The 106831-nt window shown below is 45.8% G+C and overlaps 13 protein-coding genes and 2 long non-coding RNA genes across 22 annotated transcripts; 4 read left to right on the top strand and 11 right to left on the bottom strand.

Moving 5' to 3' along the window:
- Positions 1–5727: 5727 nt before the first annotated feature.
- On the top strand, positions 5728–28399 carry LOC120454622 (N-acetyltransferase 9-like protein). Of its 2 annotated transcripts, none has more exons than XM_039640091.2 (2): positions 5728–5885; positions 27716–28399. In XM_039640091.2, the coding sequence occupies exon 2, from the start codon at positions 27717–27719 to the stop codon at positions 28317–28319; it is 603 nt and encodes a 200-aa protein (XP_039496025.1). In that variant the 5' UTR covers positions 5728–5885; position 27716; the 3' UTR covers positions 28320–28399. The 2 variants fall into 2 exon arrangements, with proteins under 2 accessions (XP_039496025.1, XP_039496024.1); XM_039640090.2 differs by lacking the exon at positions 5728–5885 and adding an exon at positions 27494–27647.
- On the bottom strand, positions 22047–25598 carry LOC120454619 (microprocessor complex subunit DGCR8). 3 transcript variants are annotated; one of them, XM_039640084.2, is made up of 6 exons: positions 25430–25598; positions 24806–25057; positions 24099–24305; positions 23096–24045; positions 22759–23013; positions 22408–22696 (listed from the first exon to the last, which is right to left on the bottom strand). In XM_039640084.2, the coding sequence occupies exons 2-6, from the start codon at positions 25035–25037 to the stop codon at positions 22409–22411; spliced, it is 1932 nt and encodes a 643-aa protein (XP_039496018.1). In that variant the 5' UTR covers positions 25038–25057; positions 25430–25598; the 3' UTR covers position 22408. The 3 variants fall into 3 exon arrangements, with proteins under 3 accessions (XP_039496017.1, XP_039496018.1, XP_039496019.1); XM_039640083.1 differs by having other exon boundaries at positions 22047–22696; positions 24806–25598; XM_039640085.2 differs by lacking the exons at positions 24806–25057; positions 25430–25598 and adding an exon at positions 24496–24596.
- LOC120454621 (transcription factor Ouib) lies at positions 25852–27455 on the bottom strand. Its single transcript, XM_039640089.2, has 4 exons — positions 27216–27455; positions 26437–27155; positions 26261–26371; positions 25852–26201 (listed from the first exon to the last, which is right to left on the bottom strand). The coding sequence occupies exons 1-4, from the start codon at positions 27333–27335 to the stop codon at positions 26063–26065; spliced, it is 1089 nt and encodes a 362-aa protein (XP_039496023.1). The 5' UTR covers positions 27336–27455; the 3' UTR covers positions 25852–26062.
- Positions 28352–32608, bottom strand: LOC120454618 (mothers against decapentaplegic homolog 4). Its single transcript, XM_039640081.1, has 9 exons — positions 31932–32608; positions 31501–31769; positions 31068–31422; positions 30650–30877; positions 29899–30495; positions 29556–29838; positions 29326–29494; positions 29140–29266; positions 28352–29080 (listed from the first exon to the last, which is right to left on the bottom strand). The coding sequence occupies exons 1-9, from the start codon at positions 31993–31995 to the stop codon at positions 28869–28871; spliced, it is 2304 nt and encodes a 767-aa protein (XP_039496015.1). The 5' UTR covers positions 31996–32608; the 3' UTR covers positions 28352–28868.
- A 53-nt stretch (positions 32609–32661) lies between these two features.
- LOC120454620 (cyclin G) lies at positions 32662–46342 on the top strand. 2 transcript variants are annotated; one of them, XM_039640086.1, is made up of 6 exons: positions 32662–32784; positions 41518–42338; positions 42410–42649; positions 42712–43086; positions 43156–43370; positions 44455–46342. In XM_039640086.1, exons 2-6 carry the CDS (start codon positions 41538–41540, stop codon positions 44528–44530), a joined length of 1707 nt encoding a protein of 568 aa, XP_039496020.1. In that variant the 5' UTR covers positions 32662–32784; positions 41518–41537; the 3' UTR covers positions 44531–46342. The 2 variants fall into 2 exon arrangements, with proteins under 2 accessions (XP_039496020.1, XP_039496022.1); XM_039640088.2 differs by lacking the exon at positions 32662–32784 and adding an exon at positions 33825–34348.
- On the bottom strand, positions 38675–40671 carry LOC120454623. The gene is made up of 2 exons (XR_005616640.1): positions 40116–40671; positions 38675–40034 (listed from the first exon to the last, which is right to left on the bottom strand). It is a non-coding gene; the product is annotated as an uncharacterized LOC120454623 (long non-coding RNA).
- A 1449-nt stretch (positions 46343–47791) lies between the features above and the next one.
- Positions 47792–49160, top strand: LOC120451430 (60S ribosomal protein L6). The gene is made up of 2 exons (XM_039635106.1): positions 47792–47951; positions 48372–49160. Exons 1-2 carry the CDS (start codon positions 47841–47843, stop codon positions 49047–49049), a joined length of 789 nt encoding a protein of 262 aa, XP_039491040.1. The 5' UTR covers positions 47792–47840; the 3' UTR covers positions 49050–49160.
- On the bottom strand, positions 47802–48365 carry LOC120451431. Its single transcript, XR_005616385.1, has 2 exons — positions 48072–48365; positions 47802–48007 (listed from the first exon to the last, which is right to left on the bottom strand). It is a non-coding gene; the product is annotated as an uncharacterized LOC120451431 (long non-coding RNA).
- A 140-nt stretch (positions 49161–49300) lies between the features above and the next one.
- LOC120451427 (acyl-coenzyme A thioesterase 9, mitochondrial) lies at positions 49301–51626 on the bottom strand. The gene is made up of 2 exons (XM_039635101.1): positions 50715–51626; positions 49301–50657 (listed from the first exon to the last, which is right to left on the bottom strand). The coding sequence occupies exons 1-2, from the start codon at positions 50905–50907 to the stop codon at positions 49429–49431; spliced, it is 1422 nt and encodes a 473-aa protein (XP_039491035.1). The 5' UTR covers positions 50908–51626; the 3' UTR covers positions 49301–49428.
- A 152-nt stretch (positions 51627–51778) lies between these two features.
- Positions 51779–53381, bottom strand: LOC120451429 (acyl-coenzyme A thioesterase 9, mitochondrial). Of its 2 annotated transcripts, XM_039635104.2 has the most exons (4): positions 53245–53381; positions 53137–53189; positions 52843–53085; positions 51779–52778 (listed from the first exon to the last, which is right to left on the bottom strand). In XM_039635104.2, exons 1-4 carry the CDS (start codon positions 53361–53363, stop codon positions 51862–51864), a joined length of 1332 nt encoding a protein of 443 aa, XP_039491038.1. In that variant the 5' UTR covers positions 53364–53381; the 3' UTR covers positions 51779–51861. The 2 variants fall into 2 exon arrangements, with proteins under 2 accessions (XP_039491038.1, XP_039491039.1); XM_039635105.2 differs by lacking the exon at positions 53245–53381 and having other exon boundaries at positions 52843–53080; positions 53137–53159.
- A 180-nt stretch (positions 53382–53561) lies between these two features.
- On the bottom strand, positions 53562–55302 carry LOC120451428 (acyl-coenzyme A thioesterase 9, mitochondrial). The gene is made up of 4 exons (XM_039635102.2): positions 55111–55302; positions 54975–55045; positions 54679–54921; positions 53562–54613 (listed from the first exon to the last, which is right to left on the bottom strand). Exons 1-4 carry the CDS (start codon positions 55215–55217, stop codon positions 53688–53690), a joined length of 1347 nt encoding a protein of 448 aa, XP_039491036.1. The 5' UTR covers positions 55218–55302; the 3' UTR covers positions 53562–53687.
- Positions 55303–55724: 422 nt separating this feature from the next.
- LOC120451423 lies at positions 55725–63079 on the bottom strand. Its single transcript, XM_039635096.2, has 14 exons — positions 62867–63079; positions 62467–62804; positions 62039–62386; positions 61777–61976; positions 61506–61714; positions 60736–61448; positions 59410–60677; positions 58957–59351; positions 58387–58895; positions 57957–58326; positions 57631–57895; positions 56734–57559; positions 56042–56675; positions 55725–55976 (listed from the first exon to the last, which is right to left on the bottom strand). Exons 1-14 carry the CDS (start codon positions 62960–62962, stop codon positions 55866–55868), a joined length of 6282 nt encoding a protein of 2093 aa, XP_039491030.1. The 5' UTR covers positions 62963–63079; the 3' UTR covers positions 55725–55865.
- A 202-nt stretch (positions 63080–63281) lies between these two features.
- LOC120451426 (protein pygopus) lies at positions 63282–68278 on the top strand. Its single transcript, XM_039635100.1, has 3 exons — positions 63282–64040; positions 64109–66688; positions 66956–68278. The coding sequence occupies exons 2-3, from the start codon at positions 64371–64373 to the stop codon at positions 67074–67076; spliced, it is 2439 nt and encodes an 812-aa protein (XP_039491034.1). The 5' UTR covers positions 63282–64040; positions 64109–64370; the 3' UTR covers positions 67077–68278.
- On the bottom strand, positions 68264–71777 carry LOC120451424 (coatomer subunit gamma). 3 transcript variants are annotated; one of them, XM_039635098.1, is made up of 6 exons: positions 71630–71777; positions 70752–71410; positions 69205–70675; positions 68950–69135; positions 68740–68892; positions 68264–68681 (listed from the first exon to the last, which is right to left on the bottom strand). In XM_039635098.1, exons 1-6 carry the CDS (start codon positions 71667–71669, stop codon positions 68551–68553), a joined length of 2640 nt encoding a protein of 879 aa, XP_039491032.1. In that variant the 5' UTR covers positions 71670–71777; the 3' UTR covers positions 68264–68550. The 3 variants fall into 3 exon arrangements, with proteins under 3 accessions (XP_039491032.1, XP_039491033.1, XP_039491031.1); XM_039635099.1 differs by having other exon boundaries at positions 70752–71407; XM_039635097.1 differs by lacking the exon at positions 71630–71777 and having other exon boundaries at positions 70752–71477.
- A 6726-nt stretch (positions 71778–78503) lies between these two features.
- Positions 78504–94828, bottom strand: LOC120452077. The gene is made up of 8 exons (XM_039636141.1): positions 94769–94828; positions 85558–85939; positions 84628–84788; positions 83774–83975; positions 83168–83419; positions 82158–83101; positions 81785–81988; positions 78504–78931 (listed from the first exon to the last, which is right to left on the bottom strand). The coding sequence occupies exons 2-8, from the start codon at positions 85932–85934 to the stop codon at positions 78654–78656; spliced, it is 2418 nt and encodes an 805-aa protein (XP_039492075.1). The 5' UTR covers positions 85935–85939; positions 94769–94828; the 3' UTR covers positions 78504–78653.
- Positions 94829–106831: the final 12003 nt, after the last annotated feature.

The raw sequence follows: 106831 nt of genomic DNA, 5'->3' as shown, positions 1-106831 counted from the left end.
CACGCACATGACTTTTTAATAAATATTAAACAGTGCGTCGCAAAAATAAGCGCCAGCGGGACAAATGGGCAGTGTTGACATGACGCCTGGCAAAATATTAAATTACGATAATAAAATATTGAACAAAGATTGTTTTGTTCCACTTTGAAAAGCCAGAGTCCTGCGGTTCAGTTCGGTTCAGTTTGGTTGAGTTTTTGCTTTCGGTTCGGTTCCGTTCGCTGTGGCATTTTTGACAAATGTTTTTCGTTTTCGGCAGTACGGTTATTGTTTTGCCAGCCAGTCCTTGGGAATTCCCCCCACGCAGACACCACCCCACCCCACCCCCTTCTTATGTGGTAATATAACGCTCTTTTACTACGAAATTTGCCCAAATGTCTGGGGCTATGTTCGTCGCTCCCCTGCGGCGCTTTTGTAAGTTATATATATTTATTTTTACAAAAGAGGAGCAAAGTTGCGTAAATTATTGTTAACAGAGGCGTGAGTGGGCGGGTCCACCTACCTCCCCCGACTTGGATGTTGTTTTTTTTGTATTTTTTTCTTTGGCCGCCTTTTGTGTATTTGAACTTGGCAGTGCGTTAAATTGTAAAGGCCGTGCCAACACAAGCACACAACACTCGTATTGTTGGCATTTAGTAAGCTAATCCCTGGAAGTCTTCAGGAGATTGCGCCAGATTACAGGCAAATGCGAATCCAACAATCCAACTGACTTTCCCGGGGATTGGGCAGTGGGTGGGTGGTGGGTATTTTGGGTGTTGTGGAAGGACGAAGGCACACGGCTCTAGATCATTTTAATTTGGCATTTGATTAGGCACGTGTTCCATCGGAAGCAGCTTAAGGACATGTATGTGCGCACAAGGACAAACTATCCTCATTGTCTGCCCCTATTTGCAATGTCAACGCAGAGGTAAGGCCCCCGGCTCCACAGACTCAAACTCAAACTCAAAGACTAAGACAAAGACAAAGAGAAAGAGAAAGTAGCCGTGGAGAGGGGGGAGAAAGCAGGCAAAGCAATTGCAAATACTCCCCAGCTATATGAATATTTATGAGCGTGTTTGCGACTGCTTAAGACACTCAACTAGCTGGCGAAGAGCGAGGAGTGGGGGGCTTGGAAAAGTGGAAAAGCAGAAACGCAGAAACGCAGCAGCGGAAAAGCTAGGGAGAGCAGGTGCACTCAAAGGAAAGTCGGGGAGAGGTGGTTCCAAAAAGAAGTATTGGAGATTACACATGGAAAACTTCTCCCTTTAGTCATTAGGAGTTTTTGGATTTTCTAATAGATCCATAAACTGTGCCTTTTTCGCGCTGTGCATCTGTAAGTACTGAGTGGGGAGCCTTGAGGTTCGAGCCTTGAGACCGTATGGCTTCACCCCGGCCAGGTTTACGGATTAGCGGACAAGAAGTGCACACAAAAGCCGCCCGCAAATGCCCACACTCAGTTTCAGTTCCAGTTCCAGTTTCAGCCATCTCAGTGGGTGGGTGGGTAAATGGGCGAAGCCATTTGGCAGAGCTACTTGGGATCCTGGCTAAATGGCCGGCTATGAAAATGAAACTTCATTGTTTTGCCATTGCCGTTGCCATTGTTTGATTATTATTATAATGCGAGTTTGTGTGAGCTGTTGTTTGGAAAATATCCGCAATATAACCAATATATGAGATGGTTAGGGGAAGGACGAATATGACTGCTTGACCACTTGATTGTCCCTGCAAAACAAACCGATACTATCAACACGTTTGGCCAATCTGCCGGCACTCCATTGTCGTCTCTGCTCTGCAGGCGGGCGTAATTAGTTGACTTCCTTGAATTAGTTTTAAGGTGATTAAATTTAATGGCCTGCGCTGGCGCCTCGAATATTTACCGCACGAATGCAATTACCCGAATGGCTACGCAGCCAAGACAACAAATCAGCAATTAAGCCACATCGCACCGCCCACTCCGCCACTCTGCCACTCTGCCACTCGGCCACCTTTCAGCCACCTGTCACCACATCCGCACTCCGCCACCCACACAGAGGCCACAAATTCGAATGGAACCCCAAGAAACCAAGACACCAAGCTACCAAGAGCCACCGAAGCAAGGAGCCCGCTTTCCACCCCGTTCGGAGACTTGATGCTGACGTTAATGACCGCCAATAAAATGCGTGCTCAAGTGGCAGGAAACTGCCTCGAGGAGCTCGAGAAGCTCGAGAAGCTACAGCGATTCCGACTCCAAGGATCTGGCTGGGCCAGCAATTAATGTCAAAGTCAATATGCCTTATCGCGCCGTTAAACGTAAAGGGTATTATAATAAAATAAATAACGCAAAAATCAGCAACGACTGAAATTAAATCGAACATCAACAATCTGTGGCGAAACAACAGCACAAACAATCGGCGAGGAATCAGCCAAGAAGGAAGCTCCGCCAAAGGACCCACTGTCTCGTTCCGCCCGGAATCAACGAGCCATCCGGCAACTTGGTTATCCATTCCATCGACATCGACATCGCAGCATCGACATCCATGGCCATGCCATCGACTTTCGCCAGGAGCGGTATTCCGCGATGCTTTTGGAGTGCAGCTCGTTAGGCACGAACGAGCAGAGCAGCAGAAAGCCCAGAAAGCCCAGACAGACAGACGGATAGGGAGACAGGCGGGCAAGGACATAAACAGCCAGCTTTCCATCGAGTGGTTCGAGTTCGAAGGGGAAAAGGAGGAGGAGAAGGAGAAGGAGAAGGAGGAGTTGGTGGCAAGGACATTCGACGCCCATCTTAAATGCCAATTTGAGGCGCTGCATTTGCCCCCAAATGAAGACAGTCTGCACAGCCGACTGTTTGAATACTAATTGGAATCGAGGGACTCGGTAGGTCTGAATTTATTCCGAAATAATTACCATTTAACAGGCCATGCAAGTTCTCAGCTGGGCTGCATAAATTCACTTTAAATATGGCCAAAAATAAAGTCTCTCCAAGGCCATCCTACGTCCTCTTGGCTCAGACCTCTTGACGTGTATAGTTTTCTTTAACGTTTCCATTTTTTGCGCATCTTGAATGCCAATTTGAGCAGCGCCACTCAAAGCACTGAGAGAAATCCCTCTGAACTATTCATCACACACTTAATTGGCCACTCTTCAAATTGCGTTTGCTGTAAGTGGATTAAAGTCCGTCGACCACAATAAGTTTCTTGAATATTCCCGAAGAGCGGGCCAACTTTTCTCCCAGTGCCACATTCATCCCGGATCCGGACAGGGCTGTCCGTCGAAAAGCCAATCTGCTCAACACTTTGTTTGCCGCCGCCATTGTCGATGCTGTCGACCCCAATTTGCAGAGCTCCTTGTCGCGCTCATATTGATATACATAGCTGCGCCTTTGGAGCATCCCCCAGCTCCCAGATCCCAGACTCTTACCCCCCACCCCTCACCATTCACCCCTGATCCCTGGAACCGCATCTCTGGTCGGTTTTTAATACATAGCGTATCCTTATGCAAACAAGGCGACAAGGGGACTGTCGGCAGGTAACAGGTAATCTCCTGCCACGACGGCGTAATTCAAGGCAGCTCACGTAAATTTTAAGTTTCGTCATTAAGATTATTGGACTAAGAAAAATTTGGTCAATGCATGCGCGGAATTTTTCATGAAGGGACGCCGCGGCAAAATAACTGTGGAGGAGGCCAAGGGCCAAGGATTCAGGTGATGAATCGAGGGACGCGCTAAGCAGGTTAGTCCATGGTGTACACAAGATCCTTTCAAGGTCCTGGCACTGAAACGAATTGGGTTACAATGGGACTCTTATATTTCCCAGATTATTACAAATTGCAGGTGAGATTGGCGTGTATTTCCTAAGACTGTAATTCACGAGCTTTTTAAGAGATATTTATGCATTTAGATACTCGATGCTCGATTTCCCGCGATTCCTCTGATTAATATCCACAAAATCTATCAGTTAATTCCGAGTCCGATTTCCAAATATTTTTCTTAATTAATTCTGCTGATAAATAACAACATCCAAAATGGAAAACGCGCCGTGCCCTACATCTCATCCCTGTCCCTTGGCATTGTGGAGTCAGGAGCGGGTCCAGGACACGTGTCCCGTCCGTCAACCTTTCATGGGCATTCCATCAAGTCCGAAAGGGTCTTCAGCCAACTCACTCTTCACTCTGGGAAAACTTTCTGCAAATTCTTTCATACGTCTGCAGCTTTTCCCCAATTCTTTTCTGCTCGTTTTCTTACTTTGTGTGTAAGCAAATTGCCCAATTTCGTTCCCTTTGCCTGCCTTCCTGGGGTTTTCCTTTGGCGGGGTTATCAACGCATTATCTTCGTGAAAAGGAGTGCAGTTGGAAATTGTTGGGGGGCAGCGGGAGCCCCTAAAAACAGGGCCAAATGGAGGGGGGGCCAACAATAACACACAAAGAGCGGATGGGCGCAAAGTGGAAAAGGAAGAAAAGGACCAAAAGGAAGCGAAGGAAGCTGGGGGAAAATGGGAAGAATGGTGAGCGGAGCTGATGCTGGTGGCTGGCCAAGAGCACTAGTCGCCGGCTGGGTGAAAAGCAATAATCTAACATTTCAGCACATTTTACAGTTCACTGAATTAAATAAAGAAACTTTGAGCTCACAAGCGCACGCACACACTGGCACACACGCACACATACACAGATACAGATTAAAACCTATGAGCATAGAGCTGCCGCTGACTACGTGGCGTATGCGTAATTCCACATGTTCGAGCGTGCTCATCCTTAAAGCTCACATATACCTCATATCCTAAAGTCGAGGAAGAAGAACTCTACTTACGTGGCGAGTTGGGCTTATCTCCCATTCTTCGGAGTGATTTTATTTCTAGAAAATATCAATACAAGCTGTTGAGTTTAATAACTCTGGCTTCGCTGGCTATTTAAGAGGCAGTTCAAAATTAAGCTTTCAATTGAATCAAGAGACCCTGTAGAAGGGCATTCAATAGAATGTGCCGATGTTTTTTCAACTAATGCTGGCCTCCAGATTGTGTGTCTATACTGTATGAATGTGAGGAGTTGCTCGCTCGAATGTTGCCACATTTGGTAGAGGACAGACAGCCGGGACGGGAGTGCTGCTAAGCAGCGTCTTCTGGTCTTCTGGCTGGGCTAAGAGCAAGGACTTCCAGGGTCGCACTGAGTGACTGAACTGAGGAGCAAGCAAAGCAATTTTTATGGCAGCAGAATCGTACGGGAGGAGCGCAAAGTAAATGCCGCGTTATGGGACCCGAGTTTCCGAGCTGCGAGTTTCCTAGCTGCCGCATGCCGCATGCCGCACTGCCTCGCTGCCTCAATGCCTCACTGCCAGTGGGACAAGGGCACAGAGACGCACGCTGGAAAAGCGTGCTGGAAAAAATGAAAAGCACAAAAAAGGAAACACCAAAAGGGAAAAAACTGCTGAGCTAACGATGTGTGATTTTTCTGTATGGCTGGCTGATGGGAGGTGGTGGGTGGTGGGTGGAAGGGGGCGACAATTGGGCCGGGGTTAGGTCTCCTTTTTTTTTGGGTTTCGGGGGGCATAAAAAAATAATAATAAATGAAAGTGTTGGCGCTGGCTCGTGGTACGTGTAATAACATTCAAGTGCGCCAAGTTTAATCTTTCAAAATGCTTATGCACAAAAAATAAGCTATAGCTGCTATATAGCCCCAAGTCGGCGGACTGGGGCGATGGAGTGTCAGCGGGCGAAAAGTAATGGGGAAAAAAATAAAATAATAAGCCAGGCCGAAAAAGCCGAAAAAAAAGAAGGCGAGGGTAATTTACGTTTAGAGCCTGCAAAATTATTCAAATTAAAATTGTAAGTATTCTAACGCGTCGCAGGCATCTGCGGCCCACCAGCTGCGGTGCGCTGCAGGACCAAAGATCAGGCGCGTACACTGCGCGAAATCGGATAGATGGAGGGTTAAAAAAGGTGAGTGAAATGTCAGTAGATGTTTTGAAATCCAAACTTACATCAGACTCAAAATATATTGCATCAAATCTTCAGACGCCCTAAGTGGTTTTGAGTACTTGGCGATTGCTGTAAATTTCTCTTTTCTCACAGTGTAGAGGGAGGGAGAGAGAGGGAGACAGGCGAGGAAGCGAGAGCGCTGACCCAGCGCTGTGTTAAATTAGCTGGGACACTTAATTTCTGTTGACGCGCACATTTTTCTATGGAAATTAACGCTAAATAATTTTTTGGATTCGCCAGCGAATCGTTCAGACAGCAGACCAAGCAGACCGAGGCGAAGAGGATTCGTTAGCCAGGACTCGTTCCTTGGCCCTCCATTTGTATTCGGCTTAGGCTGGAGTTGGCAATTAGGCCCGGGGTGTTTGAATTAGTTTCGTGTTTTAATGAGTTTCATAACTTTTTGGTTCCGTTGTAAATTTTGCAGCAGCAACAAAACACGCATAAAAGATGCGTGCAACGGTTAAAACGGTAGGTGGTGTGGGAAAAGCTGGGAAAGCGGGAAAGCAGGAGGAAAACGAGCAAATTTCCATGTTACTGCTGAGGGAAGCCCTCGGGTGGATTTATGTATGTATTTGTTAGCCATACCCGGTTGACATAAGCGAGAGCAAAGTGGCAAAAGGCAACATGAAAAATGCTTTAAATCTTGTCAAGCGCTGAGGGGTGGGGGGTGGTGGGTGTTTAGGGTCGGAGGTCAGGTCTCAGATGTGTGTCCGTGTGCATGCTAATGATATTTTAAGAGAGCTTCCACTGGGCCGCACATGTGTGAGTGGGCAAAGTGAAAAATTATTTATGTTGCATACTTATTGGAGCATGCAAATGCGCATTGTTATGCAAAACGGCTCCGAATTCCGCCCATAAATTGAATTATCCAGCGAATCAAACTATCCAGCAATTTGGCATGTAATATTTAAGCGCTCTAATTAATTAAACATCATCACAGAGTCCGCCAGAAAAAACAAAGCGAACAGAACTCGCCGAAAAAAGGAGCGAAAATTCCAATGACAAATGGGGCTCGCTGTTAAATATTTGCAGGAAACCCTTTTTCCCTTTTTCCCTTTTCCCATTTTCCGGCATTAAAACAGAAAAACACCAAACGTTTCTATCTCCTGTGCACACACCATTTATTTCCCGTACTACCCCTTGTTTGTAGCCACCATTCAACTGTAATTACTTAGGTAGACCCGATGCGAAACGATACGGGATATAAGCCTCTTTTGCAGAGAAAGAAAAACTTGCAATTCCCTTAATTTTTCATTGTTAAATTGCCATTTCGTGGAGACAGAAAGTGTGGCAAGTGCAGGGATGCGCAAAAACAGAAGCGGAAAACCAAGGCAAAGCAAAACAGCGGCAGAGGAGGAAAACTCAGGCGGAAAACTGAGGCTGGCAAAGGGACAAGCAAATTGAAACTTTATACAGTTGGCAGAAGTTGAACGGGGCAAATCAAAGGCAGCAAACCCGAAAGGGCCAACAAATTTGCAACATTTTGCTGGTCCGTGAAATGGGAACCGATTTTGATGTAGGTCAGGTCAGGCCAGTCGAAGAGATTGAAACAAATTTAATAACACCAAGCTGATCCGGGCAGGCACTGTGAGAAATGCAGCCTCATTAGTGCTGAATTTTTAAGTTCCCTGATTGGTTGGTTCAATTTATTTGGAATTTATAAAGCATTACGGCTCAAGTATTCAATGCAATCCAAAACTGACTGGAATTGTTTTGGGTCAGCAAAGGTGTGCATGAATTTAATAAACCCAATAAAAGGCAGAAGCCAGCGAAGCAAATTGAATGTTTACATAAGACAAATTAAGAGCAACTTGTGAGATATCTTCATAAAAGTCTGCCAAAGAAATACGGCCAGGAATAGATAGCACTCCCGAAAGGAAATAAATAATAGTAAATAGTGGTAAACAATAGCCAGTTTGCAAAGTTCAAGCAAAAGCGTAAACTGGAACTGATTGCTCCGCACTGAATTTAATAAAGTTAAAAAAAATAAAAATAAAACTCAAGCCAGCCAGTTGAATTTGTACGCAAAACCCATTAAGAGCAGCCAGGAAGGCACTCGTATCATGGCAGAATCTTTTGCAAAATAAATGCGGAGGGAAATAAATAAATATCAAACCATAAATAAATAAAAGTTGTGAACAAGCAAATGCCCTGTCCACCAGTTGGCAAACATTTACAACTCCAGAAAAACCAGCAAAAACAGTAAAAACAGCAAAGGCAGCAGCAGCAGCAGTAGCCAACCAGCGAAGATACAAGATACACACGTCAGCGTCGGCTTTGTGTGCTCGTATCTCGTGGGTAGTTGTGGTCGTGGGCGGCGACACGCCCCCTTCGCACAAAAATCAATATGTTGATTTGAACTTTCTTCTTTCTTCTCGCTGCTCCCCTTTTTTTCTTTTCATACCCGTTACTCGTAGAGTAAAAGGGTATACTATATTCGTTGAAAAGTATGTAACAGGCCGAAGGAAGCGCTTCCGACCATATAAAGTATATATATTCTTGATCAGGATCAATAGCCATGTCGATCGGGCCATGTCCGTCTGTCCCTCCGTTAGAACGTCGAGATCTCAGGACCCGCAGGTTATTTTCATCACAGCATTCGAAATATAAGTCTGAATATGGAATGGCATACCTCGTTGGGTTCGTAATTCAATTTCCAATCGAACTGTGTCTTCAAAACAAAATTATATTATTTTCACTTTTCTTCCAATTTTTGATGATGATTTTTGCCGAAAATCGCTTTTCTGTTATTTTGCGACTATAAATATCAGTATTTTGATCATAACATTCGAAATATCGGTCCGAATATGGAATGGCATACCTCGCTGAGCTCGTAATTCAATTTCCACATTTTTCACATTTTTTGTAATTTTTGGAGATGATACCCCTTACAAAAAATGCGAAAATTTGGACAAAATTATTTTGACAAAGTCGGTCAAAAAGTGATTAGGTTGGTTAGTATTGGCAATTAGGAGTAAAAAATGTTATTCTTTCTCTCTTCTTATTCTTTCTCTCTTCTTATTCTTTTTCTCTTCGGGTATCGGGTATCAGATAGTCGGGCAAGGCGACTATAGCGTTCCCTCTTGTTTTTTTTTGCGTTTTTCTGTTTGGCCGCAAACTTTTGCGCCAAGGAATTGTATGTTAGCCAACTCAACTCAACTCAACTCTCAACTGAATGAAAGAAGTGGAGGCCGAAAGCAGCCATTATCTGCTTACATATTCATGTGTATGTACCATAAAAGTCGGTATGTATTTCTATACATAAGCGGATATTTTTGACACTTTAAAAATTGGAATATCTCAAGAGTCGAGCCGACAGGCGAACAAAATGCCCTGTGTAATTTTTCATGACTCTGCGCCCCATCTGCGACCCACTGGGTACCAGCTCCATTGCTCCATTCGAAATCGTAGCAGAAGCAGATTGAGCTGTTGAGCTGGGGGAATATTGCGAATAAAAGCGGGCATGGGCATCCCCTCCACATACCCAGATACCCATATATGGAGGCAAAGGAAGCAGGATGACAACTGGGCCCGCTCCCGTTCATCGCTGCTCCGTATTACGGCAGTGTGCGGCCTGCCACTTTTTTATTATTTCGCAAATATCGATAAGGACAGATAGGCGGGTATCGGCGACGAGGACACAGCGCCATCTCCGTGTCACTCCGGCTGTCTTTCCCACTTTGCCCACTTGGAACACCATTTCCCACTTCGACCTCGCAATATTTGGGAACAGTAAATGTTTGCTAAATATCCTCGGTAAATACTTGGCAGCTTATGTGGGTGCTGCACACACATAATCATTCGCACATAAATAAATAAGTGTGTTCTACAGTGGAATCATGGCTTACTCACAGTGCTACAGTGCTACTCGGCTGTAAAGGCTCGTCGGAGTGTCCCAAAAACCTGCAAGAGATGAAAACACGAAATGGTTACTTAATGTAAACATATCAATACGGGCTATTTCAAATACAGCTAGAGATTATTAGTTCAGAAAACTCATTTTGCTTGCACACTTGAATACGCCTTGAACTGTGAACTAAGTCATTCGAAAGGAATTGAAATCTATAGCCAGGGAATCAGCTTCCATTTAGTTTAAGCCCTTAGAAGGGACCAGACCTGCCCGGGCAAATTTCAGTTCGATATCACTGTTTTACAGTTCGGCTGAATGATTCCCTCGAATCCTGAGCTCTTTGAGGCTGTCAGGAGTACTTACTGTACTCCGATGAGCCCGCTGAGCCCGGCTCCATTGGACGGATGTTTGGCAGCAGTGAGGACTGGGCTATAATGCACTTTAAAGCTCGTCTGGGACGAATAGCATAATGTGCGAGGGCATTATTAATGAATTTATGTATTCGTAAACGCATCCAATTCCCACCCAATCAACGCTGCGTATACGCAATCTTTGGACGAGGCTTACCCGAGAAATTGGTATTATTTTACATACATTTGAACGTTGGGGGCTCACAAGTCTCGAGCGATTCATTAGTTTCTATTTCAGTGGCTGGCAATTCAATCAGGTTGATCAGTTTTCAATATTGCAGCTATGTATGTATATTGCCTAAGTCTATCTCGCTCTTCTTGGGCCTCGTTGGCTTTCTCTAGTTTCATGGCTGTTTGGAAGGCAGTAAAGTAAATTTAGTTAACCAACCATAAAAAATTGTGTGCGCAATGTGGGTGAGTGCTTTGGCCACTGCCACAACTTTTCCCAACCCCTCCACTGTGTACCCTGCTCTGGTATTCACACATATTACGTATACGACACATAGTTGGGCGTAAAGTTGATGATGTGGTTGTAGTTGCTCCTGCTTCTGCTGCTTCTGCTCATTAGAGCCGCGTGCGCGCCGAAAAATCTGTAGCACATAAAAGTATGCAACATCAAATGTGCTAACGACAAGCGACACACAGTGAAAAATGCTTAAGAATTCGCGAAAGTTTTTCATAACTTATAATGTCGGATTACGGTAGTGCAAATTATTTAACAATTTAATGAATGAATGAAAACTAATTTGTTTAAGGATGCCACAATGTTATCTGTGGAATTTGCCTTATATAGACTTCCATATTCATAGGTATGCCTTTTTGTATAAGGAGAAACCTTCAAACCCATATTATGTTTTCCTGTGATACGTATCTGACCCAAAAGCTGACCCGATTGTTGATATTTTGTCGCGGTGCAACATCGAAAGAGAAAGCCATGGATGGAGATAAATAGCGAGTGCTGCCGGGTGATTCCCAGATATTATCAGAAAAGTTATTGGTGCTCTGGGTGGTCAGTGGGTGAGTGGGGGAGGCGAACTGCTGCTGAGCATTAAATTTATGAATCCACAGCGAGGAGTGTCTTCCTCCACTTGGTGGCCCATAACTCCGAGTCAGCTTAGAGCCGGGCATCCAGAATGAAGAATTTAGAACCCAGAACCCAGAAACCAGGATCCACTAACCAGTAGCCATGGCGACTGTGGCGCCGACAGGAAGTTACGTGACTCGTGGGCATAAGTCCGAGCTGCACTTCACCTTATTTGCGTGGACTTCATCTGCCTGCTCCTCTTCCTTGGCTCCACTAATGGCTAAGTCGGACCAAGCAGTCAAGTGATAAATTCCGGGCCAAATAGAAACGAAGTGGCCGAGAAATTTACATTATCACGCGAGGCGCAAAGCAGCTGAACTCTGGACAATATAGTTATGCAAATAGCGCCACGAATTATATAAATTGCGTATACGCAGCGTGACCCAGACACATTGATATAAATTCATATTCAAATGGCCAAAAGCGAAAGTGGGGACTCAAATGTGGGGGGAAACAAAAAAAACATTTGCACAACATTCGAGATACACTCGCATATCTCCAACTTCCTGGGGGGATGGGCCACTGTGTCTCCGGCAAATTAAGGCGGGCGCAAAGGAAAAAGGAAAATGAAAAAGGACAAAGGGCCTGTAAATAGCGGAAAATGTTAAACGACCGACCGTCTACCATCGACGTCGGAGGTACGCAAATTGATATTTTTCTACAACATGCAAATAACACGAGTAATGCGAGTGCAGAGCGTGGGAAAAGGGGGGAAATGGGGAAATGGGGAAATGGGAGGCCTTCCCTGCGCAAATAAATGATCTGATAAGACAACAACAAACGTAAAAATTTATGCATGCCAACTAAAGCACACACACACACACACACACACACATACACACACGCCGAAGCTCCGGAAGTGGGCGGTAAATGGATGGGTGGCCACGTGTAGGATGCTGTGAAAAAGTGAAATAAAGTTAAACAGGATATTTCAACATTCTCGCAGCAAAAGCGGCAGAAGCAACAGCAAACAAAACAAGCGAAAGTAAAAGCTAACGAGGGGCGTAGTGGGGGTCGGAGGCGTGGCAAGGACGTTGCCAGGACACATTCCGATTCGGTGTGTTAAAATGTAATAGCAACGTTAATGAACACGAACGCAGTCGCAGTCGCAATGGAAATGGTCACATAAAAAAGGCAACGATTTGCCCCGGCCTCTGCTCCTTTCATTCCATTTTTTGTTTTCGCTTCTCGCCCCCTCTTTTTTTTGCCCGCCCCACAGGTTGTGGTTGTAAAACACGCACACACTCTGTCCCACCGAAGGACTCACACCCACACAGCCACAGCCACAGAAGCATGGAACCCATACATCCAAAGACAGGACATTAGCAGGGAGAGCAAAAAGTTAGCAAAGCGCAGGATGTGCGCGGATGAGAGCCAAACAAATCTCAGCCACGCACGTATTTGGCAGCCTCGTGTAACCACCCCCCACTCCGCTTTCCCCGCTTTCCCCACTTTCCCGCTTTTCCCACTTTCCCCCCAACTCCGCCCAATCGAGGTTCGCTTTCTTTGTTGTCTCCCAAAAACCAATTGCGCTGTCGTCCTCGTCATCGCGCGCTATTGATACACTCGCGGAAAATGGGGCTCGGGAAATCTTGCTTTTCACTTTTCAGATTTCTACAATATATTTGGGGTCTTTGTATGGCCTTAATAATATATTTGGCCATCGCAATCTGCGGCTATGTTTTTTTTTGCAGTGTCAGTAATGTTCCTGCCTTCGCTGTCGTCGAGGCCAACTGCCTCCGCCTTCGCACCCATCTCCGCCTCCGCCTCCATCTCCTTCTCCGCATCCTTCATCGAATCCCACTCCGACTCCTGACTCCAGTGCGTTCGCCTGGTCCGCACCCAATCGTCGCCCAATGCTGCGGGGAATGTCACCACTTGGTGATGCGTGAACAGGCGCAGACAGTGATTCAATCACTGCTATCTGCCAACTTAGTGGCATGCGAATGTTTTACACAACCAGCGATTTTCAGTGGATGCAACTAAGTTATTTGAATAGTATATGAATATGATGAATCCATCGTTACAATATGAACCACATCCATTCATTGACTTTTTAAGTTGAAACTGTAAAGGCTGCTGGAGTGCATAGCGTTTCTATCTCGGTTTTTTTCCAGTCTTTCCCAGTTTCACCTTTTCCAGCTTTTCCGGCAGCGTGTAAGAAAAGCACAGGCTAAGGAGCTTATGAGATTATAACTCCCTGTGCTTCGATTCATGCGCGTCAGTTGCCGGGGAAACCCCTCACTAAACCGGGGCTTAATAGTAGTTGCGTAGTTGCGTAGTTGCAGGGGATCCCTGAGCCCACGAGGGTTCCAATTAACCAGGAGAGCGAAATGCGAGTTCTCTGCAGCAATTATAAACTAATTCCATCTGGGCTCAATCACAGTTTTGCCCCATCACTGTTTCCATCCTGTTTTTCCGTTTTTCCAACGAAGGATGGGTTTTCCGAGGCTGTCGCTTTCAATGAGGCAGTTTACACCGTTCGCTTGGCATTTGATGAGCATCCCGGGCGCGACACTTTGGCTCCATAATGATGCGTGTGTCGCCCCCAAGTCCTCCCTTAGGCAGCCCCACCACCAAATTGGAGGCCCAATTTGCGGATCTTGGCTTGTTGCTCGACTCATAAACATGGCAGCTTACTTCTGGCAAGACGTTTTTATGTCATCCGATCCGTTAACGAATTTTCCAATAGACCCTTTGCCATTCGGCGGCTGCTCAATTTTCCGCCCCTGAATTACCAAATTGGATGTCCAATACTTATGCGCGCTGGGGTTAAGCAGCAGGCAATTTATGAATACCTTAATACGGTTTATAGTCGAAATATTTACCCACCAAAAACACAGGCTGAAATGCGAGAACATCCCGGCCAAATAAGCCAAATAATAAAAAGAAGCCGACCACCAGAAGCCTGACAACGCGCGCTGGAGATGTCGATGTCCTGGTCGGCTGGGGGGTAATGAAAATAACTGACATTAAGCAGATGAAGCGGTCCTGGGCAACGTGGCCAAATGGGCGGATGGAAAATGCGGAAAATCGGCAGGAAGTCGCGGGGGGGAAATCGGGGGAAAATCGGCAGCCAGCAGCGAAGTGCTGCGAGTGGAGCATAAAATATTAAACGGGAAACCTTCGTAATTAAAGTGAAATGAATTTAAGTACGCAAATTGGACGTTGAGGAAGTCAGGAGTCGGGACTCGTGTCCTCGTGCCGATGTCTGCACTTGGAGGAATTCTTGAAGCTTAGTATTTACTATTTAAAGTATGTTTAAGTTATGTTAGTTACACAAATACTAGAAGTGTTTGAAACGGGGGAAGACTAAGTTTAAACTTCAAGAATAACTTATTAGGGATCCAGCATTGTTCGCAGTGTAATGGTTTGGTGATGCAGAGAAGGTCCTGCACACGAGTATACGTATAATTAAGTGGTCACCAAGCCCCGGCCTTCCAAAAGCCACTTGAATTGACCAATCTGAGCTTTGACTTTGAAGTGAGTTTGCTTGAAATTATACGAGTATGTGCACAATTCAAGGATCCACACAAGCCGCTGTGGCACATCTTTTTTTCCGGGATAATTAAAATGCAGTTAAGTATTTATTTTCTCATAATTGAGGTGGCCGGAATGAAAAAGTCAAGTTGCCCAGAGAACAGCGAACAGGGAACAGCTGGCCAATTAATTTCAAGTGCACATTAGAGGGCCAGACGATGATGGAGAGGAGTGGAGAAGTGGATTGGAGCCATCGATTGCCGATGGACATGCAACTTGGAGTTGAAAGCGTCTAATTGCTGCACAACTGTGTGTCTGATATTATTCTTTGTAATATATGTTAAATGCTTTCTGGCCAAGGTTACTTCCAGTAGCATAAGAACTGGTCCAATTATTCTATGTGATTTAACGCATTCCTGCACTTGTCTAGACTGAGTGTGAATTCATCGGAAAATCGATGATATTTCGCTTAATTAGCAGGAACCTTCGGCAAATGATTGATTCGTGCGTGTGAGCTTCTTTGAATTAGGTTAATCAATTAGCAGATACGCAGTCATTCGGCCATCGATCCATCTGTGAATCTGAAAATGAGATACCGGACCAAATGGCTTCTGGCCAGGATATGCTTTCCCCTTGGAAGCCCCAAAAAGCAATTGGGCTAATTTGGCGACCTGCAAATGGGACTTGCGAGTAACCCTTTTAGCGAGCGCATCAGACAATGGAGCACATGTGAATGGCATAGTCCTATTCCCGAAAAAGGACTGGGAAAACTTATCGCTGCCATTGCCAAATTGTCGCCATCATTTTGTGTAGGGGCGGTGGGGGGTTTATTTTCCACAGCGACCGAGAATGAGATACAAAACTGTAACTGCGGGCAACTTGAGTAGCCATTTCCACTTATTCGCTTTCGCATTCGCATTTCCCATTTCCATTTCCATCCCCTTTCCCTTTCCTTTGCGACTCTTTCCCCTTTTGGCCCCCCTTTTAGCCACTTCAACTGCGGTTTCATTAGCCGCGGTCTCTGTCAACTGTTGTTCTCCTCCGCTCGTTGCCACTGGTTGGCTTCCTCTAAGTTCGTTAAGTTTCGTTGCCACAACAGGAAACCGAGTGTGTGCCACAATTTTTTCCCATCCGCAGTTAATGCCTCCCCAGCCGAAGAGGCCAGTTTTGGCGAGCCACTGCACTGAAACAATAATTTTGATGTTAATCAAAGGATTTTCTTGAAAAAATCGTATTTGGCGCTTGAATCGCTCCTTCTTTGAATAACACAAATAAAGTAATTAACATGAATGGAAGTTAGGAAGATAAACATTTTCCTCAAGTGTAAGTTGTGGCATCTTCCTTGCTCCCCCGCCCCGCCACATCTCCGTCTCGCTCTGCCGTCAAATGCAATTAACAAAACACGCTCCTAGCATAAAGTCATTAGTTATTCCATTTCATGAATATCCCTCTCTCGATTCGAACGCTTCGTTGGCCATGTTTATGCGTGTATATGTGTGTGTGAGCCAGCTTGGAGCATATGCTGCGTATGTGTAAGTGAAGAATGGCGGATGGGGGGTGGGGGGTGGGGGCACTATGTGACTTAAAGCCCTGACCATTGACCAAAAACCAAGGTCCACAACAAATGTACATAACAATATTATTTTGGTGGATTTTCGCAAAACGGCCGAGAGCATTGATGCTGGGCATGCTTAAACTACAGCACCACCCCCTCACAGGTGGGGGGCACAGCACCTTCTCCTCCCCTCCCTGCTGATGCCCTGCAACCATTTGAAGTCCTGGCTAAATTGCCATTCAGTGTTGTACACCGTCATTGGTGTTCGTTGTTCGCTGTTCGTTGTCCGGCGTCACGTTGTTTGCTTTCACCTCAAGCCAAGTTTGCGAATGTTTCCCGTGCCCCCGGTCGGAAACCCCATTCCATATCACATGCCACACCATACCATCCCCTACCATCCCACGTCATACCATCCAATCGAGAGCCCCGATTCGCTCACCCTTCAGCCGGAAAGCGTGTACGCCGGATAAACTTTTCGGCATGAGTTCTTATAGGCAAAAATGGTTTTTCAATACTCAAAGATTTATGAGTCTATGAATCTTGTACCCATGCGTGTACATAAGTGAGTTTTTCGGCGTGTGCACTGAGCAAAAAGTGATGTACGTTCAATAATAAAAATGAGTCTCAAATGAAATTACCCAACTTGAGAATAAAAATGTTTTCTTGTCACTCTTTCAGCAAGCATGTGATATGGAAATTTAAAATGGCATATGCGTTTTTTCCTCTGCATGACCATGAGATACTGACACCCGCCCTTCCCGCACCCTGCGCCCTGCGCCCTGTCCACATTGCATAATCCTCGGCGAAGATCCCGGCCAGAACCGAACCGAAACGGAACGGAACCACTGGAGCACCAGCAGAGGAGTCTGAAGAGGCCAAAAGCAAACACCACAAATTAGTCGGCATATAACACGAACCGGTAAATGGCTAAGAAGTGAACTGAAGAGGGGGGGTGGAGAAGCGGAGGGATTCGCCAGGAGAACAACAAATAGAAATCAAGTGAAATTCCTGGGCAAGCAAAGTTTTCCATTTCATTTTTCGGATTTTGCTCATCTATTCTTGTATGTGTGTGTGTGAGTTTTCATCTTTTTTTTTGCCTTTTTGGATTCCCGAGCGAAGTTGGGGCAGCTGCCACATGGAACATGAATCAACACAGAAAGTCCTCAAAAGTTCTCGGGGATGATTTAATTAGAATTCTCGAAGATGTCACCCAGGGCTATGCCCCCAGCTCGGCTTGGCTTGGTTTAAGCCGGCGTTGGGCAACGTTTAATTATGAAATTTTCAAGGTGGCAAGTTGGTTAGCTCCGCAATTGGTAGGTTGGCAAGGTGACAGGGAAATGCAAAGGGGGAACCTCGGATGCCCCACCTCAAGGTATTTTGTGGTAGATTAGCCGGGCGTTCAATGTGTTGATGCGGCGGAGGCGTGGAATCCTGATTGGTGTCGGGTTTCGGGTGTCGGGTGTCGGATGCTGGCAACGATGTGATAAGTTAATTGAAATTAAATTTTAATTTCATGCGATAAAGTTGCCTTCGATGAGATTGCTTTTTGCGGGCGCTAAGGTGCCCCTCGAAGTCAATATGGAAACGAAAGCATAGAGGGGAGTGGAGTGGAGTGGAGTGGATGTGCATACGTCCGAAGAGCAATCAAAAAGAAATCCCCCGGGTCTATTAGCAGAATCATTTCATTTCCCTTTTAATGGACAACTCACATGTCACGCTGCCTCTAAGAAAACTCATTTATACATTATGTATACGCCATGTTGAACACACAAGCACAAGATTCAATCTACGTCGCAACGGAGTCCTTGAGCTCTGCTCGAGGATGTTAATTGGAGTCGTTCCTGCCACATCGCAACACCTTTGCGTTTCCCAGGAAGCCAAACACTCGAACAATCCGAATTCGCCCGGGGCTCCCGAGTTCTCTACATCACTTTTAATTATACAAATGCAAATGCAAACGAATCCGTCCGACTTTCCAGTTAAGTAAACGGGCGGAGCTTACGGTTTTCGCCCAAAATCGATTTCCCAATCATAACTACAAGTGCCCATAATCAGCTCGACCTGCAGGCAATGATTTTAACAATTGGCCAACCACTCGGACTTGAACCCATCGGTCGTCGATTGTATGTTGTCGGTTAGATGGCCAACGGCAACGGTGGTACTGGCCATTAACTATGCAAATAATGTGCGGGATATAGACAAAATCGCCACAAGATTAATGTTTATTGATTTTCCCGGCCAGCGATAATTTGTTACCACGCCAAATTGGGCGACAGTCGAGCGGCGCTGAGTGAATGCGATTTTTCTGGCTTACTTTTCTATTTTTGGGCAAAGCCATCCTAAGAATTTGATAAGCCCCTTTTGGAATTTTTCAGCACCCCGTCCCCCAGAAAGTTTTTGTGGGTATTTGCATTATTAAGTACTAGCGCCGCTTCCCCCGTCATTTTCCGATTTCTTGGTGGTCGGTCGCTTTGTGGGAAATGCGAAATGCGAAATGGAAAATGGAGAGGGGCTAAGGACGATGGGTGATGGCTGATGGGTCGGTCATCCATTGAGCCGAAGGTGTCACATTGCCCGGATTTTCTTATCAGACATCAAAGGACACCTTGCGGTGCCATCGCTCCCAGATGGTTGCCATTGCAACCCGCAAACGAAAATGTTGCCTCCTCCTCCAAGGAGAAGGGGCAAAACTCAGTGCCAAGTTTACGCATCCCCAGGAATTTTGGCTCCAGCCGGGTTTTACTAACTTTCAGGTTTGTATAAATATTTTCGTTGGCTTGTTTGTCTGGTTTCGTCTGTTTCGCATTTCGGAATATTAATTAAAACAAACTTTCGGGGAATGTGAGCATTATTAAAAAGAAAGCTTACGTGCGCTGCCTTCTTTTTCGGCCATCCATTTTTTGCCACGTCAAATTGGTTTCTGCATTTTAAACTGCTACACAAGAAAAACATTGAAAATCTGTTTTGCTATGGAAAAATCTTGCTAATTAAAAAAGTGCGTTAGCCACAAAGTGGCAAGACTAGATATAAATGCTTTCAAGTTGTAAGCTTTTTGGAAAGGCAATTAAATGCGAAACTGTGCAGATTTCTCAATGTGAAAAGTCTCGGCCACGACTAGAACAAATTTCGATTCATCAATAAGAATTAGAAAATCATAAAGCAAGGGTTTCCATAATCGATTTTTAGGACAATTACTTAGTGCAAATGGGAAAGAAACCTTTACATCTAATGGAGGCGAACGTTGTCACCCGGAATTGCACGGAACTTAAGAGAAAGCCGGAAGCCAGGAAAATAAAATGTATTAGAAAGGGTCTATAATTCGGGTGTTTCCCGAAAAAGTCCTTGTTTCGGTCGCAAAGGAATCCCCAAATGGAAGCCCGCGGTCCTGGGCAGCATTACCTGGATTTACTCAGCCCAACTTCAAAGGACACTTGCTCCCGCGGGAAGCGGCGCTCCCCCAATTCGTCCGCATTTCGCCCGACTTCTTATTTACTCTTCATTTCTTTATTTCACCGAAATTAGCTGGAAGTGAAAACGAAACCAAAGCCAAAGCCAAACCAGAAACAGCAACAGCAACTGGAACTGAAACCGAAACTGAAACCGAGCTGAAACTAAACGAATATCGAGCGGCAACAAAAGCCATCGCCAAACGCAAAGCAGAACAGAGCAGAGCAGAGCAGACCCAATCCCAAAACCCGGCCAGACCGAAGTCAACCTACTTTTTGACGCAACAGACTACGGCAGAGCCGAGCGAGTATCCTATATGCGCCATGTAGGTGCACAGGGAGAAAAAGCGGCCAGAGATTGCTCTGCCAATATGTACTCAACCCTTTCTGCTTTCTGTGCCGTGTTGTTTTGCGGCCCCACAAAATCCCCAAATATTGTAATTCAATTAACACACGCCCACTGCAGATGTAGAAATGCCATTCTGCGATAATGTAAGATAAATAAAACCGCCCTCGCCTACGAAAAGCATGTGGATTTGGGGTTTGAAGAGGCCCGTCCTTTCATTTGAGCTAAAGGGATTCAGGAGCACATTGTAAAGAAACTCAAAAAATTACACAAGCATACAAAACACTCTTACAATCCGCTTTTCAGTCCACAACAAAGTGCTGCAACCCACAAGCCATTTGGTAGTAACCACTTTTTCTGCCCGTGCACGAGTTCATTCGGTATGCGCCCAAATGGGAGGCGTGGAGTGGGTTTTTCGGGCAGACGGTTGGGCGGTCGGGCGGACGGCGAGGAGGGGACAATTGGGCGCCCTGCGGCGGATTATTGAATTTTCCAGCATTCTACGCTGACACTTGGCGCCTAATGCGCTACCGCTTACCTACTGCTGCTGTTGCTGTTGCTGCTGTTGCTGCTGCTGCTGATGTCCTTGTTGCTGCTGGCTTGCTCCTGCGTCCTGCGAACTGCGGGCCGCCTTCTGCTGCTCCGGCGGCTGCTGTTTACCGATTCACTGGCGCTGACGAAAATTCCGATAGAATTTGGCATAATTTACATATCTCCGAGTGCTAAGGCCAAGCGGGCCAAATGCATTGGACACAGTGTGCAGGAGTGCGTGTGTGTGTGTGTACCCGATTTTCCGTTTATTTTCCGTTTATATTCCGAGTACTCCGTCTTTCACCGAATTTCCGCACTTTTTTCCCAGACCCAGGCGAAAAATCAAAAACGGCGCGCGTGTCGTACCGCTTGTGATATCCAGTGATTTGACGGGCAGCCCACGCACTTGCAACACGCGACACACGAGCACCGGGAATCGAGAGTCGAAAGTCGGGAGTCGCGAATCGAGGGACTGGGGGCTATAAAGTGGGTTTTTTTGGGGCACACCGAGGGATGGAGGAGCACTGACAGGCGACGGTTGATGGTTGACGCTTGAACGGCGACAGCAACTAAGATGAATGTCAATAAAAGTGATTCTGCTCTCCACTGCAGTTGGCGTTTTTCAGCTTTGTTTTTCTCCCCGTTTTTATTTTTTTTTTCGGTCCGTGCCGAGTTACTGTGATTTAATTATGAATCCCAGACGAAAGTCCTGAGGATAGGAGCGCCGGGAAGTGGTTTTCTCGCCACGCGAAGAATCCGTACTGAAGATACAGATACGGACTGCGAATTGGCAGGTCGCAACTCGCCACAATTCATCTCGCAGCAGGGCTGCTGCGCAAAATCCGGGAATCTGCGCCTGCGCCGCTCTCCCCTCGCTTTCTCTCTCCGACTTTTCTCTTTCTGGACTCTCTCCGCTTTCTCCGTGGTAAATATGTCTGTGTGCCACGCTCGTTGGAATGCTATAAAAAAGGAAACGTTAGAATGAAATGAAAATGTAGCATAATTTATGACTGCATCGTCTTTTAAATAATTGCACGCACACACACCTACACTCTGCTTCACCCCGCTACACCCTTCGCTTTAAATATTAACATCCACTCACCTAACGACCGCCAGAAGGACCCCCCCTAAACACCCGACCCCAGACTCCTAATGGCCATGTAAATATCCATTTTTTTATATTTAATACGACTTTTTTAAAAGTCTTCCAAATTGGTTACGGGTCAATGGTATTTGGACGTTTCAAGAGCGAAAGCGATACGAGAAGATTTACGAGGGAATTAGTTAAACAATATCTGCACATCATGAGCAAATAATTGCCCTGCCGTCTGCCCAAATGAATAATATATAAAATCTCAGAACACTACTTTTATAAAGATCTTAATACCCAAATACAAAGGAGATCATTTTTAAATGGTACTTTATTTAAGCTTATATTTGTATAATATGAAATTGAACCCCACATCTTAACTACTGCAGAGATGAACTACTTATATTTGGCAATTGAATGATGCATTTACCTTAATGTAAAACCACTTCATAAGCAATTGTTCTGCATATTTGGCCTCTTGTTAAAGCCACTTCATGAGTAGTTGTTCATTATTGACCAGTTCAGATAGTGAAGGCCAATTTTAAATCAGTTCGTGTGCCTCTAGAGAACGCGTCGTTGTTGTCATTAGCTCATTAGCTTTTCGAATATGGAACTGGGTAACTGAGAGACTGGGAGCTTGTCATGCACTACTAGAGAATCAAAGTTGGCAAGAGAGAATGTGTGTTTCCCAATCAAAGTTCGACGTTGTTCAAATTCGACCCGGAGGAAGTGGGCAGGTCGACGTCGCTTGGCGGAACAAAAGTGCCCATGGTCAGGACGCTTTCCTGCTTCGCGCACAGCTTCAGCATCTCGGATTTAAGTTTGTCCAGTATGGCGTGGTTGGGTTGATTAACCGCCGCCTTGCTCTGCAGGACGGTAATCTCCTGCTCCTCCAGCTTCTTCTCCTTGAAGGTCTTTATGGAGTTGTTGCCATAGAGGCGCAACAAGGAACCCCAGGTCTGGATGTGCGGATGTAGAATCTGACATAAGATAAACATAAAAGTTATAAAGAAATGTATGCAAAGAACCTATCACTGCTCACCTGAAGGATTGCTTGCGAAGCCAGCTGCTTGCCCTCCCGCTTGTTTTTGCAAACCACTTTGGCAGTGTGCTTGCCCACGGTCATGGTGAACTCATTCTTGTTATTCGCCGTGCGGTTGATCTCCTGGCTGATCTGAACATCGCTGCCGTAGTTGCGCTGCAAGCAAGTTAGCAGAATGGCATTGGGAGAGGGCTCCGTCGTCTTATTGCAAAATTCGGTGACGCGGGGATCTTCGATGCGGATGTCATCGAATACCTGCAAGAAATTAATAAAAAGGAAGCGATTAAAGTACAAGATATTCAGAAATCATTACATTCTATATAGTTAGCTTGCTTACAGACAGATCGCTCTGAGCCTTTTTAGCAGTGCCGCTCTTTTGGTCCTTGTTGTTGCCCGTAATCTTGTCTTTGACATCGGGAATGAGTATTTCCAGCGTTTCCCGAGCCGCCTCCGACTTGGCCTGCTTCTTACTGGTGCCATAGCCCGTTCCATACTTGAGATTATTAACCGATACGGTGGCAGAGTATGGCGTGGCTGCATTTTGGAGCTCCTTGAATTCATAGGTGGGCTGCGTTTTCAGAGCATGCTGCACATACTCGTGCAGGATGCAGACGAAGCTCTTGCCATTGGGATTCATGATCCACTCCTTTCGACCGCGGGGGTTTGTTGATCCCTCGCCAGCCGCCGCTAGTATTGGGAATTTGATAAGCTTAGTCCCATCTGGCAGCGTGGGTCGTTGGATGTTCTTGATGTGCTTGCGGTTTTTGGTGAACTTGCGGCGAGCATTCCAGCTCCGAAATCGCAGCACACGGATCACTTTGAATTTGAAGAGTTTCTGGCAGTAGGTGTTCAGTTGCTCCGGTGTTATGGATTCTTTTTGGGTATTCTCGTTGACCGTGACAATTTTGGCAGCTGGCATAAGGGCAGTTAAGCCATCCGGTTGGGATTTCGGAACGGAGCTGCCGTCGTTGTTCTCTTTCCCCTCCACGTCCATGGGCTCAGTCGGTGAGGCGGCAGCTCCAGTTACAGGACACACAGCCGCTGGAGGCGCTTCATCTGTTTTTTGTTGCTCCACCTCCGACTCTTCCTCCAAAGCCCGCCTGTAGTTGAGACAGGGGATTGCTCCCAAGGGCACTGCATGCTTGCGGGCACTTCCAGTGCCAAGAAAATAGGGCCTCGATGCGCAACAGACGCGTGTTTTGCGGTGCAAAAAGAGCGGCATTCCACTGTTGTGAGTCACCTGCACCCATCCCTCGGGCAGGACTTCAAAGTGGTTAAGCCGTTTTTCTAAAATGAAAACATATTAAAGTAAACATCTTTGTTTGGTGAAGACCACTGACCTTCTAGCACAGTCTTGAAACGCTGCTCGTACTTGGGCTGCTTAGACTCGCGGAGCTCGTCGGGCAGCTTCTCGTCCAGCAGATTTTCGATCTCCTCATCATCAAATTCCGAGGAATCGTATTCTTCGCCGTCACCTTCAGCCGCCTCCTCCTCCTCCAGGTCGCCTCCTTCTCCATACTTTCCACCCTGCTGCTCGCTAGCGTTGTCTGGTTGCCATGTAAGGAGATACAATCACGGTATAGATAAGCTGTCTGTTTGTCTGGGAAATGGAAAACCGGCCGAGAAGTTGGTCGCCCTCCTCCCAGATTATTTGAATGGCAAGTTCACGGGTTGGCCCACATTTGTCTAGTTCTTTGATGTTTCATTAAAATGATCCCTCCTTATTAGTGGCTCTACCTGAGGAAGCTGGACAAGCCAGTCGGATAATGGGTATCATGCGCATGGAGATGTCCACACAAAACGGCCGCCACCTGCCTGACAAGAAGCTAAAGGAAAACTGAAGCTGCTATATCGTGGGTTAACCTGCCGGCTGACTCTTTTATCAGCCTCCTTTGTTTGCACAATGATAGGCGCCAAGATCTTGAGATAAGAACGCCGCCTGCACTGAGAAACTAAAAGTGGTCATTACAAAGTCGTTACATGTGACCTAGCCTGTTATCTGGTTTAAAATGAACCCTGGGAAATCTGAGGCATGATTCCAGCTCACCTGACTCATCGTCCTCATCGCTGCCAGAGCCGACTTCGTCGAGAACCTGGAACTGCCGGAGTTGCTGGTCCATGGGCTCGTTCTGGAGCTCGTTGTCCCGGGTCTGGCGCATTTCCTCGATGGCGCTCAGCGAAAAGCCGGCCACCTTGAGCTCCTGCTCCTCGTCCTCCAGCCGGGGTCGCTTGCGTAGTTGCCCAGAATCCGGACAGTCGGCCAGCGGCTTCTCCGCCATTGTGTTTTAAAGATGTGTGTCTAGATCGGAAGGGGGTTTAATTCGGACTGATCGGAACGGTCTGGTAATGCTGTCCCGGGGCCAATCTCGCCAATAACCAATACTGAGAGCATCCAACGCCTTGCAATTGATTTCTCATTGGAAGTGCCACATTGGTTAAGCCAGAAGCCCCGCCGGAAAATTCTGCGACTGCACTTTCGCGGATTACAAACGTTGCTACTTGCTGCGTCTTTCGCGATGGATTCTGCCAAATCTGTTGGACAGAATCCCAAAGCAAAAGCTGCGCAATTCAAGTGGAAATTCGAGACTTTAAAGAGAGAGGGTTATTTGGGGAAAATAACCAAACAAGCGAAACAAACACCACATGCAGTTTTGCGGTAACGGATAAGCACTTTTTGAATTGGGGTTAATGGTGGTTCCGGGTATTATCCTCCGGAGAAGTACGTTTAGTCTTAGGATCTATGACAATTGCAGCTCTAAACACTTTGCTACTGCTTTTGCAAGGAATTTTGCAATTTAAAGACGCCCTCTAATTTATTTAGTGCAAAACAGTGTGACCAGGCGCAGGTCGTTTTGAAATACTGGCTACTCGCAAGCCGGCAAGTTACTTTCGAATTCGTTACCCATAAAAACAGTAAGTAATTTAACGATATTTTAAACTTTAATATAATTACTAACATAAAATTGATTTAACAAAAAAGTGGCAACAAAAAAGAGGTACCCTGCAAAGGCATAACAACATGGCCATTTTGTAAGACAAAAACTACAAACATTAACGAAGTTGCACTTTCTAAACATATATAAAATCATTTATTATTTAACACAGCCTTTTTTGCACATATCCTGTATTCGATGAATATAAATAACATTGAGTATTAAAGCTAGTCTGAATATAATCTAAGCTACAGATTTTTACTTTCGAGATCCCCAGCAGAATTATCTTTTAACATCTTATTCATCTTAGGATCCTCATTTGGTAAATTTCTTTTGCTTAATGAAGTCTTAGTCGTTGTCTGCATCCACATTTACGTATTTGCCTCTACGTCCAGTTCCACAGGATTACACAGCGCCTCCTGGGCGCTTAGTACGTGGGCGTGCCCCTTGGAGCGGAAGTGGGCTGCCAGGTGGGAGCGGCGAACGAAGGAGACTTTGCAGGACTCGCAGCTGAAAAAGAGATTACTATGTTAGGAGTCCTGCTGAAACTCAAATAACTGCAATCTTACTGGAACGCGCGCACTCCCGTGTGACTTAGCATGTGCGTCCGGAGTTTTCCGCTCATGGCAAAGCTTTTATCACAATCCTTGCACTTGAATGGCTTCACATTCGTATGGCGCCTGAAGGAAAGAATTTCAGATATTACTATAGAATACTATATGAATTGGAACCAGTTCGGTCGTACATGCGTTCGTGCTGGATGCGTCCGCTGGCGTTGCTGTAGGTTGCCTCGCAGTAGCGACACTGATACGGAGCAGTTCCTGCGTGCAGGGCTTGGTGGCGCCGCAGAAGTGTACCAGTGTAGAATTTCTGGGAGCACTGGTCGCAGGCGAAGCTCTTCACGCCGGTGTGTCGAAGAAGGTGCAGCTTGAAGTTGCTGGGGCAGGAGAAGTGCCGGCCGCACTGTTCGCATATGCACTCCCTCTTGCGTCGCTCCCGCTTCAGGGCCACCACTTCGTCCTCGGTGAGCCTGCCCCAATGGGTACGGGGTTTGTGGCTATTATGGGCCTGGCTGTTGTCCGCAAACTTTAGGGAGGGGAAGACTGTGGGCGTGGTCTTTGCACTTCTGCGGAGCTCCTTCTGCTGCGCAGGAATCTCTACCTCGGGCTCCTCGTGCTGCTCACATATTTCGAGCGGCTCTTCCGCCTCCTCCGGCAGCTGTTCCTCGGGTAGCATGTCTATGACCTCGACTTCGGTCACTTCCTCGGTGTACTGAAGCTCCTCCTCCACACCAACCACGACGGCTTCGTTTAAGTCCATGACCCCCACGTTGGGACTGTTTTGCAGTGTGTTCTGGGTGTGTATCACGCGTTCCCGAAAGGAAATCGCCACCTGCAGGTCCATTTCGCAGGGTGAGCAAATGAAAGTGGGCAGATCGGACTCGTCTCCGGATCCGCAGAGCAACTAGAGATAATCCCGGCTTGAGTTTTAAGAACATATAAACATTTAGATAAAGTTACTCACAAACAATCCAGTCAAAGCCTCGATCTGGTGCAGCATCACGGAATCGGGCTCCTGGAAGAGATTCCTGGGTGTTGAACAGAAGATGAACTGGCCGCAAGTGCGGCAATAACGCTGCGGCATTTATTGACTTATTAACTTAGTGACTTAGAAACGTTTAAGAACAATTTAAACAGAAAATTGTTTTGCTTTTCATATTATTGCTCACTTAGCGATGCCTGACTGGTCCAACTGAGACGATCTGGCAGCGCTATCATAACATCGTAGGGGTATTCCAAAACGGATTCTGATTGGAATGATAAGAAAATGTCCCTCCAACTCGCCTGTATTCTATTTAACAGTTCATTAAAATAATAATTTGCAGTGCATACGAGCAGAACATTTCTTACGGTGTAGATTCAGGAGGCCCACACTTAATTTGAACAGCTGATTTGTGTAAACAACCTTACAACAACAAATATTTCCAGGTTGAGCATATTTTTTTAATGTGTCGTATCTCTCAGGATGCATCTGAACGAGAACACCAAGATACTGGGTCGCAGGGTTATCCTGGTGCCCTACGAGGCGCGCCACGTGCCAAAGTACCATCAGTGGATGAGCAACGAGACCCTGAGGGAGCTGACCGCCTCCGAGGAGCTGACTTTGGAGGAGGAGCACGAGATGCAAAGGAGTTGGCGGGAGGACGACGACAAGCTCACCTTCATTGTCCTGGATGCAGAGACTTACGCGCGTGACCAGGATGAGATTACCGCCATGGTGGGCGACACCAATCTCTTCCTACACCAAGATCCCGATAGCCAGCAACAAACGGCGGAGGCGGAAATCATGATAGCCGAACCGGATGCCAGGGGCAAGGGATTCGGCAGGGAAGCCATGCTCCTCATGCTGAAGTACGCCCAAGCGCAGTCCCAATTGAAACTGGACAAATTCGAGGTGAAGATCGACATGGATAACGCCGCATCCCTGCATTTGTTCAAGAGTTTTACGTTCGTTGAGACGCGTCGCGTGGAGGTCTTCCACGAGGTCACCCTGGAACGGCCCATCACTGCGGATTGGATCAAGTGGCTGGACCAACAGGTGGATCTGCGCACTCAAAGCTATCAGTGAAACGATGATGATCGAGAATAGAAAACAACCTCTTAGAATCGTAATTTCACGGTCTGTTTATTACACTTATGTTACATCTACTTGTTTCGCTTGCCTTATTTATGTTGCATTTTACATCAAATGTATGTATTTATGGGTGCATCGATGTTTCTTTTGTTTCGCCCTGTGGCTTGGATGATTGTAATGCTGTGTATGCTTCTTGTAATTTGTAATTTGTAATTTGTAATTTGTATTTTGTAATTTGTAATTTTCGTGGCAGGAAATGGACAACAAGCATTTGCCGCTTGCGCATTGTATCCGGTGTTGTGTGTGTGTGTATATTTAAGTATAGTACATAAAACTAGATGCTTAGTGCTTTACAGCTGCATACTGCATACTTAAGACCTCTAAATTGTTTCAATTTTTTATAAAAATTATTATCAAATAATCAAAGGCAAACATAATCGTAATCAGAATTTCAAATGAAAAACAAATCCCTCCAATTTGTGCCGGATAGCTGCCGCCAAAACTGAGCTCTTAACATAGATGTAGGCCAATAATAAATACGGATTAGGCAGCGGCACGTGGGCCATCGATGGGCATCGCGTGAAGCACTTCATCCAGCAGCTGCAGGGCGCGATGCAGATGCACCTCGATCCAGCAGGGCGTTTCCTTGATGGACTGGCGTGGGTAGTCAGGTCCCCAGCCCTTGACAAAGCTCAGGCGCAGGATGCACAGTCGGCGCAGATCGTCCACGCCAATTCCAGCCGCTGCCGTCATGCCTAGAATACGACATTAACATATTAGTTGGCCTTAAATCAATCTGAGTCCATTAACTTACTCCTTCCGCCGCCGCCCATTTGCTGATTGGCCACCCCGGCCACGGCTGCCGCCTGAGCTGCGGCCGCTGCCTGCGCATTGGTCGCCAACGAGTGCATCTGCTGGTGGCACTGGCGCAGGTCAAACACCTGTGTATGACAAATATTGTGTTAAAGTAATTGCATTGAGTTCCCTTGCTTGCACCAACCTTTATGCACGCGGCCGGATAAATCTTGTGCACAGCATCGCCAGGTGTGCGTCCTGCCTCGCGATCCAGATAATAGCTTTGTACGAAAACTGAGTTGTCACTGAGACAGCGCAGCCAGACGTCGCCCTCGCCACGCAGATCCAATTGCACGCCCTTGCCGATGTGCAGCCTGCATGGAACTCAGTAATTAGTCCCTGCTGTTCGAGTAACACCCCGAGGGATTCACTCACCTGGCACGTTCCGATTGTTCAGTGCGATGAACATTGCTCAAGGCGCCCAGACAGAATCGATTGCCTCCCGAGGGATCCACATAGCCGTCGATGATTACGTTCGGTTTCGCCGAGGGCACCTTGAAGGTTTCGCCCACCTGCGTGTCCAGCTCGAAGTATGCGATGGAGCACCAGTATTCTGGCGGCGGTTGGCGAGACAGGAGGCGTGGCTGCTGTTGTTGTTGCTGCTGCTGCGGAGGCGTCTGCTGCGGGGAGCCGAGTTCACCCGAAAGCGACGAGTTCCCTGGAAAAAGAGCGATAGGGATTATCAAGTCGTACAGTGGGTTCTAAACCCTAGACTTACAGAATCCGCCCGGCAAAGAGCGCGGATCTGGTGGTTGCATAGACTGTGTGTAGGTGAGGGTGTTGGGTCCCGTCCAGGTGCCAGCTGCACCGCCTCCTCCGCCAGATTGAGCCCCAGCTGATCCTGCATTAGCCTGCACTCCGGTCGGCGGCTGCTGTGGCTGTTGTGGAGTGGGTTGGGCTGTGCCAAAGACACCGCCACCTCCAACGGAAGCACTGCCCGTGGATCCTGGCTGCGGCCCGTAGCCGTTTTGCTGGGCGTGGACGGACGGGGCAACCGAGGTGCCTCCGCCACCGGCACCTTGCATTTGACTTACAGGAGGTGGCTGTCCATAGTACTGCCCGCCAGTGGCTGCTCCGCCGCTGGCGTTAACTGATCCATTGGGCACACCGCCTGGCTGCTGCTGTTGCTGTTGTTGCTGCTGCTGCTGTTGCTGCTGCATGGCCAGTGCGGAGACGGGATCTGTGGGCGAAGTGGCCTGGTTATGATGCACCCCATTGCCTTGGGGATTCTGAGCCTGCTGCGGCGGGGGTGGGGGTGCCATCACGGGACCGGGATTCATCGGACCAGGCATGCCCGGCATACCGTGAGGTACAGCTGAAAGTTGAGTTTGGCAAAAGATTAGAAAGTATTCAGAAACTAATTGCTTATATGACGAATAGTTTTACAGTTTAAAATCCAACAAATCAAATAAAAAGAAAGTTAAATTAGATTGTGGAAACTTCAATTAGAATTCAAGTCAAATCCTTACGAAGTGAGTGAGCAGCTGCCTGCGATTGTGCCTGCTGCTGCTGTGAAGGTTGCGGGGTTTGTTGCTGCGGCTGCTGCTGCTGTTGTTGCTGCTGCGGGGGCTGTCCCAGCCGTGGGGGAGGCGGCACCATCCAAGACCCACGCGACCCAGCAACTCCATCCTGGGGCTCGATTTTTGGTATTGTGCGCCCGGTGGGAAACATTGCACTCATGGGATTGGCATCGCCAACTACGCAAAGTCAACATAAAAGCCCCGAAAGGAAACAAAAATAAATAAATATGTTAAGACCAAAAAAATATAAAATAATAATTAAATAAAGGAACAAATCAGTTAAAATGTTAGAGAATATACAAAAATGATCAAAAAATTAAGTTTTCCAACCTAAACTACCGACCAAAAGAAAACTATGCAGTCTTACCATATTCAGAGGGACCCTGTGGATATCCGTAGCCGCCGGGCCCCACCATTTGCGTTGGGTGGTGCTGTATGGTGCCGATGTCGTTGCCATCTATGTCCATGCTGCCCACCAACGGCCCCGCTGAGTATTCGTCCTTCACCAGGCGACTGGGGCCGGACTGCAGGCTCAGGCCGGACAGATCGATGCCCGGAGAGACGACGCGCTCGTAGTGGTAGGGATTCACGCACACCGAGTCGCACTTGAGATCGAAGGCGAAGGCGCAATACTTGACGTGCTTCAGCTCGTTCTTGTGCAGGTCAGGCCAGCGCCAAATCCGTGCGTATATTACATGCGGAAAGCCTTTGCGACCAGCAACCTTTTGATAGAAAATGGTAATGGTGCAAGTTCATTGAAATCTATTCTTCTATTCTAACCGTGACTTTCATATCCTTACCTGTAAGCGACCATCGAGGGTGCGCTGTATGGTCACGCACTTGCTGGGATGGGCTCCATTTGTGGTGATGGCCGTGATCAGGGAGTCCAGTTCGTCGCGCTTCTCCTTCAGCTTTTTGACCAGCGATTCGATGGCTCGCTTGGCAAATCCCTCGCTTTCGCCGCCCTGCCGATGGCACATCAGCGAGTGGACGATGCTCAGGCACGCGTCCGCCGATGTGGGGGCGTTCGAGGGCGGCGGCGGCATTTGCACCATGTCCCGGACAATTACTGTGGATGATGGGGGTAATTAGTTTGGAGTTTAAGGAGTAGATCAGCGGTTCTGTCTTCAGCTTTGAGAAAATGAAACCAACTAAATTACTTCAGTAGTTATTTAGTTCCTTTCAGGGACTCCAATTAGCTTGACTGGTGCCTCTGGAGCACTTTACTTACTGTCCTGCGGGGCTACGGCGCCGTACATGTGGGCGGGCGGACACGCCCCCGAGCCCCCGCCCATGCCAAAGTCCTGGGCGAGGGAGCCCAGGGTGCGAGCATGGGCATCCACGGCGGCGTTGTTGCTGGATCCGGATCCGGAATGGGGATCGTCAGTGGCGGAGTGCGGATGGGAGCTGGAGCAGGCGTAATCGAAGCCGGCGGCGGGTGAAAACAAGACGGAGAATCACGGCCCAAAGGAAAGCCAAACAAAGGCGGCACGCGAATGTGAGCACAAAACAAACGGCGGCTGGCTGGCTATGTGTAAGTGGGCTTGGGGGGTGTTGCACACACACGCACACACATACGCGCACAACTAACCAAACTTGAACTCCCACAAAGTTGGCGTAATTTCCCTGCGAAAAACTCTTTTCTCCTCTCCGCCGTCTTCACCTCCTCCTTCTTCGCGCACACTGGCACACGCACTGTACACACACACAGCAGCAGCAAGAAGTTTCCTGCTCAAATCCTTGCTAAAGACTTGTTTTTACTGTTTTTTGTGGAATTTCATAGTTTGCACTTAATTGGCTGCTTGGAAAACTCGAATGTGCAATTTTCCGCCCGACGAAATCCAGTTTTCCACCCAATTTGCCTTTTTTCCTTCTTTATTTTGTTGCGGCTGTGTAGAGTGACCGTTTGGCGATACAACATTGGCGGGCGTTGCCAGATGGGCAATGCACGAAATACCCATCGTGGATTTTTCCAAACATCTAGTTTGGTCAGTTCTCGAAGATTTGATTTGAGAATAAGTTTATATTTTCTGGAAAAAAGAAGCAAAGAAAGCAGATACTGATCAAAACGCAGAGGCATCCGGGTAAGTGCCATGAGATTTATTACACCAACTTACATTCATTTCGAGGACTGTTCTGTGCGTAAAACGAACTTTTTGGAAGGCCGAAAATCAATCGCCACGCGTTTTTTCCCTATGCATGAGTGTGTGTGCGTGTGACGAAATTGAGGAAAGTTTCTTATCGTTGAGATTGGGGAAAATCGAAGGTTAAATATCTTGTGCAACAAGTCAGATCGATGTTTTCATATTCCCATTGAAAAGTATCACTTCCTTACTCCATTGGCTAAAATTCATTCATACGAAAGTCTCCTCGATTAGTCCGTGTATGTGACAGGTTGTTTCTAGAAGTGTGCGTGTGTGTGTAGAGGGGCCCTGAAATAGACCACCCCCTCCCCTCCTTCATCTAAAAATGTCCACTTGGCAACAGTTACGAATTTTCTTTCAGTCGGAAATGCATTTCTCCGGCATTTTTCAAAACAAGGCGCTGCGTAGTTTCTATGCTCACAATATCTTATCAAAACGCGTAATTTCGTCGCAAATCTCTTTGGAATTCTCCGCCTTGCGCAGGGTATATATATAATTATGTTTCAGTGTTTTTATTTTGGCAATGACATTGATTGTGAAATAATGTGTAGTAAGTTTCCTTTCCCTGCGAAAATACAATCTTTTATTTGTAGTACGAGTTCGGGTACACTCAACTGCTGCTTTGAAGTTATGTTTGTTAATTCCTGTTCAATTCCTTTTAATCGCTTCTCTTAAAAATTACCAATCACTGCAGTCAGAAGCATAAGAAATTGTTATATATTTATTCGCTAGTAGGTTTTATAGTTCACGTAAGTGAATTGAATTTAATTATTTGAATTTTTGCGGTTTTTTTTTTTTGACTTTAATAACATTACAGAGCAATGTTACTTAACAGAGAGAATCGAATAACATCCATTTCGATAGTAAGGAACATCGGCACTATCGTCTCTGCTAAATTAGGGTATTTTATAGTACGAATTTCTGTTGGCACCAATTGTGTGAAACTTGTACGCCGACTGGTAACACTGGTCGTTCACAAAATTCTTCATTCGAAATAAAACAACAAAGCGGAGAAGTACCGTTTTTGGCGAGCGCGAGTGTTTGAATGTGTTTGTTTGCTTAGAAATAGAAAATAGAAATTTGTAAGGACCAAGTGCAAAAATCGATGCTGTTCGAATGTACAAAGCTTTGCTAAAGCGAAATTAAGGAAAATTATCAGAAGGAAAATGCACAGCTGATGGAGAAAAGTCCCAAGCACTTTCAGCCTAGTGTGTGTGGGAAAAATCGATCCGCAGACGGGAAAAACCGAGGATAAAATGCCAGCCTAATAAACAGAGTTCCAATTGTGATACAAACGCAGTACAAATTAGTTAACAACTAGCTTAAATGGCCAACGACAAGGTTTTATAGCAAACTCTCTGACGCAATAATTGAATAGGCGTATAAGCTGCCAGCCAATTTATTCACTTATTTTCGAGTGTAATAGAAGCAGAAATTCACAACTAAACAAGGTTCACCTCAACATTCCTGCGCAACACAAAAACAACAAAATGGCTGTAAAAACGTAAGAAAATCCTATATTTATTTAAGAGGGAAAAAGTCGATGAAATGCAAAAAGAAAATGTAGGTTTTTTCGTCATCCATCAGATGATATTGTTTGTAAGAAAAAGAAAATATATTAGGCATACATACAAAATTCGTTCATTTACGTGTTTGTTTCGCTTCCATTTTGTTTCACAGCTGTTTGTCTGGTGTTTGTGTGTGTGTAAACGAGAGAGTGGGTTTTTTGGGGTCCGCTATTCGTAGGCCGATGCTTGTAGAGTGAGCGAGAGGGTCGGATGAGGGGTGGGTGGGGGAACTAGCTGCTTGCAGTGGTATGTGTGTTTGAGGGTCTGTGCTTTTTATGCAAGCTGTACAACATACATAAGTAATGCAAGTAAGGCATGGCTTAGTTACCTTAGTATAGTACCTACTTATTCGCCTGGAAAACTATTCCTATTGCCTTCCCCACTTTGCATATCTGTTTTATTCCTAATTTGCGTCAATTGTTTTACTTTACGTTCCCCTTTTCCTTTGTTGTTCTCCCCACAATCAGAGTGTTTCACTTCCAAAGTTCCCCTACCAGCGCACACACACACGAACTGCAAACAAAGACTTTGTATGTGTGTTGTGTTCCCATTCGGATTTTTACCTCATACATACACGCACACCAGCACAGCAACTTGATTGGTTTGGGAGTGTGCGTGCTCGGGCTTGGAATTGCGTCAGCCAAAAATAAAATATGTGCGACGAATAAAACTACTTGTTTTCGTTTCAAAAACACTTTTGCTTGTTTTAAGAAGCAACTTGTTTCTGGAAAACACAATTAACAACTGTTATTGCATTCCGTTTTGTACCCCGTTTCTCCTGATTTCACCTTCAGCGCTCTTAGTTTGTTTTCTGGGTCATATTTGTTGATTTCAATTTGTTGCGCAGTCGCAAACTCGAACAGAATTGCTTAATTTGTTGATTTTCATATTTTCCATAGCCTCCAAAATAAAATATATACAACGCATAAAACGGCCCCACGCACGCATACTAATGAAATAGTTAGGTTGGTGTGGTTGTGTGGGTGTTGCTGCTGTACCGTTGTTTTATTTATTCTTCTTCACACTTGTTTACATGTAAAAAGGTCTCTATTCTCTGCCCACCTTCTTTGCGGAATGAAAGAGAAGGAACGGGTGAGGAAGGGGAGAATTCAGCATTAACCCTTAGCTGACCAATGTCCAACTATTTGGGTCACTTTTAATAAAAGTATCACTTTTTGAATGAAGAGATTAATTTCAATTTCAGTTTAAAAGTACATCATCCATTTTTGTACTCCCACAAAGTCATTGGACCGAAATTCTAAGGCTAAATAACCCGAAAGCCAGCTGACATCTATTGGGCTTCCACTTGCGGTTAGGAAGGCGCCTTCTTAGCAGAAATCGTCTGCTTTCTACCTGTTTTCTTCGATTTCGGTGTGCCATGAAATTCGTGTGTCTGCGAAAACGACAGAAGGCCCAAAGTGAAATTCAATGCCAAACCCACTTGAACGACAGCTGACCATCTCCCATGTACATCCCATGTACACCGATTCCCATTCCCGGCGATTCAAAAGCGCCCAGAAAAAGCACTCAACTGAACCGATTTCCACCCCTCCCTCCGACATTCCCCCTTTTCAAGCTCGTGCCAGGCGACTTTTTGAGTCCCACCCTTGCTAATTCAATTTCCCGAAAGGTGACGAAATAAATCCCATAGTCCCGACTGCAGCTGCCCTTTTCTTTTTTTTGCACTGCAGCTGCCCGCCCTTCTGGAGGCATTTCTATGGGTTCTCTGACAATGGCGATAAGATCGAACCGCTTTATCGAACCTCGTACTTACGTCATGGAATGTTACGAAATGTCCGCCTCCTCTCTGATAAGCGAATCCCCCGCTCTATAAGTCATCATTGGGATTGCAGTGTATCGGCCAGCTATCTAAATGTCAGTCCGGAACCTTGGATATAGTACGCGTGTATGGGGAATACAGCAGTAATTGAGCCCCTGCGATATCTCGAGGCTAGCAATTACGCCGATAAACACAGAACCCTCTATAGGAAGGGAATTTCTCTGGCATTACGCTTAGAAAATGCCCTCAAAGGAGGAGCTTAGCTATTAAAGCAAATTCTCCTAAAATATATTTCCTTAATTAAAGCTGAAACTTCCCAAACCAAACCAAGTAGAATGAATCATTAGACCACTACCTTTCTGTTCAATCATATACATTAAAGCCACCAACTAACTGGTGTTCCGTGTCCGTCCCTTTGCTATTTTGGGACTTTGAACTACGACTGCGTTCTCCGCGATTAGCACTCGCTTATCATTCCTTTGGCACGCTCCTCAGACGCTCAGCCGCCACTCCATTCACTCAGACTTTGGGCACGTTCTCTTTACGTCAGGGAAATTCTTACTGCATTTCCGTTGATAATGAAAAGTGCGCGGGGGCTCGAGTGCACTGCAATTTGGAAATGGCCGAGTCACACGATCGGTAGATAATGGCCTAATGTAAATCGCCAGTCCAGCTGACGAGAGCGACAGACTGATAGCACGCCAGTATTGATTCCAAAACCTAGGAAGCTACGAGAGAGCACTGGAAAACAGGCTTGGCAAAGGTCGATCGTCAGATAGGGAGGCACTATTTCCAAATCCAACGAAACGCAGTGCATTGATCTTTTCTCTGCGTTGCTATTGCCGTTTTCTTTTGGGATCTTTTTCTTTAGTGTATCGAAAAACACAGAGTTTCCTTTGTTCGCTGGAGATATCGGGAGACACATTTTTCCCCGTATCGTATCTTTTCCAGCACATGCCAATGCAGCTGCTGCAAGATCTTTTCATGCAGTTTCCCCGCCACTTGTGCCGGATCATCTGGGCCTGGGCTATTTAAATTCCGAGCTCCGGCTGTCAGCAGGGTGGATTTGAGCGCTTTTTGGGGTTGCTCCGTGGAGTAGAGCCACCCCTGAGTCAACTGGCTGGGCAATTTCCTTCTTCCATCCGTTAATTATAGCCCGTGGCGAAGTCATAGCTCCGTCCACCTCTTTCGCCCTCGAAAAAGTCGAACTGCTCAGGTTTCTTAGGGGTTGACAACGTTTTTTCGGCTGGTTCAGGTTGTTTTAGAAACAACAGGAAGCATCGAATGAGAGAAATTTGAGGGAAACATTTTCATTTGGCGCCTAAACTGATGAAATTCTGGCCACGTCCTGAAGATTGTAATGTGAAAATGAAGAAAAACAATCGAAATTCGAAATACAGCCGAGAACTTGCCACTCTTTCCACCATCCACCATTTGGAGCCCGGCTCTGGTCACGTTTCCATTTCTCCCATGAAAAGCTGGTCTTTACATGGTCTCTCTGGCCTTCTCTTTCCCGCAATCTGCAGCAATCCCACTCTCTCTTTGGCTGTCATTTGTTGACCTTCATCAGTCGATGACGATGATAAATGAACGAACAATCCATTCGTTCGCTCAAGTAAAAAAAGCCAAGTAAACGAAAGGCAAAGCAAGGCGTAAAAATTAAAAACAATTTCCGACGATCATATGTTTGCAGTGGAAATATTTCGCTTTTGGTTAGGCTTTTGTTTACGATCCGCACTTTCGATTTGGAAACGCATCTTTTTACCTTACGACAGCACCTGTAGCCTAACTTTCAATTGCAGTCGAGGGATTTACGGCGCTGCTGCTGTTGCTGTTGCCTAGATAAAAACAAAGAGAAGCCACGAAAATATTTCGCACCTGCCTGTCTGCCCAGGTAATGGCCACGCCCTCCGCCTGTTACGAAAATAGGTAAAAAGTGAAATTTTTGTGCGCTTCTGCTGGTATTTTTAACAACAACATTAAAAATATGGCAACACAGATACTCACTCGTTGCTTATTTGTGTGCGTACGTGCTTTTTGCGTCAGCAGAGCGCGCGCCAAAAAGAAAAACAACTAAAAACAACCCGTCAAACGAAAAAATAAGAAATAATTCAGCTGAGAAATCTTACGTACATATGTACATATGTATACCCATTTTAAGTACAACTGCATTCGAGCAGAAAACCTTCGTAGAGATCAGAAGTACGATAACTTTTTGTCTAGCTGAAAGTGGTTCGTATCACAAAAGCTGTGATTTTTAATAACGCCCGCCTTTGTTCTCGCTCTGACTTTACTGTACAGTGGAGCCACAAACGGGTTGTATTTTATTGTAGCTGGAGGGAAAAACAATCGTCTGATGTTGTTATCAACTAATCTTGGTATTGATAGCAACAAATGCCGAAAATCTTATCATGCTTTTTTATTACAACTAACATTATGAAAGCAATAGATTTTACAATAACCCCCTTTCAAATAAATTTTGAACCATGTACACTTTCGACCCATGTTGCCCACTGATATGCTTTTTTCATTGTTTTCTTTGTGTTTATGCTCAGCAAAGCATAAAGTTGAACTTTAACCCCTGTGCCTTACCGTTATCGCTTACTTGCAGCGGAAGCTTTTCTCTGATTTTGCTTTTAAGCTTTTTAAGCCGCGATCTCACTGTTTCTTTTGTGCTTGCTCAGCAGCTTTGTAGCCAAAAACTTTGGTGGATCGCCCCCGACCCTTGAAACGGGTTTTTGGTGGGTGGGCGACCTTGAATTGCGGGCCCAAAGCTAGTTTCATTCGGTTATTGTTATTCGCTGTTTTTGTCTGGGTCTTATAAATAGAACTGATCATGAGAAACCCCACAAAACGGAAGTCTTTGCTGTCAATGCACAAATATTTCGGGGGGCATTTTCAATGGCGTCACATACACTCCCTGTGTGTCACATAATCCGCATCTGAATCATGGCTATGGTGGCGCATTGGAAGATGATTCAGGGCGCGGTCGAATGTCTAAATGAATTTCTGACCTGATTATGATTAAAAGCCAGAGTCATCGAATTCGGATTCTCAAAGTGCGAATCACCGTTGAAAAATTGGTATATGGACTTGGATTGCCCAATAACGCAACTCCGTAAAGTTAATTTTGCTAGTAAAGATGTATTTTTATTTCGGATTTCTCCACTCGTACGTACTTGCTTTTAGCAGCTGTTTGTTTTGCTAATAAGCAGCCTTGTTTATCTGGTTTGCCATGAAGCAGGTTAAACGCTTTAAAGCCCTCACTTGTGGCCATTCACGTATGCAGATAGAGGACGATCGGAATAGTATCACAGACGAAACCCTTGGCGCCAGTGGCTCAGGGGCAGCTAATTCTTGTGATTTCCTCCTTGTTGCGTTTCTAAAAATAACAAGGCGATCCCTCATCACTGCCAGATACTTGGAATCTTTTGACTAACCAACCACATCTGGAGCCAATTGTCGGGGCTTTATTTACCATCGCCATTGGGTAGTTTTCGAGTGTTTGGTTTAGCTGGGTTTATGTCATCTATCAGCGGATTGTTTACGCCATCTGAAGTTTTTGTTTTGGTTTCCGAAGCAGGAGAAAGCATTAGCTACTCTACTGCAGGCGGCAATCTTTGGATTTTCCTTGGGTCCAACTAAACTAGCACACAATATGGCGATGTTTGCCCAAGTGTTTATATGTAGATTGGTTTCCTCCGGCTTTGCGTTTGCTTAAGTTTTAATCGCGGGCTTTTGGGAACAGCTCTTGTCTGGCGGAAGTGTGAAGTGATATGGAAGTACTCAGGGATCTAATGCTTTGTTGTTTACCCATTCGAGATTGTTTGCTATTGGCTGTGCTAAAGGAGTGGAATAAATTCGATTAGGAAAGTTTTGAATGGTTATTCTTCTCGTCGAACTTATTGGTCTATTTCAAGTACCTGACATCGTAAGCAGCAAGGTCGTTCATCAAGCGTATCAAACGTATCTGAATAATTAAGATCAAAGTATGTCTGCTGTCCGATTCTATACATGCTTTGATTTCTTGCCTCGATCTCGATCTATTTACGTGGTTCGCCTTGGGCGCTACATCGAATCTCATACCCCATACCGCCATACCGCCATACCACCATACCCCCTCCTTCCCATAAGGCAACCTTGTAAGCGAGCGATTTGAATAAAATGTGTCACTGACTGAGGTCGGCTGCTCGATTTGAGTAGAGCACTGCTCAAAATAAAACGTATTCCAATGCCATCGTCTTTATTGCTCCATTGGGCGAGCGCACAACCAATTTTTCCCACTGTACAGGTGTTTTTTCAGCTGAAGCCAAAAAGTTCGTTAAACGCACTGAACGTATTTCGAAAAAGCACAAAAACGGCGAACGAGTGCAATGCACTTGCACACAATCAATTAATTTGCATGACATCCCACCATTTACTTTATTTTGAAACACTGTAATAATATTTGAATTTCTCTGTGCCCCACACAAACCACTTTTGCAGCTCGTAAGTTTTATTTCAATTTAGCCAAACCAAAAACTAAGCATACAAAGCTATCATAAAAGCCGAAAAGCAAATAAGCAAGCGCAAGAGTTTATTATCGTGAAAGGCACTGAGCGAACACTTAATAAACCATCATTTTAGCGCTTTGCACAGAAACTCACTTGCTTAGAGTTTCTGAACACATTTTCCATTTCATTAGCGCGACAATTGTGTGATCAGCGTACGCCAGACAGACCAAAAGTCGACCTATAGCCTATATAGACATAGCTATTGTCGAATTGTCCTTTGGTACACTGCCCGCAATTCTGTCGTCGTCTAATACGAATTGTCATTGTAGAGGGTGTCTTTTGTTTGTTTCCCGTTTGCCAATCGTTGAAAGAATTGCATTAAGGTTACTGAACTGCTGGCGTTACTGAAAACCAGCCAGAGTTTTCCCAAAGCAAAATCTCTGAGTTCTGAGACCGGTGTGTGCAGCACAAGTAGCAAACAGATTAGTTTTATTTTCGGTGGCGTTTCGATAGAGAGTTCCAGTTGTCGTTTTGGACTCCCTGAAGCGCATGTTATCAAACCAACACGGATCTTGAGCGAAAGATTGAGAGTTTCTTCGTACAAACTCGTTGATATCGGCCCAATTGGGAAGTCTGAGATCCGCGTTTAGCTGAAAATAAAAGCAAACAAAATTTGCCAAGGACTGCGAGAACGAAAGGACGAATACCGCTCCTTTCCACTTCTCCTCCTTGCGATTTTCTCTGGGCCTAGTTTTCTTTTTGCACTTTCCCGACACTTTTTGCCAGCAAAGAGTGTTGTTTGTTTAAATTACAACCTTGAAAACCACAACAGGTACTAGGCCAGCCCTCACAATGTCTGTCCCTGTACGCTACTCCTCTGCTGCCGCCGAATACGCCGCCGAAGTTGATTGTGAGTTGGAGAGCACTCTGCAACAGCAGCAACAGTTGCACTTGCAACAGCAATACGAGCAATACGAGCAATACCAGCACTACCAGTACCAACGGGAGCAGGATATCGCCTACTATTGCCAGTTGCAGGCGGCGCGGCAGCAGGAGCAGTTGATGCAGCAGAGGACATCGATGTCGTCGTCGGTTATGCCAGGCCTAGCCTTGCCCCAGGATCACCAGGACCACCCAGCCGCCCTTTTGCACGGACCCCACAACAATAACATCGGACTCACCATGGACGCCCACAGCATCAACGCCATTCTGGTCGACGACGAGCAGCCCTCGACTTCGGCCCAGGCTGCCGCCGCTGCTGCCGCATCCGCGGGTGGATCTGCTGCTGGACCGGGATCGGGATTGGGTGGAGCCATCGGTGGGGGCAAGCTGGCCAACGGCATTAACCGCAATGCAGAGATGCCAACTGATTGGATGAGGATTGCGGACGAGGGCCGGTATGGGACACCGGGTGCTGCTGGCTTGGAGTATCAGAAGTACGAACAACAACAACAACTCGAGGATCTGGCGGAGGCCGAGGCAGGAGCCGTCGGCGGAGCCAGCAACAACAACGGCGAGTCGTCTTCGTCCCTAAAAAAGCTAGAGGATCAGTTGCATGCCCTCTCCTCGGACGAGTTGTACGAAACCCTCAAGGAGTACGACGTCCTGCAGGACAAGTTCCACACTGTGCTGCTGTTGCCCAAGGAATCGAGGGTGAGTCTGGTAAACCGCTTGGCTTTCAAGCTCAAAACTAACTTAATATGTATTCCTTTCTTTTTCTGTAGCGTGAGGTTACTGCCGGAGGACGAGATGGATCCGCTTACGTGCTGCGCTGCCTGAAGATGTGGTACGAGCTGCCCTCCGACGTCCTGTTTTCGGCCATGAGCCTGGTGGACCGCTTCCTGGATCGCATGGCCGTCAAGCCGAAGCACATGGCCTGCATGAGCGTGGCTTCGTTCCACTTGGCCATTAAGCAGCTGGACTTGAAGCCCATTCCCGCCGAGGATCTGGTTACAATATCTCAGGTGGGTGATTGGAAATTCTTTTGATTTCGCAGGAGGGTGCTTACTTTTGTTTGCTTTTCCAGTGTGGTTGTACCGCTGGTGATCTGGAACGCATGGCCGGCGTGATTGCCAACAAGCTGGGCGTCCAGATGGGACATGCACCGATCACTTCTGTGAGCTACCTGCGCATCTACTACGCCCTCTTCCGCAACTTGGCGAAGGAGATCGGCGGCGACTTCTTCAAGTTCTACCAGCAGCTCATCAAGCTGGAGGAACTGGAGAACCGCCTGGAGATCCTAATGTGCGACGTGAAGACCACGGTGATTACGCCCTCGACGCTGGCGCTGGTGCTCATCTGCCTGCACCTGGACTTCCACATCAAAGAGTCGTACACCCGCGGCAGTCCGGAGCTGAAGCACGTCTTCGAGTACATTCTCTTCCTGCAGCAGTACATGAGGGTGAGTTTTGTTGAGCTCTCTGACCTCCAATTTGAACCATTCTAATGGCTTGTTTCGTGTTCTTCGCAGATTCCTGATCGCGTTTTCACCTGCGGCTTCAGCATCGTTTCGGGTATTCTGTCCCACTACAACGGGCAGAACAAGGCGCCCTACAAGCAGCGGCTTGTCTGGAAGCTGTCCAGTCGCACGCTGCGCGTCTTGCGCCCGATCAACCGCTTCTCCTCCGACCTGCCCACCATTGAGGAAGGCATCTCCAATGCCCTTGACGATGGCCTGCGTTCTAGGTGAGTCTATAATCTCTTGTATATTCATAATTAATTTATTGGACATTATGGAAAAAGGTCAAAAATGAAATAGTTTTAAAGGAGAAAACCTACAATGCCAAAAGGGATATTTTTCCAAATTTTTTTTGTAAATGGGACCATAAAACTTTGGGACCTGGATCACCGTTCTTTATTTTTAGTGATTTTTGACATAGCCAACACGCGCATATATAATCTCGAATGTAAGCAAATGTGTCGATGACGATCTGAACTTTTTGGCGTAAACAAGTTTCTAGAATATTAGCGATTCCATTATCAGCCAGAGCGGCAACAACACAATTGTCATGAGACTGGCTGGCTCGCCCACCTCCCGCCTCCTCTGCAAACCGCCCATTCTATATGCGTGTTTGTGTAGCTATTTGTTTTTTATTTTCGCTGCCTTGTTTTTGCCTTTTTTTCGGCCACAATCTTATCGTTTCCAAATACCCGCTAGACGCAACAACAAAATACACGCACGTAGGCTGCTGCGAGGGGCGCAGAAAGAGTATTCGCTTATGCAAAACCTATACATATATCTATGGGCTATATACTCAAGTAGCTATATACCTATATCTTTGCCAGCTGTTGTGCGTCCTTGAATTCTCACATTGAACTTAGATGTGCATGTTCAATGTCATTGAATTTCTATTTCGACAAGGTTGTTTTCTTTATTTTCTAGCTTTCTTCCTAATTGCTATCTTATCGTTGATACAGTGCTCTAGGGTTTTGTGGCTGTTTCGAAAAGTTAGTCATAAACATTCGGAAAGTTCAATGCACTGTTCCCCGAACTTTGTGTTCCAGTTGCACCTGAGCAAAGGCTTGCGAATTATCAGCTGATTTTTGGGGCGTTAATTGCGGGAGGGGCCTTCAACTTGAACTTGTTTCGTTAATTGATGTCCGATTGTTGCGAAACGTCAGTAGCCTTGAAAACGGAATATTAGGGGGGTTAAAGTTACTTAACAAATGTTTGATTAATCAAATTTACTTTTCTGATAAAAAGCTTGACTGGTCTATCCACTTCGTATGATAAATTTTGTTTAACAATTTGGTTTATTTGTTGTTTCAGAACCGAGAGTATTAGCTCCGAGGAGGAGGAGGACTGGCCCACTTCACCCATAATTCCAATTTTCGAACAATGTTAGTATCCAGCGACAGCCAGCAGCAGTAGAGCAGCAGGGTCAACAGCTGGACAACTGGAGCAGCGGACAAAAGGACCATCAACCAGACGCAGACGCGGGACACACCACACTTCTCACACCTCATGCTTTCCTGGCGCCACCAATCCCCAGGAGATCAGACACTAGACATATCCCCATCGGCAGCAAGGAGGAGCAGCAGGAGGATGGAAGTCTGCGAAGAGGATGTGTGCCCGCGAATGCGTTCCGCGTGCAAGTGTAGTAGTGCTGGTTGAGGTAGAGTGTGTATATTTTGCTAAAGTGCATCATAATTCTTTTGGCATACACACGAATGTGTATTTGGTAGCGCTGGTTCTAACATTTAAGAAACTATTGAGATATGGAAATGTGGGCGGCAAGGTGACGCAGCCACGCCCTTCCCCTTTTGAAAAGTTACCCGAGAGTAGCGCCCCCACATTTTTTCGATTTATTTGCGGCAGACAAAAAAATACGTGAAAAAAAAACAAAAGCAAAAAAAAATTTAAAAAAATTAAAACGAATGCTGCGGACCATCATACAAAAGATTGATGCCGTTCCGGATCATTATTCGAGATCAGTGAGAGAGAGAATACGATTTGAGAATTGCGAACCCACGCCGATATCCCGAACATCTGGAATGGGACAGCAGTTTTTTGTTGGTTGCGCTTGAAACCGTCAAAAAAAAATTCAAAAACCATAAAGAAAAAAACTCCCACAAAAAGAAAATCCTTTCTACAGACCCCTAAATAAGTTGTCACTCTATGTTCTCTATGTTTGTCCCCGCTCTTATCAGTAAATGTAAAAGCCCCGAATCTATGGACCCAAAAAACCTTAAAAACACCAACAAAAATCATAAAATCTAAAAAAAAGTACAAAAGTTCTTTATGTATAGACCGACCTAAAAGATAAGCTAACAACAAACAAACAAAAACAAAAAAACAACACAAAAACAAGGTCAGATCAGATTATTCAGTAATTTTAGCCGCGCTCAAACAATATGAGAAAGCCCATAGAAAAACTAAAGTATAATTCGCCGCCTGTATTGACTAAGAACTCTTAACAATAATATAACATTAAACAAAGTACGATGAAGCCACAATATGTAGTGTGTGTCTAGTAGATTTTTCTCTGTATAACAAAATCGAAAACCAAACAAAAGCGAACTCAATTTCCGCCCTAGAAAATCAAACGAAAGCATGACAAATGCAATCTTTCATTATCATACGCAGCTAAGTAAATTTGTTATTTCTACACAATTGTTTATCTATGACTCGAACAATCAATCATTCAATCAACTGCAAGGCATTGAAATTTAGTTCGAGTACCACGGTGATCCTCTTTTTTATATTATACCTTCAATTATAATGCACATGCTAAATCTTCTTTTTTGTTACCTAATATTATTTAACTTATTAAACAAAATGTAAACTGAAATCCATTCTTATGTTCTACCATACGAAACTACCCTAGTTTAAACCCTAGTTTAAAGCAAACCAGCGTTGAGACAAAGCCAAAATTCAATTCAAATTGAAGCGCGGCAAATCAGAAATCAGAAATTATGATGCAACATTTAGCAAGATGTACCGAGAGTGAGAAAGAGAGAGGGTCGAGCGAAGAGTTTTAGAGAACATAGGCAAAACTAACGCAGAGCATAAACACAATTGAAATTTCGCGAATTCAGAACACTTTCTTTTTAATCCACTTGGCAGCGGAATGTGCAAACTCCTGTCTGTAAATTTGAATAAAATGCGTTTGCCCCCGCCACAGGGGCATTCAGATTTCATGAATATTTACAACAAACTCGCCTGTTTTATTTCACTTTGTCCGTGGCCACTTGCCCGGTGCCAGATGCAGTGCAGCGGCGACTCCGGCGAAATGTGAGTACACCACCACCATTTCCATAACCCCGACTTCCGATCAAGTGTAAATAAACCGGGGCGACTTTGCTGTAAATATTCAACCATCAAGTCAATATATTCAATTAACAATTGTGCAATAGATTTCATTGTAATTTAGCAACTTTCTGAACCACAGCCTGAAGATCAGTTCTGTAGAAACAGAATCCGAATACATTGTTAAGACAGTCGAACGCTGAAGTGAAATGCGATACAAATAATTATATTTAAGCGACAGAGATCATCATGTGTTCGTTTAAGCTTAGTGCAAACTTAAGTAACAGCCAATTGACGATTAAGCGATTAAGAGAAAGGTGAAAGCGGTGAAAATAAGTCTAGAACTAAGTTTTTCTACCATCGACTGCCACGGGCTGAGATTTCATAATTTTAACAACTAGCAAATTTTACATTGTATTTAGCGCGGAGTTAGTTAAATATTTGCAAGGATCAACATCAAAAACGTGAAGAAAAATCTCAATTATTGTAAAGTGTATGCATAATTAGTTTTTATTTGATGACTAGTTTTATTGATGATGATGATGGATGGTTAATCCACCATCGTCAAGTTTTGAGCTTATATTCGGTTGAGGTTTACATTTTTAGGATTAGTTACCACGCGAAATGAATTCATACTGTACATTACGAACCACTCATTTTAATTTATTTTCAATTACAACCTGTAATTAACAATTAGATTCTACTTTATCATTGTGTAAAGAAATGTGGATCAAGTTGTTTGAAAACAGCTGAAGCTCGTGATTTAAATCATTGTACACATTACAACAAATAAATGGAAAAAAAAAGTATTATTAAATGGTAAACGGAAAGTTGTGTTTTCTTTATTTTACCTATTTAGAAGCTTGAGTATTTTAAAACATTTAAAACGTTCAATAACTAGAAAGTTATTGCTGGCCTGTTGGAATTTGAAACCTTAAACCTTTTTACGTTAAAATTAAACTAGTTAAAAGAAACAGACAAACAAAATAAGCCAGTGTTTTGTATAATTTTTTAAATTTGACATTTTATAAATTGACCGTTATTTATATCGACTTTTATTGCAATAAACTTGCGATAGTTGTTTTGTTGAGACCGTGTGCATATTCTATCGATAGTCAACCTGATTACCCAAAATGATCGTATTGACTAGAGCTTAAATAGAAATCGCATTCAACTGTAATGGAAACTGGAATTATATTTTAACGTGCATATCTTGAGTGCATTAAAATAAATAAAGCAAAGGAAATTTTGATTTAATTTGGGGTATATTAACAGTATGTCTTTAATCAGATCTGGTATTTCTCTATTAAGCCGGCGGTATTTTGATCTCGGCCGCGCTGGTCACACTGCTCTAGACATAACCTTCCTTTTCCAATAATTTTTGTGCTGTGTACACGTGTTTTACAATGGCACCCGTCGAGAAAGCTAAAAAGGTGGCCAAGTCGGCCAAAAAGGGCAAGAAGCACCCGGTCAACTCCTACCTGAAGGGCGGCATCCTGCGTTACTCCAAGGCCCAGGTAAATATCGCCGGAAACAGTGGGGAAATGGCCTCTTGGCCGAGTGACGCCTCCACCTGAAGAGGGCGCAGCAGCGTGGTTCGCATTTAGTGCTCCGATCCTATTGGATGCGTTACTTACTTATTCATTCGTGGGTGTATCACGTACTGTCCCTCCAACTGGTGTTAGTTTTACTTAATAACTTTGTATTCGTCGAATTCTGAATAAGTGTATTTCTCCCCGTGTTCAAGTGGCTATAGGTACAAACCATACATACTTTGCCCAAATTGTTTACTCTTCCCGTAAATAAGTTCAATAATCCTCAATACCCTTTCTTATCACTGTGCAACCAGTGTCAAATCCTTCGAAAAACTGATAAACCAAGAAAACAAATTCACCCTATAGTTAAAAGGTAGTTAACCACATTCTAACCCATTACAGATGTACAAGCGTCGTGCCCTGTACCGCCTGAAGGACAAGAAGAGCCCCGTGGTGGAGAAGGTGAAGGTGCCCATCAAGAAGGTGAAGAAGATCGGAGGACCCAAGAACGGCGGTGAGCGCACGGTCTACCTGAAGAAGAGCAAGGCCACCTACCCGACCAAGACGTTCGTGAAGAAGCGCCCCTCCAAGGCCAACTTCAGCGAGCACAAGCGCAACACGCGCCGCAACCTGACCCCCGGAACCGTGCTCATCCTGCTGGCCGGACGCCACCAGGGCAAGCGCGTCGTCCTGCTGAAGGTCTTGGCTTCCGGACTCCTGCTGGTCACCGGACCCTTCGCCCTCAACTCGTGCCCACTGCGTCGCGTGTCCCAGCGCTACGTGATCGGCACTTCCTCGAAGGTGGATCTCGGTGCCTTCAAGGTGCCCGAGCACCTGAACGACACCTACTTCCGCCGTCTGAAGGCCAAGAAGGACAAGAAGAGCGGCGAGGCCGACATCTTCGCGGCCAAGAAGGAGCGTTTCGTGCCCAACGAGCAGCGCAAGAAGGACCAGAAGGAGGTGGACAGCGCCCTGCTGAAGGTTATCAAGGCCCACCCCGAGGGCAAGTTCTTCGCCAAGTACTTGCAGAACATGTTTGCCCTGCACTCCTCCCAATACCCCCACCGCATGCGATTCTAAGCGAGCGGATTTGGTTCTTCAGTTTAAGGATTTCTAAAGCAAAAACACTGTACAAGCGCGCCCGCTGGTTAGACTAACAGGATTTGTAAAATAAACCTTACAAAACGGAAAGTTTTTGTTTATTTCTTCAGAGAACTACATTTGACGTTTTTTAAAACATTTTTGAGTAAGCTCAAATAGTTGCACACAAGCGTCAATTTAAATTAATTCAAAGTAGCTGTTCTGCCCTTCTTATTGGCTAAAACTTAATCTTCTGTTTTTCTACAATTTTATTTCATTTATATTCCTACAAGTTATAAAGTAACAACTAAGATGTTATAATTACATCGATTTAACATATTTGGGTCAACTACAACTTCAACTAATCTTGGCGCTAATTCTAAGTGCTGATAATATTTGAGCTCTCTTTGTTCTCCTCGATAGGATCGGGGTACTCCGGCTGCAAGTGCAGTGCGGCCAGGAGTTTCCGCCTGCCATGGACGTACCACAACATCTCTCGGTAGGACCGCGGGAGGACTTCGTCCAGGACCTTGTCCGCCTGATAGGTCAAGTAGAAGACATTCGTGGTCTGCACTTTGCCGCTCTTGGCATCCCAAATCTGCGCCACGGTCATCAGCTGGACGTAGTTTTGGGTGGCGTATACCACGTGGGCGGTGAGCTGGAGGAACCGATCCACATGCACTGGGTGCATAAAACTGATGTCCGAGATGCACTTGAGGATGGGCCGATCGCCAAGGTAGATGCTAGCCATTATGAAGCTGATTTCAACGGCTTGGCGCATGAGGTAGCCTCCGAAGATGGTGTTCTGCGCATTTCTGTTCTCTGGAAACGGAGCAATCATGGTGGACTGCATAGAGTCCTCCATCCAGCGGCATTTCGGTGGCAGGACACGCTTATTGAGATCCATGCTGTTGGCTGGAGTGGTTCTCTTAAGGATCTCGTACATGAGTGACTGTTCGTGTTCCCTGGGCGGCGAGTTGAACACAGAATCCATGGCAGAAGACTTGCGCACCTTCTGCCGCTTCTCCGCCTGCTCCCAAATGAGCTTCTCGGTTTCATCACCAACCTCTATAGGATTAATGGGAGCCGCTCCAGTGTTGGTGGCATTTCTGGCCACCATCACAAATATTGCTTTGGTTACATCTATATATTCGCCATGGGCCAACTGCTTCACATAGATGGTAATCTCCATGGAACTCCGCCCCGCCCACGAGATGTGACCACTGATCTCGATGTCCTGGTTGACCTGCAACCGCTCCAGGTTGGTGAACTCCACCTTGTCGACCAGCAGCGTGACAAAGGTGTAAGGCAAAGGCACTCCTTTCGGTAGTTTGGGCAGCTTCACATGACGATGGCAGATCCACACAGCAAACATGTCCAATTCCTCCATAATCCTGCCCAACCTCACCCTTCCCAGGTGATTCACGTAGCTCTCGCGGATTAGCTCACTGGAGCTCAGGGGCAGAATGGCAGTAGTGTGGGAATCCAGCATAGTTCTTGGTGGTAGCTCCTCTCGCTTCGGCTGGTGCTGCAGCAGATGATCACGGGGCTTGGGAACAGTATGGTAGCCCACATCCACGCCGGATTGCTCTCGAATGACGCGAGCCACTAGGGGAGTAAGGAGATGTCAGAGAAGTTCCAGAGCGAACATGGATTCTGATTTACCCTCCACCATGGTCCCAGAGCGATGATCTGACTTCACCTTGGGCCCGTTGTCTAGCGTATAGCTCCTGGGCATCTGCTGACACGCAAAGGAGGTGCAGTTTATGGCCAGCAGTCGCCTTCGCCGGGCCGTCGAGTAGTAGCTCCTCGTCGACAGCGCCGTTCCAAAACCCCGAGCCAAGCGACACAGCATCATTTCCAGGGAATTCGGTATCCGGGGCCTTGGGAATTGCAACTAGTTGAACCGCCTACTGGGGCTCCAATGGCATGAATTTTTTTGGGAAGTCACTTGCAGAGCACTTGGGTTGTAGTTCCCAGTTCCTAATACGTAATACGGTTCAGCTCGATCGGATTTACATGAAGTGCTTTCACTTGGGCTGCAAAATAGAGAGTGATTCTAGACCCGCGTAGTGCTACAGCATTGGCAAGTGTGATTACATGGCTCTCAGGCGACTGAGAACCCGCGCATGGCGATCACCTGTCCACTTGGTGAGAGATCTTCTGCCTGCACTGGGAGAAATATCGCAAGTTCTTTATATATCGCTTATGAGTCTTAAGTATTACATCTTTTGAAAAAAGTTGTATTATTTGATATTATAACTTTTTGATCACAGAATTTTGCGATGGCTATCTTTTCGAATATATTCTCTTTCTAGCACTTTAAGCTTTTTCATTAATTTTTAACGGCCCATCTTGTTTTTCTGTGCATCTACTCAAACTCACAATCTAATCTGAACGGAGGTGTAAAGATGATGTTATGGAAAAATGCCAGACTAATGAAAGAGATGGAAAATTTTACACTCAATTTCTGTTCCGATTGGACAGCAAAAATATTACCAAAATATAATGTTTACTATGTATCAATTTGGGACTCAATCTAATCTACAGAGTGGGAGTAGGGTGAACAATCACGTGCGTGCCCAGAACATTGGCAGTGGTCATGATCTTCACGCAACTGGGTATTCCAAACGAAAGCCGGGGCCAAACTACACGCTTCTTTGGTTCAGAAAAACAGATCTGGGCACAATTCGGTTAACATATGTAAAAAGATCGGTTGAAACTAAGTCTGTTTGAACATTAAGCTTAAGGAATATTAAACTGAATCGTGGTAAGTTGCAGATTTTAAACTTATCGGGAAACCCTAAGGGGCTCAACCCCTGCTGGCCTTGAACTTGCGGCGCCCATTGATGTACCACATGGTGTCGTGGTAGGAGCGGGGCAGCACTTCCGTAACCGGATCCGGAGCGGAGAAGGTGTAGTGGAAGGCGTTGGTGGTCACGCGGCTGCCCGTGTATGCGTCCAGGACTTCGGCAACGGTCATGATCTGCAGGTAGTTCTCCTTGGTGTACACCACGTACGCGGTCATCTTGATGAAGCTATTCACGCTGACGGGCTTTTGGAAACTGATGTCCGAGATGTGCTCCAGTTGGGGTCGGGCCTTGCAGTAGAGGAAGGCCGTTGCCCAGCTAATCTCCAGAGCACTGCGCATGAGGAATCCCCCAAAAACAGTGTTGTTTTGATTCCTGTGCTCCGGAAAGGAGGGAATAGTGCTCATCTGGAAGGAGTCGTGCATCCAAATACAGTTGGGAGGCAGGAGTCGCTGCTGCCCCGTTTGCTCGACGGGAGTAGTCCGTTTGTAGAGCTGGTATATAAGAGACTGCTCCTCGGCGTTGGGTTCCACCTTGAAGACAGACTGTGCGCTGAGTATCTGTCGTTGTTTTTTTCTATCGGCTCCGCCAGCTAGGATGACCTTCTCCTCCTCATTGGCAGGCTGTATGGGATTCACTGGAGCCGCAGCTGTGTTGGTGGCATTTCTTGCCGCCATTAGAAACAGAGCTCGCGTGATTTTCTGATACTCTTCATTGACAACCTGCTCCAGCCATACCACCACCTCCATGGAACTGCTTCCCACCCAGGAGACGTGCCCAGATAGGCGGATGTCCTGGGTGCCATTGGGTGAGACACTAGTGAAGTCAATTCGGTCCACCAGGACTGTCACGATGGAGTACGGCAAAGGCACTCCCTCCGGCAGATTGGGCACTTTCAGGTGCCTGTGACAGCACCAAGCTAAGAAGAATTGAGAAGCAAATATTACAACAAGATGGTTTTGGTATGAATATGTAGATAATACCGGCAAAAAGGTCCATGTCCTCCAGAAGCCTGCCAAGGCGGGCAAAGCCCCTGAAATTGATGTACTTGTCCTGCAGCACTGCATCCGTGCTCAAGGGAATGATGGCCGAGGAAAAGGAGTCCTGCATGGAACGTGCAGGCAAGTCCTCGAACTTGGGCTGGTACTTGAGTAGTTCCTCCCTGGACTTCGGCTCCGTGGTGTACCCAGGCTCTAGACCGAAGCTCTTCATCATCTTCTCCTTGACTGGGAAGGGTAAGTGGACAACTAGTACCTATTTCAAGTGGAAGTACTTACTCTCCGCAATGGTGGAGTATTGATTGTCCGGAGAGTTGCTGCGCCTATTAGAGCTGAAAGAAATGTTGTCTATAAAAACGACTTCCGCTAGTTGAGTTGATGTTTCACCTGTAATGTTTGATTGTCATCTTCCTGAGCATCCTGGTCTTTAGAAATCTCCGGCAGCTACGGGCTCCGAGCAAAACGGGCATAATACTGAAGTCAATAAACTTAAGACCAGGGCTCATGGAAACGAATCGGGATCTGAATCCAGATCCGAAACGAAATTAAAACTATATTTTTTTTTAGCTTTTTTGTTTGATTACAGGTAATTTGGTAAGAAAATGTAATGACGGCAAAAATTAAGGAGTATTTTGACAGTTATTATATTAATGAATATCTAATCTAGTATTCTTCGATTGATTAATTGAAAATTTGAATACTTATAAGCTGGTTAAGCACTTCATTGAACAATGGACATTTATTGCTTTTTGCAAACACAGAACTGGTAATTGCATTTCTCTGGTAGGATAGCCTGCATAATATCTTTAGTAACAATCATAGAATTCTGTCTACACTGGACTCATGCTGGCCTCAAACTTGCGACGACCTTGGATGTACCACATAGTTTCATGGTAGGAGCGGGGCAGCACTTCGGTAACCGTGTCCGGAGACGAGAAGGTGTAATAGAACGTGTTAGTGGTCACCTGGCTTCCCGTTTCCGTGTCCAGCACATCCGCAACGGTCATGATCTGCACATAGTTCTCCTTGGTGTACACCACGTACGCGGTCATCTTGATGAAGCTATTCACGCTGACGGGCTTCTCGAAACTAATGTCCGAGATGTGCTCCAGTTTGGGACGCGTTTTGCAGTAGAGGTATGCCGCAGCCCAGCTTATCTCCAAGGCACTTCGCATGAGGAAGCCTCCAAAGACCCGGTTGTGGTGATTCCTGTGCTCGGGAAATGAAGGAATGGTGCTCATCTGAAAAGAGTCCTCCATCCAGCGACAGTTTGGCGGCAGGATGCGCTTGTTCAGCTCCAAAGTGTGGGTGGGAGTGGTCCTTTTGTACAGCTCGTACATAAGTGTCTGCTCCGGATCATTGGGTTCCACCTTGAAGATGGACTGGGCACAAAGAATTTGACGTTTCTTCTTTCTATCTGCGCCGCCAGCCAGAATAACTTTCTCCTCCTCATTTGCGGGCTGTATGGGGTTCACGGGAGACGCTCCCGTATTGGTGGCATTTCTTGCTGCCATTAGGAACAAGGCGCGGGTTAACTTTTGGTACCTTCCGTCAACCATCTGCTCCAGCCACACCACCACCTCAATAGAACTGGTTCCCACCCAAGAAACGTGCCCGGACAAACGGATATCTTGGGTTCCTGAAGCCAACACATTGGTGAAATCGATGCGGTCCACCAGGATGGTCACAAATGTGTACGGCAAATGAACTCCCTCCGGCAGATTGGGAAGCACCAGGTGCTTATGGCAGCACCAAGCTGAAAATAAAGGAGAATAAGAAAGTGCACCGGGAATCCATTACAAGTAAGCAGATGCCTCGTACCCGCAAACAAGTCCATGTCCTCCAGCAGTCGGCCTAGTCGCACATTGCCCAGATAGGTCACATATTTGTCCTGCAAAGTGCGGTCCGTGCTTAGAGGAATGATGGCCGTGGTGAAGGAATCCTGCATGGCTCTTGCGGGCAGGTCCTCCAGCTTTGGTTGGTACTTGAGCAGCTGCTCCCTGGACTTGGGAATCGGATTGTAGCCGGGCTCCAGCCCCAATCGTTTCATCATCTCCTGCTTGACTGTGGAAAGTCAGAAATTAGGTTGTGTTTGATTCTGCTAGAAGAATACTTACTTTCCGCCATGGTTCCGGAATCATTTGCGGTAGCTGATTGCTTGATGTGAGTGGGCGGTGAGTAGTGACGCCTGCCGGAGATGGAAGTACTCATAAATCATACAAATAAGCTCAGTAGTTCGCATTTGGTTCTTACTTGGACATTGCAAACGATGCAGGTGCCTGTTTGGTGGCTAATTCCATCAAGTTCCTGGTGCGGATGAGGCCCCAGCACTTTTGTGCTCCCATCAAAGAACGCAGCATCTTAGTTTTAGCAGTTTTTCCCTTCTCTTCGAGTTACTAATGTGGAACGCGTCGTTGTTCTAACCCCAAATGAAAACCAGCTGGTGGCCGCCACAGCTGACTTGCACAGTGGGCTCGAATTCATTCGTCTTAAACTAATTTTAAAGTGTTCGATTCGCTGGTGGATTAGTGCACATCGCCTTTAAACAAATTGCTCCATAAATAATTGCTTTGACATTGCAGAATTACGCTGCACAACTAAATGCACCTTGTTAGGAAACCTTTATAAATCTCTTCATATTCAGTATTCCATCTCTTCGAGTCCACTGTTCATATAGTGTATATATGCTTATGACGTCATCGCGATTGTTGTTAATTTTAAACTGGGAATCAAAATTCCGTAGACAATTTCTCAAACTAACAGATCGTTGTGTGATTCATAAACTATGAACGTAAGGGAATCAAGCTGTTTAAATGTTGACTTAAGGTGTAAGAGCAATTATCAAAAATATAATAAAAAAAAGAGTCCACGTTTGTATAAACTATATTTGGAGTGTTATTCGATGATATATACAAAGTTTTAGAAGTACCTTCAACCAAACGAAATTAACGCAGATATTCCATGAATAAAACAACAAATGATGGAATTTTAAAATCGGAACTGCAAGCTTACAGATTCAATTCCTTGAGCGCAAAGTTCAGAACCACCGGCAAAAGACCAGCATCTTCCAGATCCAGGATCTGTTGTCGAAGGTTCTCTACCGGACGGGAATGTATCATCTGTAAGAAGATTTAGAGTTTAGAGTGGCAATAGAACATTTCACCAAGTTCGCTGTTTAACAAACCTTTTTGATCTTCTGCCGTTGCTCGGAGCTCTGGCAGAAGCTAAGTAGAGCGGCGGCCATGTGGGGTCGATGGACGACGATGCAGTGCTGGGCGAACTGCACCAGATTAAGGGCGTGTACCACCGGACAGCCCTGCAGGCGCAGCAGCGTCTTGTGGAGCAGCTCTTCCTGCTGAAAGGAGCGTGACTCGACGGCGTTCTGCAGAGGATGGCAGAGCACATAGTCCCAGGCCTGGGCCAGTCCATCCAGGTGAAGCAGATGCGGCCGGCAGCTGAGTACATCCAACAAGGCGTTCAACTCGCGCACCATATGAAACATGACCATGCGCTTCAGAATGCCGTTCCAGATTTGCGGCAGGTGTATATCAAAGCCCAGGCAAATGTTGGCCATCACCTCCAGCGAAAGAGGATTCTGCGCATTACGCTGCCAGATCATCTTCAGAATGTCAATCTTGTTGCAATGGTCGTCGGAGAACTTCTCCAGGTTTGACTTGTACCCCAGAGCCTTGAGCTCGTGCACACACTTGATGCTGATGAACTGGCGTTGGCTGATCGTGTTGGTGAAAGAGTTGCTGCCATCGTTAAGCTTGGAATAGCACTCGTACATTTGCAGCTGCGTGGAGGTGTTTACCGAGCTGATGGAAGTGTATTTTAATGAATTCTTGCTGTTAACTTTTAAATAGCAATGCTTACCCGCCCTTGAAGATCAAACCCACAAGGAACTTGACAGCCTCCGCCTTTGGCCAACTGGAAAGTATGTAGAACGCTCTATTCACATTCTCGCTGGCGTCCTGGCTGCTCGAGCATTCCGCGCCGTTGGCCTGCTCCGGCCAGTTCTGCTCCTCCATGAAAGTCTCCTCCAAAATGGTACCGTCACCCGACGACTCCACAGTCAGTGAGAGCCACTTCTGAAGCAGGCGGTACTGTATGGTGGCTAAGCACAGGTCATGTAGCTTGGCTATTTCCGCGACCAGGGCGTTAATGTCTACTTTGCTGGACTTGAGGATCAGCTCGTGATGGTAGAGCGCCATAATTAGCTCGGTGGGATTCTCAACCTGGCGCAGCAGCTTTTCATCGGTCAGGCCATAGACATAGAGCAGGTGCTGGGTCTTCTGTATGGGATACCGCCGCTTCACCTTAGCAACCTGATCACGACTCTTTGGATCAGTAATCAGGTGGCCCTTCTCCTTGACAAACTTCCAGCACTCGTAGGAGGCTTCCACCTGATCGGCTCCATCACGAGCATAGTTGGACACGAAGTACAGTATTAGAAATGCCTTGTTTGGGTTGTTCACGTTCTCGACCAGCCGTAGTATTGACTGCAGGAAAGCATTATTCGTGGGATGAAGACTCCAGGATTCCGATTCATTTTTCGACTTGTACTCCGATATCGAGTTCTTTACTGCCGACATGCAGAAATAGTCGCAGTTCTGGGAACTATCCTTGGATCCCTTTAAAGCCGTGTACATCTGAATGAGTGGAAACCAGCTTTGGCAGTTGTCCACGTTTAGTTCGCTGTCTGAATACAAGAAACGAAAACTAGAGTTAAATAGGAATTTTAAGCTTTAAAAAATGTTCTGTTGAATATACCCAGAATATCCTTAAGAGGTTGCTCTACGATGGGCTTGAAAGGCAGGCGATATCGTGATATCTTCGGCATAACGCCATTTTCCCTTTGTGATTTTAGCCACATGTCGGTCTCCACCTGACCTGGCCGATTACGTCTTCGGGTGATCATCTTGTGCCTCAGGAAGTGCAAAATGTTCATCCAAATTTCCATTTCCTTGGGAGCCGAATCGAAGTACATGAGGATATTGATCACACACATGTACAACTCGTAGAAATAAATGTTGATCTAAACGATTTAAAACGTATTAAAAAAATAATTTTATTATTTGTTGCGTTGGTGAACTTACGCCTTCAATGAAGTGCTTTAACTTGGAAGTAAAGAGCTCGACGTTATTTATTTCATTAATGTACGGTTGGCACATATCGCGCATTTCCTGGGCACTGCTTAGCATAACCAGTTCCTCGTCCCCGAAGGTATCCCTCTTCACCTCGAAGCGCAGCTCCTGGGCACTCAGAATGCTTAATATCTGGGTAATAAGAATCTTCTGATAGTCGAACCCAAAGTCCTTGCTCATGCGTTCCAAAAGCTGAACGTCAAGTTGTTTATTGTGAAATTCCTTCAGCAGGTCCTCTACGTTGTCCATGTCAGCATTGAACTTGCCCTTTATTCTTTGATCCTGCTGGCAGAACTCCAGGTAATAGTAGAGTTTCAATCTCCTGCAGACCAATAAAACGAAATGTAAGATAGCGAAGATTCTAATATTATGTTCCACTTACTTGGTGCGTATCACTTGCACATTGTCCAAGTTTTCGATATACTCGTTGTACATAGCGGATAATGTCAGGAAGTTGATTCTTTGCAGATCGGTTTTCACTTCAACAGAGAGCTTTTCCAGTAGCGCTAGTGCCTCGCTGTCCACTACCAACATGGTGAAAAGCTCTATGAAGTTCACATCCTTGTTTCCCATCGCATTTCGCAGTATGCGGCGCAGCTGGAGCGTAATGAAGCCCTCGTTGATAATCCGCTTCTTCCGGCAGTTTTGCTTCTGGAAGTCCAGCAGATACTGCGACATAACGTACCAAACGTCGTGCTCCTTCACCTTCGTCAAGTGTTCCAGTGACAGAAAGAAGTCAGCGCAAGCACTGTCGACATCCTCCTTTGTGTTCTCCGACAGTCCATGGCGAACCTGCATTAACAATGAGTTGTTTGGCTCCGTTTCGATCACCATGAGCAGCAGGGTGCGGGCCAGAAACTTCACTATTGCCATGTGACCCCCCACGCTTTTCTGCGAAGGCAAACGAAAATCTTTAAAAATATAGTCAATTCAAGATTTACACGATCAATACCTTCTGAGGCAGTTGCTGAATAGGCTGCACTTCTACCTCATCAAACATGGATACCGAGTAGCGCTTCTTCGTAGTCGTCGGAACCTGTAGAGTCTTTACGTCAAAGGATCCATTAAGAGCACTGCTGAAGTTTATTGTGGTCTCGCCCATGGCTACCGAAACTCCATCGAGGGCCCGACAAATGTGCTCGTTGACGGCCTGCTCCTTGCCGTCGTAGTGAGTCTTGATGGCGTCTAGCGGGTAGTGGATTACGGCCACTCGTATGTATTTGATGAGTTCAACCAGATCACGACGACGGCTGCTCTCGTGAAGAAGGGCGGATGTCAGCAGCTCGTACGCTAAATAAAAGCTAAGCGGATCGTTCTCATTGATCAACTGCAGCGAGGATGCCGTTTCTGGAACACAAAAAATAAGTTTTCGTTCAAAGGGATTGCAGAGCTGTATTCGACTTACCCTGATTCTTTCCCCTGGCGTTTTCTATTTGCTGAACCAGCAGCTCAAGTGCAAGATTGACGAACTCGCCGGCATTGGCGGGCACACAGTCGATGAAGCTTATTACATGAAAAGCCAGGGCGCAGCTGAGGGGCAGGCACCCAATCCGTTGGCAAATGCGGTTCAGACCAAATACTTTTGAAAGACCGAGAGCCGTACACAGTTCACTTGTTTCACTGGCTATAAAAGCGGACACGTTCAGCGTGGCCTGTGCCCGCTCAATTATGCTTTCCATGGCCTCATCCAGTAGGCAATGACGTCTGTGCAGCGGTATAAGTTCGCTGCTACAGCTCAAAGATATGCCGAACTTCCTTAGGCGGAAACGATGCTTGATCACTAGGTAGCGGCGCTCATAAACGGATTCAACATGCGGCAAGAACAACTTGAAAAGCTCTAGGACGTTCAGATGCTCCTGCGCTTTAATATCACTTTCAAACGAGGCAGAGGAGCTGTTCTCCAAGATGCTGGCAATGATCTCAACCACTTCCTTTCCGTTTTTCGAATTCTTCTCGCCATTCAGCGTCTTGAAGAATTCATAAGCCATCTCAATTTGTCCTCTGCGCGCCATTTGGTAGCAGCAGTTAGAGTTGGCACTAGTTGAAATGTCCGGCGCCGCCTTGGTGAGGGCGCTGATGTCGTCCAGCATGTCCGGAAGGTTCAGCTTCACAATGCGCATCATGAAAAGCTCCAGGTTGATATCAGAGCTGTCAGCCGGCCAGCCGTACTTGACCTTCATGATCTTGATCACCTGAATCTCATACTCGGCATTGATCTTCACGGCCAATGGATGAGTGGAAGTTCGCAGCCTGATTAGAGGAGCTAGTGTATCCGGCCAAGGCACGGGTGCGTTTTGCAGCACAGACAAGGCGCACTCCAAACGGCTGTCCTCATTGTGGAGTAGCTCAATGCAAGCCATCGCCCGTTCCAGCCATGTACTAGAAGATTGCCGACTGGCTACTAACTGTGATATGTACTGCTTGATCACGTCCAGTGGCTGACGTCCCTTCTCCTGGAAGATCGGGTACATGAAGTTTTTCACCAGGCGCTGAAGCTTATCTAGTTGAACGTGCTGCAAAATGCTCAAAGCAGTGGCGTCAATGGAGTCCTGCATGTAGTTGTCCAGTGTAAAGCCCATGTTATAGTTGGTCTTAAGCACCGAAAGATCCTGCAGTGCGTTGACAAGATCCCGAAGTTTTCCAACGTTGCGCTCCTGCTGTCGCCGCACATCGCTGAAACGGATATACAAGTTAAAATACATTCTAGGGCGAGAAATAGGATTTCACTTACGAGTAAGTGAACTGGATCTCCTCAAAAATGTCCAGTATCTTTGTGCAGAACTCCAGTCCGATATCTGGCCAATGTGGACTGTACTGCAGATTCCGCGTCATCTCAATGCTCCAGTCGGTTATAAAGGGCATTATGCTGGGATGAGTGTTGCTGACCATCGGAATGAACTGACGCAACCACTGGACAACGTTGAAGGGCTTGGTGTTGCTCGGAATAAATCCTAAAAGCGTGCGCAACTCGTCTTCGTTTAGCAGCGGCAGAATGCTGCTCGAATGCCGACGCCAAATGAGACAGGCCGTGGGCATATCTGTATTGAACAGCGACTTAACCATCTTGACCAAGTTGTTATCGTAAATAAACTTCTGCCAATCCGTGTTGCATTCGTAGGGATCTATTATGGCCAGAGTTTTAAGACGGTGCAGTTGCTCGTCGATTTCCAACATGTCCTCCTCGTCGTCTTCGAAACTCAACCGCTTCTTCACCTCGCGAAGATAGCGCTCGAGGATGTGTCTGGAGTTCAAGTTGATCATGCGATGGCTCTTTATGAATGCCTTACTTTCCACTTGAGACAACAATTGCAGCAAGTTTTGGAATTTATCATCCACCCCGAAGGCGTCGTTTTGGGAATTCGCGTTGCACAGCTCGACCAGAATGCGTTTCGCTTTGGCTTCATAGATGGGCTGGAGGCAAAGCTCAAACTGCCTGCCAAATTCCTGTTGCAAATGGGAATGGATAAAAAATGGCTAGGAGATAAATTATAGTCTATGTACCTCCGCCTCCTCCAATCGCCCCTTGGAAATCAACTTCTTAAAACGATCACTGGGGTCGGTCTCTGAAACGAGCATCATCTCCACCACGGAGGGTATGCTGCTCTGGTTGACTTTCTTGGCAGCCAGATAATACAGATTGACCGCACACTTTGGCTGACGCACGAGCCATGCGTGATCAGGAACTTCTACCTCATTTTTGACAACAAGCGCTGCAATGATACAAGGTTTTAGGCCGCACTATATTATGTTTCTATGTTTGCTGGATTCATACTTGGGTACTCCACTATTTTAATGAAGCGTTCCTCGTCCGTTGACTTCGTCAGCACCAGTAGCTCAATGTTCTCTTCGTTGCACTCCATAACTAGCAGATCCTCGATGAGCAGTTTATTTTCTTTGGAAGTTTGACACAAATGAACTGTGCGAGTGTATGGACAAATGTCCACCAAGTGACCGGAATTGGTGAGTGCGATACTGTAAAACATCCAGATACACATTATGGTGATTATTGCAGTACAATCAGCAGACCCACTCACATATAGTGCTCCAAGTTGAAGATCTGCTTAATACTGCCATACTGAGCGGGCAAATCTATGCGTGTCACGTCATTGCCTGCATTTCTAAAGTTCATCGTGCTATGATCTCCAGTGATAACTAGACCGGGATGCGTCCCCAGTTCATCCTGGTTGTTCTCGGCACTGATGTTGCCGGCCACCATCCGCTTGAGCAGCACTGCACAGTCCACGTTGGTGCTGGACTTCCCCTTGGAAAGCCGTTGAATGGTAACGTCCTCGAGCAGGGCCTTTTCGCAAGCTATAGTTTCGTTTTCATTTAGGCTCATATTGCCCAACGCCTCCAAGCTGGTCTCATCAATGTCGCTTAAGCTAAAAGACATTAAATTGTTCAAGGTAAGAATGTCAACGTTTAACCATTTGTCACGATTTTCTCTCCCGGGGTAGTTTACCTGTAGATGCTTCCATTCTTGCAGGTAAAGTAGAACCGCTGATCCAGTTGATGGATGCTCCGGAAGGTCCCGCCGGTTAGGCTCACGTCCTCTAGATTGACAGCGACGCTGAACAGGAGCAGACCCTTGATGAAAACCCCGTGAACTTCGCCATCGCTGAGGCCGCAGACAATCAGGTTGCCACTTGTGGAAATTGCAATGGCCTCAATGGCTGCCCCGAATGCCAGGAAGCTGCACTTGGCCACCAGTTCGTCCTCCAGGAGCAAAAGGCTCTTGTCGATGCCAATGACCATCTTGCCGCACTGCACGGAGGCCATAACATCCGGATAATTGTTTACCTAGCAAGGAAACAATGCGGAAGTAGAAACCCAATTGCAGATTCTGCACAATAAGGACTCACTTCCTCTTCACTGCTTATTTGGAAGATGCCTCGCGACGAGAATATGTTGGAGATGGTTTCATCCTCCAGGGAGGACGCCTCGAAGTTGCTCCACATTGCTATTTAATGCGCTCTAGCCTAATGTGAAATCCCAGCCAATTTTAAACTCTTTTTTTAAACGCCGCCAATAAACAAGCGTCGCCTGAGAGTATACCGATATCACTGCCAGCCTATCGATATACGATTGGCGGCATGCCAAACAACTACGTATCGGCCTTGAGGCTAATACGTTTGTGCAAATTTTCTATATTAGAACCAGAAACGTCTGCCAAATAGTAATTTTAACTTAAAAACAAATAAATTTTTAAATTTTTAACGTAGTCGCAAGCCGCCTCGTGCTTGCGTGCTTTGGCCACACTGCGCCGCCAACGGAATTCCGGCATTTCTCTTGACGTGCGCAAACGGTCACACTGGCGGACTTGCAACGAAAATTATTTATATTTCGCTTCTTCGCACGCAAAAATTGGTCAAAATAAACAAAGGTTAATGTGCTGCTGGTATATAACGGTTCAGTGGTCAGTCCGCCGGACCGCCGAATCCGCGTAACGGTAATTACTGCTTGTGCCGTTCCGATAAACGGCGCTAATTAAAAGTGGATGCTGCAGTGGCCATCAAATCAACAAAAAAGCCAACCGAAAACGCAGGCTTCACTAATCGCGTAAAGCCAACATAATTTCCTCTGGGAAATAACCGCCGGTTATTTTGTTTCCCGATTGAAGGTAAACGCAAAAAGATCCCGTAAATAAACAACAGTTAAACGCTGCACTGCAATTAAAACGGAACGGCAAGCGCAGCGGAGGACATAAAATCGGTGGCAAGAAGAAGAGCGCTGCCAGAAAGCGCCCTTTGAAGGGTTAATGAAGGGGAATTAGTGGCAAACTGAAGTGCGGAGTGCTAAAAAGACGTGCTCCTGGCAAAAGTGATCGAGGATCAGCAAGAAACTAAGAAGCGGCAGGTGCTTGGCGCTTTGAAACGAGACAACACGACGCTGGGATTCCACGGTAGAGTTGCCAACCTGAAAAAGAAACGGGGTTGCCGTTCGTTGCGCCGAAAGTGTTTACCTGGGTTTCGAGAGCCAGTTGCCTTAAAGACGCGAATTTTATAAGGATCCTGATCCTGGCCACGAGATGACTTGGTGAGTAGTTGAGGAGGACTGACCTACAGGATGCCAGATACTCATTTGGCACCCTTCCCAACCCTCAGGAACTCAAACTTCAGGCGGTCGCAGGCCGGATAACCGGCAGAAAGCCCAAGCCCACCGAGCATAGCCTACTTAGCCCCACAGTTGGTCACCAGAGGATCCAGAGGATTAGTGTCCACCTCTCTGGGGACATCACAACCAAACCCACTTCTTTACCAGCGTCGAGATCTCCTGCGCGGGATTGGCGACGCCGCTACAACCGAATTTCTTGCCCCACGCCGTTGAAGAAAAGCTGCCACCATTCGGAAGAAGAACACCTCGAATATGACCCACAATCTTGGTATGGCGCCATATCGATTGCCGGGTCCAGCGGGCGGACTTTGTCCGCCCGACTTTAAGCCGCCGCCTCCTACGGACATCATCTCGGCGCCGAGCAATCCGAAGAAGCGGCGGAAAACCTCAAGTGCCGCAAACTCCGCTGCAGCGGTGGCTGCGGCTGCTGCTGCAGCAGCTGCTGCGAATTCCATGCAACAGCAGCAGGCGCCACCGACACCGCAGGATCTGCTGCCACCTCCGCCAATGGGAGGCTTCGGAGACACCATTATTGCCTCGAATCCATTCGACGACAGTCCCCAGGTGTCGGCGATGTCCAGCTCAGCGGCCGCGGCGATGGCGGCCATGAATCAGATGGGCGGCGGACCAGGAGGCGGTCACTTTGGCGGCGGTGGACCGGGCCAGCACCCGCACTGGGAAGATCGCATGGGCATGGGTGGTGGACCTCCTCCCCCGCCTCACATGCATCCCCATATGCACCCGCATCATCCAGGCGGACCCATGGGTCATCCACATGGTCCCCATCCGCACATGGGTGGTCCGCCTCCAATGCGAGGCATGAGCCCCATGCACCCCCACCAAATGGGACCGGGACCAGGCGTCGGACTGCCGCCGCATATGAATCACGGAAGGCCAGGAGGACCGGGTGGACCCGTCCCAATGGGCAGTCCCATGGGTGGAATGGCTGGCATGGGCGGCATGAGTCCAATGGGCGGAATGGGAGGCCCCAGCATATCACCCCATCACATGGGAATGGGCGGTCTGTCGCCCATGGGAGGCGGTCCCAACGGACCCAATCCGCGAGCCATGCAAGGTTCACCAATGGGCGGTCCGGGCCAGAACTCGCCAATGAACTCACTGCCCATGGGCTCTCCGATGGGCAATCCAATTGGCAGCCCGTTGGGCCCTCCCTCGGGTCCGGGCCCTGGAAATCCCGGCAACACCGGCGGACCACAGCAGCAGCAACAACAACAACCTCCGCAGCCACCGATGAACAACGGGCAGATGGGTCCTCCTCCTCTGCACAGTCCGCTCGGCAACGGACCCACGGGTCATGGCAGTCACATGCCTGGAGGACCCATTCCAGGGCCAGGACCTGGGCCCGGCGGCCTGGTAGGACCCGGTGGCATCTCCCCCGCGCACGGCAACAACCCGGGTGGTCCTGGGAACAACCTGCTCGGCGGGAATCCCGGCGGCGGCAACAGCAACAACGGAAGCAATACAAGTAACGCCAGCAACAACAATCAAAATCCTCACCTCTCGCCAGCAGCCGGACGCCTGGGAGTGCCGACGTCGATGCAGTCGAATGGACCTTCGGTATCTTCGGTAGCTTCCTCATCGGTTCCCTCGCCCGCCACGCCCACGCTCACGCCCACATCGACGGCCACGTCCATGTCCACGTCAGTGCCTACATCCTCGCCAGCGCCGCCCGCCATGTCACCGCATCACTCGCTAAACAGCGCTGGCCCGAGTCCGGGCATGCCCAACTCCGGACCCAGTCCGCTGCAGTCACCAGCCGGTCCCAATGGCCCGAATAACAACAACAGCAATAACAACAACGGACCCATGATGGGCCAGATGAACCCGAACGCAGTTCCTATGCAGCACCAGCAGCACATGGGCGGCGGCCCACCTGGCCACGGGCCCGGACCAATGCCCGGAATGGGCATGAATCAAATGCTGCCACCGCAGCAACCCTCGCATCTCGGTCCCCCGCATCCGAATATGATGAACCACCCGCATCATCCGCACCATCATCCTGGCGGACCACCGCCGCACATGATGGGCGGACCCGGAATGCACGGCGGTCCCGGTGGAATGCCTCCTCATATGGGCGGAGGACCTAATCCGCACATGATGGGCGGTCCGCACGGGAACGCGGGTCCACACATGGGTCACGGCCACATGGGTGGAGTACCTGGTCCAGGACCCGGACCTGGCGGCATGAACGGACCCCCGCATCCGCACATGTCCCCGCACCACGGACACCCGCATCACCACCACAACCCGATGGGCGGACCAGGTCCAAATATGTTCGGCGGTGGTGGAGGAGGACCCATGGGTCCCGGTGGACCGATGGGCAACATGGGGCCCATGGGTGGTGGCCCGATGGGCGGCCCAATGGGTGTAGGTCCCAAGCCGATGACAATGGGCGGCGGAAAGATGTACCCGCCGGGTCAGCCAATGGTCTTCAATCCGCAGAACCCGAATGCGCCGCCCATATATCCGTGTGGCATGTGCCACAAGGAGGTGAACGACAACGACGAAGCCGTGTTCTGTGAATCCGGTTGTAACTTTTTCTTTCACAGGTAGGTCACAAAAGATTTAAAATGTTAAGTAAAAACAATATAATTGAAATATCTAGAAAGTATATTTAGTTTATTTCTTACCTTATTCGAAACATGTTTTGTCCCGAAAATGTATCTAAGTTTATAGCAATTCCATTAGCAATCAGTCTTATCACTACTAGCTCAAAATAATCCGGGGAATTACCTTTAATTCATATATGAATCTTGTCAGTCAGGTGGTCTTAACTCCAGTCATGCCGTCGACTAATTTCACCTTTCATTTTACAGAACCTGTGTTGGCCTGACAGAGGCGGCCTTCCAAATGCTCAACAAGGAGGTGTTTGCCGAGTGGTGCTGCGACAAGTGCGTGTCTTCCAAGCATATTCCCATGGTCAAGTTCAAGTGTTGAAGCGGCACGGATTTAAAATCAGCAAAACGTATCGATCAACCAACCCAGCCACCAGCAAAAGCGAAAGCAACAGCTACTACAGCACCAGCTAGCACCCACTCACTGTATAAAATATCCAAGCATTAACTCTATCTTAAATGTAAGACTTAAGCTGCTCAATAGTCAAGACCCCGACCGATCCTGAGACCCACCAGTCCCCAACCCGGCAACTAAGCCCCGTGGCCAGTATGCGACCCACTAAAGTGCCGGAGCAGTGTTGTGAATTTTAGCTCCGGGCTTCCTGGCTAGCCCGCGGCGAGCTCCTGAAACAAATAAGCAAAGCAAACCTTAACGAAAAGTGTAAACGAAATATGTTAATTGTAATATAATTGTAATTTGTGTGTGCGTCTGCAAGTGGAGTAATCAAACAGGCCAACGCCGCAACAAGAAATCGGAAACACAGCTGAGAAACACTCTAGTTTGTATTATAAAAAGAGATTGGATAAAACTAAATAGCCAGCTCAGGCGGGATGATGATGCACATCTCCGATCGAATACCGCCCGCCTGGCAAGAATTTCGCATAAAACACAACCACAACAGACAACCACTCGTAACTATATAAACATATATCTAATGACATATTCAACACATTTGGAGATGAGTATAGAAATTGTAACGAAATGAAATTATCATTGTGAAATTGCTGCAAACTGCATGAGTGTGTTATTTGTTATTACGAATCTATATTATTTTTATACTTCTGTGCGTTTACATTTTAAATATTTAATACGGAGAAGCGTTTCGAACGATTGAAAGAACTCCATCGTCGGATACATTTTACACAAATATATTCAACATAGTCGGAATCGGAGAATGTATAATAAGGAATCGATTGCGAACAAAAGCACAAGAAATTATAAATTCATGCGAGAAAGAAGATAAACTTGTAATTTAAGACGAGTGTGGAAGACGCAGCGAAAATAAACGATTCAAGAGAAAGAAATTTGTAAAAATAGGAAAACAAGAAGTACTCTAGGTTACTGCAACTATAAGTTATTTATAATTAAATAAAATACCATATAAAATAAAGTAAGTTCTAGTTATGAAGCAATTTCTCTTTGGAGGTACGGTTCTCACGAGGTTGCAATCAGTAAAAAAAATTTAAGTGTCCTACGTTTAAAGCACCTGCCAAATAAACGCCTTCAGGTCGGGTTGCATTGCATATACATGTATTTTTAATATTTTGTTTCCATACTTAAGCTAAATGCACAGGCTAAATGGGGATAATAAACATATGCGATACATTCCGGAGGATGCATCGCTGGGCCACATAAACTTTTTGGAAACGGGCAGTAGCACATGCCGAATTGTGGACAGGGACAGTCACTTAAAGGTACGAATTATTTTTTGATTAGGTGTAACTTTCTGTTTCGTAGTTCATATTACGTTGACAGCACGCAAAAACCAAACGAGGTTCCTGCATGGCTCGCTGTCTTATCCGATGGCCGCCGTTATGAGCTCCGCTACGTCCTGATCTGTGCTGCGCACCGTCAGATTAAGCGTGACGCCCTCTGAAAGCGCCAGCTTGGCCCGCACGAGAATCTCTGCGCCGCCTCTGAAGGTTCCTGTAATGGGGGAAGGAGTTTACTATTCATCCTACAACTCAAAGCGAAGAATCCCTACCTGAACAGAGCAACGTATGCAGGTGCGTACCCTCAGGTACATTTTCAGAGAGGTTTGCAGCGCCCAGCCCCAAAATCTTGACTATAGTGTTGACGGCTTCCTGCAAGGTGGTCACTGCCGATAGCACAAAGGTATCCTCGGCTTGTAGCCATTCTGCAAAAATATAGTATTACTAATCATTGTATGGACCTTATCTCTTTTCTGTGGCACCTTCTGTGTCAGCTGCATCCCATGACACTTGGAAATTGTTCTTTCTGGTTTTCTGTATCTGATCGGCAACTGTCAGCTCCAAATCCTCTAGCATGTACTCGTCGTCATAGCCCTCATCTGAGTCCGGCTCGCCGGTGTTGGGATCGCAGTCCTTGACCACAAATCGCAAAGTGGCACCAAAGGTGGCTAAAATGAGGATATATGTTAAATCAGACATTAATGGCAAAAAATTTGTGGGAGAAATAATAAACTTACCGATGGAACTGGCGGTGTCGGGCGGGAATTCTACGATGACAAATGTGGTCTGCAGATCGTTGTAGGGTAACTTGGGACATGGAATGACCGCTCTGGCTGTGAATCCTTCCGGCAGCGTGAGCTCCACCCGCACATTTTCCAGAATTTGGTCGGATAGCGTATTCAAGCAATCGAATTGGAAGACCACGTGCTGGCCGAATATGTGTTTGATGCATTGCACCGTGTACTCCGTTTCGCTTTCGGTTAACTGAATGGGAGCTGTGCTGCGATGGATGGGGCCCAGCACCTGGATGCCTGGCAGCTGTGCCAGACGTGCGGCACTCTCCTCCTCCCGCGTGATTTTCGGCGGCCGTGGAGCACTGCTGGTAACTAGCATTACATCGTTGGCAATCACCGGCTTAACTATGGCCGCCTTGGGCACAATGGAAATATCAAAGCGTGTGTCCAGATCGCCATTCAGATGATCGACCAGCGATTTCTCCAGCAGAGCCAGAGAACAATTCTCCCTCTCGATGATGTAGTTCTTGTACAGCTCTGGCCTTTCTGAGTTAAGAATGCTAAGGTAGTAGGTGGCGCGGTCACGCACCTCGTCGTCCGGATCCATCTGGCAACGACCCAGCAGTACGAGAATATTGCTTAACAAGGCTGGGCAAGATGCTCCGAACTGAGCCATGGCCGTGACTGCGGCTGCTCGCACAATAGGGCTCTCCAAGATGACGCGGTTGTAGATAAAGCGTATGTACTTGGAGGGTGTGGCCGCGAAGGGTCCCTCCTTGCCCAGCAGGTGAAGAATCCTCACCGCCAGTGAAACGTGTTCGCAATCCTCGATGAACTCACACAGATGCGACAAACCGGACTCCTTGGCGTCCGCATTTTCCTCGATGATCGTGATGATGGTGTCAACTATGGAGGTCTTGTACTCAAGGCCACCCTCTTCGCGCAGCATACCGCTAAGGAAGTTCATCAGCACTGTGTGCTTGCGCGGATACTTGGTACACAGAGCGCAAATGGCCTGCACGACCACCACCTTGAACTCATCAGAAATCTCGGCCACAAACGTGGAGATCTGCTTCATCAGACGCTCCACCGAGGATTCAGCGCCGGTCTTCAACAGCGTAGTTATGGCCAGAGTGGCCACCGATCGGTTAGAATCCGTGATGAGACCTTCCAGGTCCAAATTACAGGTGGTCACCGCCGCCGGGTGCGTCATGGCCACCTTGTTGAGTGTGCGCACAGCCGCAAAGCGCAACGTTGCCTTCGGCGAGCTGCAGAATAGCTGGAGGATGGAGAACGCCGGCGATAGCATTCGCGGATTGGTGTTCTTGAGGTTGACAATAGCGTGAGCCGCCTCGTAGATGACCATCTCGCTCTTGTGGCGCAGACAGGACTCGATGAACGTAAACAAGGGCGAATCGGACAGCTCTTCAGAGGGAATGTCCTCCTCCTCGATCAGCTTACAGGCAATGCGAATCTGGGGGATGGAAAACGAATTTAGTGAGATTTCGTATGTTTCATATAGAACAATTTAGGGTACAAACTCTACTTACCAGCATGCAAACGGCATAGGGACTCTTCAGAGAGCCTCTGGTCAGCTTGTTGACCAACTTGGAGACAGCCAACCGATCCGACTTGCGGATGTGGTAGAGCAGACCCAACGCGTGGTACTGCACCATAATATTGTCGCTGTTCAAGGCCTCCTGGGCTTCGTTTGCCCACCGCTTGACTACGTCGCCGGCAGTGCTGGCCAATCTCAAGGAACTGACCAATGCGGCACAAGAAACCGCCGCGTTTTTGTCGACAATGCACTGCTTCATGTAGCGCTCCACGGCCTGCAGCATGGTGTTATCCGTGATGCTGCACAAGGCCCGGATGGCGGCGGCCCTGTACAGGTCCTCCTTGCCGGTCATATCCTTCGTTAGCGAGCTGGTCACGATGATGACGTCCTCGGCAATGGAGCTCAGCTCCTTGATGCCCAGGTAAACCATACGCCGCAGCACCACATCCTTAGATTGGAAGAGCTTCGTCATCGCGAAAAAGCAGTCGGTGGCCTCACGGGCCACAAGCTGCTCACCCTGATTGATCAGGTACAGGATTTTGGTCAGGATGTGGATGCACTTCCTTGGGTTCACCGGCGTCTCATTGAAGGTGCGCGTCTCCTGAAGCACCGACGTTTTTTCCAGGTTCTGGTACGCATTGCTCGGTCCTGCTGGCGGATGGCCGCGTTGTTTTTTGTGCGAAGCAAGGGAAAAATAGTTCATTTTCTCAATCAATTTGGGGAAAACTCGATTTTTCTCGACTTTGTCGGGTTAGTGGGTGTGTGAGTGTGTGTCTGTGCCAGCGGAGCACCTTCCAGCAACTAGGTTGTCTTCGATTGGCTTTGCTGGCCGGCGGATTACTTGGCTCCAGATGTTAGGGTGCTACTTACCGTCCTCCTCCTCATCCTTGTCGCGGCGGAACGAACCCATTGTCTTGGAACTTTCGGTTAAATCGTGGGTAAAACAATTGAAATGGTTTTTTTGGCTGCGCTTACACGTCACTCAGCGGTGCCCAGTTGGTTCATCTGTTATCGATGTGAAAACATCAGTGAAGTATCGATAGCACCGATGTTGTTCTTATCTTCAAAAGTAAACTTGTTTCCTGCGTTTGTTGGGATTATATTTTTGGCTATTGTTCTTATTATAACTGAAAGTTTTCATCGCCGTATTCGGCATCGGAACCATTAAGTTTTTATATATATTGTCTTGGCTTTTTAGTTTTGTCTGCAGTAATTAAAAAATGAACCAGCGGTGGTTCACTTACTGGTTCGATTATGCATATCGATAACTTATCGATTATGAATAGGCGGATATAGTTAAGCTTTGAATTTGCTACAAGTTGATTTATTCATGACAATGCCAGAAAATGATCAAAATATAATATATTAAGTGCTATTTAAATTTTCGCAATTTTTGTTTATTATTTTGCGTTTTCTATGAACATCTGAAAATAGAGTTGGAAAGTCTGCTTAATTTAGGAACATATATTGGTGTGAGGATTGATTTTAAGTCAGTATGATGGCTTTTGATTTTAACTAACATTTTGTATTTAATTCTTGCTGATCTAATCAATTTGAGTTTTATTTTTTACTTGCTGGTGATGAAAGTTTCAGAAGTCAGATCGATAGACCACATATGCATTAATTAATCGGATAAGCCCTAATTAATCGAATATAGATCCTGATTACAAAATGGACGCCAGCTTTTTTGTCAGCTCTAGTTTGTGTTTACCAATTAATTACGACTTTGAATTGTGTTTACTTAATTTATGCGTGCATAGGCACCACCAATTAGCGAAAACAAGAAACCCATTATATTGAATTGTCAATTTCCGGCGCGCTGCAAGTGCCGTTAATTGCATTTTGCATGCCGCGGGGAAATTCCGGCGCACGAAGAAACAGCTTCATTGCGTGTCCACCAGGCGAGGACCTCCGCTAAAACGCCAAAAAAGAAAGAACCCGAAAAGATCGAGACACCTACAGCATGAATTTATGGCCAGGCGATAAGCGCCGGCCAGGAGGAAAATCTGCCTGGTGCCCAAAATTGGACAAGGAACGTGTGCGTCGGACGAGCGGAGAATTTAGTAGCTGTCAAAGGCATCAGCTGTGGCCCCTGGAAACACCTACGAAGCCACGAAGTCCCCAATGCTTGCCAAATCCCAAGTTGAAGCCAAGTCGGAGCCAACCTGAGGCCAAAGTCGGAGCAAAAGTTGAGGCGTCGGCGCACGCAAGGAGTGAGCCACAGGTGAGTTTCGGGCTGGATGCCAGCCAACAGTAGAACTCCAATTTGTGGAACGCTCCCTCACTGTGTCTCCAAACGCCATTCATTCTGGGGCCTCTTTTGTAGGCTATATACCGTTATTAATAGTTTTTCTTGTATAATAAGGCAGGGTTGGTTCTGATTTTTAAACAGCCTAATTGATTACCAACACATGTACATATATTAGTAATAATGTTGATGAGCAGTACCAAGAGCTACTGGCACATACTCTCGGATTCTCCTTGTCTCGCATCGAACCTCGACTGTAATCCGCAGTTAGCTTTGCGTGCAAATGGCAAGGAATGCGGGCGGGGATCGGATACTCAGGGTTCGGTGCTTCGCTCGGATGGAAGTAGAGATCCCGATCCGCTGGTGGCCTGTGACTCCATAAGGCTGATGCTGTCAGTTGCTCTTGGCCGACCGACCATTGGCAACTTTATTGCCGGTTGGTGTGTGTGTGGGCCAACCTGCATACCGATCATAAGTACGAATATGAATCTCTAAGCACTTGCATTCGTTAGTGCGCCTGGTGCGAAAGATGCAAAACGGTTGCAAGTTCGGATTCCAGGTCGGAACCTCCCCCCATCCTGGGCCAAGAACTTCACCGGTGTGCTAACAAGATGGCAACACATGAAATTAGACTGCACCGATGCACGTCCAGCGATAGAAGAAGAACGAACTGATCGTGCCCAGAAAACGGGCAACGGCAGGAACAACAGACTAATTAACATATTCAAATATTTGTCGCATTGTTTCGCCAGTTTCCCAGCTCCATCTGGCAGTTCCCCTCCTTCGGCTGCCGGGTTTATTGAAAAGCCATTTTACGGTTTCATGCTTGAAAGTCATTGCCAAGTGACCACGCCCCATCATCTCGAGCCCAGCACCCTGGACCGGAGTGGTGCATCTTCCCTGACTGGTTGTGCATCGCAGACCCCTTGGCGCTATTTTTATCGCATTTTAAAAGGCTATTTGTAGTGGTTCCACCAGGAAGTGGCATAAATTCGCAGCGCATAATGGTTGTGAATAAATTATTTTGCCACAGCTTCCTCTCGCCCATTGATTGGCTGATAAGAGCCATCCTCCGACTGCGGTCTCATTCACTGCAATGGCCAACAGTAGAATCCAAGGAGGAAAACCAAACCCGAAACAGATGCTGCGTACAATGCACTGGTTACGTAATCACTTACTGCGATTCTTGTCCTGCAACGTGAGAGAGGGCAGCCGCCGGCCTTCCTTGTGCACTCCAGCAATTTTCACGCACGCCCCCAACCGGCAGACCATCCACTTCTTCTCGGCCTCTGTTTCTCCTCTTCAAGATGCGGCTAGGCCAAAACCAAGCCCATAAAAAAAAGGGTAAGGAACACAGCATGCGGAAAGCAAAAGTCCCACAGTCCGTTAGGCGGAAACGAAGGTGAAGAACAGAAAGCCAACTAAAAGAGCTGGCTTTAATTAAATTTAAAGGGGCTAAGTTTGGATGCCTAGGCCTTGCGATTATTGCAGGAGCGTTAAGGTAGATTTATTTGGATACCTCGAAAGAGAATCGGATATATAGTCTTCTTAAGCACTTCATTAGTTTTGAGGGATGATTGCTTATTGGCAGTATTAGGCCATAATATGTGGCTTGTTTCTTTTAAATGGCTTTGGAGTTTTAGGATGCTTTCTCTGCCTATTTTTCAACATTCTTTTTACCCTATTAACCCAGTCAAAAGATTGGAGCTAACTGCTAACACCTATCGTTTAACGACTTTACCGTAATAAAAAATATGACCATGGCCATTATGCAGAATGCCATAAAGCAAAACATAACATTTGCTTAACATTTTCTAAGGCTACAAACTCGATTATGGGTCGTTAAGATCAAAGATATAAACATGTGCTAATCATCTTTATGAAAGGCAGGCAGTTGGGCATTTTCCATTTGGGCGATCAAAGTTCAGCTGCTGGACAGAAGTGAAGTGACCCTTGTGGTAACTGCAATTGCCCAAGATTCCAGAGATATATTGCAATTATTAATTGTTTTTCCGCCAGTCTCCAACGGTACTGAACCATTTCACTAATTTTAAATGGGTTTCCACCGCCGACTGCCGCAATCGGCTGTCTACCTTGGGTTTGCATCGTTCCTGGTCAATGTCCTTACCCATTTCGGTTTTCAGTTTTGTTTGAAAGCGGCTAGGTAAGCATGCGCATTGCGCACGACGCGTCAGTTCCTCCAGCTCCTCCAGTTCCTCCAGTTCCTCCAGTTTCTCCAGTTCCTCTGAGTTGGCCCAACCAGCCAGCCAGATGTTATCCCGGTAGTGACCCCAGAGCAGGGCCATAAATTCTCACAGTATTGCCTACTACACGCCTGCGCCTCCGCAAATGTTCCAATTTGTATTTTTGCACAAATTGTTGTGGCCGCCGTGGAATCTTCAGCTTCTCCTGGTGATCTTGGGGTTGGCTGCCTCGCTTGTTTGTTTTCGGCTGCATTTAATTTAATTTCGCCTGCCCAATTGGGCTGAACCGCAATTAGAGACAAATGTTTTCGGCTGCATTCCATTGGCTACTTAGCCCCATGTTCGTGGCAATTAGCATTAGCCTGTGGGATATATTCGGGGATATGGGCGTGTGTTTTCTGGGGCGGGGAAAGTTATCTCCCCGACCAGTTTCCCACACGTTTGTTTTTTGTTTGCTTAATTAGGTGAAAACTGGCTAACAGGGACAGCTGTTTGGCTGCCATGCCGGGCAATTGCTAATGAGCAGGACAAGCTGAAGGAGTTGGAGTTGGCGAAATGAAAAGTAACAAGCCACCGTCCTCGCTTTCAGGCTGTTGCCACTTTGGTATCGGAAAATGGAAAATGGTAAACGGGAAAACGGGAAAACGTTTGCCACTCGTCGCTTCAAGTGCTAACTTCCAACATTGTCAGTCTGTCTTAATGCCCTGGCAGGAAGGCTGGGCATTTTGATAGTGAGGAAAACTTTATATTTCTAAAACTCTGTACATATATATATTATAGTATAATGTGCCCCATCTATCAATTTATAAACCTACAAAAAGTTGTTATCCTATTCTATCCTATTTAATTTTTGGCTGGGAAGAGTATTTGAGAATATCAACTGGGAGATTTCTTTTCATTTCCTCCCCGACTTCTCCTTCGATTCCCTGACTCGTAGTGGAGGCGAAATTTGGCGATGCCCATTGCCATGGCAAGTGCATAATTTTTCAATCAAAGCGAGCAGCTGTAAAGCAAACAAAAGCAGAGGCCAAGAGGCAGAAATCGTGAGCAGGCCAACATGGCCAGAAAAGAAAACCCGAATGGGAAAAGGAAGTGCTGCAAACGAGATCTTCAGCTCATCCAATCCCATCCGAGGCCCAATCCCAATCCCAATCCCAATCCCAATGCAAGTCCAACGCCAAGCTAAATGGCAATGGCATTTAAATGCAAATGTCTACGAAGCGTGAGGGTGTTCAATGCGAACTTTATGTATGGAAATTGGCAAAATGCGAGCAAGCGTTTTCCTCAATGGTCAAAGTGTCAAAGTGGCATTGGGTGTAGGTGTCGCCACGCCATTGTCTCTGGAATTTCCGCCCATTCTGGCCGGGCTCTGGGCCATCTCAATCCAGGCCGGGCCAAAGTCAAGCTGCTAATTAAAAGCCATTGCTAACAGTCAACGACTTAATGGCCAAGCATTTGCATAGCTGTCAACGCCAATAAGCCCACACTTGGCCACGTTCTCTATGCTTGCTCTAAGGTGAGAAAAACCAAAAGCAAAAAGCTCACGCGGCGACGTTCCGGATCGACTGGACAACGCCTGTTCTGCTGCGGCATCGCTATACCTCCAACTCCATCTCCAACTACATCTGGGAACTCCATAGCCGTGTCCAAGCCAAATACGCACCAGAACCGGCCATAAAAATTGTCAACGCGTGGCTTCGATGGTTTACCCTAAGCCTTTTCAGGGGTATATTCACTATGAAGACCTTTGTTGTCGATATATAGGAAACTAAACCAGATCTTCAGTTCACGCACTTCCAACTATTTTGTTGGATTTTCTTTTACACGGAGACGCATACTTTTCAGTACTGCGAACTGCAGTTTTCGTTTCATCAGACTTTAAAATTACATTTAGCCTTATGGCACAGCATACACCATTCGGATACGGCAGCATTTTTCAATTAACTGCAGCTTAATAGGGGCGTTTTATTCAACGTGGGGCACGACGCACATGCGTTCCCAACACCTCGCCAGTGACAGTGGGACGCGGCGGATGACATTCATGCCATGAAGATGGAGACGAGGCCCGACTGTGGAGACCGTGGAAGACATCTTCATTCGTAAAGGTGGCCGGCACACGTCTCGAGCGACACTCGGGTTTTCGCACATTTTAATTTCAACGTGATCATGATTAATCGACACTGCAGTGGCTCAGAATTTTTGATGTGGCCCACTATATTGTAGAGAGAACGGCTGTAATGGCGTGCGTAGCTGGAGCGTTAAAGAGATGGTAACACGCCTGGTTAAGCTCGTTGCCATGCCGCCTCTTAATTTGATTAACACTTTTGTCGGACGGCCCCCAACTGAAAGATATCCACGTATGCGGCTATGCGGCATATGTGAGCCCTGCTCAAATTGCCGTGAAATTATCATAATTTCCTCGGGTGTCTTTCGCTTTGACAAACATCAATTTGGTTAAGCGGCTCTCCGAGTTTCTTCTACCTAATGCTAATGGAAAATGGTTGGGGTTACTGAAAACTGTTTACTTAATCAAAGCGTTAATAAATTTCGACATGCCTGCCCAGCCACCGTAATTAATGTATTAATTCAGTGGCTGCCTGGCATGTGCCTTCTTTCACCAATTAAAACAGACAGCTTTATTTATGTTTAGACATTTATTAATAAATATTTTTATTTAGGCGTAAGGTTTATTGCATTACTTAATCAGTACAATTCGTTTATTAAATTTACGTTTATTACTCTTCATCTCTTCTCCTCCTTTCTGCTTGAGATTAAACTAAGTCTCTCAGAAGTTCCTAATAACTAGCACCGCCTGTCGTCTCGGCGAATAAATAATAAGAAGTATGATTCGAAAATTAATAGTTAGGTTAAGAGGATTGTTGGGATCCGGAAATTTGGAAATGCCGCCCTGCACAGAAGCCTGGCGCAAAACATTTTGATACAAAATTATTTGGCAAACTTTGCGGGTTAATTGAGAGCAGCAATATAGTTAATAATAAATAGTATAGTTATAAATGCATTACGCTCGAGGACATGAAGCAGATTTCTCACTAAACTTATAATTAGCCTAACTTTCGCTAGAGAGTTGGTAGCTCTATAAACTTACTCGAATTTATCGGGTTCAATTTCCGTTCTTTTCTTGTCAATGCGCCGATTTAAAATGCTGGAATCTCCATTTTCCTGTGCATTTCCAGTGCATTTAAAAGCGCGCATTCTATTGTATCGTAAAAAAAGGGAGTCAAAACTCCGAGTGTAAACTAATCGTAGACTTAGTCTAGGCTGGATTAATCAAGGGTTCTCAATGATTTTAGATTTCATGTGTCGCTGCTAGGCGAATATTTTCTATTCAAGTCTCATCGAATCTTTTGAAGCTTTCGAGGCATATTGCGTTTGTTCCCAGCTAAGTGTTCCCGGCAAACAGCCAGAGCCACCCAGATCTCCCCTAGAACTGCTGTCCGTAGCGCCCGTTGATGCCGCTGTCGTAGAGTTTGCTCAGCGTGTCCTTGGCACTGCCCCCGTACGACGCTCCCGAGGCCGAGGATCCGGCGGAGGAGTTGGGCGGTGGTCCGTACAGCATGGTGGGCGCTCCGTAGGTGATGGTGGGCGTGGGCTCGTGCTGGTATAGGTAGCGCTCCTTGCTGCTGCGGCGCTGCACGGTCTTCCAGATGCCGAAGATGCTCAGCTGGGCCAACAGGAACAGGGCTCCTGCCATGATAAGTCCTGAAAGAATAGATTGCGAAAAAAACTGCTGTGATTTTTGGTTTTTTTTATAAATCAATGGGAAAAAGCCGCCTTACTCTCAAAGTATTATTACACACATGTCGAAATGGAGCAAGCTCCCACTTTTTATTTCATTAAATCATTAATCTTCCTTTAGCCTAGGCCACTTGAGAATTAGAAAACCCGAATTCGCTCCAGATTGTTACTCGAGCACTTTAAAAAGGGAAGTCGGCCTCTTATCGCCATAAATCAAGGGGATTATCTCGAGTTACCGATCTAGTTCGAAAAGTTTCGATGGAAACTGGTTGCGGATAGCCGGCAAAATGCCGATAAGATCGCTTCGATGGGCGGAAAACCAGAACGAGAGGAAAAAAAAGGCAGAAGTGACCTCAGATCGGCTTGGTTATCACAGAAAACAAAAGTGGGCGCCACTTGACCCACTTCGAAGTGGACTGAAACCAAAGTAGAGGAGCGAAAAGAAGAATATAGCTCCAAGGTCCCAAGACGCAGAGTGACCAAGTGACCAAGTTTGACAGCAACAAGTTGAAGATAAACAAAAACAATGAGAAATAAAACAACGACAATTTAATGCATGAGTTGCATATTTCGGCACAGACTCGGACTCGGACTCGGACTTGGACTCGGACTTGGACTCTTTGGCTTCACTTTCTATACCCTAGACATCGCATGTTTCCCCGTTTGCCTGGGTTCTTAACAGTGCAACATGCCACATAAATAAGCCGGGCTCCAGCGGAGGAAATACGAAATACCGAACCACAGCCGGTAGAAATCGGGTGAAAGTGCCGCCAAACTCAAAGTCAAACTCAAACTCAAAGTCGAGCTGTGCTGCAGTGCAGTGCTCAAGTTGCATGCGTTGCTGCCTCTGCTGTTTTTGTCCAGTTCACGAAATCAGAATTTAAGAGCAACAGCGTCGACGACATGCCAGATGACTATCAGAGATTACTTGGTAGCATTGTTGTGGTTGTTCGTTCCTCAAATGACCATAAAAAGTAAGCCGAAAACAAATCAACAAACAAACCGAGAGCCACAACATCGTCATCACCATCATCATGATTTCCATGACTTGAATGAGTTTCAATAACAAAGTGCACGCACTTGAGACTTTTATTTATGTATTTGCCTCCGCTTTTTCATCGCAACAAGAAGACTACAATAATAGTAACAAAAAGCAACAAAAGAGGAATCGACGAAAATATACAAAATTATAACAATTACTATAAACGGTCCACGAAGTTGTGGGAGTTTCGGGGGCAACGAGTAAACCCACAAAATGGTAAATAATTTGATGAAACTGGAGCCAGAACAAAGAGAGAGCAAGGAAAAGCGCTGAAAATCTCTCGAAATATTAAAGGTGTATCCAGATATCTGCTGAAAGGAGGCTCATAAAAATTAAACTTTTTAAATTCAAAGGATTAACTCGCTGCGCAAGCACTAAAAGCAAATTAATGATTCATTAAACGTACAAATTTTCATTGAAGTCTATTGGAAACTTTGCCGTGAAGGGAACATTAAATTAAATAGCAAAATCCAAGAAAATTACTAAGTTCAAAATGATATAGAACTAATTCATTTACTTGATTTTTTTTTTGACTGACAGGAGTAACCGGGAATTGAGAGCAGCCAGGAAAACTGAAATGGATTATCGATTAGTAGGAAATATAAATCTACATTTAGCAATGCCTATCCCAAGATCTATAAACAAAAATCGAAAATAAGCGACAATCTAAATTTATAACAATAAGTGTTGGTTAAGACAACCAATCTTATGACTGTCAAAATGGCTATTAGGCGAAAAACACTTTGAATTATGGAGAATTTGATGAAAGCGAAATTACTCATCTGAACTTAGGAGATTATTTTCGAAGTAATGCTAGAAATTAGGTTCCTGAACTACCATAGAGTAGTATTAAAATGATTGACGTAATGGGAAAGATCCATTTCTAAATAAATACCGCTGCAGAATGTAAAGCGCTCATAAGCTTTCACAAATTACAGGGTGTCGTTGATGCGGCGTTAAATTGCCGCTCTGCATGCCAAAGACGAAGGCCAAGATTCTCATTCTCCTGGGTGCACACGCACATCCAAGTTGGCCAGGTGATTTCAGTGGGCAATGTGTGCGGCAAATGAGCTTAAGCACAGGTAGAACCGTTGCTCTAATTGCTTCGGTTTGCTCGCCTCTGATCTGCCTTGAAATGCTTTGAAATGCCTGGAAATGCAGCGCGTAATTACAACTGAAATGTGCGCCTGATGTTTGGTGGTCCAGTGGAGTTTCATTCGTCTAACGAGCTGTCAATTTAACGCTTCAACGCGGCCTGGAAATTGCTCCACAAAAGCAGTGACACTTGGGAGATGCTGGAGCTTTGGAGCTCGAGAGATCGAGAGCTCGAGAGCTCGGGAGCTGAAAACCCAGCAGCCATCTGGATGGACAACCAACTGTGCAGAAAGATTTTCGCGCCGCACGAAAACGAGGCGTGCAGAATCCTGCTGCACAGCATTGGGTGAACTAGTGACCTGGTCGTGAGCCAGCAGAGACACCAGGAACGAGCCAGTCCGCCATCATAACACAGAACACGTTCTGGACAACGAAGAACCTAATTTAAGGCCTCTTGCTCAAGTCGGCAATGATGAAAAATTGATTCATTATCAAAATTAGCGAGCCAAGAACAAGCTGAGCGCCTCACGACGCGCAGAGGACACGATGTCGTCCAACTGCGGATTCGGTTCTAGCTTCAGCTCCTGATCCTCCAGCTTGTCTATGCAAATCAAGCTAGCTTTGATTTGCGCTTGATTGGGCTTTTTCACAGAGCCCCCGGAAAGGAACATCCAACTTACCATAGCCATTAAGGCAAGTGAGCTTGTCCTGGGCCACGCCCGCATAGGCCTTCTCGTGGGGACCGCTGTCATTTCCATGGGTAGTGGTGCCATCCTCTGGCTGGAACCCGAACTTGTCTGTGATTTGTATGGACTGCATGAGCAGTATGTTATCATCCACAGGGCCCACATCACGACGGTGGCGTGTGCTGAGCAAGAACTCGGCTGCAAGAAAGGGGAAATGACTTTGTAGTAAGGATTGGTATCGAAACGAAAATATTCAAAAGAAGCTCAACATCATGTAAATGATTATTTTATAAATTTTATAATTGGTATCGATTTGACATCTATACATCATCAGTCCGAGCAGTTAAATGGCACTAGAACTACTTACCTCCATCAGTTCCATTCAGCACCGATCTCTTCTTGCGCCCGTACGAAACCAAAGACTTGAGCTCTCCACTGGCGCCATCTTCGCTGTCGCAAATCACGGGTTCGCAGCGTGGAATGCAGGGCGTGACCAAGGCACGAAACTGGACCACTTCGCTCGAAGGAAACTTGAAGGCGTCGAACTGGGAGAGCAGCACCTTGCGGTTTTGCGCCAGCTTCTGGATGGTGCCCATGATGTATTGGTCGGTGGGGCAGCCATTAGCATCGATCAGCGTTATCTCGGCGCTGTCCGAGCCATCCATGGCCACCAGTTCCCTCACGAAGATCTCGTACGGACTGTTGGGCTCCACGATCTCGAATCGCAGGGCAAGCGGATCCCCAACCTCTGCGATCCTCTTCATGTCGCTGCCATCTCTGGAGGTGATCTTCATGATCACATTGGGCGAATCAATGGTGATCTCTTCGCTCAGGGAGGACTCAATCTCTCCAGTTACTCCAAGGTCCACATCATTCAGCACTGTTTTATTGGTCAAATCGTACTGACAGGAAACGGCGAGGCCAAGATCGGAGGAGGTGACAATCATGTCGTGATGTTGGATAACTATGTCGTTCATATATCTGCCATAAGCACTCTGGCGCACATTGCACTCCAGGTCATTGTAGCCCATGCGGAAGTCAAACTCCAATGAGTTGTTCACGTTCACAGCGCAGGATTTGGGAGCTCCTTTGGCGTAAACCTTGCCATCGAACAGTTTTGACGTTCTAATCTTGGTGATCATCTCACCGGAGCGGCACTCAATGGATACATTGTAGCAGGCTGACAGTTCATAGGTAGCTGCCTCGGGCACATCCAAGTAGGGATCCATCACGTCGGTCAAGGTGGCGCGGCTGTGGTGCGACAGTCGGCAGACCATGTCTCCAGTGTCGTTGTAGTCGTAAGAGTGGCATCTGAACGGGATTGCATTAAGGTGGCTATCAGAGAGGGCTCAAATTTTCGCCTAAAGAATACCCTACCTGTAGGGCGAGTTTAGACAGAGATCGCGGCACTCGTCGATGGTGTTGATGTCCTGGTAAACCGAATCCACTGTCTTCAGGATCTTTCCCGAAATCCTCTTGAACTCGCACAGTTTGCTGGGCTCCTCGGCGCAGTTGTTCTCCAGATAGTCGGCTCCATCGTAGGGCTCCACACTTCCTCCAGCAGACAAGGTTATGCGGTCCATGTCGGACAGTTCACACAGACCCGAGTGGCGGTAGTAGTTCGCCGATCTGAGTGGATTGAGCGGTATAGGGCGGTATAGGGAAGAGTGAAGTGCAGAAAGCGAGTGGCGAAGTTAGTGGAAGAAAGTAAGCGGTACGAGAAGGAATTAGGAAAGATTGGCAAGTTTGAACGAGAGCAATGACATCGAGTTAAAGCGCTCGAAATCTTCAAGTGTTAGCAATGTTTGTCAAAATCTTAAAATGCTATAAAATATGTTAAAACCTTTCGTACAGGGTGGTTATCAAGTATCAAGCCTTTTAGTACTAGTCACTTCATATGATGTTTATATTGTCAGATAACCAAGACAACTACACATTTGTATTTAAGTCGCAAGCTACCAAAGTGAAAGAATCAACACTCACCGGCATGTGAATTCGGTCTCCCCCAAGCAGAGTTCTAAGCAGTCGCGTCGCGACAGAACCGTCTGACTAGATTTGACGTGCTCCGGGAGGCGGTAACCTTGAACGCGATCGATGCACCAGGCCTTCGAGCAAGGACGCACGCCCAAACACGATTTCTGTGCGTAGATGGTGAAAACCGGAAACTGCGAGCGCGAAAGTGAACCTGAAAACGCAGAAATTGAGAAATGAAAAGTGGTTGCAAGGCGGAAGGCGGGAGGCGGGAGGCGGTAAATGGGGGATAGGCAACGGCGATGTGCGTATTTTATGCGTTTTACGCACACGCCCCTTCACTGCGAAGTAACAGGCGTTGAGAAACGGGCAAAAGCCCCAGTCTTTTGGAGCAGAGTCAGCTGAATCAGCTGAATCAGCCGAGCCACGACAACTGCATCGACATTCGAGATTCGACTGGGAAGGCTGAGGCTGCAGAAATTATGCGTTACTATGCCAAAAGCCAGTTTGCCTGCAGAATAGGCAAAAATCTAGTTTGCAGGCCGGGCCAAAAACCGCGTCGTGCGTAAAAGCAAGAGGCGTGTGCTGCTGCAGGTTCGCTTTTATTTATTTCTGTTTTTTTTTTTTTTTTTTTTTGTTTTTTCTGCGAACACGCGGGTGATTTATGCCTCCGGGCCACGACAACCGCAGCCGACCTGCATGAACTAGAACTCAGTAATTGAGTAAATGAATGAATGAACGGCCGAGTGGCTGTGTCGCTGAGTCGCTGAGCCGCTGAGTCGCCTGAATTATTGAGCTTTCTTTGGCACAAAAAGAAATATAAAACAGCACACAGCCGTTTGAAATTCTCACACTTTCTAACTCACCTGGCAATTTATCGGCGGTCGTCTTGAACAGCACACACAATCCGGTTTCGTAGTTGACAGCGCTGCAGGACTCGTTATTTTGGCAGGCCTCCAAGCAGTCGGTTAGCATCAATGTGCCGGGCAGAGTGTCCAGCATTTTCGAGGGAGCCGAAAGCACGTAGCTGAAAAGCGAGAAAAGATGATTTATAAATTAGATCGATTCCCAGATTGCCGAATGATTTATGGTCCCGGTCCCACTAATAGATTCCCAATTCGATTGAAAACGAAAGTGGTCGGACATTCTTGCGATAGCGGGTATTCATTATAGACGGCTCAAAACAAAAGACTGAGGCAACGAACTTGCGGCAGGCGATGAGTTCGCTTGAGTTCGGTTCATGGATTAGTCACGTTTTAACCAAAGAGCGTCACTCCTACCGAAGCCACAATTTGCATATGCCAGTTAGCGGTGCTGTGGTGGTGGGATTCCCTTTGCTGGTTCCCTTTCTGGGTTCACCGTTATCGCGTCTTCTCTTCTTATGGAAATGTTAATTGGCCCAGATGTCGAGGTGCATCTCATTCGACATGAATAAACCTGTGGCCGGCCCATTGTGTTGTCGCTCAAAAATTCAAATTTTTAGAAGAAAAGCAAAAGTGAAAATAACAAGTGGCCATAAAATGTAATCAAGTTTCTATAATGCCGGCGGTTGCGCAAGCTGTGGGCTGAGTGAAACTCCGCATTGTTTTGTGACAGTTTTGAAAAGGTGGTGGTGTTCAGAGTAACATTTTCCATTCATTATGCAATACTCCACAAAAATGTTTGTTTTTGATTAAACTGACTTGGGTAAAGAGGAAATCTCCATTTCTAATCTCTATTGCAATTCTTGACACTGTTTGGCAAACGGAGTTTGTGACTAAGTGCACAAACACCTTAGTTTTGAGAACTGAACTCACCCGGTAATAATCTCAAAGCCAATCATATCTGGATCGCAGTCCTCCTCCTGAGCTGTTGGCTTGTCCGTCTTCGCCTCGGGCTGCACTTCGATGGGCGTGACCAGAGGCTTGGGCAGTTCTCCGCTGCCGGCTGGAGCTGCAGATCCGACTGTGACCACCTCCTGGTCGCCCCTTCCTTCCGTGGTGGTAGTGCTGCTGGTGCTGGCGGGTGTGGAACTGCCCGATGAGGCGACTGCCGGCGGCGAGGGCGTTACATTGGTGCGCGGATTGGTCTGCTTGACCGGCTTGACAGGACGCTTTGTTTTGCGTGCGGCGCTGGCGGCGTCACTCGCAATTAGGCAGATCAGCAGCAGTAAGGTGCAGCGACGTAGAAACATTTTGTCTGCAATTGAAATGGTACACGGTGTGAGTATGGTGGGGACCTGGTAGTCTGTGTGCTCCAAAGCTAAGCCCCCGGGGAGACGGCTAAATGTTAATTAGGCAACTAATTTCACATTACGCGCAACGTATGTAATTCCTGGTGTGCATTTTATTAGTTTGGCGTTAGTCTAAGCAGAAACTAGGGTTCCTCCACGGGGGCTTTGGAGGCTTTGGGGGCTTTGCTCGCCCAGGAATGAAAACGGAACGGAACTCTGTGTCTTCGATGCTATTCTATGGCATTCCATGGCATTCCCTGTGCCTTTCTGTGTTCGAGCTTTAATTGCTTGGGTTGTTCGCTGTGTGTTCGCAGCGTTTAATTAAAGCTACAGATGCGCTAGGGTCTTCCTATTGTGCATATACAATAACAGTTGCACCACCGACAATCAGAACAAAAACATTGCTGAGGCCCTCAGTGGGGCGAAGTTTTATGTGTGAAAAGCGCCGCCGCCTGGGAAATATTTCGGAGGAGTACTACGGAAAGAGAGTGTCTGGATGCGACCGGGCGTAGGTGGCACCATGCTGGGGCAAAACCTGGGAGACCGAGGAGATCCCAGAGCCCTGAAACCCCAGGTGCCCAGATTTCACCTAGTATAGCTGTGCACTGTTCCAGATACATCAACTATATACATAGGTGCTTTCAGTCAGCTGGGATAATTAATATTATTACCTATGAAATATGACCCCTACATGCTCACCTCATAATAAATTACCGCGAAATGTTTTCCTAAGGGGAACATATCTAAACCTAATCTTCGGAACATAATGATCAGTCAGAAGTGATAATAAGTATTATTACAGAGTGGGTTGAACATACTTCTCGTGTAATCTCATCTCATTTAAAATATGTGTTTAGGGTCATAACACTTTTATTGTTTCGGCTTTTCCTTTGACGCTTTAAAAGAACAGGACCTGTTTCGGCTACTACTTCTCATAAAGGCTCAAAGAGGGAAATGCTATTAAATTCGCAGATGAACCCACTCGAACTTTACTTAAGTACTTGCTGCAAGTACTTGGCATCTAGGAACATACTTAACGTTTCTTCTTATTATTATTACACAATTTTCCTGAAGTCATTGACCAGTCGACATAGTAACTTGACTCTGCTATAACTCTCTGCTAATCTCTTATGCAATCTCACTTCAAACGCGCGAAACAATTAACACTTTATAGCTGTCGTATCTAAGATATATTCAAATGTTTCCGTTTTTCGCTAATACCTAAGTAACACACTATTTTCCGCAATTCGGCGTGAAAGTGAATTTAAGCTGTATCTCCTCTTCATAAAAAGGCAAGCGAAACAGACATTTTCATGTCGTTAAATATTTTTATGACTTTCGGCTGCCGATGGACGTCAAGAGTAAAACTTAAGTTTCACCAACCAGCAGTAAAAAGACAAAGCAGTAAGAAATTCGAGATTCGCACTGCGCTGAGCCACCTGTGAGATAATCTAAAGTGTGGCTCATTATTTTGCGGGGAGACACAACGAAGAAGATTTAGCGGTTAATAAGCGGCTGCGTGAGAAAAGAGTTTCGTTCGGATTTTCCTGGCTTTTTGTACATTTTCGTTATAAACTCTGTGGCTAGGCGTTTGTTTAATGTTTCGTCAGTTACATAATTAATTAGGAGCAGGGGTTAGCCGGAAGGTGGGTTGCATGCAAAACCAGGGCCACGCCCACACCTCGAAAGCCTCCTCCTGCGCCTGGTCGACTGCAACATCGGCTCACACATAAATTATGAAAACCAAACAAGAGTGGGGAGAAAGAACCGTTAATGTTAATAACATGCTTTAAGATACTGCACCAAAAACAATATGTGGCTGGAACCTGCAACCTGGAATCTGCAACCTGCAACCAGACCCCTCGATCATCCCGGTGGTGCGCGCCACCATTCTTCTGCTCAATTGAACGGCAAAATGGGAAAACAAAAAATATAAAAAAAAAACCAAAGAAGCTGAAGAAACCGAAGAATAAACCAGAGGCGAACTCATTACGGAACGCTCACTTCCACTTGCAATTAGTAGTTATATGAATGAATTTATGCTAATTATAGGCCTCGACAGACAACGCAACGCGCTTTTAATAAGCCACCGCGGGCCGAAACATTGACTTTGATTGCAGACCCATTCTTATCTCGTGGCTTTTTGGCTTTCTGGCTTTTCTCTGGCCCTTCCTCTGTGGGTTTTCCTTTCGATTCGGTTCAGTTTCACCTGCTAACCCACAAATGTAATGAGCCGTTGACCAAAGTGGACAGAAAAACCAAGAGAAGAATTGCCCCACCACCAGAGGAACGGTAAACGTGCGTGTGTGTGGCATGCGGTTAACTCAAAATTCTGGATTCCGGGGGATTCAGGAAAAACGTTCTGTGGTTTCGTGGCACTTAGAATTTTCATGTGAGCGTAACCGAACGTAGGAAAAAAGGGTAGCTACATTTTAATTAACCAGTTGCTGTAATTTGTGGCCAGTCAAATCTTTTTTTGGCCTTTTCCGTTTTTCTGTTATTCTTTTCGTACTCTCTGACTTTTGGTTCTTCAATGGCTGATGATTTCCCCCCGACGAGCTTAGATATGTCTATCAATTTCACTAATTGAACGTTAACCAGCCGCCGCATCGTTGCTGGAAGCGGTTTTCCATCTATCAATCATGTAAACTACTCTGCGATTCCAATCGAAGAGAGAGAGATACAATTTGGTTAGTTATTAGGTGAGACCCGGCCATTGGCCATTCGCAGTTGTTTCCTAGTTTCCAACAATTCTTCCTTGTTAATGTCTGGCCCATAAACAAAAGACTCACGAAACGAACTAAGCATGTGTGTATGGTGTCTATGGTGCTTTGATTGAGGCCTACGAGTTTCTATCAAATTTGCTAATGGCTTTTCGCCCCGTCTCTGCAACTCTGTGGCAAGTGAAAACAAAAGATGAACTCATTTGCCGATGCAAATCTAATTGAAAACGTTTAGATTGAATTCGATTCGCTTTACTTTGCCGATCGAAAGGTCAGCCTACCCCATCTTGCCGCTTTTCAATATAATCAATACCAATTTCTCTAGTTTCGTATGCTGGTTCCCACAGTAGGCATAATATTTTCGGTCGGTCGGGTCGATTCGAATTTATGCCAACTAAATGCCAAATGCTAATTGACTTTGCAGCTCAAAGAAAAAAAAAAAACACTTTCTCAGTAGAAAGAAGGAAAAACTTGACTGCAGGCTTACAGTGCCAGTCGGCCTGAGCATGCATAATAAATGTGGCCTGCCGAGAAATGAGTGCTCTCTACCAGAAGGAAGCAGCATATTAGCACTGGAGTCGCCGAGGCGGCATTATCATAAACTAAATATAGCAGCAAATATCAATTTGATTGTGCTGGCCGAGAGCGCACAAATTGAGACCGGTGCACAATGGCGGTTCAGTCCAAAGACTTGCAGACTTGAGGACTTGCAGACTGGAGTCTACTAGCCGAAGACTAAAGACCAAAGACCGGGCCAAAACAGGCATTGTGTTGGCCAGCGCAAGTACCGTTGAGCTTTGCCGCATGTCCGGCTGCTGGCCAGTGATAAATTATCACTGTTGGCCGGGCCATTACTTTTCGGAAATGTACGAGGTGAGCGACTGCAGTGGCTCAGCACCAACACCAGCACCAGCACCTTAGCCACCTCGCCAATAAAATGGGATTCAGAATGCCCATAAGATGAGAATGCGCTTTTGGCCGATGGGCAGGCGGTAACCGGAGATAAACAGCCTGCTTTTGCCAAGGCGTTGGCGTTTATTATGCAAATATCTTAGCCTTAACGTAAGGCCGCAAATTAATATTGCTCAGCTCGGAGCTGCAACTGCAGAACAATGTCGCATTCATTTAACGGCACTTGGCTGATTGTTATTTAAAGTTCAGTTCATAACAATTGCTGCAGACTGCTGCTGAGTGCGGCTGAGTGGTGCTGATGCTCTGACCGACCGCTTCGCAATTTACTACTTTTGCATAGTTAACAACTTGATTGGTAGCACTGGGCCAGCTGACATTGAAATGTAGGCCTTGCCATCATCGATGCCCGCCAATGATTGCTGCTGATGTTGTCGTGGTTGTCTTCTTTGTGTTCTCCTCGCCACTGCTGTCATGCTGCATAAGTGGAGGGGACTGGTTGTTGCTGCCTGTTGCTGCCTGTTGCATAACTAACAATGTTTAGAGCGCATAAATACATGGCCACGGCCACAAGAACACCGTATTGTGGACTACGGAGCAGAGCGAACTCCATCTAACATCTAACATCTAACATTCAGAGTAACGGAGTCCCGCACAAATGCTCATGACATGCAAAGGAATCTCAGTTATGCTGAGGCGGGGCGTGTTTCCCCCCCCAGAATCCCGGGATGCATCCCCAGCCATTTAGCAATGCAAATTGCGTTGTTTAGTTTATAGATAATGTCATTCAGAATGCTCTCGCACAAGTATCAGAAAAATGCTTAAGGAACTCGGCGCGATACAGAACAAGTTCGCTGCCAAAGCAGCTCGATAAATGCCCCTGATAAGGCTGAGGAACGACAGTTGGCATGGAAAGTATAGGTAAATGTACGGGTAGCATTCTTTGGCTGCAGAATATCGATTTTGATTGGTGAATTGGCTTCAGTTGCGATCTGTGGTATGTAAGTAGAGGAAGCATTTGGATTGACAATTTCCAAGCGCTCTCCAATCACTCTGTATATCTAGAAGAAATCTATTTGGATTTCTTTGTTTCAAGACAATGCCAAAACATTCATCATCAAAGATCCCTAGGATGGACATTCATGATCATTTATGGCACATGTGGCAGAAATATCGTAGATGTACCATCGTAAATGTGCCACTTGGAAACCCATTAAAAAATACGCGTCATCAGCTACATCTTAATCTTCATCAGAGCGAGTGGCACTTTATGGTCATAAGCCAGGCAATAAACACTTGAAGTTCTTTTCACTTTTTCTCGGCCGTTGATATGCTTTAGGCCCCGTGCAACAGCGGCCACTAATCGCCTCATAAAAACACATTTTATTTGAACTACGTGACAAAACGAACTTTGTGGCGAGAAGTGCAAGCGGTGAATCCGGTGAAGGTACCGGAGAATAGAGAGTTCTTTGGGACATGTGGCCAAGTACATTTCGCTTTCTGACAGCCCACATTGTGGTATTCCAGCCTTCACCTGGCCATTCTGCGTTCCATTGTCCGATGGCATCAAATTCTACTTGAGCGTTAATTCGAGTCAATAAAAAAGCGTTTAAAAGCAAACAATAATGAATGCTAGTTGCTCTGTGCGCGGCCGGCTATTAGAAATTCTAGAAAACTGGCGCAAGTATACACAAGTGAAAGAAAGCCGGCCAGAAGTAAATTAAATGGCAACTGAAAGTCAAAAAAACAATGGAAAAAGCATGCTTTTTCGAAATCGAATGCTCTCTTGGCACGTGTCGTCATGCTGGCTTTTCTCGTTTTTTGGAAAATTCTTGGGGGAGAGATTCATAACCGCTGACAGTCAAACATAAATCCCGACAAAGCCCGAAAAGGAAACGGCCGAGAGACAAGAGGAAAAACAACCCGTACAAAATCTAAACAAATTGAAAAGCGCACGCCAAAGTCGCATCATCATCATCATCGAGAGCTAGAAAACTGGACCTGGAAATCTGGAAATCAGGTCGCTTGGCGGTCGCGCCTCCCACAGTCATATGATTTATGCCCAGTTAACTGTTCACCCACCGACCGCCCAACCAACCAACCAACAACAACATAGTAACTCATGTGTGCGTTGCAAATTTACGACTCAATCAAATGCAAATTGCAAGAATTTTTGAACTGAGCTAAGCTGAGCCGAGCTGCACCTGTTGGGGGTCTTTTCCTGGTGACCCAGTTTCCCAAGGGGAAAAACGGTTATAAATTGCGTGAAAATGCATTACGCAAGTACAAAAGGCTGCGAATGGTGGCGGCAACATCATCATCCAGTGCCAACAGTCAACATTCACAATGTGCAACAATGTGAATTGGCCGCTCCAGTTTTGCTGGCTAATTTATGCAACATTTGTTCGCTTGGCAGGTGGAAGCTGTCGGCGCACGTAACTGTCAACATGGCGCAAACTAACTGTAAACTGCATATGCCAACAACCACCCACTGCAGAAAATGGAGCCGCCGAACCACTGAGCCATTGAGCCAACAACCCACCAACCGACCGAACCACCTTTTGCCACTTTTGCCACTGAACCACCGACCGCGGAGCTAATTGTCGACGCTTTTTGCATTTAAGCCAATTTGCGTTCACATTGTTGGCCGTCTGGCTGCTGGAAAACGGCTGCCATCTAAATATCTAAACTCGAAGCTAGAATTCTGGCCAAGATCTCTACTTTCAGCCATATCTTCTCCGTGTATTTGGGCCGATTAGAATGTGCCATTAACCCATTTGCGAGCGTTGGTTTGGCGCTTTGGCGTTTGGGCGCGAAAGATGCACATAAAATGGACAATTTAAATACACAACGAAGCTGTCCAGAAATTCTAATGACTAATTAAAGATAACATTGATTAGTTAACGACACACGTTTGTTTCCTGCTAAAAGTTATGATAGGATAGTTTTATGATAGGTGCTCAGCAATCGCACATACAAAAGTGATCTGCTTTTAAGATTACTTGGATTTATAACTATGCAGGTGAAAATAGGCAAAAATATATTTTCCCAATCTGGTTTGAAGGACTATTCGGCACTATATATAAACTCTTATATATAACCTCTTTGTAAGCCTCTGTGAAAGAATCATATTTCTCATATTTCATCTATCTACCAGACGTTCCTTTTGTCGTTTTAAATACCTTTCCATCTAGTCATTTGTCAACAAGTTTTGTGTGCACAACAGGTACAGGCGGACCAAAGGATGAATGGCAGGCACTTAAATATGTGGCACTCAAGGGGTTAAAAGCGGCTTACGGCAGCTAAGACAACAAACATTCAAACAAATAAACATCGCGGGGAAACAAACAAGTTTTGTGTTGGCCAAACAGCACACTGGCCTAAGCAAACAGAAGCAAAACAATTTTAGTTTGGCGTTGGAATGGGAATGGGATTTGTTTGTTTGCCAGATGGATTGACTGATTGATAGACTGACGGACCAAATGACTGGCCAGTGGCTTTTGCTTTGCAAGCCTTATGATTTCGCCTTTGCCGACGTTGCGCTAATTTGTTGGCATCCATCGAGTGGAATTGGCCAAGACAGGAAGGCAGCAAAAAGCCAATCTGCAAAGAGCTGCAGAGCGCTGAAGAATCTGGCAGGCAGACAAACGCTACCGCCGCAGACTGTCTGCAGAATTCCAGGTAATTCTCCGTTTGATTTATTAACCATCATTACACACATTCGATGGCCGATGATCTTTCGCTGCTGCCGGGCAATCAGAATCAATATCTCAGCATCACAGTTGGACTTCCGGTTTCGGTTTGCAAGTTTCAGGTTGTTGCGGTTCAGGTGTTTGTATTTATTTATACCCACCATTTGCCACAGGAAGAGAAATCAAGTCCTTTTCGGAAAGGAAGCGGATCGTAGCGGACTTGTATGGAGCCATAAATAACCACCAAAAAGAGAGTCAGTAGCCCAATTGGCCACGTTATATATATAGAACGTATCGCATTATATAATTTGCACTGGCCAAGATTTATGGCCCGGCCACAGTTGCCATTTGTGGCAATCGCTTCCATTTCGAATGCGTCTTTAAAACGCAATAAATATTAAAGCCGCTGGTCCTCTGCGTGCAGTTTATTCACTTTATTCAGTTTATTCGCGCTGCCGTGGCCGTGGCCGTGGAATTGTATCTGCCGATAGGCAGCAACGCGAAAATGCTGCCAAGAAAGCATCTCAAAAGTGGAACAGGCCAACGGCATGCAACATTGGCAACAAGGCAACAAGGCAGGGAGTGAAAAGGAGAGAAGCAGAAGCCACGACAACTGAACTGGGCTCCCTCTCCCTGGCATTTCTGTTCTTGGCTAACAATATTCATTGCACAATTATGCCTTGCCTGATTCCTATACCTGATCTTAATGCTTTATATGGACAGCTAATTTATGCAGTGTCTGCACGTCAGTCAGCTGGCGGAATTGGTATATACGAGAGTACGTATATGAGGGGCCCCAGCCCACGCCAAATTATTTGCTATTTAGTCAAACATCAGCCTAGTTGGCGGAGAACCCAAAACTGGGTCGCTGCTATGCACTGGAATGCACCTAAACGAATCTCACTCGGTTGACCTTGTAGAAGAATACCAGAAGAATTGTGAAGCTTATCCTTATCTTGATTATATTAGCTACGGCGTATTTCATGTGCTGCTAACGCACTTCCTCTTACACTCACTTGATTTCTTTAATTTATTTTTTAAGCGATTTGAAAATTTGAAAAACCTCTCAGGTAAATGGCGTCGGTATCAAACTTTACGACCAAACAAGAGCATTTTCTTGGCTGCATTTTCCACCCCGGGCCCCCATAAAACGCACTCGTTAGAATTTTATGGTTTTGTTTCATCGTTCTCACTTCGTTTTGCTGAAAATTTAAATGTTTCCCGTTCTATAAAAGCAGACACCTTCCGGTCGCATCGAAAAGCGGTTATGGTTTCGGCTCGATCCTCGATCGTTTTCTGTGTTCTGGGAATTGGCCTATGCATAAATTATTGTATGGTGTCAACTGGATAGCCTACTAAAATACACGAGAATCCTGGCGGTTCTTAAGTAGAATTCTCATCCTATTGCGATTCTGGGGCTCAGACACTCTGAACTTGACATAACCCTGGCCATATTTGATTTGGCACATACCTTAACTGTTTGCTCTCGTGTCTTCAATCCTCTAAAACTTCAGATCGGGTCTTGTCGTCGTTGTATCTGTAAGGCAAACAAATGCAAATTAGTTAAATATTTGCCTACAACAATGGGCCCGGTTCTGAGCCACAAACCCACTTAAAGCTAAAGTACGGGCGATACAGATCAAGGCATCTGCATCTGCATCTGCGGCAATTGAGTTTAGTGTGACAACGTTTAATGTGAAAACGAGAACTAAATAAATAATGTTTACCGCTGCGAGGCAAGGGAAGGCAGACAAACAATGAGATGCAGCGATAATTTCATTAAAAGAGAGAAAACTTAGGGAGATAGCTATAGTCTATAGTGGCTGCAGCGGATGGATGGTCGGATGGTTGGATGGTTGGATGTTGTATCCGTCTTGACGTCGAGCGCTTATCTCGAGTTTGAATCGTCAGCAGGTGACATTGAAGTAATTTACTTGCTGTTGCCAGTTTCCACCGCTACCCACACAATTTATTTGCAACTATTTAAGCGACGAGCAGAAGGAAGCCAAGAAAGCCAGGCCAAAAGCAGAGAATCAGCAAGCAACAAGCAAAAAAGCCAAGCCAGGCCAGGTAAACCAAGCCAGAGATCTTGGCAAGTATTATTCGCCAGGGTCTCAGTCACTCAGAGAACTTGGCTTTTTTTTTACCGGAGCCAGAGCTTCTTCTCCAGCTTCTTGCTTTATTATTGGCTGACAGTGGTGTCGTTGTTGTGGCAGTGGTTGTCGTTGCTGCAGTTGCTGCTGCTGCTGCTGCAGCTTCTGCTTCTGCTGCTGCATTTCGCATTCCATGCTAGCGAAAGTTGACCTAGTCGACGATCGCGGTTTTTGTTTCTGTCGTTGGAGGCGGCAGGGGTTGCAGCTCGGCAACTCGAGGAGGTAAAAATTTGCTTATAAATAACGAAATTAAATATGGCCAAAAGCCAAATAACTCAACTAGCAACTAAGGACTACCACATTTACCGGGCACACTGGGAAAATGCATGATCAATTGGCTGATTTAGCCTAGCATTCTGTGCCATTATTTAAATATTATTTTAAATGCTTTATATATGGACATAACGGCTAGCAAGAAATCGAAACATAATTTAGTCTTTAAATCTGAATTTTAAAGCAAGCGTTTGCTTTCTTTCTGTGCAGCCATTTAACTTGGAAATTTGCAAAAGTTTCTCCCGGTCAATCTGTACTGTATTCTACCGACTACGATATCAACTACCAACTAGCAACTGAAGACTGAAAACATTTGCACAATTAACTATGCAATGCACGCGCCCGACTTCGATGCTCCCGATGCTCGTTTCTTTTCGGCCACTTTCTTTTGGCAGTTTTAAAATGCAAATTGTTTTGATGATGGAGTGCCAGGCATTCTAATCAACTGGAGATTTCCGCAAGATCTTCAACTCTTACTTTCGATCTGTATCAGGTTACCCCCTTCTTCACCCCTGACGTCAGCAGTTTGGAAGAACAAGAGGTTTCCGCTGGCGGCGATGAAAGAAAGAACTACAACAGGCGGAAGCCTCAGCCTCTCAGACATTGAACTGTAACACTTTCTATTCGGGTCAGTCAAAAAAACCAACGACCAAGCACCAACCACCAACGAACAATAATAAAAATGCCATTGAATGGGTGTAGAAGCGGCTAGAAAAACTCGTGGTTGGTTGGCTCATAAAGGCGGACAGGCATGCATGGCCGGCACAATGGAAAAATGCCCGAAATGCCAGGCACGTTGCCTGAACCAGCGGTAAAGAAAGATCCACTAACTCTGGAAGTCCAGCCCATTAATGTAATTCTTCTCCCAATTTTCAGACTCTTCTTTATTTTATATATACACACCGCTGAACTAAAACGCATGCAATGTCAAAATGTTAATAGCACTCAATGGCATCCACCGGCTTTTTTTCCCGCCTCCCTGGATTGGGGGGCTCTTATAGAGGAGTAGAGGAGTAGAGGTCTTGTAGGTCTGGGGGTCTGCGGCGCTTTCTTTTGTGCACCCAACCAAGATTTTTGTCACGATCCCCAGACTTTAACGTTTATTGGATTATTGTCATTAAATTTGTTTGGCTTCGCGCAAAGTCTTGAAAGCGAAATCCGGCCGGGAGAAACTCGGCAGAGGGTTGACAGGGAAGATCTTCGCTATGAGTCAGAGGTCTGATCTTTAGAGGCGCTACTCGTCTTGCAGTGACCTTGGGCAGAGGTCACGTATTGAATGTTTAAAGGGATCCGATTCGGTAGATTAAGCTTTAATTTGAATTTATTTTAAAATAGTATCACTTCTGCAAACCTGTTCTGTTCTAAACTTTTGCCACTCGGCTGCTCACTACTGTGATTATTGATTTCTTCATTTTAGCTTCATTAATTTATTCTTGTGTTTTTTATGCTTATTAGTTTTATAAATGCTGTATTCTTTGCCTGACTCGATTGATTTTCGTTTGGCCAGCAGATGCCCCATTCACATGCCTAGATCCTTCAGCGGACTTTTACTTTTGCTCCCAGGTAATTGGCGCTTTTCCTTTTCGACATTATCATTGGCGGCAGAGAGACAAATATGTATGAGGCACTGCATCCACATATCCATCGTCGAGCCAGCTGGCAAATGTCAAAGTTTAAGTAAATACAAACGCCTTGGCATTGGCATTGGCATTGCGATGGCGATTGCCATTTGGTCGTGCCAGATGGGTTTGAGTTTGAGTTGCACCCAAAGCGTTTTGCGCCTCCTCCATCGGCGACAATCACAAGTCTTTTTGAGGGGAAAGACGTTTTTATTTATGGCCAAGGAAGCCGAACAAGCGAAAGTCAAATTCTTCAGCGATTATTTCTTGCTGATTTTCGGCGGCCGCTTCTTCTGTCTGAAATCGTTTGCCCAAACTATGGTGTCATTTATCCCCACCTCGGGTTCATTTTCCTTCTTTTTGCATTTTTCTTTTTTATTTGGATATCGGATTGCCTGCAGGCGGCAGGCAGCAGGAGGCGATGGAAACTCCTGCCATTGTCTTCGGCCTGACTTTGGGTTCATTGATATTTCGAGTGTGCGAAAAGTGAAACTCCCAATTGTCGATGTCTCTGTCTGTGAACTTGGCTCAGATATCTTAGCCCCTGGCTGCTGCCAACACTGCCAATGCTGCATTTGAAAGCTTTTTACTTTTCGATTAAATTTCAATTAAAATATTACGGCAATACAAACCAAACGGCTGCAAAATACTTTCACACAATCGCAAATTATTTCGGGCAGCACTTCTGAACGAATTAGCCAAACTGCATGTCTTCAAATCGGACACTTTTCAATGAAAGCGAATCAAGTGCGAAACGAGCCAGCATTTTGATAGACAGGTTGTGCTGTTGCCATGCTATTAGCCTCTGGAGATATGGCTGCGATCTGGAGGCGACGAACAGGGCGTATACTTAATAAGTGTAATTCACATGATCAAAATGGTTTGATATGGCCACGCAGAATCGTGGGATAAACTGTACTGCCAGTCAGATAATCTTCTCGGGGGAAATGCGATGTGTAGAAAGCTGCTCTCATCGGATGATGATATCATCAGCCAATTTCCTTCGATAATTTCTCAACCTAATTTCGTGCATCTTGTGCATAAATTATCATAATGCCAATCTAAGATCAAGCGGCATTAGCCTCAAAAAAGGTGCCGAAATAGTAGAAGAGTTAATCGCTGGCCAAAGCCAAATGCAAAGCAATCCAAACAGTTATGTTATTTCCCATCCGTCGACCATTGTTGGGTAAATCTGTGCTAATTGCCAGGCCAAACAGCCAACTGACCCAAAAGTTGACAATCGCAAATAAACATAAATGGTAATTGGGCACGCCGAAAACCAAACAGTAAAACTGTTGGCCCAAATGAGGCTTACAGATGGCAAACTCTTGGAAAGGTGACTAAGAAGACTAAGATTTCTTGGCAATTGAAAATGCGGCGGTCCATCAATCAATTATCTTGGTTAAACTGAAACGGAAGCGGTTTTTCTGCCTGACAATCACAGTCGCAATCTTAGTCAGTCGCTACTTAGAATCCATTTCGCGATTTCATCTCGGCGACTACGATGATTAGCCATTGATGACCACTGTCAGCCGCAAAAGTAAATTACAAAATAGAGGGAATAGAAAAAGCATAAGCGCACCGCACAGAGCCTGGCCTGCAAGGTAGAAATCAAATGCAAAAACGAACGCGCGGACCTGCGCCAAATGTCAAATTAAATCTATCAATTTCACGGCAGAACGAACGCCCAAATGCGGTGGGTCTCGTATGGAGCCCGAGCCCATATAAAATCCGCATGGCCAGACATTTGAAATTGCTTTGCTGACACCAAAGTGTGTGGGGAGTGGCCAGGTGGTGGACGCAAGATGCTTTAGATACTAGATGGCTCTGAGGCACAGCTGGTCTGGCTGCTACCTGGTGTTGTGGCATTTGATGTTGCTTGCCCGTAATTGCAATGGGAGAACTTTTTGCAGAGGCTAATCAACGCTAACTGCAACAAACAAGCTGGACAAACAAACGCAAATTGTTTTTTAAGGCACGGAAGCGCAGGCCTCGGCGAATATTAAATGCACATGACAAATTGCCAAGCCGAAGGCAAAGGCGAAGGCAAAGGCTCCTAAAGATTCTTTTTCTACATCATGGTTTTCTTGCTTCTTTCTTGCCATTTGGCGGCAATTAAAGCGCACGCTTCGTCTAATCAACAGCGACTGGCAGGCTGCGTAAATGAATAGCTGCCAGGCGAACGAAGGCTGTGTTGTAACTGTCATGTCATCGTGATGATGCCAACTCCCTAGTTTTGCTTTCTGGCCCACAACTGCAGAGCCCTGTCAGCCCAGCCAAAGCCCAGTCAAAGCCCAGTCATGGCCAGGGCAATTATTGCGGGCAAATTTAAATACCAGCTCCCCGAAGATCCCTAGCCAGCTAGCTAACCAACACGGTAGCTGACATTCAATGGATCATTTCAGCCGGTGGTCTCTGCGCTTCTCGGGTTCTTTGGCTTTAGCCTGGCTCTTCAGATCTCAGATCATCATCGCCTTTTATCAGGGTCGCGGTCCTGCTCTAGTATCTTTTTTTATTTTTTCCGCACTCTTTGGTTGGGGGTTCTATTCTGACACGTTTCATTGTGGATTTCACACCACATCTGGGGCTTAATTATTTTAATTGCCCGACTTGTGTTCTCTTTTAATTATGGGGAATCTAGATTATCTTTAAAAGACAGCACAAGACAACGAAACTTAATGAATCTGTTGCCAATTAATGCAAATGGAATGGATGCCATCACAATTGCACTCTGGATACATTATTTTTAATTGCAGCGAGTCTTGAAAGGATTTGGTCAATGTCTTCACATTTTTTTTGCAACTCAAATTCAAATCTTGTGAATAAAATAATTTCACTTAATGAGTATTAAAATTTCATAAATGATCTAACGATCCCTTAATCCTTATGTGAAGTTTTTCAAAATGACATTTAATTCTGTATATTTTTATATTCACAGTTCAAAATTCGTCTGTTATCTAAGAGGAAATAGTCAAGGAAACACAACTTGCTAAACTTGTGGCTAAAACAAATTAAAAAAATATTTACGATTACGCAGGTAAGTGAACCGCTATTAAAAGCACTTGAAATATTTATTTTGAACTCAGTGGGGATTGGGAAATTCTGTAATCAATCGACCCAAGGTTGTTCTCAAAGCAGATTGTTCAAAGAAGAAGGAGATTTCTTGCAGATCACTGTTTCTGAATTTCTTACTTGTCATTGCGCATAATACGTGTGTGTGGTAAAAGTTAATAATAAACACTCACTTGGCCAGAATAACTTGCAACTGCAACTGTAACTTGGGGTCGTGAGTTCTGGAAGTGACCGAAAAGTATCCTTTCCTTTCGGATTGTCTTGTCCTCCTGCCTTTTTCGGCTATCGATGCTGAGTCACGCTTCACTTTCGAGATGAGTTTTATTCATGTATGTAAATGATCACTGTTTGCTGATTACACACATTGCACATCGGTGGGTATTGAATGTTGCACTTGACTTTGACTTTGCTAGCAGGTTGTTCCTCGTCAAAGCCGCGATTTAAAGTTCCTTGAAACGCGATTCGATGCTTTTGTGATTAATTTTTTTTTTTTGGATGGCAAGTCGCGAGATCGCTGCGAGCTTGACCGTCGAGAGTTGACCGAATAACTAAAGCAAACTCCGGGCTAATCAGTCGTTATATAAGTTGCTCACGGAGGAGTTTTGAGTTCTTCAGCTGCTTTTCTTTGGCTGCCTTGCTGCGCTGCTCGCGTGCGTTCGCCTTGACAATGGCCAACGATATAAAGTGCTGCCGAGCATAGAGCTCAAAAGAAAGCCAAAAAACACACAAAGCGGTCGAGCAAAGAAAGCCAAAGAAATGAGTGGCAAACACAAACGGCTCAAAGCCAAACTCTCGTTTAAGTTTGAGTTTGAGTGAGTTGCTGTGGGGGAAAAGCGAGTGGGTAAGTGAAGTGCTGGCTTTGGTTGCATTTCTCTCGGCCTCACGCTCTTCTGGGGCTCTCTTCGCTTCAGGTGCTCTCTTCTGGGGCACATGTGGCATGTTTCATTGAGTTCCCCAGCGCGGTCCATTCATAATTTCGATTACCAAATCCCCCGGCTGAAACGGAACCAGGAGGGTTCAAAACGGGCACACACGACGTTCAATATCATTAATTAAATTGGAATCAGTTCTCGAGCTGCGAGCTGCGATCTGAGGAGGAGATCGAACTGGAGAGCTAGAACCGGGGAAAAATCAATTTGGCCCATGAGATCGCACTTAGTCGAGTTATTGGTACATGAAAATTATGATATTACTTCTTGGCCAACTTGAATTCTCATTTTTCTCTCGTCTTGTGGTCAGCCAGGCAGTGTCGTGCGTTTTATGCTCCATAAAAGCTGTCCAGCACCGCAGTTTAAATGAATTAGGAGCCCAAAACGAAGTCAACTTGAATAGAAAGGTGCAGCAGAACCGAGGAAGAAATCAAAACGTCCATCAATTGATCACACAGCAACTCACGATGCCAAAGAAAGTTACAGTTTTGTTGGACAGCGCAGATAAACAAATAGTTTAATAACATTTCTATTGAGTCATTAACATGTTAGGCTCATAAATTGAACGATTGGAACGATCATCCAATGTAAACACAGTCGATCACAAAACAATCGATACAAAAGGCCACCGAAAAATGAATCAATTTGGGATCGGATTTTGGATGACGGCAGACGGGAGACCTTTCGCTTTCAACGAAGCTGTAACTGAAAAGCGGCACGATCTTCTGCATACTGATGAGTCCATGAGGCGTTCATCACAATCTGGAGAAAGCTAAGCCAAATCAAAGAAATCCACAACTGAAGACAAAGCGACAATTGCTAAATGAAATGTCGCGCAAGGAAGCGCAAATTGTAACTCTTGCCAAGCGGCAATCAAATGTCGCCGGAAATGTTTACACAAAGCGCTCGAAAATGCCCGAAAATGTTTTGAAGAGTTAGAAGAGAGGGGATTTAAGGGGTTAGAAAGGCAATTTGCATTTCACCGTGTGACAATGACAGCTGCTTAATGATGATGCACGTTGATTTGCGAAGATTTGCGAGATTTGGTGATCTGTATCTCGGTGATTTTTTTCTTTGGTGTGACTGGCAACAGGTGAATTTTGTTTGCAAGAATCAAGGCTCCGTTATCGTCGCTGCTTTCGTTTTTCGGGCGAAAAGAAAAACAGCTATTTCCAAAAATAACGCGGATAGCAGCTGCACATGTTTCATCTGTCCCATAAAGTTCGTTGCTTAAGTCTTTCGTTATTATATTTTCTTTGAGCGCCGTATTTTAACTGCAGCTCTTTTTGATCGATTTCTCGCTTCTTTTGAGTGTGTGCATCAAATTATTGTCTAACTCACCGCAGCCATGGGAATTTTGTGCCTTTAAAAAGATGGAATCCCCTCTTTCTCGGCTTTTCTTTAAGGGCTTCTTGTAACGGGTGTTTTTTTTAGAGGTATAGAACTTTAAGTTGGCATTACTGTTCAAGATGGCGACCGATTTAACAGCTGTCAAGTGATTTATTCTCAGTTTGGTTTGGCAATTCGTCATGCGTACTTACAAAATCCAACTCGTGCAAGAATTGAAACCAAACGATCATCAAGCAAGGCGTAGATTCGTCGAATGGGCCCAAAACGAGATTGCTGTTGTTCCCGATTTTTCATAAGCCTCCAAGATCTTGTGATTTAACACCGCTAGACTACTTTTTGTGGGGCTATGTAAAGTCATTGGTCTATGCGGATAAGCCACAAACGCTAAACCATTTGGAAGACAACATTCGCCGTGTTATTGCCGATATACGGCCAAATATTGGAAAAAGTCATTGCAAATTGGACGTCCAGATTGGACTACATCCGAGCCAGCCGTGGCGGTCATATGCCAGAAATCATATTTAAAATGTAATGCCACAAGATTATCTTTCATGTCAATAAAATTCATGTCAATCGAATAATCCATCGTTGTTTTATTGCAATTTAAAGTTCTATACCTCTAAAAAAAACACCCTATAGAAGTTTAGAACAGCATCCGTTAACATTTTCGTAGCGCTGCCGCTGATTAAGTTGCTGCTGCATCTCAACCAGGAAAATGTGCCGAAAACAAACAAAGCCTGACTACAAATTTTGCAAAAAAGTCAAATCGACGCTGAAATGCACTACATTCAAAGTAAAGTGTTGGCAAATAATATTTAATCTCAGAGCGATTTTCTGGCTTCATAAATTGTGTTGCTACTATATATATTATGTTACTAACCATTTGGCAGTTCTTAAAAGTCTATCTAGACAGTATGTTGTAACAGCTCTAGTTTTCTTACACTAAATCCTATGATATTTTATGGAGGCCTTATAATACTTACTTATATCTTTAAAAGCATATATAAAATAACGAGGCCATTATTTTTCATTACTGAGAAAATTTCAACGATTAGGGGACGTTATCCTTTTTTTTTTAGTAACTGCTTGATGTTTCCAAGCTCTTCATTAGTTAAGCATACCCAAGAGGCAAATTAGAGGCCCAAAGAAGAACAAGAGCTAACGTTATCCCATTGTATCTGAACGGTTGTTAACAAGGGGCTGCCGAGTCCAAAAAGCAACGAAAACCAATGCCAAATCCAAGCGAAACGATCCAAGTACAACTACAGAACCAAATTGGGCTTAATATTATGCCCAGGCTGGGTGAAATATGAGCTGAGAAAATTTTATTTCAGCTTTGTTTGTCCCTGGGCTCCTTAGGCCTGTCTGGGTACAAATCTTGACCAGAAACTGGGCCTCCACCTTCGCTTTGGGCCGGCGATTTGTTAGCGATCGTATTAAAGCACTTATTCGTTTGTTTAATGCGATCATGTTGGCCGGCATGGCAGCTAAACGTTATAGCGCGGCCTCGGGTGTTGTTCATCAAAATAAACAGTAAAACGAGAGAGATGTGGTCGTAAAGTTTGGAACACATAGTCCCAGTACCAGTACTAGTGCCCATTCGGGCACTAATCAGGTCAACATTTATATATTTTTGGGGCGTGGCGTTATATTGCAAAAGTAAACATAAAGCAATTCAATCTGCTGCTGCTTGGGGTTATTTACCGAACCTTCCCTTGGGTGGATATCGCCCTGATTGCAGTTTTCCCTGGATATTTAGCTACCTGTCCGAAATACAGGTCGTAAACATTTGTGGCTCACTGAAAATGTGTTTTCTCCCAGGCCTTTTGGACAAATTTTTTGGCATAGCACAGCAAAAAGCAAAGAGCTCTATCTAAAGTGTTTATTTCCTGCAATTTTCAAAAACATTTTCTTGGCTTTCGTGCGACACACACGAGACACGTTTCTAACCCATCGCTGTTTTTTTTTGCTAGCCAACGCTGCTAAGAAAACAAAAACTGAAGAATTCTTTTGGCGGCTCGGTTCAAAGATGCTTTGTGTTAAGTTAAGCAAACATCATGCGGACTTGCGGACTGTTACCATTTTGTCTTGATTAACAATTGTCTGCTGGTGCAAATATTTAAAGCATGAAATCGTTTTGCCATACGCATACATCGCGCTTTTTTCCTTACCCCAGATGGTAACAAATGCGGACCGGCCACAATGAGGCACTTTAGGCGGACAAAGGGCTTCGATTTTAGATCGAGATCGAGATGTCTTAGCGCAAAACACAAATTGGTTTCAGGGTGAGAATTTATTGATTAATTTTGGTTCAACGCTTTGTGCCAAACAAGTTCAACGCCCCTTTTGGAGGCCTAAAATGAAAAGCCAACCGAACTGGAGTCCAAAAACCTTTTTGGCCAGATAAAACGCAGCGTTAATTAAAGCCGATTACCGTAATTTGTTTGCGTCCGCGGGCCGCCCAAAAAGCGGGCCCTTTATGAAATATCTGGCATATCTGGCCTGCACTTCAGTGCTGCAAATTCGCCGAATATCAAGACAAAAAATGGAATGTATCTACTTGAACATCTGTATTCGAGGAATGCTGATGGTGCTGTTGCCTTTGGGTTTCCTGGCCAAAAGCGCGTGTGACCCCAAAAAGAGAAATTTCATACAGATAAATGATGCAATCCTGGTTTTGGGTTGTGGTTTTCAGTATGGGTTGGGCTGGGCCCTTTCTTAATTGACTAATTAACCTGAGGATTAATAAAGTATTTGGGCCTAGGGAAGTGAATGATTTATGTCGGAGAGTTTCTTGGTTTCGGGTTTCGTTATATCTGACTTACATCGGGTAGGCTTTGTTAATTTTTTTTTTCTTTTCGAAAGAAAGCCATTTTTGCGACAACCGCGAGCACTGAAAGATGTCAGTATTCTAAGCCCGGTGAAAGTTGTTTTTGTCAATGGCCAAGAACTTCTTCTTTCGCTGTTTTGTGTGCTCAATAGTGCGAGAAATGGTCAACTGTCCAACCATCTTGTCCATTTACCTCTGGACCATCTTCATCATCACAATAATCACAATCATCGCATCGTCATCAGCTCACGTTCTAAGTACAGATTGGCATGTGGCGTTGCCCGGCTTAACACAGAAATCATAATGGTAATGGCAATCATAATAGGAACAATAAAAAGAAATCCCAGAATGGTCATCAGAAAGTAAAAGACTTTAAATGCCACCGCTTGGATTTGCTTGTAATTGTAATAACATTGACGGACTTGCACTTGTCCCCCGCTTAATCTGGTTTGGTTCTTTCCATTTCGGTCTAGATATCTTCATATTTTCCCAGAAAAAAAATGTATCTGTTCCGACTCTGCAATTTTCCTCTTCCTTTTTCGCATAAAAATAATTCAAACACTATAAATAGCTTCAATATGGTATTCCTGTTCTCAGCGTGGCAAACATATTTTCATTATTAACATTCCTGGTTTTATGTGCAAACATCAGGGGCTTTTATTGATGTAAATCATTCTCCTCTATTGTGAGACAGGTTTTTCCATTAGTTTTATTGCTTTATGATCCTGATAAATAATTTATAATTTATGGTATATTCTTATAATTTATGGTATATTTTCCTTGTGTCTTTCTTGCATTGCAATTAAAGGCATTGGCACACCAAAGACACAAATCAAAAAACTCGAACTTGGCTTGTGGCATTTGTCACGTTACCCAACTATTTGGACACTGTAAAGTCTATTTAAATTTCGTTGGTAGTGGCATTGTTTTTAGCCTCCGCGCTGCCTCTTTAGTGACTCTCGAAATTAGCCCAAAAGGCTTCAAATGCCTCATTTTGTGGCTCTGGGTTGTCACGTTTCGAAAACGAGATTGGTACGGATTAGGCAGCAGACATTCGAGTGCTCTGTGGACTAACTGGCTTACTGCCTTGGTTTGACTCTTTGATTCATTTACGCTAATTAGGTGACACAATTCTCACCTAATGTGCTCTGATAAGCGTACAGGAATGTTATGGAAAACCCCGAAAGCAACAAATTGCTGGCTGCCAACAGTTTGAGAAACCCATCGCTGTAAAGCCCCGACCCTTCTAGCCAACTTCCAAATGTTACGGATAGTTGGCTGGCTGCTCATTTAAATTTTACACACAGC

Source organism: Drosophila santomea, chromosome 3R, assembly GCF_016746245.2.
Source record: "Drosophila santomea strain STO CAGO 1482 chromosome 3R, Prin_Dsan_1.1, whole genome shotgun sequence".
NCBI lineage: Eukaryota > Metazoa > Arthropoda > Insecta > Diptera > Drosophilidae > Drosophila > Drosophila santomea.
The sequence above is the reverse complement of the archived record's forward strand: the minus strand, read 5'-3'. Positions and strand labels throughout refer to the sequence as shown.

Bases quoted from the DNA above. Each gene is read 5' to 3' on its own strand.
- LOC120454619 (XM_039640083.1), bottom strand. From the start codon at position 25,037: ATGGCGGAGAAGCCGCTGGCCGACTGTCCGGATTCTGGGCAACTACGC. The intron at 24,306-24,805 runs GTGAGCTGGAAT...CATGGCAACCAG, and splicing joins CGATGAGGACGATGAGTCAG to ACAACGCTAGCGAGCAGCAG. The intron at 24,046-24,098 runs GTCAGTGGTCTT...TTTTCATTTTAG, and splicing joins TTTCAAGACTGTGCTAGAAG to AAAAACGGCTTAACCACTTT.
- LOC120454621 (XM_039640089.2), bottom strand. From the start codon at position 27,335: ATGCCGCAGCGTTATTGCCGCACTTGCGGCCAGTTCATCTTCTGTTCA. The intron at 27,156-27,215 runs GTGAGTAACTTT...GATTATCTCTAG, and splicing joins AGGCTTTGACTGGATTGTTT to TTGCTCTGCGGATCCGGAGA. The intron at 26,202-26,260 runs GTAAGATTGCAG...TCTCTTTTTCAG, and splicing joins ACGGGAGTGCGCGCGTTCCA to CTGCGAGTCCTGCAAAGTCT.
- LOC120454622 (XM_039640091.2), top strand. From the start codon at position 27,717: ATGCATCTGAACGAGAACACCAAGATACTGGGTCGCAGGGTTATCCTG.
- LOC120454618 (XM_039640081.1), bottom strand. From the start codon at position 31,995: ATGGGCGGGGGCTCGGGGGCGTGTCCGCCCGCCCACATGTACGGCGCC. The intron at 29,267-29,325 runs GTTGGTGCAAGC...TGTCATACACAG, and splicing joins ATCCGGCCGCGTGCATAAAG to GTGTTTGACCTGCGCCAGTG. The intron at 29,081-29,139 runs GTAAGTTAATGG...GTCGTATTCTAG, and splicing joins AATGGGCGGCGGCGGAAGGA to GCATGACGGCAGCGGCTGGA.
- LOC120454620 (XM_039640086.1), top strand. From the start codon at position 41,538: ATGTCTGTCCCTGTACGCTACTCCTCTGCTGCCGCCGAATACGCCGCC. The intron at 42,650-42,711 runs GTGGGTGATTGG...TTGCTTTTCCAG, and splicing joins ATCTGGTTACAATATCTCAG to TGTGGTTGTACCGCTGGTGA. The intron at 43,371-44,454 runs GTGAGTCTATAA...TTGTTGTTTCAG, and splicing joins GACGATGGCCTGCGTTCTAG to AACCGAGAGTATTAGCTCCG.
- LOC120451430 (XM_039635106.1), top strand. From the start codon at position 47,841: ATGGCACCCGTCGAGAAAGCTAAAAAGGTGGCCAAGTCGGCCAAAAAG. The intron at 47,952-48,371 runs GTAAATATCGCC...AACCCATTACAG, and splicing joins TGCGTTACTCCAAGGCCCAG to ATGTACAAGCGTCGTGCCCT.
- LOC120451427 (XM_039635101.1), bottom strand. From the start codon at position 50,907: ATGATGCTGTGTCGCTTGGCTCGGGGTTTTGGAACGGCGCTGTCGACG. The intron at 50,658-50,714 runs GTAAATCAGAAT...TTACTCCCCTAG, and splicing joins CTCTGGGACCATGGTGGAGG to TGGCTCGCGTCATTCGAGAG.
- LOC120451429 (XM_039635104.2), bottom strand. From the start codon at position 53,363: ATGAGCCCTGGTCTTAAGTTTATTGACTTCAGTATTATGCCCGTTTTG. The intron at 53,086-53,136 runs GTAAGTACTTCC...TACCCTTCCCAG, and splicing joins ATACTCCACCATTGCGGAGA to TCAAGGAGAAGATGATGAAG. The intron at 52,779-52,842 runs GTATTATCTACA...AATTCTTCTTAG, and splicing joins GGACATGGACCTTTTTGCCG to CTTGGTGCTGTCACAGGCAC.
- LOC120451428 (XM_039635102.2), bottom strand. From the start codon at position 55,217: ATGCTGCGTTCTTTGATGGGAGCACAAAAGTGCTGGGGCCTCATCCGC. The intron at 55,046-55,110 runs GTAAGAACCAAA...CATCTCCGGCAG, and splicing joins GCATCGTTTGCAATGTCCAA to GCGTCACTACTCACCGCCCA. The intron at 54,614-54,678 runs GTACGAGGCATC...CTTTATTTTCAG, and splicing joins GGACATGGACTTGTTTGCGG to CTTGGTGCTGCCATAAGCAC.
- LOC120451423 (XM_039635096.2), bottom strand. From the start codon at position 62,962: ATGTGGAGCAACTTCGAGGCGTCCTCCCTGGAGGATGAAACCATCTCC. The intron at 62,805-62,866 runs GTGAGTCCTTAT...TTTCCTTGCTAG, and splicing joins AAATAAGCAGTGAAGAGGAA to GTAAACAATTATCCGGATGT. The intron at 58,896-58,956 runs GTATTGATCGTG...TTGCCTTCGCAG, and splicing joins TTCAGCAACTGCCTCAGAAG to AAAAGCGTGGGGGGTCACAT.
- LOC120451426 (XM_039635100.1), top strand. From the start codon at position 64,371: ATGACCCACAATCTTGGTATGGCGCCATATCGATTGCCGGGTCCAGCG. The intron at 66,689-66,955 runs GTAGGTCACAAA...TTCATTTTACAG, and splicing joins TGTAACTTTTTCTTTCACAG to AACCTGTGTTGGCCTGACAG.
- LOC120451424 (XM_039635097.1), bottom strand. From the start codon at position 71,462: ATGAACTATTTTTCCCTTGCTTCGCACAAAAAACAACGCGGCCATCCG. The intron at 70,676-70,751 runs GTAAGTAGAGTT...TCCATCCCCCAG, and splicing joins CCTATGCCGTTTGCATGCTG to ATTCGCATTGCCTGTAAGCT. The intron at 68,682-68,739 runs GTAGGGATTCTT...CCCCCATTACAG, and splicing joins GCATACGTTGCTCTGTTCAG to GAACCTTCAGAGGCGGCGCA.
- LOC120452077 (XM_039636141.1), bottom strand. From the start codon at position 85,934: ATGTTTCTACGTCGCTGCACCTTACTGCTGCTGATCTGCCTAATTGCG. The intron at 83,976-84,627 runs GTGAGTTAGAAA...CTGCGTTTTCAG, and splicing joins GACCGCCGATAAATTGCCAG to GTTCACTTTCGCGCTCGCAG. The intron at 83,420-83,773 runs GTGAGTGTTGAT...CAATCCACTCAG, and splicing joins GAGACCGAATTCACATGCCG to ATCGGCGAACTACTACCGCC.